The 144,179-nt window shown below is 39.3% G+C and overlaps 5 protein-coding genes across 7 annotated transcripts in view; 4 read left to right on the forward strand and 1 right to left on the reverse strand.

Moving 5' to 3' along the window:
* Nucleotides 1-3,975: 3,975 nt before the first annotated feature.
* On the forward strand, nt 3,976-19,803 carry LOC149068825 (DET1- and DDB1-associated protein 1). The gene is made up of 5 exons (XM_089250540.1): nt 3,976-4,186; nt 6,095-6,181; nt 8,343-8,394; nt 15,354-15,415; nt 18,976-19,803. Exons 1-5 carry the CDS (start codon nt 4,184-4,186, stop codon nt 19,063-19,065), a joined length of 294 nt encoding a protein of 97 aa, XP_089106666.1. The 5' UTR covers nt 3,976-4,183; the 3' UTR covers nt 19,066-19,803.
* A 6,718-nt stretch (nt 19,804-26,521) lies between these two features.
* Nucleotides 26,522-84,688, forward strand: LOC149068826 (protein phosphatase 1 regulatory subunit 16A-like). 2 transcript variants are annotated; one of them, XM_089251405.1, is made up of 12 exons: nt 26,612-26,734; nt 47,767-47,870; nt 70,384-70,886; nt 77,278-77,583; nt 78,643-78,713; nt 78,902-79,154; nt 79,340-79,464; nt 80,416-80,541; nt 83,056-83,131; nt 83,241-83,358; nt 83,470-83,581; nt 83,879-84,688. In XM_089251405.1, exons 3-12 carry the CDS (start codon nt 70,883-70,885, stop codon nt 84,536-84,538), a joined length of 1,851 nt encoding a protein of 616 aa, XP_089107531.1. In that variant the 5' UTR covers nt 26,612-26,734; nt 47,767-47,870; nt 70,384-70,882; the 3' UTR covers nt 84,539-84,688. The 2 variants fall into 2 exon arrangements, with proteins under 2 accessions (XP_089107530.1, XP_089107531.1); XM_089251404.1 differs by lacking the exon at nt 47,767-47,870 and having other exon boundaries at nt 26,522-26,734.
* Nucleotides 84,689-91,692: 7,004 nt separating this feature from the next.
* Nucleotides 91,693-110,948, reverse strand: LOC149068827 (activating signal cointegrator 1-like). 2 transcript variants are annotated; one of them, XM_089251406.1, is made up of 10 exons: nt 110,823-110,900; nt 110,122-110,188; nt 108,626-108,830; nt 106,700-106,881; nt 102,084-102,378; nt 97,866-98,026; nt 97,534-97,652; nt 93,130-93,224; nt 92,011-92,107; nt 91,693-91,915 (listed from the first exon to the last, which is right to left on the reverse strand). In XM_089251406.1, the coding sequence occupies exons 3-10, from the start codon at nt 108,821-108,823 to the stop codon at nt 91,857-91,859; spliced, it is 1,206 nt and encodes a 401-aa protein (XP_089107532.1). In that variant the 5' UTR covers nt 108,824-108,830; nt 110,122-110,188; nt 110,823-110,900; the 3' UTR covers nt 91,693-91,856. The 2 variants fall into 2 exon arrangements, with proteins under 2 accessions (XP_089107532.1, XP_089107533.1); XM_089251407.1 differs by lacking the exon at nt 110,122-110,188 and having other exon boundaries at nt 110,823-110,948.
* Nucleotides 110,949-112,554: 1,606 nt separating this feature from the next.
* LOC149068828 (uncharacterized) lies at nt 112,555-125,317 on the forward strand. The gene is made up of 2 exons (XM_089250524.1): nt 112,555-112,665; nt 117,625-125,317. Exon 2 carries the CDS (start codon nt 117,639-117,641, stop codon nt 123,192-123,194), a length of 5,556 nt encoding a protein of 1,851 aa, XP_089106650.1. The 5' UTR covers nt 112,555-112,665; nt 117,625-117,638; the 3' UTR covers nt 123,195-125,317.
* Nucleotides 125,318-132,345: 7,028 nt separating this feature from the next.
* Nucleotides 132,346-144,179, forward strand: part of LOC149068829 (cystathionine gamma-lyase-like) — a 29,348-nt gene continuing 17,514 nt past the window's right edge. Inside the window, exons 1-5 of the mRNA XM_089251035.1 lie at nt 132,346-132,542; nt 138,183-138,264; nt 140,684-140,779; nt 140,918-141,027; nt 142,093-142,227. Coding sequence (XP_089107161.1) covers nt 132,420-132,542; nt 138,183-138,264; nt 140,684-140,779; nt 140,918-141,027; nt 142,093-142,227 — 546 coding nt within the window. The 5' untranslated portion in view covers nt 132,346-132,419. The remainder of the gene's footprint in view (nt 132,543-138,182; nt 138,265-140,683; nt 140,780-140,917; nt 141,028-142,092; nt 142,228-144,179) is intronic.

The following is a 144,179-nucleotide window of genomic DNA, read 5'->3' on the forward strand; positions in this document are numbered from 1 at the left end:
AGAATGCGTTCTTTGTGAAAAAAAATTTCCCCTTACGTCCGTAACTCGAAAAGTTTGTAAGTCGGGGAGCAACTACATAAAAAATTTTTTAGAGGAAGCCGCAAAAAATTTTTTTTCGCATTGGGCCGCAAAATTCTCCTAAGCCCGAACCTGTCTCCCATTTTTGAATTAAAATATCTCGGGGAATAATGCAGTTAAAAACATGTAATTTGTTTGTTGGGCTCAGAAGAGAAAGAGCAACAACTCTCTAATTGGAAGTTAGAGGACGGGGGTGGGATCGTATAAAAATTTGCATTTTTTATTTTGTGTACACTGTATTTTCATCCTCAAAACTCGTACAGGGTAATTTATGGTCACATTTTGAGAATTTTTCAAAATTATAACCATACCACTACGACGAACGGTTGATGAATAAAGAGCTGTACCAACACTCCAAGGAGAAAATATTGAATCTTAGAATGGCCATAATATTACCAATAGGCAGGACCGCAACTAGTGGGGGGGGGGAGCAGGCGGGTCTAATGCCCCGGGCGCATTACAAAAGGGGACGTAAATTTAACCATTCAACCTATCCTTCAGCATTACGGGGGGGGGGCCTAAATGAGTGGTTGCCCCGGCTAACCAAGTATCCACTTGCGGCCCTGCCAGTAGGTATCTTATTTCTGCCAAAAATCACCGTTATATATATTGGGTATTTTTTCTTTTTAGATTCATTGTCAAGTTTGTAATTTACACCTGGTAGCATTTCTTTTACTTCTATGGATCAAACTACACAGTTGATCTACTAATGGCCCACAAAAATAATGTCCTTATTCAATAGAACTTGGTTTACTGCATGGGCCCATCTAGGCACTTCTGGCACCAGGGCGTCAAGTGGTGTGCCCGAGTGGCATGGTGGTAAGATGCTCGTCTACCATCGTGAAGGTTGTTGTCAGGGTCCCGGGTTCAAACCCAAGGAAGGATAAAGATGAGATATTTTCCCTAACGAACTCGAGGCGACTACCGATAGACAGCGCCTTCACTTCCAACCCATCTCACTAATGGCAGTAAATTGCGATGTGGCCAGAGTTGGTGAAGTAGCAGTAAATTCTGCCCAGAGAGCTCAGTCGGGGTGTCGAGTGACAATTAGATCTGGTTCCGATTTTCAAGAGTAAATATGCAAATAGGTAGGTAGGAATTTTTAGCTAGGTAATAGTGCCTATCTCAGAAAAATCGCTTTGTATGGGGGCGTGTAATAATGTTAAGACAGCCCTGGGCGTACTTTATGAAAATCGTGAAAAGCTAATAAAAAAACTCAGCAAAATAATGTGGTCTAGTTTTATTAGTTTCTCATCTTTCATGCCATTCTTGTGATAATGATCTTCAACTATACAATCAAGTGGTCTTACAATTTCAGGATCTTCTATCGGATGATGGATGTTGAAAAAAAATCGTGCATTAAAAAAAAATACCATATGATATCTTTTTGTGATGCCCCTTTTGTACTGATGCCCTAAGCACGTGCTTATTTTGCTTAATGGTTAATCCGGCCCCGTGACTGCGCACATGATTTCTCTGGAATGAATGTTTCAAACAAATATTTAAAAATTTTTCACACGTATTTTAGTTCATTTTTTTAAGTTCATCGTATGGCTATAACATGAACCTATATCCTTGATACATTATTGAAAACGATGTGAAAGGTTGAACTTTTCAATTGTGATTCATTTCTGTGTGGCTACTCCCTCATTATATACTACTTTTGTCCGCATGAAGAGAATAAAATTAATAGAACTGCTTGCTACAACTTTTTGCGATTTGTATCACTACAAGAGAATGCGTATTTTGGAAGCTACAACTGACTCAACGAAACCATAATCACATTTACGCAAAAATAAACTAATTTGAAATAATACAAATTTCATTCAGTAAAGAGTAACTTGATGACATTGTACCGTCTTCAAGCGCAGAATTTATCATTGATTGAAAATAATTTATTCTATTTTTTTTTTTTTACTGTATTCTGTTACGTTATTTTCATAAATTAAAAATTAATCAAATTAAATTCAAACATATTTATATACATTATTCATGTTCGCAAGAGGGAGCCATAGGAATGAGAAATGCTTGAAAGGAGGTCATGGACACAAAAAGGTTGAGAACCACTGCTTTAGATCATGCTTTCCATGTTTTTAAGGCTTCCTCCACGTGGCGGAGGGGAGCACAACAGCTAATTTAAGCTTTCAGAAGATAGAGAATCTCTCCAAAGAAAATATTTCGAGCTTTTTAACCTTCAAAAAAGAGTCTCAAATTCACAGAAATAAATTGAAACAGCATTTAAAGATTTTTTTTCACTATTCTAACTTTATTTTACAATTTTTATTTTTAACTTTTCTATCGTCTTGGGCCGCATATCCTCCCTCCCCTAGGCTGGGATCTTTTGCGGATCCCCGGTCAGAATTTTCACGAGCCCCTCCTGTAGTTAGTTAATTTATGGCGTGAAAAAGCAAAACAATGATAAAAACTGTCCCGGGTCTCAGGGACAGAGCCCTGTCACCCCCCCCCCCCATCTCGGTGTGTGTCGTTTATGGGCATCGGGATTTATAACATGCTTAGATGAGTCATGGAGAAAAAAGGCTGGGAATCACTGGATTAAATTACCTATAAATGCGCCGCGGATCGATTAAATGCTATGGACTGTGCCGCAAGGATCTATGAATATCACACGAGTCACTTAATGGTCTCGGACTGTGTCGTGGGAATTGAGTGCTGCTGACGACTTGAGTGTTCTGGAACTGTGCCGCGGGTCACTTAAGTGATCTGAGAATGTGCCACATACACACGGGCCACTTGAGTGATCTGAGAATGTGCCACATACACACGGGCCACTTGAGTGATCTGACGAACAATTAAACGATCCGTGGAACATTTAGACATCCCTTGAGCGACATGTGGCACAGTTTTAGAGCACTTAAGCGGCCCCCAGTGCGTAAGTGATCCGGGGCATAATGACGGATCACTTGAGTGATGCGTGGCACAGTTCCAGAGCACTTAAGCAGCCCGGAAACATTCTTAGAGCACTTGAAGGGTCCGTGAAACCTTTGCAGATCATTAAAGTGGCTATGTAGGGACTTATCAATGGGTAGAATGTTAGTTCAGGAGCCCAATAAGTATCGAAAGATTTTTTCCGTTTTTCTCGCACCGAATAAGATGCCATTAAGAATATTTCATATTTCCATAAAGGGTGGTTGATGACGTAAGCATCATCCAAACCCCCCCCCCACACTCCCCCTTTGGCATCAAACGTCAGCAAATCAGAAACGCCCTACCTACACCCATTGATGCTGACGTAATACTTGAATGACCCCTAATGATCAATGTCCTTTATTTTCATGAGCAAATAGATGGCCATCATCGAGGTTATGTTACTCGATATATAAGCTCGAATCATTGAGCTCAGTGGCTCGAATATAAGCTCGATGATGATCATGCATAGGATGACCATACATCCCGTATTTCCCGGGACAGTCCCGGTATTTTCTGTTTTTTTGGCCGTCCCGACTTTTTAGCAAAAGTGTCACAGTTTTTCCCGTATTTTACGCGAAGCCTACTTGAATTTTTATTCTTTATTGAAGTCAAAGATTGACATTATTTTTCAACTCATCAATTATTTTATGATAATTACAACTATAAATGAAAATATTAATCTCCCACGTTTTTTTTTTCATGGAATACATTTTAATCCACTGCAATTTGCAGTAATGCATCCTTTCCCCCATTGTGATTTTTCCGTAATTTCCACAATATTTGGCTACTTTGTTTAGTTTTTGGCGATAATTGGCCATGTCCCGTATTTTTCTGCATTTGGAATCCCAATGTCCCGTATTTCTCGCAAAGAAATATGGTCAGTTTAGCCATGCATCGTCTTAACCTGCCAGTCGCGTGACACGGAAACGATCCTCGTGGGTAGACGATTCCTCATCAGAAGTCTTTCGCAGGTGGACCCGCAGCAGCTGAGGAGAAAATATTGCAAATTTCATCGTTATTTATTTATTGTTTCTCCCAGTTGAGCTTAAAAAATAATCAAAATTAGTAAACAAACCCACAAAAATTAATAAAACTTCTTAATTCGAAATTAAGAAATGGTTTTATTGTTTCATTGAAACCCTCAAACAAAATCTACATTCAAAGTTGTTCACCAGAGATGGTGCGTATGAGTTTTATTATTATTATTAGCCACATGGGTGGTGCTGTTTCCATTTGTAATGCATTTACTATTATTCGTTGATATGGTGGCCTAATAGGCCTATTCCGTGTATAACGGACAATCTAGGGCCCAATGTCTGAATCGGGCCTCAAAGCCTAATTTGGTAGATTCGAACCGTTGCTGTTATAACGCAACTATTACTGATGATAATTGGCCTAGACTTTATATTATAGGTGATATACTTTACACTCAGGGGCAGGCGTCGAGCTCGTGGGGGCGGCGTGTGGTCGGGACCCTCCTCCCGGTATTTAACTCGTAAATTAGAAATCTGCACGGAGAAACACTTGCAGACAGGGCCGCAACTAGATGCTTGGTCACCCGGGGCAAGCGCGCATTTTGACGCCCCCATTGTAATGTTGAATAAGAGGTTTCGGAATGGAATTTGCATCCCCTCGGGTGCAGCGCCCAGGACACGAGATCCGCCTGCCCCCCCCCCCCCTAGTTGCGGCCCTGCCTGCAGATCTATCCCATACTCGTGTAGAAGTACATGCTTGTCTAATGAAGTGTTTACCAACCTCTGCTCCGTGGCCACTCCAGGAAAATTAAATGGGTCAGTAAACAGTGGGTCTGCCCAGACAGAATTCTAGATCTCTGAAATGAGCCCTTCGCAAGAATATAGATCTCGGAAGTGGACTCTTGGTTAATTTCCAATATACTGTATACCTTTTCGTCACAAAATTTTCGGTTGAGCCAAAACAGCAATATGTAGTCAACGTAATACTTCCAGGTTCTGAGAAGTAGATGACACCACTGCACCTGCTTTTCTATACCAGCTTATTGTTGCTATTTTGTTTTTCTTATTCTGTTTCATGCATGCTCTAGTGTTTGTTTTTTTGTGGCTTTTTTTTTAACACTGTAGTGCTTAAGCTGCTTTTTCCATACTGGGTGTTTTTTTTTCTTTGTTCTGCGCATTGCATCGATGTAATGTTCCTATACTGTCTACAATTTGAAGGTCGGGCAGCATTATTGAGTTCTTATGAAGATGGCCTAATAGCCAACAAGTATTAATGTCCCACCTGATATTCATGTGGCAAGAAAAGATGTGACGGTTTCTGTTTGTCCTATCACGTTAAAGGTTCCCATATAGTTCGAAGGTCTATCTTTGAAGGCACATTGTTTGAAGAAAGCTGGTTCACACACACACTATTGACATTTTGTCAGCTACGTACTTGTGGGTGAAGCGAAAAATGAATGCTTGGATTGCTAACGAACTGAAAATGTAATAATGAGTCCCCTAGAGAACAAATAGCAGCAAAATTGGTTTGGCGATAGAAAAAAGTCACCAAATCGTGGTATACCTTACATTGGGATTTAACCGGACCTTTTACAAAAGTCTAGATCTTTAAAACAAACCTGTCACTCAAAAAATGAAAAGAATCTAGATCTGTAAAATGGGACCATTTGCAAATTCTAGATTTCAGAAATCGACCTTTCACAAAATTCTGGAAAGGATTGGAATTGGTGCCTGTAATTTTTATATTTGCAATTGTTAGATTGGAATATGAGGACAACCCAAAATTTTCAAAATACATGATAGTAAGTCAAATAATTTAGTAATGGGGGCTGGGGTTATTCTGAATAGATTCTTAAGACAATTTTCTCTGAAAAAAATATGCTTGGCTCCTAATAAATTCAGCTGGTGCCTAATTTTTTTTTTTTTTCAATTTGTCAAGCCCTGCACGTAGTTAGAAAATACTTTATCAAGTCTCCAATAATGATAGAGGTCATTTTCGTTGAGATTATGTCATTCACTTTGCTATGCTTCCGCCTTGTATAGTACTTTTGAAAAGACCCTAATATTATAACTATATCATGGATAATTTTAACTCGTCTTTTTTTTTCGCTTAGTCTCTCTCAGAGTACCTAAAGGGGTTGCCTTCATATAATGAAAATAACTTCTCTCGCTTTCAAGCTGATTCTGCGTATAAAGCAACGGTAAGTAAAGGTTATCTCTATGATGCTAAAACTTTGTTTATAAACAATGTTTTCCCTCTGTAGTTTACATGAAAAAGTTCAGTGTGCTGTAAAATGTTTTAGATAAATAAAAACTTGAGCTGACAATCTGACTGACGATTTCTGTTTGAAAGGGGAGATCCATTCTATTAAAAAAATTTATTTGCAGCAACAAGTGTATTGAGATCTGCAGTGGCGTCTTGAGAGATGTGGTCCTTAGCTATGCAGGAGTTCTACAACAGTGGAGATTTTGATTCATATGCATATGGGTCATGCCCAAACAAAGTGCATGAACCATTTCCGAGACTTTATAAAAAAAATTTTACAAAATTTCAGAGCACTGGTAGTAATTTCAATTTTTTTTTTAGTTCATTTAATTCTCGGTCATATGGAATTTCTTAATTTGTTTCAGATAGTATCTAACTTTAAAAAAAAATCATTGTTTGTATCGAAACCTCAACATCTGGTTGTCCAGACTTCAAAAGAAAGTGTTGAACAACGATAGTCAAATCTCGATAAGTCGGATGTGCGGCGACCGACAAAAAACTTCGAGATATGAGAAATGTGTATTTCAGAGTGGAAAAAAGAAAGATTTATTAAAATAACAGCGCTATATACAAGTACTACCATTGTAGTAAAACATGGCAAACCACTCGAGATGAAAAATTATAAAGATAAGCTATTCTAATTTGATTATGTTTGATTATTAAATGAAGAATTTAGAAATAAACTAAACGTAAATACAGCATTATAGGAAGGAACGTATACAAGATATTCTTATAAATGAAACGGATTATAAATGAAGTGTATACAAAATTATTTTCCATTAAAAAATGGAGTGATTTTTGATTGGGCCTCTGTTTTTTGTCCTTTCGTGAGAAAGTCAACTTTTTTTCTTGCAGGCAGACAAATGAATCTGCTAAATTCTATTTCTAAATGATAAATTCTACTACTAGATGTAATTTTTTTTTTAATTTCTCTCATTGCTGGAAACTTCGACTTATGGGAAGGACCTTGAGTTAAGGGAAAGTTTTAACATTAAAATACGGAAAAAGTTTTGGGTCTGAGTGAAAACTTTGGGTCTGAGACTTAAACAGATATTCAAGTTATCTGAGTTCAACTTATCGCGAATAGACTACTTGGTGTAAATCTAGAATTTTTTTTCAAGAAACTTTTAATCATGTTTTATGCATGTGATAGATGAATAAAACTGGCAATTGAATTTCTTATTTGTGCCTCAAAATTTTTCCCATTTTAAAATGTCCACTCTTATGGTCATTCGGGAAATATATTTTTATACGAGATTGAATGTGATAACACTTTCGAGCTCATTGAAAGGTTTACTTCAAATGCTTGATCAAAAATTTTGGATATGACTTAAGTAAAATGACTTAATATTCACCTTGTCTTTAGTACCAGATTTTTCTGACAGATTTCCATTTAGTTACATCATTGTCATAAATAATTGAGAATTTTTATTATTTCATCAACATCCAGTGATAGTACATGGAGAGAGAGAGAGAGAGATATGCTTCAAAAAATATAATAAAAGTTTTCATCAATAACTTAAATTTAAAATGAAAAAATAATAATTCGGGCTAATTTGTCCACTCTGTTATATCTTCCAAAAACTCAAAGCAACGCAACAGAATGGAAACTATAATTCAAAGTAAAGTTTTCTTAGTTAAGAGGTTTTGGAGTTGAATTTAATAAGCTATCTACTCAATTTACCTTTACCACATTCTCCATCACGTTATTTAATAACTAATCCTTGATTTTAATGAAGGATAAAAGCTCGTTGGGGGATTTCTTTGAAAACATGAGAAACATGACATCTTGAAAAAAAGTGGGGATGGCCAGTTAAAGAAACGGAAATGTCCTGGAAAAACTGGTTATATGGTTACCCTATGCTGTTCCTAAAAAAAAATCCCCATTTTCCCCTTTTATTTATTTATAATACTTTTTACAGCAAAATATTTCATTTCGTCAAACTACAGATTTTTCTTCTAGGAATTATGCCACCTATTACTGAGTTCATAGTTATAGCTCTATTTACTGGTAAAAATAAGAAAAACTTTATGTTCAAGTTAACTTTAACAATTTTAGATAGTGGCTTTAAATTATTTTTTGGTTCAAATTCTAGGCTAAGAGGCCAAATGTTTGTGTATCAACTAAAGACTATCCCCAGGAACAGAGTGAGTTATTTGCTATATTATTCAATTTTTATCTTATCGCAAAAGCTGGCAAGTAAGCCAGATTTTCCCATAATGTGACGAAGTTTCTTCTAAAATGCCTAGGGTGAGATTACTGTTTTGATTTAGCAGTGTGTTTTTTTTTTTTTTTTTTTCATATTTTTGGTTATAAAAATATTTTTTATAAAACAATTGCTATAATCTGTGGATTTTTAAAAAGAATTATGGCGATAGTTTCTTTATTATGATGCATAAAAAATATATATGCATATGCATATTATGTGCATCAAAAAAAATTCTGTATAGGGCCTATAATATACATGTATTTATCACATTCAAATATGCGGGTCACTCTTACAAAATTGGCCTAGTTTAAGTTAAATATATTTGGACAGAACTTTTCATTATTTCTATTTATATTCGTGTTTCTAACATTCTATGGTGTCCCATGTGAGAAGAGCTTAGGCAATTTTGCCCATTGCTCTGACACCAAGTAGTATAACATGAATTGTGGATTATATGTAGATATGAAGAAGTATCATACTGTGGAGATTTCCCAGAGAGGTTTTGCAACAGTATTGGTAGAGATGTAAAATTCTCGAGAATAATCTTTCGGAGAATATTCGAGAATATTCTCTGGTAGGGCTACTATTATAAATAACTTCAGAATATTCTTATAAGTTCTTGATGAGAATATTCTCCTGTTATTTACAATATAGTTGCATTTAATATCCTTGAAAATATTCTCTGGAAGAACTACTTTCATAAATTACTGAGGAATATTCTTATAGAAAATAATAATAAGAATTCTGAAGTTAATAGTCCTTCCAGAGAATATTCTCCTCGAGAATATTCTTCAGTTGCTGTAAAAACTTTCCAGAGAGTATTATCAAGAATATATGTAATAACATGTATTATAATAAATAATATAGATAAATAACTTGAGAATAAAATTATTATTTTCGATAAGAATATATTCTCTAGTAATTTATAATAGTAGTCCTTTGAGAGAAATATTCTCAAGAATATTCTCTGTCCCCGTCTCTCTTCCCTTCAAGAAGATGGGAATATTGAAATTTGTAGACCACAATATTAAAGTTTGAAAGCAAGAAAATTAAACTAACCAGGCTGAATTGCACAACTTTTAAAGAAATATGAGTGATACAGAATTTAAGTGTATGTGCATTGAAGAAAACAACAGTTCTGCATCTTCTTAGAATGAAGGTGATTATATAAGAATAACTTCCTTTGTCAATCAACTTTGGTTCAATTTCTTTTGTTGTGAACTCATTTCTGAAAATTTATCTAATTTTAAAATAATTTTTTTAAGGTTTTAATCTAAAGGTTTCTAAAATCTTTATAACCAAACTTTTAAAACCTGGAATATCATGAATATCATGATGGAACCATCATGACCTGGAGAATATTTTCGAACTAAAAGTTGTCATTGGGGGTGATCATACCAAAAATTATTTTGTTGTAAATGTTTGTAACAGGCAATGAAAACTGATTTATATTTCACAATATAAACAAAATTAGTAAAAAAATTTTAATTTAAAAGAAAAATGAATATTCTCATTATTCTCCAATTTTTACATCCAGGAGAATATTCTCTTTCTCCAAGAATATTCTCACCTCGCATCTGTATTGGGAATGGAAGGTATGGTAACTGTTACCATTATGTTGAACCCCTGTACGTGGGGATATTATAGTTTAACTGCAACCGATAAAGGCCATATCTAAATGAGGACGCTGCTCCTATCTGCAATGCTCTTTTAAAGAAAAGGAGCAGAAGAGATCTCTTATAGACATGGCCAAGAACACAACATGAAGTTATTAAAAAATAACACATGAGAGCATAACACAAGTCAGAGCAGAGAATTGATACTCTTGTTTCTAACAAGTCTCCACTCTATTTTTTCATCAATATTTTTTTTTTAAACAAATTTTCATTTCTTAGGGATTAGAAAGGAACCATTTCCTTAACCCATTTTTCAAATTTTAAAATAACTTTCTATCCTAAAACAAATATATATTCTTTTTTTTAATAAGATATATTTTTAGGACCAGTATACTCTCATATTCCGTCTTTTTCACAATTTACAATATTTTTTATCAATAGTTTATAGACAAATGGAAATTTTCCCCTTTTTTCCACTCGTGACATTTGAAAACATTGATTCAAATCTTATAATACCAGTTGCCACCTATCATCCAATTTTGTATTGAGAAGGTTATAAGAATGTATTTATTGCTTGACCCTCCTAAAAATGAATTGAAATTGTAAATTAATTTACAAATTAGATTTCAGAAAAAAGAGGTGTCTTTATTAAATGAATGTCTTTCTCCCCGACCTTCTCTCTCTCTATCTATATACGGGGTGATTATAAAAAAACTATCCCGACATATGGGCCCCTAACTGTCATACCATTCACAGAAACTGAATGAAATTTTTGCATAAGGTATTTTTTTTTTATTTGCAAAAACAAACACAAAATACATATAAAAGACAGAACAAAAGCACATAGAAAGAACAACACAATAAATAGTCATATTGGACCCCAAGGGACATAACGTCCTTCCAGGCAGCCCTATGGATTAAATAATTATATTTTGCCGCCATTTTTTTTCTAAGTACCATATGTTATGTTAATAAATATTATGTAATAGTATATGAATATTTCATAAATTTATGCACTCTAAAAATACTATTTATTTTGAGGTATGCGCTCAAGAATGATATGGAAAACAACAGTGTCACTCTAACAGTTACGGTTACAGTGAGAAAATTTCGAAAATATCAAATGGCAACACCAAATTTTTTGTATTGGAATGTGATCTCGATATTGAAAAACACTAAATAGCGTTGGAATGACACCTGTAGCATGAAAATCCCCGGAGCTAGGCAAGGAAAAAGGTCTTTGCCGTGCACCAGAGCATTAATGTTCGTTTCATTCGTCGCACCGTTTCTTCAGCTGAGATCCCAGCCTGATTAGTCCTCCACAAGGTAATGTGGAAAATTTGTGAAACACAATAAAATGCTTTATTTTATGCTGCTTCTCTGTCCTTATTGGTTGTCCTCACTTTTAGCCTATCTACCGCCGGTGATTTTCATGCTGCAGTTACTGTTCGAACGTTATTTAGGGTTTTTCACAATGGAGATCACATTCCAATACAAAAAACTTGGTGTTGCCATTTGATATTTTCTCACTGTAACCGTAACTGTTAGAGTGACACTGTTGTTTTCCATATCATTCTTGAGCGCATACATCAAAATACCTTATGCCAAAATTTTATTCAGTTTCTGTGAATGGTATGATAGTTAGGAGCCCATATGTCGGGATAGTTTTTTATAATCACCCTGTATATATGTATAGTTTTTTCTGAGAAATATATAATTGAAAATTATTTTCACTTTACCACATGTTTCAGTTTAGACTTCTATTATTTCTGAAAAGCACATGTTTTCAACATGATTAGTTTTTAATTAGTGTTGCAAAACATGTAAAAATGTCTTTCTTCTGGCATTAGGTAACCATAAGTAAGGTCATAAGTTGGGGGGGGGGGCATAAAAATAAGAAAAAATTCAGGTTTCTTGGTTGCAACATCAAGCTGCAGTAATGTTTCATCTGAAGACTTTGCTTTCAAGAATGCCTCTCATGCTCTAGCACAGCGGTTCTCAACCGCTGCTCTGTGTGCACTTCCCAGAGGCTCCGCAGCCACTCTAAGAAAATGAAATAAATCAGTAAGTTTGATAAATAAATAAAAAACTAGGCCTAAAGGGTTCCAACGTATAAATTAAGAACTAAAACGACCAAGTCAAACTGGGCTCTGCCATCGAAATTATTTTTTCAATTTCAAATTTATTTTAAAATTTGTGTGAATACATGTTATATGATATTATTGGCAACCAAGGAGACAAATTTCCCATACTGGTTGTTACAATGAATAGGTTTAAAATATATAGTACAGTGATGTTATTTTCAGATATATGATGGGAAAAAAATATAAAAAGTATAGTGGGAGTATAAAGGAGAGAGAGAGATGTAATATGTTGTGAGTGTCAAGCATAAATAACAAATTATTGCTGAAATAGGCAAATCTGATGCAGCATTTTGCCTACCTCTTAACATTGTTAAACTTTTTCCCCTTGATTTAAAATTTTTTTTCCCCTTGAATTTTGAACAAACTTCACTGCTGACCATATTTTATTTATCAGCAGATAAAGAAGTGTCTTTAAGAATGTTTTCGGATTTTTTGGTCGACATTTATTTTTGATAATTTTTCCCCCTTTTTTGTCCAATTTTCTGAGAATGACCCATATACACTGGTATAAGAAATTAAGAGAATTTGCAGACTTGGTCGATTATCTCTAGAACTACTGTACCGATTTTAATGAAATTTGATATGTAAATACATTGATACAATACAAAACAAATAACCATTCAATAATTGTAATATACACACGCGTGATCGTGCGTAACACTCATTGGAGTCAGAAGGTATGAAACAGTGGTTGCAGAATAAACAAAAAAATGGGTTAATAGGGGGTATGGTCCCCTCTTACAGATATACAGGTCTCGCAGCGTGATTTCATACTTGAAATAAGGCAGTTTATCATTTCCTGTGGCAATTGGTCCCACTCATTCAGCAACGCTATTTTCATTCCCTGGATGGTTCCTGGAGGGGACGGGAGTTGCAAGTTGCAATTGCCCTCCCCAGAGCATCCCAGACATGCTCTATAGGGTTAAGGTCTGGAGATCTGGCTGGCCAATCCATCCAGCAAATATCCTCACTCTCTAGAAAATCGTCGAGTAGAAGAGCTCTATGTGGCCTCGCGTTATCGTCCATTAAAATGAACTCATGGCCAACTGTACCCCTGAAAAGGCAAACATAGGGCTCCAAGACCTCACACCGGCCACAGTGTCTCTTTCAAAGACATGAAGAGGTGTGCTGCCATCCAACATGATGCCTGCCCAGACCATTAAACCTCCTCTGCCATAATGGTCGATTTCGCGGACATTGGAGGGTAGGTAGCGGGTCCCTGGTTCTCCCCATATGAACGTACGGCGAGAATCTGTGCTTAGGCTGAACCGGGACTCATCAGTGAAGAGAACGGTCGCCCATTGATCCATACTGTAATCTCTATGCTCTCTGTACCATGATAAACGGATTCTCCTGTCCGTAGAAGTGAGCGGCACGCAAACAGCAGGTCTTCTTGCAAACAACCCTCTCTCATGAAGTCTTTTGGAAACAGTGACCCGTGATACACAGGTTCCTGTGGCTGCATACAAGTCACGAGAGAGCTGAGAAGCTGTAGCACTCCTGTTACGCCTCGCTATAATCGACAAATGGCAATCTTCTCTGGCCATCGTGGCTCTTGGACGACCTTGCCTAGGCTTTCTCTCGATGGATCCAGTATCCTGGAACTGTTTTCATAAGTTACACACAACGCTGGGCGTTAAATTGAACACTCTACAAATCTGGACTTGAGATTGGCCTGCTTCTAGCCTCCCCACAATTCGCCACCTCATTCCATCATCTAAACGTGGTGGTTACTCATTTTTACTGTTTCAATTTGAAATTAACCGATTGCTGCAAAATAACACCAAGAAATTCGCCGAGGTGTGCTAGCGAACGAAATGCGTCTTAACTTACGTGCCTTATAAAGCCTGTTTCTCTACTGGCTCCGCCTACACACACATGTATGCTTACGTATTCGACGTACAAGATTTGCATTTTTGTCTAGAAGCAGTGGTTTTACATTCAGTTCAGTTCTTTTCATGAAATTCGATAAAATATGCAAATTCTCTTAATTTATTTCACCAGTGTATAAGGGTTGTTCAGAAAATAATGATAAATGACATATAGGCAGCAAAGTAATGTTTTATTGCATATGTTGGCAAAGCTGGTTTTCATCAAGATTCTTTACCTTTTGCCCTCATGGTCTTTTGTCATTGTGTGAGTTTGACTCGAGTAGCAAGAATTTACAATGGAAGCAGCAATTCAGAATCCTGACAATTATAAAGTGTGCTCTGTTGCATGATTCCTGAAGTGCGAGTATCTGGTGAATATTTGTGAAGAAATTACTCTTTTAGGGACTTCTTTAATTGACAAAATGTAAAAATGCAGTGCTTTATAACAGTACTAGACAAATCGCAAAAAAATCTAGGCAACGGAAAAATGTCTTGGGCACCAAAACAATTTTTACTCGAAGAAAAAGGTCCAGCATGCTTTTTTTCATGTTGGCAGATATGGGGCTATAAATTCCAAACATTTTGTGTTGTTCTCAGCCTGCAATTTAGAAACAACACAACGAAAATTTTAGGCTCCAATACCAATTTTTTAGTCGCCATGGCAATCTGGCACTTGTCTAGACTTAGTATAATATGTACAAAAACCCAAGCAATGATCATTAGCAATGGTGCCACACACATTCATCAAAAGCCAAGAAATTCATAACCTTAATTTCAGTAAAACAAATCACTTGTGGAACACAGGTTCTATTTTCGGGGACAGACATTTTTCTCATTGACTTCATACCTCAGAGTAAAGTAAAATAAGCTGAAAATGTATTATTGTCTGACTTCCTTGCATTTTGATACCCTTGAAAGTGAGTTCTATCAACATAGTTCTTATTGGAATATGCCATGGCCATCATTCCTTAATGTTATATTAATGTTTTCACACTAGAGTCATGCTTCACGTCATGCTTGTCACTTTTGAAGATGTGTATCATAGTTTGTAGATGCATATGTACAGTTTAGTGTTATATTGAATTATGGTTGAATGTATGTAACTCCTATGTAAGGGAAATTTTGTTCACTGAAAATTTCTGTGCATTAAACGGGGTTGGCACAACATCTGGGGGCACTATATCAGGGTTGTTCAACTGTATGTATGTATCTATTTCCATGGTATTTTTTTGAGAGTTTATTATTGTATGTTTTTCCCCTATGCAGTTATAATTACTGAAAAGACAAATATTCTGCTAAGATATTTAACCAAGCACATGGAGAAAAAAGTAAGTTGTTCTTTTTACTATAACTTTTTTTTAAAGATATGCAGGGCCTGACAAATCACAAAAAGATCTAGGTGCCAGAACGATATTTTAGGGACCAAACATTCTTCCCCATAAAAAAATAATGTTTAAATTTTTCCAGGACATGGTGACCTCCTGCAGTATAGCTGATATATAAATTCCAAAGCTTTTGTGTAGTTCTCAGATTCCAATTTACTAATCGCACATAGAAAATTGCAGACGCTGATACTAATTTCTTAATTGCAGTGGCGACCTGATATTTGTCAAGGTCAGGGGAATATGTGAACAATCTGTCTTTCAGACCACATTTCATAAATCGATTCCAAAAAGTGGTAACATAGATATGACACATAATATCAAGAATTTAATAGCTAAGCGTCATTTGCTTCCCCTCCCATTATTCAACTCAAATAAAAAAAAAACAAAATCGAAACAACATTTCTCAAAAACAAATCAGAATGTAAAAATTAAAATATAGCATTCTCAAAATATGGTCAGAGTTACTGGACGTTCTTTGCTTCTAATGTAAATTAAAAGAATAGCAATGATTGATAGTTGGATGTCTACTCATTCCGTACCTCCTGTATGCATTTTTGCGAAAGTGGCTACCACTTCTTTTGCATATTGTGAAAAATGTGACAGTAGCTTAAACCCTGTTCTGCAGTAAAACTTCTCAAGCTGCTGTGCGGTTGGTTGTGTTGACATCATGCTCGACTCTCGTCATTAGGATCCAGGTTTTCAAACTCTGTTGACACATAGTAGTGGTCGGCTGGCCTACAACGGCACAATTATTCAATTATTACACTTCACATAGTTATAAAAATTGATGGGAAAGCAGTATACAGGAACAAACTTCATATTTGATTCGCAGAACATGCATACTCCAAAGCAGAATATGCCAAAATCTTTGACGTATGCCACAAAACAATTGGTGCTACTACAGAACAATCTGGAGGAATTTTAAGAAAAGTGTAGAAAATACTATTATGGTGATTTTTTACTGCAGGATATTTCCAATCAGCCAAAGGGCTTGTTGCAGAACAATGCAAAGCATTCTGCTTTGGGATATACATATTCTGGCATGTACCACTTTGTTAGAAATTCCATAGAGGAATGTGTACGAGTTGCATGTGCGGTTGGGTAGTAGTGGTCAGCTGGCGTGAGTGCGAGCCGGTCTTACATTTAGAAAAGTATCTCTGCAGAGAGCCACACATACATACACTCAGAACACACATTTTGGGGTGTATTGATTCATTAAAAATTCCATAGAGGAATGTGAATGATGTGAATGTATGGTTAAGTAGTAGTAGTACAAGTTCTCGTAATACAAGTGGAACCTGTATGGAACAGAACTGTCAAAAGTGCTCATCAATGCACTAATCATTGTTTGGATTATCTTTCAATTCTGCTCAAGACAGGTTTCCATCTGGTACGATGTCTGTCTTTGACAGTTCTGTGTTATTTTCTACACAAAGGAGTTTGTTTCTTTAAACTCTTCCTAAGATTGTTCTGTAGAAGCACTGATTACTCTGTGAAGTATGTCATAGTTTTTGGTAGATTCTTCTTGGGGCCTCTGGGTGAATCATCCTGTCAAAACAATAGCTTTTAAATAGTTAACCTGTGCAGTCTCTCCCCCCCCCCCTCTTTTTCCATGTTTTAAGCACAGTCTAACCTCATTAAGATGACTGAAAATCATGTTTTTTTCTAAATGCGAAATTCAGTTATCACAAAATTATTTTCTGTATTCCTTGAAGTATTTCTTGACATTTTCAGCTTTGTGGTAATGTACTTTTCTTACATGTGCTATCACTGTTTTCATTACTAACGGCCATATTCACTGACAGAGTTTAAACTACAATCGCAGGTTGAAGAATTAGAGATAGACATGGATTGGTTAAAATCCTGAATTTAACCAATCCTTTCACCTGCAAATGTAGTTTAAACTGTGTCTGTGAATGCGACCGCTAGTAAGCATTTTTGACATTGACCATCAAAATCCTCTCTGTATTTTTTATAAAGTAAACCTTGAGACTGTCTGTTTTCTCTGTGTATTTTGAATTGCTCAGAACCGATTCTTGAACAGTTAAAATTCTATCAATTAGTTGATATTCAAATGTTATGATGATGATAAGTTACTTTCTTGGGAACTATGTGTTTTTCAAACAAAAGAAATGTAGACACAACGTTTGTGAAAGAACAAGCGAATAGACCAGTAACTACTGTATATATATGAACCACTGGCTTATAGCAGGGGTTCTCAAACTTTTGTAACTGTTTCCCTTGCTGCATTCGATGTTTATCCACAGCTTCCCGGAATAGTCTTAAAAAAACCATTGAACAAGCACACATCAATGTCGCCAGCTCGCTGTGATGTCCTTGACAAAGGTCGCACTCCTCCTTCTAGGAGTGACACCTACACTTTGCGAACCACTGCCTTATGGCTGTGGCACAATTTCAGTGTAAGAAGTTTGTGATACAGTAAAACCTCTCTTTTGCGGACACCAGTGGGACGAAAAAATTCATCCATGAAAGAGTAAGTCAGGGGTTTGAAATGCATACTTTTATTGTACAAGGGGAAATTATTTGGCCATAAAAGAGGGGTGATCACATCTGAGGGTGGTTTGTTAAGAGGGGTTTTACTGTAGTTATCAGCATATAGTTTAGTAATTGGGTGCTGTGAGTGTACTAACCACTAGCTTTTTTAACAGCTCATTCTCAAAATTGGTTCTTTCTCAGCCATCATCAGCTCTTTCAACACTATTTAAGGGTTTGCTATCCCTAATTGTTCGAACTATGATTCTGTAATGTCAACAGCGAATGACACCGATATACTATAGCGCAGCGATTCTCAACCGGTGCACCGCGGAGCCCTTGGGGCTCCTTGTGCACTCTCCAGGGGCTCTGCGGCCGCTTGAGGAAAATAAAGAAATAGTAAAATTTAAAAAAAAAATTATAAATATTTTCAAATAGTAAAAATAAATTGGTAACTTTGATGAATAACTAAGAAATCGGCCTACGGGGCTCCGCCATAGAATTATTTTACTAAAAAGGGCTACGTGAGTCAAAGGTTGAGAACCGCTGCTATAGTGTATCAAATATCAGAAATTTTGAAGGAAAAAAAAACAATTTTTTTTTTTAATTTATGAACTCCTATATATACACTCTTATTTTGGTAAAAACCATGAATCCCCTTCAACCCCCCTGAATTCCTTGGACCTAGGGGTGCACAAAAAGAGTGGCATCGCTGTCTATGAACAAATGAGATGTGATTGTCAGAAACACAAGTTTTGAAAATGGTAATTCAGGGCTCCCAGTGACCTGGAGTGCATACTATATTTTGGAGTTTTGGCCAGGGAAGGTCAGGGAAATTTGTGAGTTTTGGTCAGGAAAATAATCAAGTTGATGTTGCTAGGAACCCTGTAATTGTATTTCTACTTTGCAGATTTTGATTGAAAAGTCGTTAGGCTCCTCTAAAAGGCTTGTTATTTTTAGTGTCTGATATATTTGCTAACTTCAGCATCTCGTTTATTTTCTTTCCACAGCAGCTGAAAAGAAAAGATCCTAAGAACGGAAGCTTGTGTACCGGGGATGAAGAAGTCGCTAGGAAAAAGTTGAGGCTGGAGCGAAACTGATGCAAGTGCAAATGCAATATGAACTTACTACCATAATGTGACCCATTTCCGGAAGTATGGCCAATCGTTTGGATGCTGCATTATGTTTCTCGTCCCTGTAATCCGAATGTTTGTTGCATAGTATTTTTATCCCATATGCTGCATTATCGTTTATATGTGCAAAAGGGAAAGATATCGCTCCCCCTTTTTTCCCCCGATTACAAATCTTGGAAGGTGTGTGTGTATGTATATGTGTGTTATTAAGAATGCCTTGAGTGTGTTTTCACATACAAAAAACGTTTGAAAGTTTGTGGAGAAAAAAAACTTTTTGTAAGTCTTTTTTATACAGAGTGCGACAGTTGTCACAGGAGTGAAATTCATTGTAATTTTTTTGTGCTTGCGTTTTAAAAATTGAACTGCGAAAAGGGGTAATGTCTTTGTTTTTACTCACACACTTAGTCTATAGTCTTGGCTTTGATGTTCTCTATCTTCTTTTATGTGGTGTTGTTGTGTAATAGATAGAAGACTTTGCAACACAATATTGAGAAGAAAGAAAATGATCCTGCTGTTTGTTATTTCACAATAATGTTAATGAATATTATTGCATACTACTACTATTAAATCATTCCCGATATGTCAAAGAAAAAAAACAAAACAAAATCTGGTTAAAAAAAAGGTTTGCGTGTGTGTGTCAATGACGCGATCTCTTCATGGCTGTTGCATGTATGAAAGTGTGTAATAAAATTATCGGAATATGAATATATTGGTGACAGTGTTTCTTTTTATTAGTTGTGTAAGCTATGGTAATTATGGTTTGAGCTTACTTTTCCTATAAGTGTATTGTTACTGTGGTGGGAAAAACTATAAAGTCAGATGAAAAATTGCGATTAAAAGAAAAGTACTGGTCAGAATTTTTTTTTCATAGAGGTGATGGGTATGATGAAAAATATTTTGACCTCATTTCAAAATTTTCAATATTTTTTTTCATTAGATAATGCGGTAGTCACCGTTTCGCATCGTGAAATTCACGGGCGTGTACGCACAATCGGCTTTTGGAGGGGCGCAAGGATCTGATTCTTCACAAAGTTTGGATCACTAACACTCACAAACAATTTTTATTAACAAATAGTATAAGAATGTATTTTTTTCAAATATTTTAATTTTCTGCAAAAATATTAACTTTTGATTGTCTTCGGGGAGCATGGATCCTTGCTTCCATAGGATTTATATGACTAGGGAATCAGAAGATATTGAAAGAGCTAAGATTTTTTTTTTTTTAACGAAATGGAAAATCAATCGGGAGTTTGTAGATTGAGTTATTAGTAAATGTGTGCCCCCCCCCCCCCCCAACGTTTAATTACAGTGGAAATCCTGCTTATAACGTTTTTCAAAAACATTGTAAGCAGGAAAATGCTTTAAACGGGAAATCTTAATTAGAATTACTCGGAGTTGGGACTGTGAAAATAAGTTGTACTAAAGCTTTCTAAATGGGAACACTATAAGTTGGATCAACTGTATATCTGTTTTAGATTTATTACATTTGTTAAATTCTCAGTGTTAATGGGCTTCCTTGCAAGCTTTTCCTACTAGAGTAGATAATGAAAGTAAATGAACCTTTGCATAGAACATGTTTTTAGAAATGAATTATTTAATTCACAAAGATCCCTCCTCCTTACCCAGAACATGGTCTGCTGCTGTGTCTCAACGAAGAGATATAAGCAGGTTTTTAAATATCTGGGCCATGCTGGAAAAAAATCAGATACAAGTGAATTATGAGGGGGGAAACCATACTTTTCCCCCCGAGATAATTTTTTTCGAGAGGGTCCCCATTTTTTTTTTTTCATTTAAAAAGGACCCAGATGTTTCAGATAATCTGGGACCCAGGTAAATTAGAGTACAGCGGCATCTCTAACCTGTAGGGATTATTACAATCCTTCCATCAGATGTAGATGAGATAAATATTCTCGAAGTTGAATGTGGTTAGACATCATTCATAGGGAGCTTTTCGAATAATTTGGAGTATATTTTTTATGCAGAGCACGATGTAACAAGGGGTGAAAGGTTGTCTCTAATAGTAGAACGAGGCCAAAGTCCTCGTTCTATAAAAGTTAAATTAATTTCGCGAGAAATTGGACAGAATATTAATGTGTCTAAGACACCTGGTTAACAATTACTTGGAACCGTGAATGTTATTCTTGTACAAAAAGTACCGCTAAGCCAAGAGTGCGGGGCCACTTCATTGGTTTTAAAACGTGTCGCGGGCCACGTAAGTGAGCTGGAACAGCGCCGGAAGTCACTTAAGTGATCTATAAATACGCTGCGTTTCATTTAAGTGATCCATAAATGTACTGCGGGCCGCTTAAATGCTCTAGAACTGTGCTGCGATTCACAAATGATGTGGGACTGCACTGCAGATCACTTGAGGGATCTGAGAATGCGGGCCACTTAACTGCTGTGGAATTGTACCGCAAGTAGTTCAAGCGGCATGTAAATGTGCCGTGGGCGGCTTAAGTGGTTTATGTGCCCTTAGTTCATTTTTACAAATTCGGTTCGAGGTTACGGGCCATATCAGATTACTCCTAGGGCCTCATTTGGCCCGCGGGCCATGGGTTGATCATGCATGGGTTATGCTGTCGTCTCTCTCTTAAACAGATACGCAGAGGAGCATGTATAGCAATAATTCGATATGCAAACAAGTCACAACCTCGAGCCTTACCTATTGGAGCCAAGCGTTAAGATGGCCTTGTATGCAAGCAGCCCTCTGGGATAGATTTTTGGTGGGCTCCTTTTTACCAAAACTTGTGGCGGAGCCCCATAAACCAATTTTCTTTACATTCATAAAAGAAGTAAAAATTAACCCTAGGGCGTGTTTCGTCTCATAAGTTCAGGGCCTGGGCAAATATGAATTTTTTGTGCCCCTTGTGTCCAGTGTTCTTTGAGGTGGAGAGGGGGCCTGTGCCAAGAATACAAAAGCAGCCAATTTCGGGGGGAGCCTGAAAATTTGTGGGTCCCTGGGCACGTGCCCATTGTAGAGTCCTTCGGTTCTGTAGGCTCAGAATTAAAAATCCAGAATGAATACAAATTAAGAATTGTTGAAAAAAATCATTTTAGAATGAATGAACGAAAGTTTTCAATATTTTAGGGGGGGGGGGACTTTTTTCTGGGCCTACCGGTTACCCGTTAACAAGCAACCGCTGCGACACTCCGGGTTAGACGTACCCATCAGAGAATTACTAGGTTATATAGCGTACTCATTAAAGCTTGTAGAGAATTAATTGGTCAGATTACACAGGGACCCGGGGCTATGTGTTTCGAACCAACTGAGTCAATGAAAATTTATGCAGCCTACATACTAATATATTGTATTCCAGGGTGATTCTCCTTCAATTTGGCTTTATACTGCGGTTTCCGGCAGGTGGCGGAAACGCCAAATGTACTTCCCGTTATAGGAGTCCTCTGTATTGGTTTCCTGAGAGCAGTGAAACATATGGGGCCTAATTTCTGCATGGCCAGGATCGAGAGACGTGCACGTGCTTCGGTTAAGCTTCACATAGGAAAATTTGATTTCCACAGACCTGATCCTCACTCTATAAATCATAGTTCCCCAAACTTTTTGTTCTATCTCGCCGCCCCCCCCCTTCTTTAACTTTTTTGTTCCTATCCCCCCCGGAACTTTTCATCACTACCGAGGGGGGGGGGTGATATTGCTCACTGCTCAAAATACTAAATCACTCTTTTGGTCATTCACATGCTTGCACACACTCTAGGTCACTCCCATGCAGGTCCGCAACCAGAAACGAAAATCTACTTTGTCACCTTGTTCCAGGGTCCAATTTGGCTCCCCGCCGTAATTTTGAAGAGGGAAAACAATAAACTCAGCGTCTGTGGCACCAAACTACCCCCCCCCCCCCCCCACAATATGGTTGTGGCCTTGCTCCCATGCCCACACATTCTCTAGGTCAGTAGTTCTCAACCTTTGGAAGCCCGCGGTCCGGTTGACTTCTTTTATGTGAGTGGAAGTCCTACACACGACTAATGGAAAATGAATGAGGAGAAATGAAACTAAATCATTCTGGGGCCGGGTTTGACTGATGGCAGGGGCTTGGCGGTTGAGAAACACTGTTCTGGGTGAAACATTGCTCTCTTCTGGTCATTCCATGCTCACACACTCTTTTGGTTACTCACTGACCTGGTCCTTGTCCTTCGCGCTCTAAATCACTTTTTTGATCATTCACAAAGCCAAGGCCGTAGTGGGGGGGGGGGGGTCTGGTCCCCCCGAAATGTGAAAAAATGTCCGAAAAAAGGGGAAAAGATGGCCAAATCAATTCTATCAATACGGTTCCCCCGAACGAAATTTCTGGGTACACGCCTGCACAAAGCACTAGGTCTTTGCCTGGATGTAGATATTTTCTTGCACAAGCTCTAGGTCACTCTTCTGATCATCCACTGAGCTTCCCCCCCCCCACTCTCTGTAGGTCACTCGCGTGCTTGCGTTTTGGTCACTCAAGTGCGTGCAAACTCTCTGCATCACTTGTTTGGTTGCTCACTGACCTATTCCCCTTGCTCTCCAGACAGAGGTGGATTTATGGTTTTAACGCGTGTGAGTTACACAAATTTACCAAATTTCTTCTCTCCGTTCTAATTTTCCATTTGACCACTCAAATTTTCCGCCCTGAGCTATAGCTCGCTTGGCCCATCGGGGGGGGGGGGGATGCACCCCGCCCCAAGCGTCAAACGTAAAGCCGATTTATTTTATGTATTTGCGTATGGAGCCGTTCAAGTATTACGTCAGCAAATTTTTAGCCATTTCTGACTCCCCCCCCCCCCCCCCTTGTCAGCAAGACTCTGAACCGCTCTCCCCGTCAGCAAAATTTCTCTCGTCAGCACTTCCCCTTACCTCCTAACGCATGTTTGTGGGATCAGAAACGTACGCGGGAGGGGGGGGCGGGGCATAGGGGTCTCGTGCAGCCCTCCAGGCGTTTACACAGTTATTTTCTTCATGCAAAAAATATCTTTAAAAAAATTAAAATTTCGAAAGAAAATGCCTTTATATATGTTATTATAATCAGTTTCTGTTAATTTCAATGCTATTTGAAAGGTAAGAACTCAAAATTTCTCTTTAAGAAATTCATTGTGACCCACCAAGCTATACATGGTAAACCCTTGATCCGCAGACCAAATGTGGCCCTGAAGGTTATCTGATATGGCTTGCCCCTCTCAGACCTAATTTTATAAAAATGAACTAAGCGGCACATATACAAATTTTTCAAGTGATCCGTGGCACAATTCCAGAGCATTTAAGTGGCCCGTGGCACATTTCAGATCACTGAAGTAGGCCTCAAAGATAAATCACTTTCACATTCAAAGATCACTTTAGTAACCTGCGACACAGTTCCAGAACACTGAAACGATCCGTGACACATTTAGAGATACCTTGAGTGACATGTGGCACAGTTTCAGAGCACTTAAGCGGCCCCCAGTGCGGTTCTACATCACTCAAGTTACCCGCGGAACATTCCCAGATTACTTAAGTGATCCTTGGCATCATTACGGATCACTTGAGTGATAGGTGTCGCAGTTCCAAAGCACTTGAGCGACCCGCACACATTTCTAGAGCACTTGAAGGATCCGTGAAACATTTAGAGATCACTAAAGTGGCTCTGTAGGGGACTTATCAATAGGAAGAATTTAGTTCAGGTACCCAATAACTATCGAAAGGTTTTCTTCCGCTTTTGGAGCACCGAATAAGATGTCATTAAGAATATTTCGTACCTTCATAAAGGGTGGTTAATGACGTAAGCATCATCTGACCTCAACCTCCCCTTCTCCATTGTCAGCAAATCGGAAACCCACTCCCCCCTGGTCAGGGGTGGCTCGAGCTTACCTGCCGCCCGGGTGCGAAGCCTCATATGCCGTCCCGTGGCGACTGGCAGGAGGCTTTCAGGGTTTCGGTAAAGAGGACCACGAGATAAACCTGATTTGTTTCAGAAGAAAGCCACACACCATTGTGTACTGTGTGGGACCATGCGTCCCGCTTTTGAAGTAGATTTTTCTGGGTTTTTGTTCCAGAATTATTTTACCATTCTTAATAATGCCAAATAACTTAATCCTTGAAACAACACTTATTTTTGTGAGCCATCATCACTTATCCTTTAAGGATGATGTATAACGAGGTTGTTTCTCATTAAGAAAATTTTTTCAAAGGCGTTTTTTGTACTCCAGGGGCCGGATAAGTAAGAAGCCGAATTTTTTCCTTTGTTTTCATTCGACTATTCTTTAACAAATTCTGGATGAGGAGAACCAAAATGCACACTTGCGCCTTGTCATAGCATAGAGTACAGGGGTGGCGCTTGGCCTTGCGACTCACTGCGACCGCTCGGGGTGCCGCGCAAGAGGGGAGCTAAATCTGAGGTGAATCAGCAAAGAAAAGTTTGGCCGAAAAAAAATCAAAGAAAATGTTCTCTGTCTGTGCTCTGGAGGGGCGCAAAATACGAGATGAAAGGGCGAAAAAATTTTTTTTTGTTAGGAAAATTGTTTGGATACGTTATGAGGAAGGGGCATGACCCCAAAGGGTAGAGCTGACAGGGTTCCAGCTTGAGGGCCTTGGACCAAATCCTTATCGTTTTTTTTTTTTCATACTATAAATTAACTGTAGAAGCCCCCCCCCCCCATGGAAAATCTGGCTTGGGTCCAGCGAAAGATTCTAGCCTAGGGGCTCCTCACGCAAGATATAGGGGCTATGAGGGGATAGGCAGGACCCGCAAAAAATAAGTCCCGCACGGGTACAGATCTTGTCTTGAGCCGCCGATAGCTTACATTCTTGTTCCTAGTATTTACGGTCAAAGGCCCTGTCTTTTTTCCTCAAGTTTTCTCAACGTTTCCGTTGTCCAGGTGAAAAGCGTGATGTCATGTGAATTTTTACTTTATTACATTTTGGGATCTTAACTAAAATCTACGCTGCCGCACGGGTGCGCCACACCTCTTGCAGCCTCGCTTAATAAGCCACCCCTGATGTTGACGTAATACTTGAATGACCCCTATATACGAATTGGCATCATCATCATCATCATGCCCCCTCCCCAGAAATCATCGTGTCCCCCCCAGACTTTCAAGTCTATCTCCGCCTATGGCTTGGCCCTCCTGTAAATACATCCCCCCCCCCCGCGCTCTCTGTATTTTTCCACCTTTTCCAGGCCCGTCATTTGGAGGGGTCGGGGAAGCCCGGCTTTTGAAAATACACTAAAAATGGTGTATATATATAATTATAAATACATTGGGTACATGTTCTTTGCCCCCCTTCCCCAGAAAAAGTTGAAATGACAGCCCTGAGAAACTTTTCCCATGATTTCTGAATTTGTAGAATCCAAGCCAAAGAAAAAGGAAAAGTTTCTTTGGCGATAATTTTGGCGACCGGAAAACTTCGGATCGAGAGTAACCCTCCAGCAGACCGGATACTTCCCATGAGGTACGTAGCGTGTGTTGGAGATGAAAGGAGGGAGAAAGAGGTTGGCGCGCAACTAAACAACAAACCACCTGTCAGACGATATTCTTCTCTCTCTCTCTCTTCAGTTCCGAACCGACAACCGTTTCGGTAACTACTACTGTACTGTGTGTGTTTTTGTGTACAAGAAAGTTTTTTTTTTCTCCTCCCCACACGGAGTTTGTATCTTCAATGAGATCCGCGTCATGGGTATGTAAATTTTCTATCGTAATTATGCGGATAATAATGATCTTTTATCATTCAATAATGACCGTCCTTATCATTCAATTATCATAATCTGTATATTTGTAATTAATGGTTGTGTGAATGAGATCACTGTGTGTGTGTGATCGGTTTAATTCTGGGCCGTCCTAACAGTCTTCCCAACGACCTAGAAAGTCAAAGAAATGAAAAGTGTTTTCAGGTAAAATTGTAAGATATCTGGCAAAAGTCGGCGAGATATGCAAATATTTGATAAAATTCAGAAAAAAAGTTCTGTGTGGGTGAGGGGCGGAACAAACTCGGAAAAACAAAAATTCGAAATTTAGAAAGTCACTTCGAAATATGTATTTATTATGAAGTTTTGGTCACGGAAAATTTTTGAGATTTGGTCAGGGAAAGTCGGATACTTATGATATTTGGTCAGGGAAAGTCAGAAATATTTGTGAGATTTGGTCAGAGAAATTTTTGAGATTTGGTCAGGGAAAGTCGGATACTTATGATATTTGGTCAGGGAAATTTTTGAGATTTGGTCAGGGAAAGTCAGAAATATTTGTGAGATTTGGTTAGAGAAAGTCGGGAAAATTTTTGAGATTTGGTCAGGGAAAGTCGGATACTTATGATATTTGGTCAGGGAAAGTCCGAAATTTGTGAGATTTGGTCAGCGAAAGTCACAAATTTATAATATTTGGTCAGGGAAATTTTTGAGATATGGTCAGGGAAAGTCGGATATTTATGATATTTGGTCAAGGAAATTTTTGAGATTTGGTCAGGGAAAGTCGGATACTTATGATATTTGGTCAGGGAAATTTTTGAGATTTGGTCAGGGAAAGTCAGAAATATTTGTGAGATTTGGTTAGAGAAAGTCGGGAAAATTTTTGAGATTTGGTCAGGGAAAGTCGGAAATTTGTGAGATTTGGTCAGAGAAAGTCCGAAATTTGTGAGATTTGCTAGTAGTTTTTTAGTAGTGGTAGTAGTCTTGATTCCCAGGGCCGCATCAGCGAAAGTCACAAATTTATAATATTTGGTCAGGGAAATTTTTGAGATATGGTCAGGGAAAGTCGGATATTTATGATATTTGGTCAAGGAAATTTTTGAGATTTGGTCAGGGAAAGTCGGATACTTATGATATTTGGTCAGGGAAAGTCAGAAATATTTGTGAGATTTGGTTAGAGAAAGTCGGGAAAATTTTTGAGATTTGGTCAGGGAAAGTCGGAAATTTGTGAGATTTGGTCAGAGAAAGTCCGAAATTTGTGAGATTTGGTCAGCGAAAGTCACAAATTTATAATATTTGGTCAGGGAAATTTTTGAGATATGGTCAGGGAAAGTCGGATATTTATGATATTTGGTCAAGGAAATTTTTGAGATTTGGTCAGAGAAAGTCGGGGAAGTTTTTGAGGCCTAGTCAGGGAAATTTATTAGATTTGGTCAGGGAAGTCCGGGAAATTTGTGAGATTTGGTCAGGGAAAGTCGGATATTTATGATATTTGGTCGGGGAAATTTTTGAGATTTGGTCAGGAAAGTCGGATATTTATGATATTTGGTCAGGGAAATTTATGAATGTTGGTTTAGGAAAGTCAGAGAAATGATCAAGCAGATTTTGCTGGGAAATCGGTAACAGCATCACAGGTCCTCGGGCAAAGTGATTTTTCTGGGCCCCCCCTCCCACCCGCCTGCAAATACCCTTTACACAATTTGCATACTCACTGACTGAAAATTTAACCAGATATCATTTTAATGAGGCCCTTTCTACACTTGAGGTCTCCCCTGGTGGACCCAATGTGTTTTAAGACGGCACTGATTAGTAGTGGTAGTAGTCTTGATCCCCAGGGCCGCAAACAGATGCTGGGTGTAAGGGTTAGAACTTTCGACCCCTCTAGTTGAGGTCCCGCTGACATCCCCAAATTGAGGGGGGAGGGTGTGTTGCTGATAGCAGAGGCGTATTTATGGGGAGCAAAGGGTGTAGCGTGTCCTTGCCCAAAGCAGCAAGTTCGGATGAACGGTAAATTTTGAGCAATCAGTGGTGAAGAAAATTAGGAAAAATGCGGAAAATTTAATTTTGCTCACAGGAAGTAAAAACCATAAAACCGTCTAGCTCATAGTTTCCCAACCTTTTTTTGTCTCATCACCCCCCCCCCCTTCTTCAGAAATTGTTTTCTCCCATCGCCCCCCAACGCAATCTAACCCCATAGGATCCCATGTTATACCCGTAGTTTCTACCGCCCCCCGGCGATGGAATGTTAACGCCCACGTTGGGAATCACTGGTCTAGTTGGTCAGCGAGCAGTTAATAGAGTGACCAAAAAAAGTATGTGAGTGACCAAAACAGTGACGTAAAGAGCGTGGGACAAGGTCGGTGAGCGATCGTCAGAGTTACCTAGAGCGTGTTCAAGCATGTGAATGATCGAAAGAGTGGCGTAGCTCCTGTACAAGCATGTGAACGTATGGGCCCACCCGGGCGCCTCAAGTGCAGAGGAAGACGTGATGAGATCTCATTAGGAATTTTGATATTATGCATATAAATATTAGCAAACAGTCTCAAAACATATGGTAGGGGACTCAGAAAAACCATTTACCCGTGGGCCCAGTGCCATCTTAACCCTTTAAGCGGCAATTAGAAATCACTAAACCCCCATTCAAAATGCCACATCATCTTTAATGAAGTAGGCTTTACTTCTATTTTCAGCAGGTGCAAATTAAGGGGTATAAGGAAAAGTTTTACGTAGAGAAATCAATTTTACTAAACATCTGGGGCTTGTCAGTGATGAAATAAGTGGCTTTTTATGGAGACGAGATATATCTCATCATTACCGCTCAAAGGATTAACGCAACGCCCCAAAGCAGAATATGCCAAAATCTGCGACATACGTCGTAGTGCTACTGCAGAACAATCTAGAAGAATTTTAAGGAAAATTGCGCTATTATAGGAATTTTTACTGCAGAACATTTCCAGTTAGCCGAGGGGTCGTTGCAGAACAATGAAAAACATTCTGCTTTGGGAAACGCAGGACTCGCCTGGTCATTGCCCGGGGGCCTCACAAATATGAGATCTAATCGAAATTTTCGAGAGCAGCCAAATAAATTTGTACCTAAGCATTTTTAGCCAGTCAAGGCCTCAAAAAACACACTTGGCCGGGGGCCCGCATGTTGCTGTTAAGACGGCCGGGATGAGTGACCAAAACAGTGTCCAAGAATATGATCGAGCGATAGTGTGACCTAGAATGATAGTGTGTGTGCAGAGGCGTACGTACTCCAAGCAGACAAAAAATTAAGGGGGAAATTGATATTTCGGTGAAAAAGTAAAATATCTAAAGAAAATTACATAAATTGATTGATTTCTCTATGTAAAACTTTTCCTTATACCTCTTAATTTGCAGCTGCTGAAAATAGGAAACCCATTATATGCTATATTGACCAATTTCTGTTAATTTGAATGCTTTTTAAAGGTCACTCAAAATTTCTCGGGACGAAAATTTCTCCCCCCCAAGAGTTCTCTGCCCTTTCCGAAGGTCAATCCTGCGTATGCCCCTAAGTGCGTGAGCATGGCAGTGACCAAAAGAGTGATCTAGAAAACGAGGTGTGCCAAAAGCTTGACCAAACAAATGACCAAGAAAGTGTGCAAGCATGCGAGTGACGAAAAGAGTGACTTTAAGACGGTGGCGTATTTAAAGGCACATGGGAGGCCTGAGCGGGCAATGGCCCAGGTTGATAAAATTGGAGAGGAATGGGTGGTCTAAAAAATTAGTATGGGAAAGGGGGGCGGCTAAATTCTTTTTGGGTTTTTTTTCGCGATAGCCACTCGTGTTCATATTATAGCCGATAGTTCGAGAGAAAACTCGCAAATCAGGAACCCAGTGATTCGAAATCACGCTGTCGCCGCCAGGGCATTAATCCTAGGCCTTTAATCCTCTGGACTACTAAATATTTATGGTCATTTGTAACTCAATCGAGTATGGCGGATTAAGCCGGACAGACCTGAAGGTTTTGTTTCACGGTGAGTACGCATTTAGTCTGTCAAAGCGTGAATCCTTGGCGGAGAAATTTCATGGTCTGCGACAGGCAGACCACCGGTCACTCACTTGGTGGTCGGTCGGTCGGCCGACCAACTCCAAAAGGAAATAAGAATTATATCTTCATTCCGGTCGGATCAAGGGTTCCCCCCCCCCTCACCACCATCTTTCTATCGACCGGACGGACACCATTATTTACTGGAAGGATACATAAATCGCGAGAATTGTGATGACGAGCATCAGCGCATTAAATGGGACGGAACCTCATCAAGGAAAATTCCCATCTCGTGCGTAATGACACCTATAATATAGTCAGGAAAAAAAAAAGAAACGCACACATTTTTCATGTGACACACATCTATAAATTGATAGAATGTCATGCGAGAGACAGAGAGAGGCGGGAATTCTCTCTTGAAATTTTTACGTTCGCGAGGCAATTCTGTGGCACCTCAAACTGCCATGACGTATTCAGTGGAGCCTCTAATACAGAGGTTCTTAACCTTTTCCTCAGCCGCGACCCAAAATCAACAAGATCAGCTCCGCGATCCACGTGGGTCTGTTTATTCTTCAGTGTTAGTGAAACCAGTGACGCAATCATGTAACTTATAACAGAACTGTAAGTGGATTTGTGCGACTCGTGACTTGACCGCAGCAAACATTTGCTACCGCAGGGAGTCCCCCATCGAGGGGTTAGCGCACTAACCTCTCGATGAGTATAAAAAACAAGCTGCCGTTCGGAATCGGCAATAAATTGTAGGTCCCGGTCAAATTAGCCCTCGTGTGCAGAAAATGACCGTGGTGCGACAAAAATGATCAAATTTTATCCAAATTTACTGGGTTTTTTTTTCTATTTCCCTCGAGCGGCCACGGAGCACCGGTTAAGAATCGTTGGTTTAGTGGGTTTGTAGCCCCCCCCCCCCCCTTGCGATTCAGAGGTTTCAGTCGTGATCAAAATCAAGAATCCGTAGCTGTAAGTGGGTTAGTACGACCTATATCAGAAGCCCCGTACGGATCGAGTTTCGGTCGTGACAAATACATAGATCAATAGCTCCTGATTGTCAGTGGATTTATACACGACCCATCTCGGAAGCTCCACGACCCACAGTGCGGCCTGGTCATATTAGGCTACACCAGAGAAACGTGGGCGGCGATGGAATGTTCCAGGGGTGGCGGTAGAAGCTACGGGTATAACAGGATCCTATGGGTTAGATTGCGTTGGGGGTTATGAGAGAAAGTTTCTGAAGGGGGCGATGGGTACAAAATAGGTTGGGAAACGGCTACACGATGGGTGTGTCCAGGCCCCGACTTTGACTCCTGAAATTGATCTGGATAGGGAAGCCGCCCGTGATTTTAATTTTCCTGAATAACCAGTCAACATGATTTTTTTTTTAGTCTCACACCTTTAAAATGCTCTTTCGCACCCCTGGTTAAGAGCCACACATTCTAGGTTTTGTGACTCTGATGCTACCCAATAGCATTAGATTGTCTTCTGTATTTTTAGAACATATAGAGGAATAAAGAATGTTTACAAAGAGCTTTGCAGAGACAGAGCTAGAAATAAAAGTGCTTCATTTATTGAAAATTATGACACTGGCATTGGACAGTTAAAATGTAAACAAATCCCTTTAAAAAAGGGATGGACAACGCGGTAAAACCATCCAGTTCCCCACCTGGACCTTGCAACTTGTACATTTTTCACTGTGATTTTGAAAGTGGTCTCGAAGGAGCGTCATTCTTTAAAAACTTGCATGCCTTCATAATTTGCTGTGCATTGAGGAAGATAGTTTACACACTGGACTCTGGAAGAGTGGTAAACCCTGTGCTATGCGTTTTTTGGTCAGGGAAAATTTTGAGTCACGGTCAGGGAGAGTCAGGGATGATCGAGCAGATTTTGCTGGGAACCCTGTATTTTTCATGTAAACGGGGGCTTTCATAAACCCATTAATCGTAAAATGCAAATCGATTTTACTCTCCCCCCCCCAGAATTTTCTGTAATGAGCCACTACTGATATAATAATTACATAAATATAATTTGCCATATATTACTAGGTCTATTATATTTATGTATGCTACAGCAAAGATAACTTGCTTTACTCATGCTCCAGCATTATAAACCCTGAAAAAACCCAGTGGGTTGGGTTTTTGAAAAAAATCCTGGTTTTTTCCCAACTCTGGCTACACCTCAGAAATTCCCAAATTTTTCTCGAGGATTCACGAATCCCACGGGATGCTTTCATTCGTTAAAGACCCAAGTTTCGGGAACAATCTGACTTCCTGGGACCCGGTACACGTATCGTTAACTCTATTCTGAGTGGCATCACTGGGCATTCTTTGGGCTTACAAGCCATGCGATCTTCTGAGGTAGGCTACTCTCAGTTGGATCTTATCCCAAGGATGATTGCAAAAAACGACGCATTCCGGCACGGAAAGGTGGCGCGACAAGGGTATAATGTATGAGATAGCGCATCTTCTTTTCTCGTTCCTACTTACCCCCGGGGTGGAAGAAGTAAATGGAATAATTCATAACCAATTCAATATAGGCCTGAAGGACATTTGCTCCTCACTTGGGGTCACGTTCTTGGAGCTTCCCGCATTTACCGATAGGTGGCTTCGTTCGGATGGGATCCATCTAAATAAGAGAGGGGTCTGGGAGGTTTACGATAGTCTTAGGTCAGGTTTTTTACTCCCAGACCACGTAGTCGGGAATGCGGGTTAGTTAATGATAATCACAACAGTACTGACGGGGAATTACCCACCTCTGACTTGGATGGCTTCTCGATTGACAACAAACCACCGGGCAAATTAAAATGTGTGTTAATAAATGCCAGGAGCTTGGGTAACAAGAAAGATTTTTTAGAAACTATGATAGTTGTGGAGGACTTGGATCTTATAGCCATTACAGAATCTTGGGCAAACGATGGGGATGAATCTTTCTTACACATCTCCGGATACGATACTTTTTTGAGAAATAGATCTGATAGGAAAGGGGGTGGAGTGTTGATATACGTGAAATCATGTTTGAAGGCTAGAGAGTGTAACGTACAGAGAAGTGATATTGAAACCATATGGGTTGAACTTGAGAACAAAAGACGTCATAAGCTTATTGTTGGGGTTTGTTACAATCCACCGAATAGGGATCAAAACTACATCGCCAAAATGCACGATGAAATTTCCTACATGTGTAAGCGAAAGAGGGTTCTCATACTAGGGGATTTCAATTACCCGGGTATTGATTGGGAGAACCTTTCATCTGGAAATCAGTATGAAAGAGACTTTCTTAAGTTTGTGCTCGAAAATTTTTTGTATCAGCATGTATCAGAAGCCACTAGGGGTACTGCTATTTTGGATTTAGTTCTTACTAGTTCTGAGGATCTAGTTGAACATGTTTCGGTGGGGGAAGAGTTTTCTTCCAGTGATCATCGTATCGTCAGATTTCACTGTAACTTTTCCTCGGGTAAGGTTGATAACAAAAGATTGGTTCCTTGTTTTCGGAGAACTAACTTTGATGTTTTGCGAAGAAGGTTAGCGGAAGTTTTCAAAGACCGGTTGGAATCAGTAGGGGTGGTAAGTCAATGGGAAGAATTTAGTACGAAGCTGTCCTCTGTTTTGCACGACGTCATACCCTTTGTTCGAAAAAAGCGTGTTTGTACATCACACCCTCTATGGTTCACGGATAGCGTGCGGAACCTTTATCTTGAAAAGAAAAGAGCATTCAGAGAGTATAAAAGTGGACGAGGTGACCTATCATTGTTTACTGATAAAAGAAGACTGTTGAAGAAAGCGATAAGGGATAGTAAAAAGCAAGTTGAATCTAGGTTGGCAGATAACATTGGCTCTGACCCAAAATCATTTTTTCGATACGTCAATAATGGATGTAAGGGGACAGTTGGCCCCCTCTCGATAGGAGGCTCAAAAGTAGAGAGCAATGTAGGCATGTGTAGTGCTTTCAATGACTTTTTCGCGTCGGTTTTTAATGGAGATAATGATATTCGATATACGGGTGTTGCATGGGGTAATAAAACGCTCAACGATATTCAAGTGGAAGACGTGGAGGTCCTAAATCTTCTAAGAAATGTATGTGCAAGCAAAGCACCAGGACCAGATGATATCTATCCCAGGGTTCTCAGGGAAGGTGCTAATGAATTGTTGGGGCCAGTCGCACAGATATACAGGAGTAGTGTTGCTGAGGGTATCGTCCCGAGAGATTGGAAACTGGCTAACGTTGTTCCGATATTTAAGAAGGGTAGTAGAGAAGTGGTGTCTAATTATCGTCCAGTGAGTTTGACGAGCTCCCTCTCGAAAATTTTGGAAATTATCATCAAAAGGCAGTTTGTGAAGTGGATAGACGAGAATAATGTATTGTCGGATAATCAGCATGGGTTCAGGAAGGGGAAGTCATGTGTAACTAACCTCCTTTGCTTCTATGATTACGTGACTAAGGCTTTGGGTAAGAGCAAAAATGTCGACGTTGTTTACCTTGATTTCCAGAAGGCATTCGATCGGGTCCAACATGGCAAACTCTTGAAGCGTTTACACGAGATTGGAATAGGGGGCAACTTGCTGAATTGGATAGAATCGTGGTTAAGAGATAGGTCGCAAAGAGTTATGGTGAACGGGGAATTCTCTGGTTGGACAGACGTCACAAGTGGAGTTCCTCAGGGAAGTGTCCTTGGCCCCATACTTTTTTCACTTTTTATCGATAAACTCGATCAGGGTATCGATGGAATTACTAGCAAATTCGCAGATGATGTGAAGCTAATGGGGGTAATCGGGAATGAAAGCGATAGGGAGTTGCTCCAGACCAACTTAAACAAGATTGCAGCATGGGCAAATGAATGGAGCATGACGTTTAGCGTAGATAAGTGCATGGTCGCTCATTTTGGTTCGAACAACCAACGGTTCTCTTACGAGTTGAATGGTGTCACTATCCCGGATGCAACTAGAGTCACCGATTTGGGAATTCTCATTGACGAGCGACTTAAGTTTTCTGAACATTGTTCAGCGGTTGTCAAAAAATCGAATAGAATGCTTGGTCTCATTTTCAAAAAGGTCTCTTCGCGTTCTCCTAAAGTCATTCTTCCTCTTTTTCGAGGCTTAGTTCGTCCTGGACTGGAGTATGCTGTAAGGTTTTGGAGACCATACCTACAGAGGGACATAGACTTGGTTGAAGGGGTGCAGAGAAGAGCTACGCGTGTCCTTATTGGCACACAGGGCTTGAGTTATGAAGAAAGACTTCATTTTTTGAATATGTTTACATTGGATGAGCGCAGGTGTCGAGGAGATATGATCGAAGTGTTCAAAATTTTCAATGGGATGGATAGGATGGACCATGAACTTTTAGTACACCGCCAATCGACTGCTTTTACAAGGGGACACCAGTATCGATTGGTGAGGGACAATGCAAGGTTATGGTGTCGCGGGGAATTTTTCTCCAATAGGGTTGTTAATAAATGGAATGGCTTACCCCCGGAGGTAGTAAATTGTAACACAATTGACACGTTTAAAAAGAAATACGATAAACATGTTGGGGTAAATCGAGAAGCTATCCATTCTTAGAATAAGACAACCATAAGTAATCTTTATGGGCATCGTATAATATTTTATCATGTGTATATATTGTTTGTAATTTGTGTTAATTGCATTTTTAATTGGGTTGCTGTATTTTTGAAACATATGACAACCATATTTTTATGGGCATCTTTTTATCAGCCACCTCGTTGGGCATTTTGCCTGTTGTGGCGTTGTATTTGTATTTGTATTTGTATAATCATTATGATCACACAAAACCGTCGTTCAAGGAGACTTTTTAGCACTTCATCAAGATGCATCTAGCAACCTCATCATCAGAGACGACTGGAATGCATTATATACGGAGTGTGTGAGAGTGAGTCTCTCTCGTCCTTCAACATGAAGAAATATTGGGGTTCATTGGTGGTGACGATCAATAAACAGTCCATATTATTATCAATCCTTCGTCATCCCAACCGATTGAAATTCATCATTTATGACTTGTCTACGCGATTTCTTTTTTGCTCTAGATCGGTGTTTTCACCCTGGGAGTCCGCATGGCCTCCTTGCGTTTTTGGGATACTCTTAAGGCAGACATCTTCAACCTGTTGCTCGCGAGCACTACGGTGCTCCCTGAAGTATCCAGAGTGTTCGATGATCATGTCCGATTTCATGCTCTCAAGCACTTGATCAACGTTCCACCTAAACACCTTGTACAAATCGCATTCAAGGATTGAAATTATCCCGATTTCATGTATTCATATGTCAAACTCCCCTTAAGGGTGCTCTTCTTTTGACGATAGGTGCAAGCAGTGCCTGCGACTTAAAAAAAAAAGACCCCTCTGTTCTAAGGCATGGCCCCTCTTCAGACCATACTTTCTTCTTGTGACTCCCTTTTCTTGTCCAGGGGCTCCCCACCCTCATCCAAGAGCGAGACCCTCTCAACTCATTGAATCGGTAAATTCTTGTGAACAAAAACTTTATAAAAAAAAGTTCAATCTCTGGACTCCTGGGCAGGAGTTCAACGGGCTTCCCTCTTGCGGGTTCTATCAAAGCCTCCTAGATGTACTGTAGTATCTAGGAGGCTTTGGTTCTATGCAGGACCATTCTCAAGATCATGGGGCCTGAGCAAAGTGATGTTCTTGGGGGGCTCATACTTAGATTTTTTTCTCCAACACTCTATGGCCGCCCGCTGTGGCGGTCGAGTGGTCATAGCGACGGACTTGCATCGCGAGGTCCTGCATTCGAACTCCACCGGCACCATAGTGGTGATCGGCCGAAGTTGGTTTTCTGTGGTTTCCAACTTCGAATCGCGAATGCGAGCCGATCTCGTTAAAAAGTCTCATCACAAAGAGCAACAGGCCTACAAAAACGGTACAATTGTAATTCAAAGCATTACACTTCACTGCTGACATATAGATGGCAGCAATAGAAAATCAGACTCAACACTAAATACGCATCAGACTTCACACGCTTACACTTCCGGCACAACTCACTAGGTAAATTAGGTAAATTGCCCGTGGCGATAGACCCGAGTTGTGCTCGGTTTGAAAGAAAGAAATGAAAGCACTCTATGCTCCCCCCCCCCTTAATCACTTGTTATGGCTCCCCTTCTACTTAATCTTTTCCTGTGCCCCACAGAATACCCCAGGACCGCAATGGGGAGGGGGAAAGGGGTGCCATATGGGCCCTGGTAGAGAAACGCTACTCTAAGGAAGCCACGGGTGATAGTCAAATGAAAAGAGAGCCATGATAGAGGTGGTTGTAGGGACCACAGTAGGGGGAGGGGGAAGACCGTATAAAAATTTTTGAACACATTCTAAGCATTTTTTAAACTGAAACCGTACCTCTACGACAAACGGTTGATGAGATAAAAGCCGCATTATTACTTATAGGATACCCTGTATAAAATAAAGCTTTCAAATGAATCCAGCAGAACTGCCCATATAACCAAGGCTATCTTAGCGCAACAAAGTGAAATCAGCGGAGTGTCTTAGCATATAGACCCTATTTATCTATAAATGAGCGCATTTTCTTCTAGAAATTCGATCCCAGGATGACAACAGCTGAGCAACCTCTTAATTAACTCATGGATCAAAATCTCTTACGTAAGACTCAAGTCGAGCACCAGCAGGTTCGCAATACCTCTGACGTCCCTGACATTTGTCTCAAACTGTGAGAAGATGGTCAATGAAGCACTAGACATCATTTGGACACTTGGGACTGGCCACCGTATGGTCTCTGACGAACTCCAATGCAGAGCTATTCCAACCACAACCAGTTCCAACGAGTTGGACAGGAAATTGCAAAGCCGTGGACGGCGCGAGTCCACATACTAAATTCCAACAGTGCTGCGGCCAATAATCATTTCAGATAATCCAAGGGGATCACCAATAGTTTCTAACAGTGCAGCATTCAGTAACGAGTTGTTAAAATGCAAAGGCTAATAATAAACTATAACAATACAAAGATCAATTTCGACAATGAAACAGCCAATTACTATTTTTGACAATGCAAAGTTGAGTCAATAATGAATTCTAACAATGCAGTGGCCAACAATCATTTTAAACAATGCAAAGTTGAGTCGATAATGAATTCTAACAATGCAGTGGCCAACAATCATTTTAAACAATGCAAAGATCTCAATAATAAATTCCAGCAATGCAGTGACCAATTATTTCAGAGAATGAAGGGGTCAACAATAATTTATAATGATGCAGAGGTAAAAAAAACTAGTAATGCTGCTTTCAATATTAAATTCTAACAATGCAAAGGTCAATAATAAATCTTTACAATGAAGCGGCAATGTAAGAGCCAACAATGAATTCTAACAATGTAAAGGCCTATTACAAATTCCAACAATGTAAAGGTCTATTACAAATTCTAACAATGTAAATGTCAAGTAATTCCAACAATGTAAATGTCAAGTAATTCCAACAATGTAAATGTCAAGTAATTCCAACAATGTAAATGTCAAGTAATTCCAACAATGTAAATGTCAAGTAATTCCAACAATGTAAATGTCAAGTAATTCCAACAATGTAAATGTCAAGTAATTCCAACAATGTAAATATGTCAACAAATAAATTCCAACAACGCAAATGTCAACATGGAATTCCAACAGTGCAGCTGCCAACAAGATTTAACTTACATGAAATATAGTTTACAGTGTTTCTCAAAGTGGGCAATATCACCTCCGGTGGGCGATGGATCGGTCCAGGGGGGCGATAGAAACTACAAGTGTAACACAGGATCCTATGGGTTCACTTGAGTCGGGGGTCGATGAGAGAACGAAATTTTGAAGAAGGGGGCGATGGCACAAAAAGTTTGGAGAACTATGGTTTGTGCAAGGATCAACAATAATTTCTAACTGAGCAAAGGTGAGGTGAGTAGTAAATTCCAAAAATGCAAAGGTCAGTAATAAAATCCCAACAGTGCATCAGCCTATTACCATTTCAAACAATTCAAGGGTCGGTGCTAAAGTCTAACAATTTCTGCCTCAGAAACAGGGTTTCTGGTAGCGTCAAATCACCCCCCCCCCTGTTTGGGAGGCGGTATTGCATACTATAAATTAATGGGTTTTTTTTTGTGCTGGAAGCAAACTTTGTTCATAAGCTATAGAATAAAGCTGCTGTGCGTGCCACACTCTGCCTAATACGTGGAAAAGATCTCGCGAAGATATCGATATTCAAATTCTAAGCACAAAAATACTTCATATTTCAAAGAGAAGAAAAAGATGAGTTTTTGACAATGATTTCAATTTTTTTCCCCCCTCTGCATTTTTTGCAAAAAAATTTGCTTCGAGTTTGAAAAAATGTCCATCTGACGGATGCCATCGCGTATTCATTTCGTAAACTCGATGTTAATGACAACAAATGGTAAAGGGAAATAGAGACATCAGATAGGAGAAGATGATGGAAAAAACTCTTCTGGTTTCTCACGGAGATAACATGGTATTCCAACACGGTATTAGGAATAGTAATTCCTCTTAATGGTGGAAAGGAGTACCTACTTAACCATATAACATAGTTGTGCAACGGACATTGCACTTTGCGGAAGAGCTTTGATGATGGAAGAATCGATTTACATATGTACAACGATTTCTCACTTTGATGAATCAATCGCGTATATCCATTATTATTTTTTATTCTTCTTTTCATCCATGGATTACCTTAGATCGGTGTCCGCGGTAGAAGCTTTTTGGATTTTGCATTGGAACCTTCGGATTGGCGTGAGTTGGGCGATGGAACAAAATTTTTGGGGAAATGTTGCCCTCGACCTTCTTTTGAGAACCACCAAAACGTTTTTGCTCTTTTTTTTCTCTTCCAGTGCGGCCCGAAATGCTTTTTTATTTTTGAGTGAGCGAAAACACCCTTGGGGCCGCGTTCAAGTACTACGTTAGCAGATTTTTAGCCATTTTAGACTCCACCCCCCCCCCTTGTCAGCAAAATTCCGTCAGCACTACCCCCCCCCCCGACCTCCTAACGCATATTGGGATCAGAGATGTACGGGGGGGAGGCACGAGCCCTTCTATGCCCCCCCCCCCGGATGATCAAAAATATTTAAAAACAAATTAAAATTTCTGAAGAAGATACCTTTATATGTGTTATTATAATCAATTTCCGTTAATTTCAATGCTATTTGAAGGCTTGTAGAACTCTATGGTAAGCCCTTGGTTCGTCAGAGCATTTAAGCTCCCCTCGGCACATTTTCAGATCATTCAAGTAGGCCCGTGGTACATTTTCAGATCATTCAAGTAGGCCCGTGGTACATTTTCAGATCATTTGAGTGACCTACGACACAGTTCCAAAACAGTTCGGCGGTCTGTGGCACATTTAGAGATCCCTTATGTGGCGTGTGGCACAGTTTTGGAGCACTTGAGTGGCCCGCTGTGCAGTTTTACATCTGATATTAGACTTGCTGCTGTTGTGAGCATTACTCAAAAAAAAGCATTTTGGACGGCGCTCGAAGAATGAAGGGGGGTGGGGGTCATTCAAGTATTACGTCAGCATCTATGGTGGGGGTGCGGTGTTTCAGGTTTGCCAAAGCTGCATTAAGAGTCAATCTTCATTGCATCTTTCAAGCGGCTTTGCAGGTTTGCTGACTTTTTTTTTTTTTTGATGACAAGGGTGAGGGGGTCGGGTTTGAATGATGCTCACGTCATCGACCACCCTTTACAAGAATGAGATATTCTTAATGGCATCTTACTGGTTGTACCAAAAACGAGAAAAGCTTTTTTCCTAGTTTGTGGGCACCTAAACTAACATTTTTTTTATTGATAAGTCCTGTATAGAAGCACTTTAGTGATCTCCAAATGTCCCACTGATCCTTCAAGTGATCTGGAAATGTGTCCGGGCTGCTCAAGTGTTCTAGAAATATGCAGCGGGCCGCTTAAGTGCTCTTTAAAATAATTTTTTTTTTCCATCTCTCACCCCTGGTTAAGAACCACTAGAGCCTAGTACCCGAATTTTCGTATAGACAACATGGGCATATGCCCAGCTCCCCATGTTTTAAGGGGGGGCCCCAAATTTATAGTAGTATATATTTTACTCAAATTTTTATAACTTTTATTTGGTAAAATTTTCAGTTCAAATAATTTTCCCTAAATCACATTATAGGGTCATTCAAGTATTACGTCAGCAACGAGGGGTGGGGGGTTTCGGATTTGCTGGCTTTTGATGACAAGGGGGGAGGGGGGTTTGAAGGTTGCATACGTCATCAACCACCCCCTTTTTGAAGATATGAAATATTCTAAGCTGCTGACGAAATTTTGCTGACAGGAGGGAGGGGGGGGGTCAATGTTTTGCTGACAAGGGGGTCAAAAATGGCTGAAAATCTGCTTACGTAATACTTGAATGGCCCCATACTCGGTTGACTCTCGTTATAACGACCCCACGTTATAGTGACCATTCCATTACAACGGCCGGTAGCAAAAAATTCCCGAATGCTTTCTTAAAAGAAACATCCTACATGGTTACCATTCGATATAGCGACCGTTTTCGAAGGAACGATGGGGATCGTTATTACGAGAAAAGTGCCCATGTTCCAAAGTGCTCATTATATTAAGATACCCCCCCCCCTCCCCTATTAAATATCAATTCTAATGTTATACCAATCAGTAATAGACCTTACACAGTATGTACAATGCACCTATTGCAATATTAACTCCGCAACAAAAATATGTTTCAACGTGTCGCAGTTTTCTGTTCGATTCCTCAATTTCACATCTTTTTGACAGTGAAATGATTTATGATAAGAAGGTTTGCATGTTTGATGCACATGGAATTGTCAAATCTTCATGAAGATTCTGTATATTTGTAATGCAAAACTTTATGCATCTGATTTTGCAAAATACTTTTTCCGACGAACTGCAACAATTTTCATTCTTGGTTCAGGCTGGTGACACAAGCCGCTGTGGTGGTCGAGGGGTCATAGGGACGGAGTTCGAATCCATTGCCATTGTACGTGATTCGAAGCACCGGTTTTCACCGCATCTTCTTCGTCTTGGGAATTCTTATGAATTACTGGTAATTAGACATGGCTATATACTCATTATAATTTTTAAATGAGTATAGACATAGGGACGGAGTTCGAATCCCACCGTTGCCACAGCGGTGTTCGGCTGAAGTTGGATTTCTGTTGTTCTCAACTTCGAGTAGCGAATGCAAGCCGATCTCTCCGTTCAAAAGTCTCACCGCAGAAAGCAACGGGCCTCTACAACGATACAATTATTCAGTCGTCACACTTTACTTATAGTTAGAAAAATTTACGGCAGATGGCAATCATTAAACAGAGACAGACTTCACGTTAGGTTCACAACACATACATGAACAGCTTCCAGCAATGGCCCAGGTCTTCTTCGACCAACTGCTAAAGTTCGTTTATTTTGTTTTGAGACAGAGCAGCGGGACATGATCTGGTTAGGAGGAAGTTGGTGACACAATGCCAGCAATGATAAATAACGCTAGAGGTTTAAAAGAGACGTTTCCAAAATGTTGAGACAGTACCGAATTCGCATTGTGACATCACCAATATCAAACTGTGTTCTAGAGAAAGATCATTCTTATTAAAAAGGATAAAATCGTCAGTTCGCTCAAGTCTTTTACAAGGAAAAACTGACATCTTAAGTTTTATTGTGTATTGAAGCTGAGATAACACAAAAATTAGAGTTTGTTCACATTATCAATGATTTTGCTCATATGAGTTGGTGCGAAAAATCATTTATTGTAAGATATTTCATGTAGAATTTTACATTAAATTTCTCATTTAGAATTGTGCTTATCCTTTTTTTATGTGTTTACAAACAGCATGGACTCTATTTGCTGACGTACCAAACTTCTTCGACCACACTCGAGGACCTCTTTTTCCCAGGGCCCCATCAACTCGAAGTCGGGCTCTGCTAGAGAGAGCCATTTTATTACCATCTTCGTTCACCTGGCTTCCACACGACCCTACGTAGGTTGCTTGAGAAAGATACGAAGCGCACACGCACACAAAAAACGTTCGTCCACTGAAGGGGCTTCGCACACAGACACCAAAATACTTCAAACTGATAGTCACTCTGGCCATTGTGTGTACCGTAGTTTAAAACTATTATGTAATGTCATTATGTCATTTTTTCCCACGTAATACAGGACACCGAGATCCAATCAAAGAAAGAAAGAAAAAAAAGACAAGTGGGCAATAAATGGCACATTTCTCTTCTCGGATAACCATCGGGTGGCACATTTTTTTAGCTACCAAACTTCAGGCCTTAAAAGAGCATCATACAATAAATGGCCGGCACCGAAAGGAAGATTTCCCTGTATATATACACACAATAGACGAACCAGCAGCAAAACGAAAAAAAAAGGACATTACTTTGGATGACCCTTGAGAGAAATCGGTTTTTATATTTCTATTTTCCCTTAACCTAGTGAAAATAAAGAAGGTCGAAAACAATAGGGAAACGATGGTGACTATATATATATATATATATACACACACACGTACACAAACATTACAATAAAAAAAAAACTTTCCATGTTGTTTTTTTACAAGGTGAAGGAGAATGGACAGAGTCGAGAATCTAGGTTTGAAACCAAAATCGATGATTCCCATTCTACCGCGTAAGGTTACGAAAAAAAAACAACAGTTTCACGGCTGGGGGATCTTTCAGATCAGTGACGTTGAATGCGTCACAAACAGCCAACCGTGTGCCACTAACGTCACATTATATAGTATTATCTTTTTTTTATGCGTTAAGCGTGCTAAATAGAAATATCTACTCGTTTTGGATGGCGTTTTTGTTTTTAATTCTCCTGGACACGCTGGGCCAATTATTACACAATGGCCATTCAGTGATTTCATGTGGGTATCGTCGTGAGACCCGGGTCCGAAACCCCCCTTTCTCCATGATCAGCGGGCACTGTGGTAATGGTGGTCGCCGGTAGTTGTACTTTCCATTCAGAAAAATTATAATCGAAATGCCAGTTTTTCACTTCCGATTCGGTAGATGGCATTTTCATAATGATGACTATATATACAGCTGCAACTAGATGTTTTATCAACCGGGGCTAGCAGGCATTTCAGCGTCCTCGTGTAATGTAGAAGGAGCAGTTAAAGGGTCATTTCAACACCCCCTTATAGTCGAGCTCCCGTGGCCCCAAGCCCGCCGACACCCCCTTCCACCCAGTTGCGGTCCTGAATGCATAGGCCCGCAATAAATTCCAACGATGAAACGGTCAATTACGATTTTAAATTTACGACTACAGGGATCAACAGCAATTCTAAACAAAGCAAGGATCAAAAAATGCAGCAGTCAATAATAAATCCCAACAATGCAGCGGCCTATCAAGATTTTAGATAATGCAAGGGTCAAAAATAATCTCGCAATGTAAAGGTGGTCCAACAAAATGCATTACCATATCAAACAATGCAAGGGACACAATAATTTCTAACAATGCAGCGGTCAATGATGTCTAATAAAAACAGACAACCCCAACAATGTAAACCCCAATAATGAATTTCAACAATGCAGTAGTCAATAATTTCTAGCAATGTACTGGTCAATTGACATTTTAGATAAGCAAGGATCAACAATAATTTCTAACAATGGAAGGACCAACAATGGATTCCAAAAATGCAACGGTTATCAATTAATTCTAACAAAGCAGCTGTGAATAATAAATTCCAACAATGCACTGGCCAACAATAAATTCTAACAATACAGAAGTGAATTACCATTTTAGACAATGTAAGGGTCACCAATAATTTGGTTAACTATGCAAAGGTCAATAATAAATTATAACAATGCAGCAGTAAAAAATCTTTTAGAACTATGCAAAAGTCCAAGTCCATTCTTACAGTGCAGAGGCCAACAATCTGTTTCAACAAAGCAGAAAAGCTAAAACATATAATTAGATTATTATATGTATATCTCGATACGCAGAGGTATTAGGTCGCTTCTAACGATTCTGGATCTGTAGTTTTCAAAAGTAGATTCATTGCATGTGTTTTAAAACAAAGCAGAAAAAGTACGAAATTATAAAAAATTTCAGAAGTATATATACAATCCGTATTCGCGGATTTCTTATTTGCGGTTTCTTTCCCAGTTTTTTTTTTTTTTTTTTTTTTTTTTTTGAAAAACACCGTTGAGGTAGCAATTCCCGTATCGGAACAAAATATAAATACAAATACAATGCCACAACAGGCAAAATGCCCAACGAGGTGGCTGAGAAAAAGATGCCCATAACAAATATGGATGTCATATATTTCAAAAATGCAAAATATAAATTGTACGTGTTAAATAAATGTTTAAAAAATTACGGCATCAATATATCAAGCAATATTACTGCAGTCAAATATATCAAGAAATAAGAAAGTAAAATTTTCTCGATCAGCGGTCGTATCTACACATGCTACTACTTACATAGCCTCTCACATTGTAAATAAATTCCAACAATGGAACGTCAAACAATGCAAAGAGCTAATAATAACTTCCGACAATGCAGCGTCAAAAAATTCAAAGGTCAGCGACCAATTCAAACAAGCAGATCAATTCCAACAGTGCGGTGTCAAACAATTCAAGTCAATTGTAATTTCCAACAAGCAGATCGGTTCACCCAATGTGGAAGTAGATGTCCAGTTCTAATAGCTGTACTTCGGTGTTTCTCAACCTGTGGTCCGTAACGATGGTCCAGGTGGACTTGATAATTTGATTCTAATTTTGAATGAAAAATTACTCAATTTTCGTAATTGATATAAGTAATATCCTCAATGGTTCTAATGAAAAAAATTAGGCCTTCATACTTAACGTAACGATATGTTATAAAGAAAAAGTATGGAATATCGCTGATAGTCGAAAAATACAGTTTTTGACAATTTCGGTAAAATTGCCGAATAAAAGGCTGCTAAAAATCGTAGTAAACAAAAATGTGTTTCAAGAAAAAAAAGTCATTCATCATTGGGCTGGGTGATCTTATTTCTTTAAGAAAAATACGAAAATAATGGGATATTATTACAAGGCAAAATACGGGACATCCAACCAGTTGTCTCAAAAATTATTGCCATTACTGGACATGAAAATTACACAATATTGCTATAATTACTAAAAAAACTGTTGAAAATAAAGTGTAGTTTACGGCGAAAATGTTGAATATTTAGTGGATCAATTGAATAAATAAATAAATATATGATAATTTATAAGTAATACACATAATTATAATATAATCTGAAAAGCTATGGAAACTATATAGCCTACACATCAACGAATTATTAATTGAAATAAATTTCGATTAAAAAAACTGATTCTGTAAAAGAGTCGGAAAACGGCCAAGAATACGTGAAAGTATAAGAATATCCCGTAAAATACGGGACATGTAATCACAATACTCGTGCTGTAGGTTAGAGGTCCGTCGAATTATTTCAGACATTTCATTGGTCCTTGGGAACAAAAAGGTTGAGAAACGCTGCTGTACTTGGTGTCCTGTGTTGGACCAAGGAAGTTCTTCGGGAACCGAAATTATATTTCAACGTAAAAGAGGAATATCAACTTATACTAAAATTATAACGCGTGTCACCCAATCGATGGAGATGATACAAAAAAATGGCGGAAGGATTGGACCCCGAAAGCAGGAAATGTACAACCGTTCCGGGATTTCATTGTTGGTATTCATTCAAATACAAAAAGCTCTCTATTTTTTGTCGTATTTTATTCCTACCGTTATTCTATTCGAGGCCATTGTTAATATTTTTTTTATTGAAGTATTATTATATACGCCAGAAAACGGACACACGTATGACAATTTCCTGGAAATGCAAAACCTCTACATTTTACTTTATTTTATCGCGATTTATTTTGGAAACAGAGCGCACACACACACACCTCGCTCGCTCCGTTGGGTCTCGATCCACGGCCGCCTTTTTTTTTCTTAATTTTGTCTGTGTAAGATAACTCGGTGTTTTGGTGACTCGAATTTCGGTTTAGGATGTGTACATAATAATACCTACATTACCATTTTTTTAGGAGCCGGAGGAGAATGTGACCATAACCAGTAGTGTGTGATACACTTGAAATCGTGTCATCGAAATTGTAGTTTTTTTATGATCTTGAATCCGTTACCAAAAAAGGTAGGAAAAGAAAAATGTTTTCCCCCATTGTTTTAAAAGGTCACTATCACTGTATTCTAGGTCATGATTTCAATGTGGCAAATCAGCTATTCTTCGTCAATAGCACGTTCATAGGTGCCAACGCTTCCGATTTTTAAGCCTTATTAAAATCTTCCGGTCGGAAATCTAAAAATCTTCGAATTTTTCGTATCTTCATAGAAAAATCCCTAAAAGTCCTCAAATTGAGCTTTTTTTAAATGGAAAAGCCCTAAAGCAAATATTCTTTCAGTCGTTGCAATTTCAAGCTGACCCCGTTTTCTCAGGAAAAATATGGGGAATCAGGATTTCCAAGTAAGAAAAATCGGTAATTGTCACCAAATATGATGGTTAAAGTAAGCAGAGTGGCCAATTATTGCTAAAAAAATCAGAACGGAAAAATGCGTCCCGGAAAAACGGGATTTCATATGGTCACCCCTTGCAATTTCAAAACCCGATTTTCTCCTTCGATATGTTTTCTTTGATGGGAATGTATCGTCACGGGATAAACTACAGATTTTTCTAGTCTGTGAATTGGCACCTATGCACGTTGTTAAGAAGACTACTATAAATAAAAAATGATAATTTATGCATTCGTGATTATGGAGGGAATTGGACTGCCCTCAGTAAGCAGGGCCGTCTCAACGCGCTTTGGATTATTCAGACACTGACTGGGAACCTCTTGGTGAACGAGGGGCCTCTGCGTTTCCTCGGCCTAGTGGACTTGTGGACACTTAAGATTGCCTTGGCCGTAAGACCCTGATTTGAAAACACTAACTACGTACATAATGTACATTTTGATTTCAAATGCTTTAAAAGCTCTACCTCAGCCGGAGAGGGGGGGGGGGGGGAGAACCATTGCATGCTGTTCTCATTGAGTGTTCCCACCATCATTATAGGCTAGATAGGTAAAAAAGTTAATTGGCAAGAATTTTATCGGCCATCACCCTACATGGGGGTGACCATTTAATTTCTTGTTAATAAAGTGCTTCAATGATGAACGAAATCAGTTTCTTTGTCAATATTTAGTTGACAAATGTTTCATTGTGAAATTGCAAACTAGTCTATATTAGTGACTATACAATTACAGAATCCAACAAAACCACCCATAAAACCAGGGCCCATTTTAGAGCATGGATCCCCACGAGCCTAACCGCATTTTACAAGTTCCGTAGGATGGGGTTTTTCGCAGGCCCCGGCTAAATTTTTCACAGACTCCTCTATATTAAATTTAGTGTGAAAAACAAAATGATGAAAACCATATCAGGCCCCGGGCTGCAGCTCTGTCAGTCCCACTCTTGTGAGGGGTCATGCCCAGTGGCCCCCCCCCCCCCACAGTCCATAAGTGACCCCACCTCATGATATTTTGTATAGTACAATTAATTTTGAAAATAAGTAGGAAATATGGCGGCTGTTTATTTCCAGCTAAGTATGGGACTACCATAGCATCACTTTGCCTGGGGGGCCCCCATGATGTTGAGACAGTCCTAAATAGAACTCGGATTAGCGGGGAGATCAATAAATTCTAGGCCAGTGGTCTGGATGTCAATCTTCTTTGCAAAATTTTCGTTCAGTATAAATTCACTGAAAAAAATCAATTAAATACGTATAAAGGATCTTGCTTCTAGATAAGAGTTGAAGACTCTGGGTAAGACAGGGGAGCCACGAGAAAAAAATATGGTTCAAAGGGGGCCACTGACCTAGAGCATATGTAAACGTGTAAATGATCAAAAGAGTGACCTGTAAAGCTAGGTATTATGTCAGTGAGCGACCAAAAGAGTGAGCCAGAGAGTTTGCAAGCGTGTGAGTGACCAAACCAGTGTGCAAGCATATGAGTGACCAAAACACGGGGAAGCGGGTTATAGCACAGGGTGGCGAATTTTGGGAAAGTAGTCAAGAAAATTCTATTATAATGGAAGAAGGGTGGAAAAATTCGCGTAGCCCCACAGGGAGGCGGAAAAACCACAAATGCGTCTCTGCCACAGTATATAATACAATAGATTCAGACATTAATTTAAAATGTTGCTGGTACGAAGGAGCACTATTTAGCATTCATGCCCATTACTGCAAAGTCTTCAACATGGGGAGGGGAAAGGAAAAGAGAAAGCTTTCTCCTCCCTTTTTCTCCAAAAGAACGCTTGGAATGTTTCTCACCCATCCTCCTTCATTGAGAAGAAAAAGCGAAAAGAGCCTAAAAACTTGACCCCACCTTTGGATGCTCGTCCCACACCCACCCGTAACATCCTCAAAGCCATTTTAATACTCGAAATTTTTCTTAATACATTCTTTTCTTATCTTATACAAAAAAAAAAATCTATTATACATTTCTGGGAAATACCAAAACCAGTTTTTTTAGGGATGGAGAGCGACTATGTATTGGAAGTGAGCGGGAGATTCTATATAATACTCTTTTTTTGTGCTATGCCGGATAGAATTGGCGACTTAGCATCGATTTTTGCCGCGATTGGAAAATTCCTCGTGATTTTTCTTGTACTTGCGGGAGGGGGGCTTAACCAATACCTTCTAAAGCAGAAGGTATTGGCTTAACCGGCAACCCCTATATGTAGCTGTAGATGGCGTGGGCTATAGCCAAGAGTTCCATTTGAAGAATGATTGATCGCCAAATGTGTATAGTCCACATGTAGCAAAGCCATAAATCCGCCCCTGTCTAGAGCAGTGGTTCTCAACGTTTGGAAGCCCGCGGGCCGGTTTCACTTATTTTTGTAAGTGGAAGACTCAGTCAAACACACGACTTATTTATATACGGAAACTGAACCGGTCAAACGGAAATGGGTAATTACACTCGCGGCCCGGTCTGAATGATGTCAGGGGCCCGGCTGTTGAGGAAACACTGGTCTAGAGAGTATGGGGCTAGGTCAGGCATTGGGACTGAACGACCAAACGAGTGGTCTAGAGCAGTGGTTCTCAACCTTTGGAAGCCCGTGGCCCGGTTGATTTCTTTTATGTGAGTGGAAGGCCCGGTCATACGCACGCCTAATCAGTGCCGTCTTAAGGCATGAGCCCACCCGGGCACCTCAAGAGAAAAGGAGGCCTCACAAAAATGGGATCTGGTTGAGATTTTCGAAAATTTGCGTGGTAGGGCCTCAGAAAAATCATTTGGCCCGGGGGCCTATGATGCTCTTAAGACGGCCCTGCGCCTAATGGGGTATAAATGGGTAAAGATGAATCGGTCAACTATTCGCGGCCCGGAGGTCTAGAGAGCTTGCAAGCACATGAGTGACCAAAAGAGTGGCATAGAGTGTGAGCATAGGACAGGGCCGTAACTGACGGAGAGGGTCAATTGCCCCGGGCGGAAATTTTAGGGGGGGGGGAACAAAGAACACCGTTATAAAATTATCGAATTTTAAAGTTGTGGGGGGGGGGAAGCAAAAATCCAAGTTATGGCCCTGGCATAAGAGCTACTAAAAGAGTGACCCAGAGTTTGTGAGCATGGGAGTGACCTAGAGAGTGTAAGCATGTGAATGACCAAAATAGTGACCTTTAGAGCGAGTGACCAGGCCAGTGAGCAATCAAAAGAATGACCCACAGAGTTTGCGAGCTCGTGAGTGACCAAAAGAGTGGCCTAGAGCAGTGGTTCTCAACCTTTTTTTGACTCGCGGAGCCCTTTTTGGTAAAAAAATTTCTTTGGTGTAGCCCAGTAGGTCTATTTTTTATTTACTCATCCAAGTTACTGATTTATTTTTATTATTTAAAAATATTTATATATTTTTTTCGAATTTACCGTTTTTATTTTCCTCGGGCGGCCACGGACAATACCTTCTAGAGCAGGCCACTTCTGCTCTAGAAGGTATTGCCACGGAGCCCTCATGGAGCACCGGTTGAGAACCGCTGGCCTAGAGAGTTTGTGATCGACCTAGAGAGTGTGAGTACGAGAGAGACTAAAGGAGTGACCTAGAGGGAGTGGTGCATGGGAGCGGCCTAGAGAGTATGTGAATGACAAAAATAGTTGCCAGGCCTGTGAGCGACCATAAAAAAAATGACAGACACGGGTGGGAAGCGAGCGGGGTTACTGTACCGAGGAATGAGTGGTCACGAAAAACTAGAATGGGAGAAGGGCGGCAAAATTTGTGTAGCCCACGGGGGGCAAAACTACGAATCCGCCCCTGGCCACGAGAATTAAAATAATAACTGGACGGGGTCTCGGGTGACGGCCAAATAAGGTTTGTCTTCCCATTATCGCCATTAATCTGCCGAATCTTTTTCTTTCTTCTGACTCTCCCACCTATCTACCTTTGATACAGTGTGTCTGTCTCTCTCTTCCCTGATGGGTGAAAGTTGTCCGGTTTACCCACGATTTCGAGCACTTTCCGTGAATGATCTCGATCTGGAAGGAATCTCCTCCCACGCCGAGTCACTTACTGTAGTTGATATCCAGAGCAGCTGCGATTAAGTACTTTTGTAAGCCAGAGCTAGGGATTAACTCGCTCTGTTGGTAAATACGGATTCGCCGACAGTGACATAAATCGAAGTAGTTGTAGTGCTTGCTGTATGTAGCTTATGTGGTATGGTTTTATGGATCTCTCAAGGATATATGACATAACAGAAGCCGTAGCGATTTAGACGTGCTATTCTAATCCACGAGGCAAGATTTTCAACGGGGCTCGGTCGATTTTCCCCTCAAAATGAAAGTGTGTGAATTTTCAGCATTTTCTCGCAATAGGTCGATTGCCCTCAGTCTGATTTTCGTCGTTGTAGGTGTGAGGTGGGATTTTGAGACACTTTTCAAACATTTTTATTCAAGTAACCAGTAATCATATGTAAAAATTATGTGCAATTCGATTAAGAAATTCGAAGAGCTATCAAAAGTGTGTTGACATGCGCCGATGAAAATAAAGGGTTTTTACTAGCGCTCTCTGCTGTTGACTGATAACATTAATTTCCGAATTGATGCGCATTATAGGAATATGTTTCTCTTCTTTTGGAGAAATTTATGTTGCAAGTTATTTATTTTAATAAAATTTATTACAGTTGAACTCTTAATCATACAGAAAGTTGAAGCACTCAAATATCGGTTAATATAATTTTGTTTAAAATTTTGTTATAGTGGACAAGTTTTATTTTTTAATAGCATAGGCCTTACTGGGCCCGTTCGTAACCCCACAATCAGCCAAGAGCTGGGCATGGGGGGTAACAATTTGATTCTGTTCTGTTCTGTTTAATAGCATAAAGACTCTTCCAAGTCAGTCAATCAAGTGTTGTTCCGTTAAGAAACAGCTTCGGTTTCGATATTTTTACCCTCAAAGATAAATTAGTTTCGTTTTTTAGAGCCATCTATTCTTTAGATCAGGGGTCTTCAACGCGTTTGCCACATTTGGCCCTTCGAGCGTTTTCAGAAAATAGTTGGAAACATCGAAAAACTATTAATTTACAATTAATGAAAGAAATGATTTTGGAATTAATGAAAGAAATGATTTTGGAATTAATGAAAGAAATGATTTTGGAATTAATGAAAGAAATGATTTTGGAATTAATGAAAGAAATGATTCCAAAATAAATTGATGCAAATTCGGAATTGATGAAAGAAATATGAATTAATAATTCTGGAATTGTTATTTCATAATCATTTAATTATGAAATAAGAATTCCAGAATTGATGAAAATTCAGAATTATTGGAAGGTATAATTTTGAAATTTATGAAACAAATAATTTTTCAGAATTAGTGAAAAAAATAACTTACGAAATTATTTATCTCACAGATTTTTTTTTTTAATTTTTAATATAAATTATTTCACAATTAATGAAAAATGATTGCATTGTTATTGAAAGAAATGATTTCAAGATACATTGAGAAGGAAAATAGTTTCAGAATTACCGAAGTTAAATAATTATACAGAAACATTTAAAGTGATTTCAGATGAAAACTAGAATTAATTATATTCATCAGTAATTGATCAAAACTTAATACTTCAGAAATTCAGTGAAAAAAATTATAGTTAGTAAAAAAAATAATTTAAGAATAAAATAAAAGTTTTCAATTATTTTTGCCCCTGTTTAATTTGGGGGCCCAATTGGCTCCCTTCTATATTAAGATGTCACTAAATTACATGAGTTAGTGGTGGCCCCCGCGGGCTTCGTGGGAAGTTTCAATTTCGCTCATGGTGTCTGAAAGGTTGAAGACCCCTGGTTTATAGATGATACACTTCTTGGTTTTACACGTATAGGTTTCGGTCATAATTTTTCACACTTTATGCCGTTTCTTTTATCCGAAAAATCAATTTCTCAATTTACAGGATACTTTATTTTGATTGGTCGCGCCCACTTACAAAAAATCAGATACAGTGAAATATTGGTTAATACAGGGAGTCCTTAACATACGGGTCGCGACCCAAATTTGGGTCGCAGGGGCTTAGAAGTGGGTTGTGTAAACCCACTCACAGCAGAGTGAGTATTCTTGAGCTTCACAAACCCAATTTAATTCGCAAGGCTTCCGAGATGGGGGTCGTACAAATCCTCTTACAGCTAGGGATTCTTGATCTATGGGTCACAATCCGAGCTTGATTCACAGGGATTTTCGAGATGAATCGCTCAAATCCACTAACAGCCAGGGATTCATGAGCTATGGGTCAGTATCGAAACTTGATTCGCAGGGGCCTCCTAGATGGGTGGTTGTAATCTTCTAACTGTTCGGCTATAAATGCACTTATTGCGTGACTGGTTTTCCTAAGATGTGTACAAAGAGTCATTACATGTAAACACGTATTCACTGACAGAGGCATATTTACTGGCCCAGAGCTGCAAGTTCGAAGGTGTCGCAAATTTGAAGTGATTTAGAAAATTAGAGTAGAATAGGAGGAGGGCAGCACAAAAGCTCAAACCCGCCTCTACTTAAAGAGCGAGGGACCAGGTGAGCAACCAAAAGAGTGACCGTGTGAGTACATTCATACATGTGAGAGATCGAAAGAAGGTGCAGGCACGTAAGCGACCTAGAGAGTGTGCAAATATGGAGAGATCTAGAGATTGTGAAAGCAAGAAGACACGTATGTGTGGCCAAAAGAATGACCTGGAGGGCGAGTGACCAGCTCAGTCAATACCTTCTAAAGCAGCTTGCTCTAGAAGGTGTTGGCTCAGTGAGTGACGAGAAGGGAGACCTAGAGATTGTGTAAGTATGTATGAGTGACGTAGAGCACGAGGGACCGCGTTAGTTAGTGACCTCGAGGGAGTGCAAGCATAGGAATGACCAAGTGGTTGAGGATTGAAAAGAGTGACCTGAAGAGCATGAAAGTGCGTGAACGACAAAAGGAATGGCTTAGAGTTGTATTTAGAAAAGGGGGTAAAAAAAGTGGACTTATAAGCGAAAATTAAACTAAAATTGGCAGTGGGCGGCAAAACCCTAATTCCGTCTCCGTTCACTGATACACAATATTCTGAGCTGACTCTCTTCATAGATCTGGAGAAGAAAATTTTCTAGAAATATGGTAATCCGAAGGTTTCTCCATAAAAAAAAAAGTCCCGGTAGATGTCAGTGAGTGTGGGATCAGGTTGCCCTCACGTAGTAACAGCGACTACCGTCGGAATCTCTATCAGAAAAAAAACGAAGAGGAAGATAAGTTCTCAAACGAGGTAGCAAGCGAACAAGAATCTCATTTCCAGCGAGAGGTCGATGAACGGACTCTCCTTCCAGATGCACCCGAATGACCCACATAACGTCCATCTTTGGTCTATTCCCAGACATGGTGTAGATATAAGTTATAACGTACTCGTAAATACCTGCATTGTGCATGCAGTAGCTAATCTGCAGGAAACGGTAACATCAGATTTCGACGTATATAAATTGATATGTGGATACTATTATGGGATCCACCGCACGGTTTGTTTTTCCTCCTCTTACTCGTGATGGTAGAAATGAACATGGTGATGAGGTTATCATCATCTTCGAGAGGAAAAACCTTCTCGTGGTGATTTGGATGAATAACATAGAAAGGAACGAGAGATTAATAAGAAAAGAGAAGATATATCTCTGTAGGAGAAATCCAAACGCGGTGGAAAAGAATGAATAATAGCAATTGTATAATATCTTTGATGGCTTTTACTGAAAGCGTTGACCGTATCTATCTCTCTACCTAATGGTGGTCATTAATGGTTATAATGAGGATAAAAAGTACGTGCTGTATTCAACCGGATCTTTTATGTAAGTTACAGGGGGAGAGAGAGAGAAGCTGTATCTATCATGTACCGGGTGCCCCATAAACTCGTAAATAGTTTATAAATTCATAAAAATTGTAGGAATCGGAAAATTCGAATGTGGTTTGTGCGAAAAATTTATTCTCACGAAAATTTTTATTTATTTTTTTTTTTTGGTGCTGAAAAGTTCAGATTTTTGTCGATAGAGAGGGTGCACCGAAGCAAATCACTGGAAATTGGAAATGTGCGTATTAGAGTTTTATAAAATGCAGGGTTTGTGATTAAAAGCTCATTTCTGAATTTGCCCCCGTTACTGGCGCATACCTAAGGTTTCATTGTGGTGCTGACATGAGGTGGATGAAGCACTATTCGTGAAGTTGTTTTACCTCAGCCACGAATCGCCGGCTGAAGCTTTACGAACGTTTCGGACACAGGAGTGCCGTCTTAGCGCATGGGCTCACCCGGGCGCAGCTCGGGGACCCCCAAGAGGACCCCCGGGCTGTGCCCGAGTGAAATGAGATTCGGTTGAAATTTTCGAGAATTTTCCAGGTAGGACCTCAAAAACATCACTTGGCCCGGGGGCCCATGATACTCTTAAGACGGCCCTGAGAAGAGATTGAAGAAAGGTTCGGGCCAAATCACTCCCGTAGGACCGGTGTAAAGTGTCATCTATCCACAAAAATTTGGACTAGTTTTTTTTTCTGGACCCAAAAAAAAATCCCCTTCGTAAGACTGTTTTTTTCCACAAATCGCATTCAAAAATACCAATTCCTTCGATTTTTATGAATTTATGGAACACCCTGTACATAAGAAAAATCTATACCTTTTACCATTATCTACGAGAAAAGTTTTACCTGAGCTTTGCAACTTCCAAATTTACGATAAGTAAGCAACAACTTATCGAATTCATATTTTCCATTTTCTAAAATGATTTCAGTGGATTAGATACATACTGACTGACACTCTGAGTATGGCATAGGCTGTAAAAATTTTATTACCTTTTATTGACACACCTCTTATACACGTACTCTCACACACCCAACAATCACATACAAATTTCTTCATCCAGCTCGTACGGAGCAGCATCGAACAGGGACGCTTTTGGGAGTCGTCTTCTTCAAACCGAGGACAACTCAGGTCTATCGCCATAGGCAATTTACTACCTAGTGAGTTGTGGCGGAAGTGTAAGTGTGTGTACCTAATAGTCTGAGTGCGTATCTAGTGTTGTGTATGATTTTTCAGTGCTGCCATCTATATCTCAGAAGTGAGTGATGTGTAGTGACTGAATATTTGTACTGTTTGTAGGACTGTTGCTCTGTGGCGAGACTTTTTAACTGGGAGATCGGCTTGCATTTGCGCCTCGAAGTTGGGAACCACAGAAAAACCAACTTCAGCCGACCACCACTGTGGCGACGGTGGGTGCTTTTGGGAGTCTATAGACTCGGTGCACCCTGAGAGAAAATGCATCTACCCCAGTCAGTCGGCAAAAACTAAGACGCACTTAGATACGGCTCTGCACGGCTTGACAAATCGGGAAAAAAAAATTAAGTGCCAGAACCGAATATTCATAAGTCATCGGAACATTTTTCCTTATACATCTTTCACTTTATAATCATTAGTCATATAACTCTCTCACTTTGGAGTTTACCCATTCAGTTTGTTCACATAAAAGGATATAAAATCTTTGAAAAATGGCTCCTCGTACATTCATAGCTTAAGATAGAAGATTATTTTACTGATTGAATTGAATTACCAAAGTCATGAAAGTTTCAGATCCGTTCAGTAAATATCGTAAAAAAAAATATTGTCTCAACTCTGCTCTTCTGATTTATACGTATTCTAATTTATGGTCATAACAAATATTCGAGTTCCTTTTTCAGGTTCAAAGTCCAAGAGATTCAGAGTTCGTTCGTACTCGAGACGAGGGGTCAAAACGTTCATGAACCCCCCGCGTAGGGAAAAACCCCATCCTACTGATTCTACATACGAAACATTGCGCGTGGGTGGTAATAAAAGACAATAAATGTTTGTTCCGAGATGGAATACACATCACATACAACCTCCTATGCGCATATTCTTATACCTCGTTGCGGACGAACAAGAAGCTACCACCGCCACCATCTCCCACGTTTCCTGCCTCATTTGATAGCATATTTCCCATGTAGTATTTATTGTGAAAAGGAAATACACATACGCCCACGAGGTTTTTCGTTGTACATAATAGATTTTCTTCTTTCCCATTCGATATCCAATCACCTTTTCGGCTTCACCCAACCGATTCCGAATCTCTCCCCCGTGGTTCTTGGGGCGTTGGCCTTCTTAAAAATCAAGCATAGCAATCGGTTCTTCTTCCTCTTCATCCATAACTTGTCCGTTTTTACGATGATTTCCAATGAGCCCACACGCGGATAGTTGAGAGAGAGAGGGAGAGCAATCTCCGTGTGAACAATTGAAAGGGAAGCACTAATAGCATCAGTGAGAGAGAGAATCGTTTCCGATCTGATCAGCTGAACTCTTCCACTCATTCAAGCCTCTCACTTGTTCGATGAAAAAGATAAAAAAAGAGGTTACGTCAACCCTCGAGGGGTGAAAAGACAGTTAAAATCGCCCTCCAGGCTCTCGAATACCGTTGACACTGAACAAAATGCACCTCACAGTTGGTGAGACGGGAGATGAGATTGTATCGATTAATGATTAATCATCGCTAGGAGGCTACTGTAGTTTCGTTACTGTGACCGGACAACTCGGAATTCCGTTAAAGGTCTCGATGATGATTTATAACGTTGATATCGACATCAGGTTGACCCTTTGACGGTTAGCGGAAGAGAAAATACAGTTGAACCAACACCGGCTGTAGCAGACTACTATAGCCGGTGTTGGTCGAACTCGGTTGAAAACGTCAACCATTCTCCCATTTGCAGAAGTCCTCCTCGGAGAGCAGGCTCCAACACAAACGCCTTTAGGAGGATGTGCGGTCACACTGGACCCCGCACTTACGATGATAATTATTTATATCCTAAATTTTTGATTTTCATCCATTCTGGAGAGATCTGTCATTTCATCTAGAAAGAAATAACTAGACTTATTGTTTTCAAAAATTTTGAACTTTCATTTCATTCTGGAATTCAGAATTTTCATAGGTGCTAGAATTATTTCTTTCATTCATTCTGAATTTTTTTTTTTATGGGTGGTGGAATTATCTGTCAATTATTTTCGATGTATGGACACACCTCTCTCGCACAAAATCCATAAAATCGGGGGTAAGGGGAAGCCAAAATTATTGACTCCTCTAGCCTCGCTTCTGGTTATGGCTCCAACATGATATTTACATCATACTAGAATGTAAGTAAAATGTAGTAATCTGTACATTTCACTTCGAACTATGTGAGATAGATGGCAGCACCAATGGTAAACAAAACATGCATGCCCCTGACAACATACGCGGAGCCCGCTTATAACGCTTTTAAAAAAAACGTTATGAAAAACGTAAGCGGGAAACGCTGAAAAGATATCAAGGAAACAGATATTTTCTGGATATTATTGAGGTGAAGAATGCTTGCCCGGTATGCAAGAGAGCCTGGGTTCGAACCTCATTGGAGACCAGGTGACTTTTCTTTCCGAGTTAACCTAGCACCACCTAGAGATAGAAGACCTCCGCATTGTTTGCCATAAACGTCATTCAGACTACCTAGCCAAGTTTGCTACATTTTGAAACACGGCATCTTATTTCGTTTCTTATTATTTTGGCGTAGAATCTTCCTGATTGGCTCACAAATACCGCATAGTGATTGGATGTGGGGCATAGAAATCGCCAATTCTGAGCCCGATCGTTTTTTTTCCCGCGCAATGATGATACTGGCACGGTCACAAGGAATTTTTCTTCCCTGAATATTCTGAGGGAAAATGGACTTTACTGACGTCACAAGCAGAGTGTGGAGGCCTTCTATCTTTAGGAGGTACTGGTTAACCTCAGCATAATATCCTAATATCCAGAAAATATCAGTTTCCTCGATATCTGGGGCCGAGAAGATAGCCGTCTATCTCTCTCTCTCAATACGACTTTTCTTTGTGATTCACACTATAGAAAGAAAAAAAAATCTTGAACTTCAATGTAAAACAGAAAAGCTAACGGAACGTATCACAAATTGGCGAAATCGTAGCCACACATGCTCTGCAACAAATAAAAATTCGCTGCCGTAAATTGCGACATCTACCAGCAAATTCAAAATATAAAATGGAAATAATATGCCCTCACCTTATATGTGCGAAGACGATTCATTTTTGTCTTCAAATTGGCTGCAGTAATGAACCTAAGGTCCCTTTACACCTACGACGCATTTTAGAGTTAATTTAAATTACTTTTAGAATGATGGATGTTTTTGAAACTTTTTTTTTCAATTCAAAGTTACTAGACTGATGGTTTAGGAGTCAGCTATTGGAACGAGACGACGATAAGAGTGGAAACCTTACATTCTATGTGGGACGAAGTATTGAGTTTTTAGTTCTGTTGTTCAAAATACTGGGAGGCTCCTGAGCGCTTGTGTTTATAAACAAAAACATAACTTTGGACTTATAATATAGTCAGTCCTGTAGAGATAATTGTGTAACTGCCCAAGATGAAATTACAACAGTTGAAAAAAAGAACAAACAGAAAAGCGGTTTTAAACAAGGGGCGTCACCCGATTGAAACTTCAAGATACAACTAGGATAAGAAAGCGTTTACTGCAGTGATAGTGTTGTAGTATCTCCTCCACCCAAGAACCAGCGGACCGATTTCTTTATGGTCAACTTTTCCCAATTAACTACTCAAAACGAGAGAAGAGAGAAATTAAAGTAAAAAAAAAAAAAAAGCCACTGGAACACTTTCTGTAGGAGTCCAACTTTCACTTGTGTGTTTGTCCCAATTTTTCTTTTCTCAAACTGAACGAACGCGTGGGACGCGACGTGAAAGAATTTTTACCTTTTTTTTTTTTGTATTCAATTCTATCTGATGGAGGAATCCACCCTTTTCCTGCTTTTAACGAGAAGCCGCAACTCATCACATTAAAAGAAAAAAAACCATTGGGAGAATATAGATAATACAGAACAGGGAGAGAAGAAAAATGGTTCTTTCATATATATGTAGTGTAACGAAGGGCGGCATCAAACAAAAAAGTAAAAATACCGTCTTTTTCTTTCACACCATTGGATGCCTTTTCATGTGTAAATTCTCTCGTTACCTGACCTGAATCGATAAAAAAGAAGAAAAATCGAGCTGAATACATGGTTAATGTTGTCTGAGAAATTTGAAATTCCTGAGATGTTTCTGGACTATTTCGTTGTTGTTGCTGATTTTAGACGATCCCAGGTTAAATGCGTTTTCTTTTGTCTGCTGTTATTATTCGCCGTAAAGCATAAATTAGTCTTTAGACCATGGGTTTCCAACTGGGGGTTCCGTGACGGTTTTCTCGTTTTTCCTCATGATTAAACGCCACGAAACTCTTAAAAGTCCCAAAAAACCGGAGAGCTTTCAAAAAAAATTTTCTTGTTACTGGTACTAAACAACTTACTTGATGACTGAACAACTCTCTTATTTTGCTCTGGGGCTATGATGCTGTTGAGACGGCAGTAAGGATACACACTTTAGGATAAATATTTAAAAATTTGAGTTCCGCGGTGCACCCTTGCAACTATCAAGGATTGCGCGGAACAGGCTTATAACTATCACGGGCTCCGCGAGAAGTTTTACATTGGAGACCCCTGACCTAGCTAGAGAGTGTGCAAGTAAGTATGTGAGTGAGAGATGGATACGGTGTGAGAGAAGGGAGGAACTAAGCGGAGGACCAGGGCGGCTATTTTAGAGGAATGAGTAGCCAAGAAAACTAGACTAGAATGAGTGAAGGGTGACAAAGTTTGTATAGTCCACAGGCGACCAAACCATAAAACTGACTCCGGAGGGGACCCCGGGTGAAACCCTAATCGGCTGGCCCAAAAATTATGTGGCCCTCATGAATTGCTCGAATTCCCGCTTGGAAAAATGAGACATTTGCTCAAGCTTCACCTGATCCCATTACCGTGGAGTGTCCCTATACATCCGAGAAGGCCCTCCGGGCCGGGCTGACAAGGCTCAGGCCCGGGACATGCTTTTTCACGCTATAAATTCATAAAGGGGCCCGTGAAAGATCCCAGCCTAGGGGCCCTGCTCCAGGATGTGGGAGCCATGCTTCGAGCCCATGTAGTAAGACGGTAATTTATTAAAGAATCGGGCAATACCTTCCTTCTTCAATTCAGAAATACACAAAATGGGTGAAAAAACACTTAATGCCTGATAATAATAAATGCCCTTCGTTTAAAAGCACCGTTATGTATACATATTGAGAGCGGTTATGATGTGGTTCGAAAACAATTGGTTAGTTCATTGTTAGTGGCGTCATCTGTTGTAAACATATGAAGGAATATCGCCGAAGATCCTACGCGTACGTCCTCATGAACAAGTTTAGGAATTCCTGGCAACCCTTCTTCAACGCTTTCTTTCCCATTTTGTCTACTCAAATGATAAATGATATTGTTGCATCGGAACTTCTGCTGTCATCTATGAAATATATAAAACACTGAAAAATACTGGTTGCGCCTGCTTAAAATTCGGTGCATAGAAAAAATATTTTGTTATGATATTAATAAATATTGTATAAACAATAATATTAGTTTAATTATCAGGTTTGCCTCGGAATTTTAACAGTTGTGTGTGTATTGTGAATAAACATTAGTAAAACCAGCAAAGAGAGAGCTGTCCTTAGCTTTCTGACATTGTGACAAAAAGGAAAATGTTAAAATTCTGTTGCAATACTTCATAATTCATATAATATTATTGCTCATAAAATATTTATTAACATCATGTATTGTTTTATTTACGCTGCACATTAATCGAAAATCAGTCACTAATAACAATAAAAGAATTATAGCAGTTGTGTTTTTTATTCGATAGGTGGCAGCAGAGTTTTCAGTTCAATGATGTTTCATACATGAAATTTAATACAATACTGCAGTGTTTCTCGACCTTTTTCGGACCATATTTTCTTATCGTGACACCCCCCCCCCCCCCCCACACACACACACACACACTCCCGTCTTATCCATGGCCTCCACTCTCATCCAAGAGCACAATCCTTTCTACTTATCGAATTGAGTTTAATAAAAATTGAATTTACAATGAACAAAATTTGTACGAGATCGATCTTTGAAATCCTGAGCCAGGCACGGATCCAGAAGGTGGATGATCATCCTTCAAGAGCCAAGTTATGTGGGAGAAATAGATCTGTGTAAAATACTGGATGATTCACGCATACACAACGAACCTCTACAATAAATCGACCCTCGAACACACAACCCTCGGTCTGCGCCTACCCTGGGCTAGAGTTCAGTGACTCCAATAGGAGTAAAGTTATTGCAAATATTCGGAGGGCCCTCAAACCCAATATTTCTATAGATACTGGATATATATATTCTGGAGGTTGGTGGCAAATAAATTGGGGGGGGGGGAGGCTCGGTCCCTGGACCAGATACAAGTTTATTTTTGTGCATGTTCCTAACGTATTCATCATATAAAACCCCTGGCTGTAAGTGGGTTTGTTTGACCCTTCTCGGAAGCCCTTGCGAATCAAGCAAGGGCGCCGCCTGACAGTCCATGGTTAGGAAACTAGCTTTTGACTGTGCAGGTCTGGGTTCGAATACCGGTTATACGGCATGGATTTCTACTAGTATTAATGAGATTCCTGGACAGATCGGACAGATCTCTCGGAAATATGTGAGGATCACGTTATTAGTAAAACAAAAGTTTGGGTCGTTACGCTTGGCTCAAAAGTCTTTTTCTTTTCTTAAAGGCTTAAAGGAAAAAAAAAATGCTCAAAGAATCCCTGGCTGTGAGTGGATTTGCACGACCCATCTCGGAAGCCTCCGTGACCGACACTTGTGTCCCCGTAGGTTAAATAAGAACCCAAATACACTGAAACTTCCCTGTGATGATTGGAAACCATTAATTCGGTCGAGGACTAGTGTTTCGTCCGGTGGTGCGTAGTAGCCATTCCATCTGATTATAGCTCGTCCAGTTATCAGATAACACCGAATAACTGTGACATGACACTCTATATATCACATATACACGCACTCCCATTTCCGCGTAAGTTGAGGTCTAGCTACCGATTGGAAATCTATGGAGCTCCATTTATGCTCTAAAATGTCATAACGAGTCGGATTAGCATCTGGGAGGGGGGGGGGGGTGGCAAACGATCTCCGGACAACGATTGCTCGACAACTTCACCGTGACGTCGGCGATTCGTATTAGAGATCAAATAACTCTTTTATTACCGAGTCACGAATCAAAACGATCCTCAGAAATAAACATTAAGAACCTACAGAGAAATGGCCCGAGGATACTTTTACTTTATATTTTCCCTATTCTATTCTTCTCAGTCCAGTGACCAAAAAAGATCCCTCGGATTTATTCGTCCGGATCCATGGATTCGTCTCTATCAGAAGAAGACAATACAAGAGCGTGATTTGGGAGCTAATACGTGGAAAATAAGAGCTAGTATTATTATTATTTCTTTTGTTTTGACACGTCTCAAGACATTGGGAAGGATTGCTGGCGCCACACCTTCTCGTTGCTTCGAACGTTTTTTTCTTATGGATCCGACCGCGTCCTTGGACCTTCGACGACTCAACTCGTTCGGAACGAAGAATTTTACGCGTTTTGTTTACCATGTTTTATAATCCTCTCTGGAGGTTTTTTCTTCTTTCGTCCGTGGACATTTGGGATAAACTCTTCAACTAATAATGCAAATATTTGCCTTCGTTCCTAGTTCGAAATTGAAGTCAAACAAAACTATGTATTTCCATAATTCCGATCGGCGGATGAATGGCTATTTGAAATTGCTGTTCGCTGTAGCGTGATGACACTAATCCCTTTGTATTTACGAAGAACTCGATAATGTCAGTTTTAAAATGTAAGCGCGTGTAATAACAAGGCGAAAACAAGCTCATGGACATTCTTCAGTGCATGTTTGAAGTTGGTTTTCCAACTTCAAGGTGCTAATGCGAGCCGCGCTTTCCCATTTAAGAGAGTCTCTCCGCAGACAGAGCCGGAATTTATAGTTTTGCCGCCAGTGGGCTATACGGAATTTGCCGCCCTCTCTCCCATTCTACTCTGATTTTTTTTGACCACTCTTCCCTCGAATTCACTTCTCCGTAACTTCTCCATAACCCGCTTAGCACCCCCCCCCCCCAACTCTATAAATAAGCCGGTCTCTAGGCCACTCTTTTGGACACCACTAGCTCACACTCTCTCTAGGGTGACTCGTTTCGTTATTCACATACTTGCATGCTGTTCTTGGGCACTGACATGTTTGCACACTGTTTTTGGCACACACACATGCTCTCGGTCATTCTTTTAGCCCCTTCCATGCTAATACACTCTCTGGGTCATTCTTTTGCTCACTGACCTTGTCCTAGCTCTCCGGGTTTCTCTTTTGATCATTAACACGCTTTACGTCACTCTTTAAGTCAACCACGTGCTTTCGACATGCTCTAGGTTACGCCTTCGGTCATTCCCTGCTTGCACACACTCTAGATCACCTTTTGGTCATTCCGGGCTTGCACACGCTCTAGGTCATTTTTTTGTCACTCACGCACTTGCAAACTCTGTCACTCACTGTGACCTAATCTTTCACTCTGTAGGCAGAGGCGGATTTATGGTTTTATCACCCGTGGAATGTAAACATTTTTCAACTCATTCCAGAAATTTTGTGCCCTGGGGGCTATAACCCACTAAGTTCCCCCCCCCCCCCCCGTAAATACGCCCTGTCCACAGATCAGCCTTGCAACATTTAAAATATTCGCGCATAACACCAGAAGCAAAAAATAATCTGCAGAGTTGTCTGCTTCGGCAGATGACAACACTTTATAACACACGTAACAAGCATTCCTCAGGAACAAACTTCACATTAGGTTCCAAATACATACCGTACACGCACATTAAGACACGTACGAATTCGTTACAAGTTCCATAGAGGAATATGGACGAGGTCCATGTGCGGTTTACTAGTGTTGTATGTGTTACTGCCAAAGCCTGAAATGCTGCCAGTTCGTCATGAAATGAACCAAAGTGATTTCCAGAAATGATTAGGGCTTTGGCCGGCCAATTCGCGAAGTGGCCGGTGATCTCTGGCGAAAGTTAGGTGTGCTGATGTAAGACGGTCCTGTAGGCGAAAGATTCATTTTTTTTCATCGCCAACGTGTGGTACATGGCTATAAAAAGTAGCTGTATTGGATTATCTCTATGCGAGAAAAAAAAATGATAGGGAAAAACTACAGAAATGATAAAATTATAGACATAGTTTTTCTGTGAAATTTGGGGGAAAATGATTCCTACATCTTGACTGCGGTTTGAGGGGGGGGTTGCCATAGCCGCCGTGGATACAGTCCTAATTATCACGAAAACGTACTCCAACTTGGTGATAACCCTGAATCACGTCTTTCGTTATCGGACTTTGGCCATTGGTCTCTGGCCGCTTCGCGAACTGGCTGGCCAAAACCCGAAATTTGGAAATTGAGCGGGTTCAGCGAAACTAGTCAATTTCCGGCTTTGGCAGTAACATGTGCGTCGATGCAAGAAAATTCGAGCATCTGTCATAAAGACTTGACGTATCCCGAGCGCCAGCTCGTCATGGGAACTAAAAAATTGTCTCTGACGTTTAATTTTTTCTGTATGTGTAACAGAACATTATGTAATGGCAACATTGTATATGGCAGCAGAATTGAATTCTGAGGACAGTACAAAATCATCGGAAACCGTGTCTGCTAGCATGGGAAAAGGTTCCCAACTCAAAGAATACACAACTTTGGGGGTCGATTTCGACGGGGAAAAAAATTCTTAGTGCCTAAATCTTACTTTTCTTTTTCAATTTTTGAAGCTCTGTCTGTCATTTACCTAAACTCAGAGCGAAGCTCACTGAACTCCAGCCCTGGTGTTCGAGGATGAACCCTTCGAAAAATCAATCCAATAAGTGGATTCCTGCTCCTAGGTGAACGGTTCACTCTGGTCAAAAGCATAATTTTTCCCACCTGATACGCTCTTCCACCAGAACTTTTTGGACGGTTTGAGATGACCACACGCCAATAGAACCATAATTGTTATGCATATATTTAGAGAAGCCCCTCTGTTAACTCACTTCGCACTTCTAGGTCACGCAAAGCGCTGACGTTACACGTGAAGGCCACGCCATGCCATTGGCGTACGCAAAGGTAGGTTTTGGGGTTCTAACCCCCCCCCCCCAAGTCGAGATTATAGTGTTATTTTGCAGGAAAAAATTTAAACACCACCCCCCCCCCCCCGCTTGAGAAGAAAAAAATTTAAACCCCCCTGAGAAGATTCTGCGTACGCCTATGCGCCATGCCATTTTCCGGCATGCAGCAATTCGTTAGAAATTCCACCGAGGAATTTTTGGGGAGGTGCGTGTACGGTTGCATAATGAATGCAGGGTTGTACATAATTAAAGTTCGCCTGTTCTGAGTTGTAATCCCTTGTTTTCTGCGCAGCCCCCCCCCCCCCACCCACGAAATGCGTATAAATGCGGTGTAAACCTAAAAGTGCGTAGAAATTCGGCGTAGATCCTGAAGTATGTAGAAACTTGGCGTAAACCTTGAAATGCGTAGAAGACAGGCGAACGGGGGGGGGGGGCGGTGCCGACCGGCCAGAGACCAAGCGTGTGCTAAACCTATACTAAGATGACTTTTGCCATTCCCGTATTGCCAAAAAAATAAGTGTTTCACAGCGGTCCATAAATTCTCCTTATGCAAGTTTTTAGTTGATAATCCTGACATAAGCAATTTTAATTATTAAGCGTAATAACTTATCTCGAGAGCGTTTTGTTTGGTACAGCAAATTGGCGGTACGTTGCTGATGTCCATGTTCTAACTCATGCATGACTAACTCCTGTAGCCTCCAACAAAATTGTTTATATAAACTCTAAAATGCGTAGAAGGCCGGCGTAAAACTTCGAAATGCGCAGAGGTCTGGTGTAAACCTTCAAATGCATAGAAAGTTGGTGTGAACCCTGAAATACGTACAAGGCTGGCGTCTGCTCGAGAATGCATGTATATAGAAGGCTTATTTACCCCAGAAAGTTTTAATCTGAATTAATCCAGTGTGTTTCAAATTTGCCGCGTAAACATCATATTCATGGTTTGTAGAGACATTCCTTTCATATATTGTGGAGACAGTCCTCCTATCGCCTGTCTCACAAACTCATTTAGCTCGTAGGGGGAAAGGGATGGGGGGAATAAGGGCAAAAATACCATTTTAGCATTGATGGCTAATCGTTTTTCAATGTCTCCAATGGATGTCAATAAATACCTGCTAGCAAAGGAAAATACTGAATTACACGTTTGCCATATTATGTTCTTTGTACTTCCTTCATTCCTGAGTATTAAACTAATGCATGTGGGGGGGGGGGGGGACCATTAAGAGTCTGGATGGGTGACCTGGTCGACCGTGACCTCGCGATCAGAAACAAACCGTTTGCTCAACTAAGTATCCCAAGGGACTAAAACGTTTTAAATTCTCTTTTCTCTCCTCTTAATCATTTACTTTGAGGAGAGGACTCGCGTCCATGATATTCTCTAACCTTGCGTGGACATGAACTTGAATTTTTTTTGTGTGGAGAGGGGGGGGGGGCGTGCTTTATGCTGCATTCAACCTGTTTGACGGCACGATGCGTTCCTTTCCAACATGAGACCTTTAGCTATCTTGATCATCTTATCCATTTACGGGAAGATAGGCTTGAAAAATACACACACACACACACAGACTCGAAAACTTGTTCTGCCTCAAAAATCAGACTCGAAGTGGCTTGTAATGGTTCTTTTATAAAAGAAGAAAAAAAAACTGCTCTGGTCTCGGAGCAGGTTTCTTTGGTTTCAGATTGGTTACTAGGGTTTTATCTTCATTATGTCAGACTGAGAAGAAAAAATACTTTTTGCCCAGGTAGAACTTTTTTGTTTTCGTGCTGTAATTTTGGTTGAAATACAGCCTCGAGTAGTCGGGAATACGGTCACGTTGGCTCAGGGAATGTCAGGTGTTCTCTACATCAGGGCTTCTCAACCGGTGCTCCGGGTGTTTGCGTGCGTTCCCCAGGGGTTCCGCGGCCACACGAGGAAAATAAAACAAATGAGTAGATTTGACTTAAAAAAAGGCCAACGGGGCTCCGCCATAGAAATGATCTTCTTAAAAGCGAGTTAATAAAGGTTGAGAACCGTTGCTGTTGGTTACTCACGTGCTTGCACATTCCCTTGGCCGCTCGCTGACCCAGTCTTTTGGTTACCAGCAGTGCCGTCTTAACGCATGGGCCCACCCGGGCACGGCAAAGGGGCCTCATAAAAATGAGATCTGATTAAAACATTTACTAGAATTTACCAGGTAGGGCCCCAGAAAAAATACTTGGCCCGGGGCCCATGATGCACTTAAAGACGGTCCCGGTCACTAGTCTTCAAGTCACTCTCATGCTCGCACATTTTATTGGCCACTTTTTTGCACTCGTCATTCACATGTTTGCACACTTTCTTGGTCACTCTTTTAGCCCCTCACTTTCTGGGTCATTTTTGGCTTCTGTCAGCTTACGTGGCTCCACCATAGAAATTATGGAGTAAGAGTAGGGATTACGTTTTTTCTTGCAAAATAACACTATAATCTTCCCTTGCGTACGCACATGCGTGTAAGAGGCTTGCATTTCCCTGAAAATGCGTAGAAGCAGTGCCTGTTTCTCGCATGGTAAAACGGAGCATTCCAAATTTTAGAGTTAGTTCTTCATATTTACTTTCTCATGATGTTGAATTTTTTAAATGGAAAATTGAATACCCTTTTTTTTTTTTTTTATAAAGACGCAAAGCAAGCAAATGCAGTGGCGTAATTGGCCACTGACTCTCTCAGCCACACGAGAGCAAGTAAAAAAAGGCATTTTGCCTGTTGTGGCCTTGCATTTGTATAAAACAACCACCAACTGGCGATCCCGTGGTTTTCATGGGGAAAATAACACGTTGTGAATTAAATCTTTCGTTTGGGCAAACACCTGAGCGTTGTGCCAGTTACGCCACTGCTTATAAATTCGCAAGGTCAATTCCAGTGTTGACCCGCTTGTTCACGCTGGATGCGATGAATAAGCAATGTGCAATGAATGTTTTTTTAATCTGATGCCGGAAGATAAAATAAATAAAATTAGCATAATTTCACCACGCGTATTTCTCGAATAATAAATCGTTTATCTATTTCAGTCATGGCGTATTTTTTTGTTTCTTATACGCTCTTTTCAATTAATTTCGTTTCAGGAAATGCCGTATACGGACGCAAGCATCGTCGACTCCGTGAACCCATCCACGATAATATATTCTAATATGCTGCTTACTGTGAGATAGATCGTGTATTGTGTGTCGTGAGTGTCGTCACGCGGTGTGTTTGTGTCTTTCTCTGTCAGCGACATCAAGCAGCAAGTTAAAGATGTCATAATAAGAATACAAAAGAGCAGCAAGAAGACCGAGGAAAAAAAAAAAACGTCAACTGGAACGGGACACATAAACGGCTAAAATACGCACCACAAATTGCCACGAGCATCATCATCATCATCAGACGCGTCGGATATATCCGAATGTAGGGCAGCTTTTTTTTTTTTTTGTCGAAAAGGTTCGTGTGCGTTATTTTCCAGCCTTGTGAATACTGTGGAAAAAAAAAAAAGAAGAGAAAATTGCACAGTTTGGAACAGTGACCTTCATTTCCTTTTCAGTAGCGAGTTTGGATTAGCTTCATCTGGAACGAGAGTGTCTCTCTCTTATGAGTGAGTAGTATATGTTTTTTCTCAATGTCCCTTTCTTTTATTGGTCAAGCTGGTTCTGCTGTTCTTGGTTAAATGGTGTTTCAAAAATTACTCCCTAGTAACTTTGAAATAAAGTACTTCGAATCAAGAAGAGGAACGTATTGCTGTGGCCATAGGCGTACGCAAAATTTTCTCAAGGGGGGGGGGGTGGTAATACGTTTTTTCCTGCAAAATAACACTATAATCTCGGCTTGAGAAGGGGGGGGGGGTTAGAACTCCAAAACCCCTTTTTGCGTACGCAAATGGCTGCGACTTTATCGTAACTACGCATCATAGAAAGATAGCCATGCGTTAAAAAGTATCGGGAAAGTTCAGTTGCGATAATTTCGTAAGATGACATCAGTGAGCAACGCCGGATATGAAGCATGTGTATATTTTGATTCTTCCACGTGGGAACTCTGTTGAAAACGATAAGCGGCAAGAAAACTGCTTTCAATCTGAAATGGGAGGATAAGAATCTTCGGTGGCAGGGCCGTCTTAAGAGCATCATAGGACCCCCGGGCCAAGTGATTTTTCTGAGGCCCCTACCTGGCGAATTCTCGAAAATTCGAACCGGTTCTCATTTTCGTGAGGCCCCTCTTTTCTTGAGGCCCCCGGGTGGGCCCATGCGTTAAGACGGCAATGTTCGGTGGGCCGATTGGATTGAAGCAGCCGAAACTGAACCGTATAAAGCGCGGTGTCGGCTTTGCTGAAAAACGTTCAATTTGAGAAGAACGGACAGGTAAGCGCTATTCTACTGCGTAGATGGGAAGATGGAACAAGAGTAGTTCGTTCAATGGGCAGGCTTGGAATTTCTAGAACGTCGGTTTATGAAATCAGTTATATATCAAAAATCGTTTATTTTAGTGCTACACACGGGTGTAACTTTATGCCAACGCATTAAACTATGCATTTACGTTTGTCGTAAAGAAATAGTCTTTAAGCTGGGACTCCTGCTGCCATCTATCCATTTAAACTAAAACTTTGCTTTAATTCTTCAAGCACAGGGTGGTTATAAATAAACTGACACTACTCAGACGTATGTAGCGTCCATTCTGAGGACGATATATTTTAATCGAACTTGGTATATAGGATATATGAAACATGGAGGAAAAGAAAGATTCAATAAAAAATTGTTCAATTTTTGACCACCAGGTGAAAAAGTGGCGGTTTTTTATCGCAGATTTCAGCTGAGTAGTGTTACGATAATTATACTGACACTACTCCGATCTATGTAGCGTCCGTTTTGGTGGGTTTATTTCATTGAAACTTATATATACGTTATTTGGACCATGGGAAAAAGATAATTGCAACCAAAAAAACACCACTTTTTCACCTGGTGGTCAAAAGTTGAACTAATGTTTCTTTTCTTCATAGTCCCCATATAACCTCATCATAATGGGTGCTAAATGCGTCTGAGTAGTGTCAGTTTATCTATAACCACTCTACTCCTCTTAACCAGATCACGGCCCTCCGCTCTGTCTCAAAGAAATAAAACAGAATTCTGCCCCGACCTGGACGTGATTTGAACACTCAAATACAACCAGCTTTTGGTTTCAAACCGGTGTGTGGCAGGAAAATGAATATACGGTTATAATACCGTTTCTCTTTTTTATATTTATGCTGCACACCAGTGTAAACTTTGTGCTGTAATAAAGGTTACTGTAATTTTTACCTTTTTCCGCAGAATTTCAGCAATTAGTTTTTGGTGTTGCTGAATTACAATTTTTTAGTAGTAATGACATCCGCTGCTGCTTTGTGAAAAAAGAAATTGATGTACGTTGTTTCTGTGATATAAAGCATTGCATAAGAGTTCCATTCGATTTCTGTCTGGTTTTATTACTGACGCGACGGAACAATTCTTTTTCACAAATAGAAATGTCAAATGCATCCTTTCCCGCAACATTGCTACTTCCCCAATCATGCGGCCCTTTGAGTCATCTGATGTGGCCCGCGACCTCAACCCTAAATTTGGATAAAAATGAACGAAACAGCGCATTACCAGATGATCATTTACGAGACCTGCGATGCAGCTCCACACCTCTCAAGTGGTCCGCAACACATTTCCAGCAGATCACTTCAGTGGCCTGCAATGCTGTTCCAGATCACTTATGCAGCATTCCCACTTCAATTAACAGATCTGGAGCACACATTTCCAGATTACTTTAATGACCCGTAGCACATTCATAGATCGCTAAAATGACCTGGCACCGACACGGTGTCCCATATCACTTAAGTGGCCCGTGGCACATTCTAACATTAATTAAATAGTCCGCGGCACATTTCCAGTTCACCTCAGTGACCCACAGCACACTTACAGATCACTTAGGGTGGCCCGCGATGTGTTTTCAAACTATTAAGCGGCCCTGCACTCGCCGAAAGGTTGAGCACCCTTGATGTAGTAGCTTTAAAAATTTGAGGAAAAACCCAAGGACCGGCACCGGTCCGAGGACCAGCGATTGAAGAACACTGCTTTAAAGAATTGAAATTATCCATCGCAAACGCAAATCAAATCCCAGTGTATTTGAAATGTTGGATTGCCTGCAATGACATGACGTGAGGAGTGAAGCCACCTTCCTCTGCAATGTCTCTGCTGCAATCATCCCCGCACGCAAATAATTGCTTGAGTCGAGATTATGGTATATTTTTGCAGTTTCCATTTTAACGCGTGGGCCTTGACTGGACACAGCCCGTGAGACTCCACGATAAAGACATCTGGTGCTATGAATTTGCAGAATAAGTATGCAAATTACTTAGTGTAGTATTAAATGTTTTACGGAGGAAACACCCCCACACTTTCTACCCGGCTGGAAATGTTATTTCAGGTGGTTCTCCTCTACTAGGACTTTGCCGCTGTGCAGACGTGTGAACATCGTGATAGATTCCAGTTCTCATTCCCGCAGACGGCACAGTGGTATTCAGCTAAAGATCTATTATCATCTAAATTCGAGGCGCAAATGATTCCAGTCAAATTATCGTATACACTCATGTATAAGCCGATTCCCCAATCCCACTTGAGGACAGGCGCAGATCCGGGGGACGACGATCATCCCTCCCAAAAGCAGAACAATATATAAAGAATCGGCCTGACCCATAAAATACGGGAATTTATAATAAAAAAAACAGCCTACCAAGAAATCTAAATAAGTCATCCCCCCCCCCCACACACACACACACAACTTCGCTTTCGATCCGCACTTGACCGCTGAGGAAATTCATATAAATATTGGAATATTATATTCTCCTGGATGTAGAATAACGTATTGTCGTAAAACCGGCATGGGTTCAGGAAGGAAAAGTGTAACAAATCTCCTTTCCATCTATGATCATGAGCCTAAGGCAAAAACGTCGACGTTGTTTATCTTGATTTCCAGAAAGCATTCGATCATGTTCAACATTGACGAACAAAGTGTTTGCACGAGATTGGAGGACAACTTGTTAAATTCAACAGAATCGTGGTTGCAGGATAGGTCACAGCGGATTATGGTGATCAGAGAATTTTCTGATTGTACAGCCTGTACAGCAGTGGTTCTCAATCTCTTCAAGCCCGGTTTCATTCATTTTTGTGAGTCGAAAGCCCGGTCAAACACACAACGGAAAATGAATGGGGAAAAACGAAACCGTTAATCACTCGCTGCCCGGTATGAATGAGATCAGGGCCCGGTACTGAGCAGCGGCCCGGCGGCTGAGAAACACTGCTGCACAGTACAGGTGTCACTAGTGGAGTCCCGCAAGGAAGTGTCCTTGGTCCCATTATTTTTCACTTTCTATTGATAAACTCAATCGGGGGTATCATTGAAATTGTTAGCGAATTCGCAATAATTGACGTTAAAGTTAAATTAAAGGACTCGGTCCGGAATCCCAGTGATAGGGCGATGCTCCAGACGAACTTAAATATGACTGCAGCATAGGTAATGAATGGAACGTGACTTTTAGCGTTGACAAGTGCATGGCCGCTCATTTTGTTTCGAACAATCCACGTTTTACGAGTTGAATGGTAGAATTATCTCCGCTGCAACTAGGATCACCGATTTGCGAATTCTCATTGATGAGCTACCCGTTTTCTGAACATTGTTCTGCGTTGGTCAAAAAATCTAATAGAATGCGCGGTTTCATTCTTAAAAAGTTCTTTTCTGCTTTTCTGGGTCTTAGGGTACGAACATAGTGTACACTGATTTCCGATTGTGCGAGTCGCCACCTTACGGATTGGTTAAAAATCCATAAATTCAGGTTTTTAACCCATCAGCAACGGTGCCGACTTGCAGAACCGGAAACCAGCGTGCACTATGTTCAGAGCCGCCCTTAGGGATGTGCGACAGGTGCGGTCGCACACGACCCCTCGCTTTTTTTGGGGGCCCCTCACTCGCGGTAATGGAAGTAAAAAAAAAATATCAATTAAACAAGGTGTCTTGAACTTCAGCCATGAAATATAAAAATTAGTATTGCGGAAACTTAAACGTCTCATGAAGAAGACTCCGTCCAGGAGCTATAAGTATGGAAAGGAAGATTGATGCTCAGGGTACAATCTTTTTTTAATCCAAAATCATTGTTGGAGTCACAAAAAATATATTTGACTCGGCTGACTAAAAACATTTTTTATGACCCCCCACATCCTGCAGCAGGAGCCCCTGTGCTGGGATCTTTAGCGGGCTCTTTGCCAGATTTTTCATGACTTTTTCTCTGTAGTTAATTTGAGGTCTGAAAGAAAAAAAATTATCAGTCGTCCCATTCCCTTAGGCTGGAGCCCTGTCAGCCCTACCCTTCCAATGCTGAAATTATTTTTGCCACTAATTCTAAATTTTTAGCAACTCTGGAATTATTCCTGCCCCTAATTCTGGATTTTCATCAATTGCTTCTTCCACTAATTCTGAATTTTCGTCGATTCTGTGGACTGGAATTGATCAATTTAAAGTTGTTTCTCATTAGCTTTGAAATTGTTTCTTTCATTGATTTAAAATTATCTTCAATGCTGAATTTTCATTAATTTTGGTGTCAATTTGCATTTAGTTTTTTTTTAATTTTTTTTATGGATATTTTTCGGTATTCCAGTATATTCTGTGTTGATGTGTGAATTTTTTTGGCTGCCGATTACCCTGCCTGCACAATACATAAAACCAGGGCAAAAGTGATGCTAAAAATTTTATGACCCTTCAAAAATCCCCAGGCTCTACAATTTTCGCATTGGGCCCCACGCCTGGTAAGGGTGGCCCTGACTATGTTCATACCTTTAGTTCGTTCTGAATTGGAATATGCCGTCAGATTTTGGAGACCATACCTATTAGAAGGACATGGACTTGGTTCAAGGAGCAGAGAATAGTCTTTGTGTTGGTACACTGAGCTTGAGCTATGAAGAGAGATTTGGTTTTCTGAATATGAAGTTTTTAAAATTTTCAATGGAATGGATGGACCATGAGTTGTCAAAACACTCAGTTGGCAGTGTATTGATAATGGGGCACTAGTATCGATAATTAAGGGATTGATATGGCAAGGAATTTTCCTCTAAGTTGTTGTGAATAAATGGACATACCTACAATTTCATATGTTTAAAAAAGAAATGTTTATAATGGAATAAATCAAGAAGCTACCCATACTTAGATAAGACAACCATAATTTTATATGGGCAATGTATAAAATTCTACCATCACTATTAGCTTTTTTTTTCCTGATAATTGCTATTATTTTGTGTTGCTGTATTTCAGATATATTAGACATCCGTATTTTTTATGAGCATCTTCTTTTTCAGTCACCTTATTGGGCAATTTGCCTGTTGCGACCTTTGTATTTGACTTCATATGTATAAGTAATTCACAAGTTCATTCAAAATTTCTGAGTGTTTATGAGGTGAATGCAGAGCTGGACTAGGAAAAAGGGTGCAAGCTTCTATAAAAGAGTCACCACAGTGTGCGACAGTCGTCCAATTACTAAATCAGCCGCAGTCTATTTTCATGATGAAATGCCATCTTACAATCTGTGTAGCTAAATTTTTACCATTTGTGAGACATAATATTACAGTAGACTCTTGCTTAATCTAGCACATAGGGGCCATTCAAGTATTGCTGAACTAATGCAATGCTGAATTATTGAGTGTCAACTATATTAGTATATATATCAGGCTTCCCTATAATTTTCTGTATAAATATGGCCCTAACTAGAAATATCCCATATTATATGAATGAAATTTATATCAATGGGTACAAGGATTAATCCAGAAAATATAAAAATGAGGTAAATGCATGTGTATGAAGCGTGTCTGTATGTTGGATGATCAATCATCATCCAAATCTAGAAATTCTTTTGCTAATGCTTTGTTGTAAGCATAATAATAATTTTTATCTTTTATTCACTCTGATGTTTATTTGTGAATCTTCTGCAGTGACAATGGAGCATTCAGATCTCGTGGCTGAGATGACCGTCGTCGAGAGGATGAGCACACAGGAGAGACTCAAGCATGCTCGCAAGAGACGGATTCAGCAGCTCAAGAGATGGAACCAGCGTGAGAAAGAGCACCAACTACTGCAGCAGCAACAACAACAAGGGGGTAATGCCAACACCAAGCGCAAGAAAATGGACAACGGATACAACAAGACCGTGTCATCCACGAACAAGAAGAACTATAAAGTTCACTTTGTTCCCAGTGTCATGCTCCTAGAAGCTGCAGCCAGGAATGATGTTGACGAAGGTGAGCTACTGATTTTAGAAAATATTTTGTGATCATGACAGTAATGAAATGAATCCATACTTGAGACAAATATCAAAATAAATTTCGGCGATAAAATGTTTTAGGAGCCAAGATTTTTTTTTTCTGAGAGAAACTGACAGTATAATTTTTTTCTGACTTTTACAAAATTTAATGACCCCTTTCTCTGTTGGTACCACGCCGATATTGTCTTCAGACTCTAATTTGTCACACACAGAAAATTTTAGGACTTTACACCAATACACAGTTGAATTTAGGATTTTTACAGGATATTTTACTTGGAAATATGTAAGACAGCACTCTTTTTTCATGTAACACTCATAACTCTGACAACATGAATACATCAAGGCCACTCATACACTCAGAACACATGTTCCGGCTTATTCCAATTTGTTAAGAATTCCTCAGAGGAATGTTTATGACGGGTGGCCCTCGAAGTTTTTTTGCAGTGGCTCAAGGATAAAACTCAATGTTGAAACATTCGACAATTGGTGAAAGGAGTAATTCCAAAATTACTTCTAGAAAACATTTCAAAACTGGTGAGGGAAATAATTTCAGAATTGGTGGGAAAATTATTTCACAATTCACGAAAATTTATAATTAATGAAAAATGTTTCAGAATTGATGAAAATTCATACTTAATGAAAAGATCTCTAAATGAATAAATTTTTTTAATAACATACGTTCTCCTGTTTGATTCAGAGGCATGGGGGCCTAATTGGGGCCACTTGTTGAAAGTCTACTGTGTGAATCCCGAAAAAGCAGTATGTTGACCCTCTGGCTTCATGGAAATTTTTTTCCGGCTCACAATGAACAGAAGTTTAAATTTTCCCTGAGCTACTATATGCATATATACGGGCACTGTAGATCATTTAATGAAATCATGAGCATTTTTTGGTAAAGATGTGAAGGCATGGATTAAAAGAGAGCAAAGTATTATTTGAAGAGAGTCTCATTGTATTATTTTTTTAATACTATAAACCGTTTTAAAATGTGCTCATAAAAATATTTCTCACATAGTTTAACTCTTTTTCCACATAGTGAGACGTTTGTTAATGCTTGGGGTGAGTCCTGACTCTACGAATGAAGATGGCCTTACAGCTCTACATCAAGTAAGTCGAATACAACAAAACCTGTATTAAACAAATATTTAAATATCTGGAATAAAATCAGATATGAGCACAGTGCTGTTGTGAAAAAACAACGGTGAGTACGTGCCAGCATAAAACTACTCCAGTCAAACTTTTTGAAACATTAAGAATCACATTTATAACCACACTTATATATATTGTTTTTACAGTGTTGCATTGATGACAGTGAAGAGATGATGAGGCTACTGCTCGAATTCGGGGCAAATGTAAACGCCAAGGACAGTGAGCAATGGACTCCCTTGCATGCTGCAGCTACGTGTGGACATTTGCATCTAGTTAAGCATTTAGTTTCAATAGGACACGCTGATTTGTTAGCTGTCAATACAGATGGGAATATGCCATATGATATTTGTGAAGACGAGGCCACTCTGGATTATATTGAATCAGAAATGGCAAAAACTGGTATTTTTTCCTTTGTGAAATATTGTGCTATCGTAGTTGCATCAAAGATTTTCATGTTTATCTCAACACATCTGATTTGCTCAGTATTTGAAACAATAAACGTAATATACTTTTTGAATGAAAATAATACTGATAAAAATCCTTCATATGAGTCTCGTAATCTGAATCAAAACCTTTAATTTCAGGTATCACTCAAGAAATGATTGACGAAACTAGATCACTTTCTGAGAGAAAGATGCTTTCAGAGTTGAAGAATTACTTTGATGGAGGAGGTGATCTCGAATACAGGGATCAACAAGGAGCTACACCTGTAAGCAATAAATATTTTTCAGAACTCAGTTAACCCTTTAATTGGCAAGCATTGGAATATCCAGATGAGAAAAAATTTGAAGGGGGTTATACCAAGAAAATGAGGTACCCTGAATGCCAAAACATGCAACAAAAAAAATTATTGTCAATATTTAAAAAAAATATGGGATGTTTCACTTCAGGCACACATTGTATTTATATGATTTATGTAGCTCTGAATAGTATAAAAATGTCATTATTCGCCAATTTACTTTTCTATCATTCTTGAAGAATGCAAGGGTTAAAAAGGAGTTCTTGCTTGGCTTGTCAAGAAATTGAATCAAAACATGGAATAGAAATCTCGGTTTCATTCTTGAAAAGGTCTCTTCGCATTCACCTGAAGTGATCCTTCCACTTTTCCAGAGCTTAGTTCATCCTGGATTGGAGTGTACTGTCAGGTTTCGGAGACCATACTTACAGAGGGACATTGACTTGCTCAAGTGGGTACAGAGAAGAGCCATGCATGCTATAGATGAGACATCTATATTTTTTATGGGCATCTTTTTTTCAGCCACTTCATTAGGCATATTTTTCTGTTGTGGTATTTGTATAAGAAATAGGAGACGTGCACCTTTGTGCCATTTTGCTGGTAATTATAGAAACTTCATGAATAGCTTACCAGCAAAAATCAAATGTTTAGGAGTTGCTTAGAAGCATCAATGCAAAACAAGCTCAACATATCAAATACCTTTACTGGAAAAGCATAAGAAACTCATGCTTTTGAGATCGACATTGCCAAATAAAGAGTTAAGATATGGTCATTATATATTGACATATGTTACGGTTACAATGCTAAAATGTACTTTTATCTACACATTGTAAGAGCAATGTGATATCACGCACATGCAAAAGTATATTTTCTTGTCTATTTCATTTAAAATAATTCACATTTCATTTGTTTTTTTGCTTTCAGCTTCATATTGCTGCTGCTAACGGATACATTAATGTAGTGGAATTTCTGTTGGATAACCACGTTTCGACTGATGTCTGTGATAATGATCTGTGGCAACCCATACATGCGGCAGCATGCTGGGGACATGTAAGCTTAATTTTATGCCTAGGATAAAATCATTGATTTAGTAATGGGCCTGATGTGCATTTTAACTTATTCACCCTCCCTCTCTTTTCGATAAAAATAAATTGTCAGTTACACTTTGTTTAAATAATAAAAAAAAAAAAAGTTATTGATCGACTATACATCTATAACTAGGGTGGCAAATATGGTTCTTCCAAAATGGGGATAATTTCTGGAAATTGTTGTTTAAAACCGGGACATTTACAAAACTCATTTGGTGGGCATTACAGTGCAAAACTGTGAAAATACTATCACACTACTTCTACACAGATGTGCAAAAGCAAGTAAAACATCAGGATGGAGGCAATGGTTAGACGTCCCGTATATATACGTGATTGAAGGGCATATGCCATGAAGGGTGAGATGCTACTCGTTATATACTCACTCAATATTATAACAATCTATGCTTCTACGAACAGTCGACCCTCAGTTTACAAACTTATTACATGCAATTTGTTCCGGACGTCCTTTCATAAACAAATTGTTCAGAAACCAAAATTGATTGCTATAGGGGAGGGAAACGTCAAGGACTCTGAATATTTTTAGTGTGAACTTTCACAGCAATGCTTTACACTCAAGTGCATAGAATAAAACAGATTTAGATCATTAGACTAATACTGAAAACGCTTTTCCCTAGAAGAGATGATCCCAACCTTACAACATAATGGGCTTATATCCCATATCAGAGTTTGGTACTGTAAGATAACTGACAGACATTGGCCTGTACGACCATTATTTTCCAGAAGCGCAAATTTTCTTGAAATAGCATGGCACCAGTCGTTCACTTAGCAGCTAACAGCACTTGAGTTGTTGCTCTAGAAGTCCTCCTTCCTTCAGACTGGTGTGGTCCCTGCCTCTGGTTATTCGCCACACTTTTATTTGATGTCCATTAGCACCTAACAGTTTATTATTATAACTCTTAAATTAACTGTTTTTTGACAATTTTGTTGGACATTTGAGCTTAGTTGCCTTAGTGAAAAATGCTCGAGTGCTGCATCTAAATGTTGGAAATCATCTATTTTAGAGTTGAAGATGATGAAGCTGGGACATTTTGCCTACTAATAACGAAATCATATAGTTTTCCTCAAACCAACATTCCCTCTAATTTTTACTTTGTGCCCAGACCTGTTTCTTCTGTACACAATGTCAATATGCCATATCCACCTATGACTGTGGTTCTCAAAGTGTGTGCATTGGGGCTCCTAAGAGTGTCATGAAACTTTTATCTGAGGCATTGTAGTGATCTGGCGATATTGATGTGTGCTTTTTTAGCGTTTTGTTAAGACTTTTTGAAGAAGCCATGGACAAACGTTCACTGGGCAAGAGAACCGCATGTGACAAAGTTTTAGAACCACTGATCTAGGATGTAATTCATGGTGATTTTGCATGCACTGAAGCATTTCCACTGGATGTGTGTTGTGTGCAACTTAGAGGGAACAGTGCCTGGGTCAATGTGAAAATCCACTGGGACACCAAGACAGATCTTTCAAACTGGAATTTCTAGTCACCCTGTGAATATACCATATATACTCGTGTATAAGCCAAGTTTTTTTTTTTTGTTGACAATTTTGTTGGGTTGGCTTATACATGGGTCAGTTTTAGAGGGGAAAAATATTGACCTCACCATATCATATAGCTACATGGCCTCCACATGGCTAGCTTGAAGATCCGCGACCTCATTGGATATTTTAGATGGCATTACTAATCAGTGAATTAATATTTGTAACTATATTCAAATCTACAGAATTGATGTTAAATCCAAAGCAAAAAAAAAAATCAAAAATGCTGTTGGCTTTGATATCCAGTGGACTTACATCGATTTTACAGCCTTTATAGATATGAGGATCAACAAGCCTTTTAAAAATTAAGGAATTTAGGGGCTGAATGGATGAGTAGCGAAGATAAACAATAAGAATCGGGGACTTAAAGAAACTGACATTGGCCTAGTGTGCCAGTGGGTGCATTTACGATGCATGGAATTTTGTGTCCATCAAAATCATCCTTAAATCTTCTGAAAAGTGTTGTATGAATAGCATGATGGATGTAACTGATGTCAACATCCTCTTTAAAAGTGATGATATAGCGATGATAGCACAGTTGAAGATGAAAACAAAGATACCACACAGTATTGGCTTTCGATATAGAGCTTCAAGAATCAGAAGAAATGGATTGGAAATTTTGAATCATTTTTCATTGCAACTTCTATTGTATGAAAATATATTTCAAAAAATTTATCTCTAAAAATTCCTCCACTGATTTTTGGGGGTTGGCTTATACATGGGTTTTCAATTTATTGCTGTTTTGATGGTCCCGAAGTGGGGGAGGGGGGGGTTGGCTTGTACACGAGTATATATGGTAGATAAAATGTTTATTACAAAATTATAATTTGCTCTGCTGAATCGCTGAGTTGTTGTAAGACAAAGGAAATATTTTACCATCATTCAAATCATTCTTTTTTTCTTCTATGTCTTCTTTCAGCCAGATGTGATAGAATTTTTAGTTATTGCCGGAGCCGATCTTAACGCAAAGACAAAAAATGGAGAAACACCATTTGGTATGCACAAAAAATACACAGATGTTTTCTTTAAAATTGAACAATAAAATAACTCGCTATATTTATCAAAATTAGAGAACGATTACAATTGGATTGTTTCTTATTCAAGATATATGTGAAGATCCGGATTTAAAAGACAGGATTCTTCAACTTAAAAATGAAATGGAAACAAAAAGAGCATCGCAGCCTCAGAAACTGAAGAGGTCTCAAAGTCAAAATACAAGGAGGTAAATACAAAATCTCAGGAAATGTTCACAAAATTCAAACAGTCAAGAATAGTTAATGAAATTTTTTTGAAAGGTGGTAATCGAGAAACTAATATAAATCTTTATTTTCAGCCAATCTGTGAGACGTACCAGTATTAGAGACAAATCTTTGATGTCAAGGAGAGAAGCTAGAGAAGAGGCACGTCTCAGACATGAGAAACAGGATCAGAACATAACTGATGAGGTATGAAAATCAAATATTAATGATTACTTTATCTTAGCACATGCATCAATGTCAACTGAAATATTCATTACCTGAAAAATCTGTAAACCGATACATTTGTTAGAAATATATCACTATTTTTTTATCCTCTGAAGACAGCGCCGATTGTGTGTCAATATTAATTAAGAATTCATGGCTTTCCTTGTTTTTATTGTTGATTTCTTCTTTTGTGTAAATGTTCATAATTTATGAAGTTATAAGAGAAACATAAATTTATGACTTTATTTGTAATAACTGTACATTTTTTTTAATTTACAGGACGATGAGGCTAAAATACAACACGACATGAGAATCACAGAAAAAGACAGCATAGTGATTCCCGTAACTTTCAATAACATTGATGTGTCCGTGCCTATCATACCAAGTAAAGACACGCTGCAGAGGATAAAGGCCAAAACGAAGGATAATGATGAAGCAGAAGAAAACTATCTTCAATCCAACATCGATAAAGAGATGTCTTATGACAAAGACCACAGCTTGCAACAATGTTTCATGGACTGCAACATGGAAATGAAACAGACCATGAAAGATTGCGATGAGACATCCACAATACCGGCTAACGATCAAGAAGACAGTTCTGTTTTGAACACTCCAGTGACACAGCGTAGCCAAGCAGAGTCCGTGAAAGTTGAAATACATGTTACAGTGAACACATCGCCAACATATCCACTGAATCATGGAACTCTAGCTGATTTAAAAAAACACAGATCAGATATGAGAAGCAGAAGCAGTTTGACACTAGGTTCTTCGCAGCAAGATTTAACCAATAAAGTGATATCCCATAACGGACATATGTTCAAGACTACATACCTCTATGAACAGCCTCCATCTCCAACAATTTCTCTTCGACGATTCTGCAGTGATCCTTCTGAAATTGTTGGTGAACCTCATAAACATGGCTGTTGTACAATCATGTGAAAGTTACTGTATTGTTATTATGATGATTGCCAGTTATTCATTATTTTTGTTTGTTAATTGTCTTATCGGGTTTTCCCCCTTATATTTAACATTTTATAAGAACAGGGTTCGAAGTTTTGTTGAATATTAAACTTTTCATACTTTTTCTTAGCCTGTGGAGCCTATTAACTCATCATCTATGTATTAGTGAATATTCTTATAGCTTAATAGAGGATGTTCCAAAACGAACTGATACTTAAAAATGGAATTGCAAACAAACTCTCAGTGACGGTTATACCAGAGTGTCTACCACATACCTAAAGAAAGAGTCCCATGTCCTGTCAGGACTACAGGGCAGGGGTGGTTTAGTACCTTTAATTATGCAAGTTGTGCATTTAGAGACACAGGACATTTGTTCCTTACATGCGTTATGCTGCTTTTGTGATATTTGCACATATGGCTCTAAATGGGAGATTCCATTTTGCATTAACTCTTAAATATCTAAATTCAAGCCTGAAGTTAACGTGAATTACCACTTTAGTGTGAGTTGCACTAGTGGTTCATTTAGTGTGTATAGCATTTTTAAAGAAGTTCCATTGAACTTAAAAGGAGCAGGATTGCTTCATAACTACAAGTGCGCCAGGGCTTGGGCTCCCTCCCGTATGGCCAGGTCGGGGGAGGCATCCAAAAGCATACCCAAATGAAAATTCAGTGATTTTAACTTGTTATATGGCAGAACAGATCTTTTACTCATAAAATGAAACATTTTGTTGACATTTGGCACAATGACAATTAATAATAGAGCCTGGTTGTTTCTAGCTTTTAATATGTGGCGACTATTTTTTTAAACAAAAACCAACTCGCATTCACACTTTGAAGTCGGAAAACTAGAGAAATCTTCAGCCAACCACTAGTGCATGATCACAGGTATCTATCATGGAAAGCCTGATAAGAGGCTGTGATTTTCAGTGATAAAATCAATCAAGGGAACTTGCTGGGGAAAATCTGTAATCGTTTTTATTTTGTGACTTTTCCTTGATGGTAAGCACCCGTATAGGAGACTGATTGGGGGAACTGAGCAGGACCACAAATTGACACTTTTGTCAGTCAGGGGGAAGCATGCATTTTGGCATTCCTTTTCTGTAGGTTGGGTTGTTAAGGGAAACAAATTCACATTGGTATAGTGCTTGAATGCTTAGTGAGGTTCTCGTCACGAGACTCGCATACTCTACCTAATGTACTACAGCATATAAAAGTGATGCCAACAGCATGCATTGTTCCCAGGTGGTCACACCCTCCGAAGTACTAACCTTGCCCGATGCTGCTTAACTTTGCTGATCGGATGGGTCTGGAGCACGTGACTTGCTTGCTCCCTTCCAGTTGTGCCCCTGTGCACTGATGTGCCCCTGAACCAGGGTTCGCCCTGACTTTTTATTAATTCTAGCAATTTGGCTAATCAGATGGAAAAAGTTGTAGCCAAATTAATGCGTCATAAAATACAAATTCCAAAACAACTGCATCAAATGGGAGATTCGACCATCAAGAAGCCAGATGGACATTCGTGATTTGGCAAACTCAATCTTCCATTTGTTTGTCAATTAAAATATTTTGTCGCAATTTAGCACAATGGTGATCTGCAGTGTAAACCTTGTCAGGAGTTTTTGTTAGTACATGTTTCCTTGTGCCATTACTAAATGTCTGTCAGATGGCACAACTGTGTACGATTTCTTTATGACACCTGAAGGACTCGCTGGATTCTGTGGGTGCACAGAATCCAGCAACGGTTACAGAACTGGAGAAAATCCTGTCATGAATGTGAACCCATTGCAGAAAAAATCTGCTAATTTCTTTGTGACATTGCGGGAGTGATAAACTTGACAAGAACATTTTGATTTCACAATAGTTTTCCAATGATTGCAAGCTGAAATGCCGCCTATCAGTGACATTTGTTAAGAAAACAGTGAAAATAACTAAGATTAAAAATAAAAATTATTATCCGACATCATATATCAATCTCCTGTAAGAATAAGGGCCTCCTCACACTGGGATATTAAAATCAATCTGCAGTGTCCTGAAGACAGACTCGTCGACTAACATTCACTCATTGTCTATTTCATTCACATTGTCTACATTCACTATTAAAAACATTTCAAAACCCAAGAGACAGGGAAAAATTACAATTTTAGTTATTTACCTTAAAACAATTACAGAATATTTGCCAATATTGCATAGTGAGTTGCCAATACTACTATTACTTCAACCATAATGTACCTCGTACCCATTTCTCTGTGGAATTTCCATATGAATGCTGAAATGTGTGTTCTGAGTTTGTCTGTGTGGCCTCTAAAGCAGTGTTTCTCAATCCCAAGCCCTGACATCAAACTGGGCAGCGAGTGGTTCAACGTTTCATTTTTTAACCCATTCATTTCCTATTAGTCGTGTATGATCAGGCCTTCCACTCACAAAAAAGAAATCAACCAGACCATGGTCCTACAAAGGTTAAGAACCAATGCTCAAAAGCAGCAGTTCTCAACTGGTGCTCCACGGAGCCCTTGGGGACTACGTGTGCACTTTCCAGGGGCTCCGCAGCCACTCGAGAACAATAAAATAAATCAATAAATTTGTTAAACAAACAAAAAAAGAGGCCTAAAGGGTACCGCCATATAAATAATATATTATAAACAGGGCTCCACCATATAAATAATAAACTAAAAAGGACGCTAGTTAAACAGGGCTCCGCCATAGAAATTATACACTGAAAAGGGCTCGAGTTGAACAGGGCTCCGTCATAGAAATTATATACTGAAAAGAGCTCAGTGAGTCAAAAAAGATTGAGAACTGCTGCTCTAAAGCATTTATGTTGTCAGAGTTGTGCTTGTTTCATGTTCTTGCCGGTGCTGCTACCTCTCTTTTGAAGTGAAGATGGTAAATGTGCTTGAATTTTCAGTTATATGAAGTTACCAAACCTGACAGATGAGACATTTATTTAAAAACTTGACCTAGACTGCTGAACACAATCAAGTAGGTAAAATGAGCGATTTCATATGAAAAGGAAGCATTTGATTTAGTATGCCATCTATATGTGAAAATCACGCAGAAATATTTCAGAATGGCAATACTATAGAACAGGGGATGGCTTTGTGTGGCCCACGACAAGATGCAAAAACTATATTTTTGATATTTGTTTTGATTGATGAAATTGCGGTTAATGCAGTTCCGGTTCTGGGTATTTTTTAAGTGCAAGCGAATGATATTGTGGTGATAACAAAATCGCCCCAGCCCTTAAGTTGGCACCCTAAAAAAATTGGCTCCCTTCATTTCGGGTGTTCTGCAGCTGTGTACTTCACAGGATTAAAGATCTGGCCCTGGGTTAATGTAAGAAAAAAAAAATTTGATTTTACAAAAACAATTTGTATTTTCAACACACACACACAAAACTTTAAACACCAAGTCACATGATTGATTTAAAAAACCTGTAGGAGTTATGGAAGTAACGGTAGCAGATTTTCTTGAGCAATCGTAGGTCAGTGATGGTGATAAAGACGAGAAAAATTTTCCTTTTCAGTAAGTAAAACTAAAAAAAGTACACGAGGCACACAAAAAAAATATTTGGCAAGCTGTAAGCAACTGACATTAACCAAAGAGTTAAAGCAACACCAGGTCAAAGGCCTCCGCAGAAATCTTGTGACGTCACTTTTTTTTTTCTTTCAAACCGAGCACAACTCAGGTCTATCACCATTTATAGGCGATTTACTACCTACTGAGTTGTGCAGGAGGTGTAACTGTGTGTGTACCTAACAGTCTGAGTGCATATGTAGTGTTGTTTGATTTTTCAGTGCTGCCATCTATATTTCAGAAGGGAAGCGAGTGATGTGTGAAGGTGGTCATCTCACCTGTAGCCATTGGATGCGCTACAAAAGAGGATAAAAATGGTGCATGTGTCAGCCTTCTATATCCAATGGCTATAGGCAAGATGACCTTCAGTGACGTCACAAGCTTCGTGCAGAGGCCTTCTGCTATAGATAGTGTAGGCTAAACCCCAGTCAGAAAAATCTCAGGAGAAGATTAAGTTCACTACATTTGGAAAAAAAAAAAAATAGGGAAAAGATAACCAACACCACATTTCTATCGCAAAGTGCTTGGAAAAAGTTTCACAACCAAGAAGAAAGCAAAGTCCAAAATTCAGTCATCAGTGGAAATTTTCCTAAGACCGCACATAACGGATCGACTGACTTGCCGAGAATTTTGGAAGAAATCAAATATGTCAACCCCAAAATTTTTTCCCAAGTCCAGTTTTGAGGACCTGCGGGGTGGATCTCCTAATTTCGACAAAAACTCAAAAAATTCTATCCAGTGAGGACTCTGCTGGAAGCAGCCCAGTCATCAACAAAAGACTAAGTTCACCACCGAAAGTTGTAACTAATACCATTGAAATCATGATAACAGGAGGGGCAGCCTGTTTTCTAGACTCTGATGATTCTGTGACCAGCTCCAGCTCAACATATCACATGTTTGAGTTTGCAAAGTCCTGCCTGGAGGATATTAAGTGCTACTCAAAGAGGGATTACAAAGCAATCCTGGACAAATTCTTCACTGAAACTGGGCATATTGTGTCAAGTAATATAACTTTGAGCCAAGAGTTGCCTTTGAACTCTAAAAATTTTATTTATCCCAGAAATCCTTTCTCCGTATTTTTTGGAACTAATATATTGTGATTTCCTGATTTTGACAATATTTCTCATGCACAAACACATACTCACTGATTTTAGGTCTACATTAAATACATCTTCCTAGGCTGTTTACTAGCCCATCTGTAATCCCACCATCAGCCCTGATGGTTGGGCACGGGACAAAAGTTTGAGTCTGGTTTGGTAAGAACTTGTAGTCCACGATGCAGCTATTTACACAGTTTCTTTCTGCATTAATTTCACTCTCTCTCTCTAAAAAATAAAGAGTTAACAATTATATTTATAATTACTATTTACTTAAATGAAGAGTTTAATTAATAAATCTTGCAATAAATCAAAAATGTTTGTGGCTTGTGATGCCACACAATCATACTGGGTGCGGCTTATATGCCAGAGTTTTCTCCCAATGTGTATGTGGCTTATATACCAGACTTTTGTCCATGTTGGCCCTTGGACTGAGGGAAGTCGGCCACCCATGCTATAGAGTTAGATAAAACTAGCATGCAAAGGTGTCGATCAACTACCCGTGTAGGCACATTAGTTACCAACACTCCAATATCCCTGCCTGGGTGACACCATAGAAATACGTATTGGGTTGCCTGGGTACTGAGTTTTCTGGTATCTAATCAACATCAGTATCCCACATGAGAAAAGAGGGCCTAACTTTTATATTTATAATCTACTTACAATTCCATTTTACAAATAGACAAAAAGACAGGTCGGGAGACTATAAAGATGGGGGGGGGGGGGGTCTGTGAGATCTCAGCTTTTTCCCAGCAATTTTTGAATATTTTAGAGCATGGTATAATATTTTTATGGCAAAATAGTTATAACACAAAGAATTAGTGGGTGAAACCATTGATATATTAATATATTTTTTATTATTATTCAGTTCTTAAATCATTCTGTACAAACCTCTCTCAATGTGTGTTAGTGTTGAGGAAACTTGAGACTGGGGTATCTGTATTTTATATATTCTTGATAGAATTTTTTAGTGTTACATGGCCTCTAGGTTTTGAATAGGATTCAACTAGTGTAAATTCAACTACTTTGCTTTATTTTTTTAGCAGTTGGAAACACCTGATGTTCTTTCCGAAAGATTTCACCAAGATTGTCGATTTAGATTTGAAAAAATTCACATAATTCCAGTGATGTGACAATGATTAAGACGACTTATGCACTGCACTCTGTAAGCAATGAGTTTCTTGTAAAAAAATTTTGCAATCCTTGATGCCCTACTGATGAAGTCCCCCATGATATTTCATCTGCAGTAATTTTTTTTGCTACTGATTGAAATCTCGGATATTTATGGCATCAAGTTGAAGGCTTCAATGTGGTTTGCATTTATTTTATCTAGTTTTATTTCATTTTGCATCAGCTGAGGCAATGTTGGACGTATGATTCACATACCATCGTCAATACTGTCACTTACTTCACAAAGGTTTCTACTGGGGTAGTTTTCATTCTCTGAATACTCATCTTAACCATCACTGCTTCTAGATTTTTCTCACCTAATCTTTGCCAACTTCTGAAAAGTTTTCTCTTAGGTGAATCAGCGTGTTTTTGTCATTTTTTCAGCGATCATAACAGATATTTTACACATGGATATTTTTGTTTTTCAGAACAAACAATTTATCTGTGTGTGTGTGTGAGAGAGAGAAAATGACAAAAATACTTCACAATAAAACCGAGATAGATGCTATACAACATTCAGATAAGAATGAAAGTAAAAAAAAGTCCCACAAATGGGGATTACACCATATTAGATGCACGAGGAGACTATCAGAAGAATTTTCACTATATAAAAACCAATTGTGACAATGTTGATAGCATTATATGGGAGGGGTTCAGTGTGACCCCCTCCCCCCTCCAAGGTATATCTGTTCGTATCTCGATTGCAAAGAAGATGAAAAAATCTTTGGTGTACAATAAGAGCATAATTCAGGAAAAGTCAAGAAATTTTTAAGCTTTTAGTTTATTCTTATTTGAGATATGGGAGTAGAAAGAGTGCACATTGGTCACACAGACCCAGTCCATCTTTCTGGTGTTAAGACATCAGTTTCCTTGAATTCATGAAGGTATAAATAAGTGTTTCCCAAAATGGGCGATGGCACGGTCCAGAGAGGCAATAGAAGCTACAAGTATATAACATAGGATCATATGGGTTCGCTTGAGTCTTGGGGGGGGGGGGAAGGCAAAGAGAGAGAAAAATTCTGATCATTTTTGTCGCACCACTATCATTTTCTGTACACGAGGGCTAATTAGACTGGGACCTACAATTTATTGCTAAGGTGCGATAACCCCTAGATGTGGGACTCCTTGCGGTAACAATCTTTTTCTGTGGGCAGGAAAGGTTCTAGCAAGGACGAACCAGGTATCAAAAAAAAAAAATTCTGAAGAAGGGGGCGAGGGTCTAAATCTTGAACATGACTCAATTCTATCATTCATGCAGATGCTGCATGATGGGTGTAATATTACCACACTTAATTTAATCAAATGTAAAATTTATTTCCATCAAACATAAAAAAAGAGTGATAACTCTCAACAATAGCTATTCTCCAATATAAATTACATCAATGTAACAAATCGAAATGCTTTAAATTTCACCAATTTTTAGAGATCACAAATTTTCATGGTGATAGCAGAAAATTTTACTTAATCATTTGTAAGGTCCGTTTAGCAGCTTTGTGTATCCTTGGTTCCATTTTGTCTACAAAAGAAGAAAAATTTGCATTAATCAATAAGTCCAATTTCTTTTTTTTTTATAATGCAGATAAGTTAACAAGGGAAATTCATAAGGCTTACATATTCGCCTTTTGCCTTTCATGGGAATCTTGATTTTCAGCTCCATGGGGTTTTCGCAAATATATACAAAAAGTGAGCCGCATTCTCCACCTGGATACTGGAAATAATAACACAGAATCTCTTTAGATAAGCATAAGATACTAAAATACGTTGCATATTAAAAAATTGTCACAGTCTCTTCAAAGCTGTAAACTAGCCTCAAGGTGCTTCAAAAGGTGCTGGACCTTTTGAAGAGCGTGGGCAACTTCATCGGTTTGGAAATGCGTCGCAGGCCTCATAAGTGATCTGTTAATGTGCCACGGACCACTAAAGTGGCCTACAACAATGTCCTAGGTCATCTCAATGATCTTACATCATCTGTAAAGTGCTGAGGGTCTATATAGTAAGGGCTGTCCCATCCCTTTGAAGTTGCTCTTGCCACCTTTGTTCAGTGGGCATGGTCTTGGATCAGATGCATGACATCACTGCTCTAATACTTAACTAAAGCACAACCTCGTTGTGCTTTAGTTAAAAACAGTTGAACCTTGAAAACCAGAAATAGCAGGGTAGCCAATTGTGAACCGGTTCTGTTAGGACGATGATGTCAGCTGGTACTGACTCTGGCACGTCATGAGGCAGCCCCTATTGTATGGCCCTACTGCGGGTCACTTACCTCATCTGTAAATGTGCAGAGGGTCGCTTGAATGATCTGGAAATGTGCCTCGGGCCACTTAAGTCCTAGAACAGAGTAATAGGTCACTTTAATGATCTGTAAATGCACTGTGGGTCACTCAAGTGATCTGAGAATATACAGCAGATCGCATAAGTGATCTAACGTGGTATGGCAATGTGCCACAGGTCATTTAAGTGATCTAGTTGCGTGCTGCTTAGTTCATTATCACAAAATTAAGTTTGAGGTCATGGGTCACATTCAATGACTCAAAGGGGCCATGGGAGTTGAGCATGTATGCTATAAACACTACTGTTCCTTATTAGGACTGAAACAGTAAAATAATACATCCTTCACAAACATTTCACAGCCTTTGGAGAAATAAATTCCCTTTTGGGTAAATTGTCAGAGTTGTACATAATTTAGTAGTAAAAAATAGTATTAAATGATAATTTGTGAATACTTTATACCTTCTCAATATACTCTTCTTGACTCAAGCAGTCCTTAACTTCAACACACCCTAGCAGAAATCCTGTTGGGTAGGTTGTGGGAAAAACAGAAGTGCCTGGGGGGAAAAAATCAAACAGCGTAAGAATTTCATCAAAACTAACTACTCAGTAGTTATTTTGAAAATAAACTAATAAATAAAATTTTGAAAAGATTGTGTATCCCTCTAATTCATGGGCCAATTGTTTCCCTGGAAGCAAGTACTGGTGATAAACAAGTCGTGTGCAGTCACCCACACGCGGAAGACCAATATTTCAAATGCACAAAAAATGAGCAAGCATCATCCATTGAAACGATGTTGAATGACTGACTACGGTATGAAAAAAATCAGATTTTTTAAAATTTAAATCGAATGAATGCTTATTAATTATAAATATTAGTAATTGAGATTAGGTGAAACAATACGCAATCTCTCAATTTAATTCAGCATTAATGAATAAACTAAAAAACAATGAGAAATGAATAATAAACAAACTACAAGCAAGAAATACGATTAAAAAAATCTGTGTTTATGTAAAGTCATTCAGCCTGAACTAACTTGTGAATTATTTAAATTGTAGAGAATAGTGTTTTTATTCATGAGGCCCCCCTCCCCCCATTTCATAGTAATGGGATTTTAAGTATCTTGCTGCTTCCACGCAGGTGTAGTATGGTTGTTTAGTCTAACTTTTTTTTTTTTGTCTATCTTTGCACCACTCAATTTTTTTATTTAATTTTTGGTCCGAATATTTCTTGCTTCTCATGAGTGTGGAACCTAAAACATTTCCTCAGTGTAGTATGAAAGATGTGTTATCATTGTGTAATATTCAGCGAAGACTGAGTAAAGTTGTAAGCTTAATAAAAAAAATATATCACATTTATAATTGCAACCCCCCAAACTTGTGATACAATATCAATTAATACAGATCGGGCATAAGTGCCATCTAAATCACAAATATTGCCACAAATATGAGTTAAGTAATCTCTGGATTAGAAACAAAACTGATGAGATTTGCATGATGCACATCTGCAAATCCTCAATGTGGGGAAACAGGAAGTGATATTAGAAGGAAGTGGCTTAATGCGATCCCATTTGAACTCTGGGTTATCGATAACAATAACTGATTAATAACTATAGTATATATGCATGTAGGAAATTAAGTTTTTTGTTCAAAAATTTGTTCCGGGAAGGAGGAGGGATCAACTTATATATGTTACTGCCAAAGCCGAAAAATTGGCCAGTTCCCAAACTGGCCAATTTTGTTGTAAATTGGCCTGGCCGATGTCCGAATTTTAGGCTCTGGCCAACCAGTTCATGAAGTGGCTGGAAATCCCTGGCCAAAGTTTGAAAAGAAAAGGCATGATTCAGGTCATTGCCATTTGGCAACATACTTTTTCGTGATAACTATATCCATATTAGCTATGGCAAACCATCATATTGCGGTCACGATGCAGTAACCACTTTTTTTTTTCAAAGTTTGGCAGAGGAAACTGTGTGTGTATATTATTATATAATTTTTCTTTTCCTATCACATGGACATAATTCAACACAACTACTATATATAGCCATGTATCACACGTTAGCAATGAAAAAATGGATTTGGGAACTACAGGACCATCTTACATTGAACATTGGCTGCACTTCTGGCTTTAGCAATAACATATACAAGTCAGTTCTTGCAGAGAAAAACCTTGACCTGTGTTATGGTTTTGGTGATCCTCAAGTGGGAAGATAGAATTATACACACAGTGTAGTGGAACTTCGGTTAATGAACTTAATTAGTTCTGCCAACGAACGTGCTCGTTATCTGAATCAACAATTATACAAAGCAAGCTTCCTCATAGGAATACAAATACAACGCCACAACAGGCAAAATGCCCAACGAAGAATGGAAACTTGGATAACTCATTCCCACAGTTATTCATTTACATGAAAATTGACTGACAAAAACGTCATTCACTCAATAATGCAACACAATAATAATATAGCAAATAAGGCATAAAATACTTAAAAAATAATAATGCAATAAATAAACATACAATATGATAATGGTTACAAATTAACTTACTCTAAAGTCTGAATGACCAGAGAGAGAAAGACTATAGTTTAGGACAAATTATGCACTGCACTCTGCCTCTATAAACTTATTTTTTTATGCGACTTTAAAAAGGAATGTTATCTATGATACTTGCTTTTGCTGCTTTTTTTTTTTTTTTTTTTCCGAAATGGGAAATCACACTATTGTTAGACAGATTCACTGCTACCTATATTTGGGGAGATTCATATCTATAAAGTTCGGCACAGATGCTCTCTACTCATCTCTCATTTGAAGTGAAGCAGTCCTCATTTGTCTCTTCGTCTTCCTCAGATGAGATCTCATGCATAAGCTTTTGTTGATGCACATAATGGAGATCCATCAGTTTGTCTGTGTATATTACCATGTTCCTCCACTAGTTGTTGAATGTCGGGCTAATGCATCCTTAAGTCGTATTCAATAATACAATCAGCCCACAGTTTTCTCCAAGCAGAATTTAAAAAAAATTCAAGTGCTCATACATGTGGTTACAATGCTACATCTAGTTTCATATTGTAAGCAGTCGTACTTGTAAGGGTGTTTATTTTTTGAGTTAGGCACGCTGACCAAAGACCGTAAGGGAGAATATTATTCACAATTTCACAGCACGTGTTGGGCAAAAGAGATGGGTAAAAATCCATCAGCTGAGTTGTGATAACGTGAAAATAAATAAATGAAGCTTAACATTTTTGCTCGCAATGTGAATCATCACTAGTTAATCGAATCACAATTTGTTCAAAATTTTTGCTCGTTAACCAAAGTTCCACTGTATATCCGAAACAAACCCACAGGCAAATATGATCCACCATACAACCTGTTTCATGTAAAAGAACAGGACAGCTCTGAGTTTTCATTTTGCACCAAACTGGTTGCAAAATGTCTAGTCATATCACTGCATTCCACTGACTTTTTTTAAACTAGATATCTGTTAGAGTTAGAATGGAACTGTTTCTCTCATGTGAATTACAATACTCTCTTTAACATTTCTCTAATGTTGTGATATACATCTTGATTGTACTTTGTGAAAGCAGTAACAATACCTATGATTCCACACACAATAGCGACATCTACCATATTAAAAATATTTTCTTGATTGGCAATCAAGCTTGGATGAACAAAATACTTATAAACACAAAAGCAAAAATTAATCATAAAAAGACTGAGAAAATAACTAATTAATTACAATTTATGTATGATATAAAGAACAGCGAGTTGAACTCAATTGAAAATAAAAAAAAAATTTAATAAAACAAAACAAAAAAAACCTGACTCACAATCCTCGAAATATGTCTATCTTGTCCCTCATTTCTTATTTAAAAATTAAATTTATTTGAATTTTAATAGTTTTGCTGCAAAATAATACTAACTATCCCATATGTTTTCTCTCTGATATAACAACATCACAATATAATGTGTGTTTTCTGTGGAACAAAGAGGGTCATTATAACAAGCTTACTATTTGATCGTGCATGCACCTCCATGGAAATTCCTCTAAGGAATTTCTTAAGAAATTGGTACATGCAGGAACATGGTATGAGTGGCCCTGGTGTATTTCAGAGTTATGATTGTTTCACATTATACTGGAGTGATGTCACCTGTCTTCCATATTTTTAAGTGAAAATAGAAGAATTTGAATTTTCATGTTATGTGTAAGTATTGCGTTGTAGGTCCAGTTGCTTTCTGTGGACAGACATTTTCAAATGGGAAAACTGGCTCGCATTCACCATATAATTTAGCAATTCATAACAAAAGTAAAATTGCAGGGATTTTTTCCCTTTACAAGAACGTGACACATGATTAGCATTGAGTTGACAATTATTGTGCTGACCAGTAGGTTAAATTACTCCTGCCATTACTACTCACAAATAAAATCCAACAAAAAAATTGCCATTGGGACTGAAACAAGACGTACAGACATAACGGGGCATAAGTCAAAGCAGATACAAATCATCTTGCCAATTTCAGATGTTGAAAGACTAAATTGATGCTGGCTATATTTGGCAATTTTTTTTCTTTCTCTCTCTCTCTCTCTCCCTCCCCCCACCCCTGAAATGGAATACTATTCTTTTATTTGATGCAACTATGACAATTTACATAATGCTTACGACACATTCTGGGGATTAAAAATGAAAAAAGCAACTCTTTTTTTTTTTTCCAGGTTGGAATCATTTTTTGGGAATAGTTTTTTTTTTATAATTACAGGAGAAATTAAAATTTTTTGGAGGTCTGGGAGATGGAGTAGAAATTTGGGAGCAACTATGCAATATTTACCAATAACGTGCTCCAAGACCATAAAAATTTAACAATGCTTACCTCTAGTGTCTCTATATTCAGCTTCCACTTCAGCTATTTCATTAGCACTAGGAGCATATGCCGCAGCATGTATCCACAGTCTACCCCTGAAAGAGGAATACCATTGCCGCCCTTCATGCCTGCAAACAAACTAATTCTGTTACATATGCTCATGCATCTCACTTGGGAAGAGATTCAAGGAATGAGAATCACAAGAAAAATATTGTCATTATAGAAATCACAGTCACTCAAAGTTTTTGACAAATAAGGTTTTAGATAATCAAGGTTTTACTGTGTTATTTCCGAGAAATGGAGTAAGCTTAATACACAATTAATAAACATTATTAACTTACATCTTGATGCCAGCTACCAGCAAAGAAGCATAAGGTTGGTGTAGGCTCAAACACATGCCCTCATCACTCATACACTGTAACTCTGGGTCTTGTATCCGCACAATGTCATTCTTACGAAATTCCAATGGCGCTATTCGATTGTGGCCACTATTTTTAAGATACTGAAAAGAAAACACAAAATGCAAGTATTTTGGCTGGCAAGAAATGTAGAGTGTAAATAATATGAAGTGATAACTATTTGATAGCTATATTTTTTTACTGAACCAAAATCCTGATCTTGCTTGGGACTCTCACAATACTACTCTTCAGATTTATCTTTATATCTCCATTATATTCTCTCAACACCTCGGAATCCACAATTTTTTGGCCCATCATCTGACTTTGGCTGATTATCAATACAGTAAGACCGGACCTAACTCAGATAATTAGAACCTTTAGATCAGTGTTTCCCAAAGTGGGTAATATCTTCCCCCCCCCCTCCCCGGGATGACAGAATGATCTTGTGGGGGGGGGGGGTATTAGAAGCTATGGGTTAGTATAGGGTGGCCAGATATTCCGGGTTTTCACTATTTTTTGCCCTGTACAAAAAAGGCTTTCGGGACGCATATTTGTTCCCGTTTTTGTTTACGAAATGAAATAGCATTATTTTCAATATTTTTTCCATTTCAACTTTTAGATATTATGCTAGAAATTTATTATTTCAGTGTTATATTTTTGCCATATTAATATTTTATGTAACCAAAGGACACCGAACCAGTTTTTAAACATTGTAGCCCCATTCACATGTGCAGTATTGTGGCGTGAATGAAGGCAAGTGTTTGGTGAATATACTCCTGCTCTGCAATTTTTTCCATTGCAGGCCATTTAGATGATGAATAAAATGAAGAAAGTTTTGAAGTTGTTTCCAATAGGGGATATAAGCCTGTTATCTCATAAGACTAGGATTATATCTTCTAGGGAAAAGCGTTTTCAGCATTAGTGTAATGATTTTGCGTTAATCGGTTTTGCGTTACACACTTGAAGCACTTTTTTGAAAGCACTTCACTCATAAAGCACAGAATAACATCATCACACTCAAAAATATTCAGAGTTCTTGGAATGAATTAATCATTGATTCCTACGGGGTAAAAACTATTTCGGTTTACGAACGGACATCCAAAATGAATTAAAAGTTAAAGAGGGTCGATTGTTCACAGAAGCATAAACGTTACAATAAGAGACCAGTAATTTATGAGTACATAATGTAACGGATCTCACCTTTCATGGTATACGCCCTTAAATGATATATATATGGGACAGCAAGTCTGGCAACCATGGCTGCCATATCCTGATGCTATACTCGTTTTTGCGCCTCTGTGTAGAAGTATTGTGATATTTTTGTAATACATTATTAGTTTGCAATTTTACACTAATGCCCACCAAATGTGAGTTTTGAAAATGTCCTGCTTATTATTAATGGATGCCATGGTTTTTAACAAAGATTTCTGGGATTTGTCCTGGTTTTGCAGGCACCTTATCTGGTCACCCTAGTTTAGTATAGGATCCTATAGGTTGGCTTGAATTGGAGGGGGATGGCGATGAGAACAAATAAAAAATTATGAAGAAGGGGGTGATGGAACAAAAAATTGAGAACTATGCTTTAGATAATACAGACCTAACAGATTTTTTGGATTAAATGATACAGTGATACCCTTGGCTATATATAACAAAGATAATTCATTTTGGAATAATGTTCATCAGCCAAAACATGATTTCGCATAGGTTTCTATGGAAAATTGTTTAATTTGTTCCAGGTACCGCCAAAAAATTTACTGAAAGAGAGCAATATAAAACACAAAAACTGACGAGAAGGCTAAAATGAACAGCATTGAAATTAAATGAATGAGAATTTACAGGAAGATAAGGTAATGAATATCATTTTATTTTACACTGTACACAACCAACATGGGGGGCACAATAACCCAGGTTGATAAGATACTCACCTAAAGTACCAAAGGATGTTGAGAGGTATTGCAAGTTAGATACCCAGCCCGTCCTTGTCAGAAATTTCCCCGATGCAAGGGTATAACAGAAAAAGATTGCCACCAAAGGGAGTCCCACATCAAAGGGTTAGTGCACCAACCTCTCAGTGAGTATTAAAAAAACTGCCATTCAGAATCAGCAATAAATTGTAGGCCCCTGTGTTGTAGCCCTCATGTGCAGAAAATGACTGTGGTGTGTCAATAATGATTAAATGACAATCAACACCAGCTTTAGTCTGTTGCAGCTGGTGTTGATGCAACCAAGTAGGGTTCATGGGTATCCTCTCCTTTCAGCTCATTTCTATGTCTGATATATACAGATGGAAAAGATAAGCTCTTAGAATGTCAAGACTGTTCAGGTTGATGCCAAGAGTCTTGCACTGGAAGAACCCATGCTCTAAAAACACTGGCTCCTTTTTATTCAATTCATTTTTTATTAGCCGAATCTTTAATTTTATATGAAACGGTTCAAAAACTTTCAGAGAGAGAGAAATGAAGATACATCTGGAAAAAGATTCTGATGTGAACATCAATTAATTTGGGCTTGAGTGACATTAACTCTGTTGATTATGGGCAAAAAAATTCAGCTTACAACGCGACTGTATATGAATCCCTGTTAAAGAAAATGCTCATTAGCCGAATCTGCATTCGTTAACCAAGGCAGAAAAATCATGAAAACATTCATTAACAGAAGAATTTGTTGAGGCATTCATTAGCCACGGTATGGCTGTATATATAAAAGCCATAAATGGTAAAATTGTTTTAAATAAATAAATGGTTTCCACGAATAATTTCTCTCTTCAACAATCAAATGAATACGTTGAAAGTTACATGAAGTACTGTTATGTACTTAAACTTAACACATTTTGATATCATTTTACATGCATCAAACACCCTTGAATGCTTCAGGGAACACCAGAGCCATCTTAACAGCACAATAAGCACCCAAGAAAAGTAATGCATATGAAAGTCTTTTCTTTATCAATACCTAGATAAAAGCCCTATGAAAGCACCATAGAGTCTTTATCAAGCTGGTTATACCTGTCTACCAATTTATTTATATACTTACTCTTGAAAATCATAGAACCAAATATCATAGTCATGAGGGCTCTGTTATGGCCCCGGTCCATGACCAGGTAGCCCCCCCCCCCCATGCTCTAAGACAGCACCGGGGAGAATCATGGTTTTCACAAACTACAGGTTTTAGGTGTCTGTCCAATCCAAAATCTTACAAACCTATTTGTCTCAATGTCCTCCCTTCTCTAAAAAATGAAAATCCTACGGTCCTGCTCCTCACTAAGCGGCCCCCATAAGATCCTGTGTTACATGTTTGATTCCCCAGCTTCCTAAAAGGCGATATTGGCCTCTCTTTGAAACACTGGCATAGACATTCTGTGAACGAATTTTGTCACGACAAAAATGGTGTTTCACCATTTTACTGCACCAAATTTTTTACATCAGTTTGCGATAAGTGCCTTGGATAACCTAAAACTCAGTTGATTGAGGCTCCGGTAATTGTGGTTTCACAAAACTTTTGTAGCCAGAGCAAAACTTAAAGCTTAAAATTATTTATTTCTGAAAGTATAAATTGAACTGGACAATGTTGCACGTTCATACCAAGATGGTCTCTGTGAGTAGTCATGCCTGCCTGTCTGTGTATGTGCTGTAAACCTAATGCAAACGTTTCTCAGTCACCTCGTTGGGCATTTTGCCCATGGGCGGAGATACAGAGGGGCGTGCCCCCCCCCCCAAGCATCAAAGGTGGGGTCAACTGATCTTATATAATTGACATCTTCATCGTGCTCCCCCCCCCCCCCAGACTTCCAAGTCTATCTCCGTCTATGATTTTGCCTGTTGTGGCCTTGAATTTGTATTTGTATGACAGTTTTGGGGGAATGCATGTTACATGCTGCTGTTCGACTTTCAAACTCAGAAGTTAAAAATTGGCAGGTTATTGCCTATATATATTATGTGCGATAGTGCTACCTCTCCAGCACATGTGAACTGTTCATAGCATTTAAGAGTACTGATTCCGATTCATTTTTTGCCATAGGATGTCCAATTTATTGAAATTTTCATTAAGCATATATATATTTTCATTACATTATATGTGATATGAAATTTGGCAACTGTTTTCACACAATTTAACAGAAATTTACTCATAAGTCCTAATTTTGAAATAAGCATGACATCATACCTTCGGCCGATACTGTGAGACTATGTCTGTTTTACTGATTACAGCGTGCTCATATATGCTTTCATCTTCATTCAACAATACATCAACATTGATTTCATCACTGGGCAACTCCTCGACGAGCTTGCGACCAGCAAAATCGATGGTTAATCGTGAAGTTTTGGAACGATCAAATTTCTTGTCATGGAATTCCTCCTGCTTCTGAAGAATCTTTTGCTTTTGCTCACTCGTAAGCCACACATTTGAGTCAATATTATGGTAGTCACATTGATCATCAATAATTTTTGTTTGTTGCTTCCTTTTAAAAGAAAAAGAAAAGAACAAGTGACTATCAGGTTTTAGATGATATGAAAAAATAAAACATTCTTTTTCAATAAAAGTTTTCAAATGTTAATTTACACCAAAAAAAGCTTCAGGGGTCAGTCCAGATTTTTTTTAGGGTCCTGTTTTTGTGAAAATAAGTAATTTTATGACAAGCAAAATAGTACAGTTAATCTATCGCAAAACAAATAAAATGTCAAATTTATGGTTTTACTAATTTGTATTTTGTGACGGGTACGTTTTTTCAAATCCAGAATTTTGTGAAGGGTTCGTGTTTAGATCTGAAATTTTGTGAAGGGTCTAGAAACCGGACCCAAATTCTGGCTGGACAGACCCCTGAGCTTGTAAAATAAAATACGTGAAAAAACTAATGTGTGTGATCAGAACGTATTCCCAAGATATCTTTACAATCTGTCCAGGAAATTTATTAGTAGACATCCATGCCCGAACCGGGATTCGAACCCGGACCTGCACAGTCAGAAGCTAGCTCCCTAACCACTGGACTGCCAGGTGGCAACACATTACATTACTATATAGAGGGTGCATAGACAACACATGATTTATGGTATTTTACTGGCAAACTGTGTTGACCCTAGAGGTATACTTCCTTAGAAAAAGTTTCCAAATAACGTGTAGTACTCAGATATGTCATTATGATGTTAATAGAAATGTTAACTTTTTATACACGCACCCTCTGCTCAAGAACCTAATTACAAAGTTGTTGTCCTATCTCTCTTGATTCCAACAAAAAACTCCACATTTCTAAGTGCAACAGCTTTCAATGAGAATAAAATGGTTTACAGGTACATATATATTGCAATATATTGGTACATAGGTATTGCAATGAGCTGCATTCTGGATTTCACTGATCATTATCATGGCATAGTCTGCAAAGCTAATAGAATTTCATATATGTTACATACGGCATACCGTAAGTGTGATGCGCGTACGTTGTCATATGCTTTCTGTGTGTACGTTCGCCCGACTCTGGAGTTCTGTTCGCAAGTATGGAGCCCTTACAAAATCAAGGACATACAGCTCCTCGAAAAGCCACAGAGGTCGTTTAGTAAACGAATACCTGGCATGAGCGGTCTATCTTATTGCCAGAGACATCAATTTCTGGGTTTACACTCACTGGAATGGCGTAGAATCACTGCAGATCTGAAGATGTGCTACAAACTAGTCCACCAAATTGCTTATCTACCATCGAGAGAGCCTTTCTTTAAGATAATAGACAGGCGTGTTAACCTACGTAGGCATCGCTTCCAAATAAGAATACCAACAGCTAGAAGGGATTGCTTTTTCCACGGATATAGATGCCGTGTGGCAAGAATATGGAACAGTCTTCCATCAGAACTTGTATGTGCCTCCTACGCAAGATTCGCTTCCACTATTGGGGATTTCGACCTGACTCCGTATGCGAAGTTCTTCCCGTACTGACTTTTTTTTTTTTTCTTCCAGTATAAGTGCATTGCATGTCTTCTGGGGTTATTGTAAATAAAAGCAATATATACATATATATATATATAGTTTTTTTCCCTAATTCCCCCATTTTTGAATTCAAGTATGTCAGTGAATATTGCACTTAGAAATGTGGAATTTCTTTTTGTTGGTATAAGGAGAGACAACTGGTTGGTTCAGGGCAACAACTTTATAACTAGGTACTTGAGTGGTTAGTGGTTTTCAATTAACATATAAAAAGTTAGTTTTTGTATTTTAAGAACTACACAACCCCTTGCAACATGAATGATGTACCTGAGTTCTACACATTATTTGGATACTTTTCCTAATTGGAACTATGCCTCTAGGATCAACAGTTTGCCAGTGAAATACCATACGCTCTATTACCTATGCACCCTGTATATACAGTTGAATCCTGTTATAACGAACTCCAAGAAACCGGAGAAATCACTTTGTTTTTATAAAGAATTTTTGTTATAAAGGAATTCCAGGGTTTTGCATTGCTCCTATATAAACTTATCTGTGGGGGATCAGAAAAGTGCTCGTTAAAATGAGATTTTCGCTATAACGGTATTCGTTAAAACGGGATTCGACTGTATATATACATTATTCTTTTTTATCAGATTTATTTTATGTTGACATTCCATATTTCTCAGAATACATGTCATTGCACTTGCCTTTTTAAAAACATAATTCTAATTCTGTACAAAAAAATTGCTTCAAGACAGGAAGGAAAAATGCATCAATTTAGCATAGTAAATGCGAAGAATTTTTTTCCTTCAAGACACAGTTTTTCGGGATAAAGAGTTTTGAGATAGAGAAGTTATACTCAGGGCTTTAACTCAAAAAACTAAAAAGTAGGATGGGGTACCTCCCTCAGACAACATAATCATAGCACAATAATAATATTTCAAAAAATTATTTTTGTATTTTTAAAAAAAATTAAACATAAAACATTTCTCATAACTATTTTAGTATCCTATAAGATTGATTTGATCCAAAGCAAACTAACTGACAGAAATTATTTGGTAACAAAAAACAATTTTTGGCCAAAATAGTGTACTAGAAACCACAGGTTATCCTGTCTGTCTCTTCTCGCAATATATTGCATTTTTTTTTTTTTTTTGGAGTTTTTCAATGTCTGTCAGCTCCATTCCTCGATGCACAGTAAATATGAAGACGTACAAGTTTTTTAAATGACGCTCTTTCCAGACTACTTTCAAAAGCACAGTGCAAAATGTGTAAATTACACGGTCCAATGTAACATAAGTCAAGGTGAACTAGATCATTTTACCACGCTGTCCATATTTTTCTAAAGGGATTTTTTTTCTTCACATTTTACTGTTCCCAATACTATCGTTTCTGACAAATGAAGCACTTTTATTTCTAGCTCTTTTTAGAACATTTGTAACATTTTTGTAAACATTTTTTTATGCCTCTGGATTTTCTAAAAATACAGAAGACAATCGAATGCTATTGGGTAGCATCAGAGTCAAAAAACGTAGAATAGGTCTATGTATCCAACTGTTTTGTAATGCAAATTGTTGGACTTCACCCATACACAAAATGTGGACCATAATTTTTAATAATGAATGTTAGTTGATGTCCAATACCATGAAGTAGTAAAAACAAACTTATTTTTTTCATCCACACAGTTTTTAATGACTATTCAAAAAACAGGTACAAAATGAGTTTTTGAACCCTCAAACTAAGAAAAATAAAAATTAATAAACCAAATGGTCCACATACACCCTCCAAACAACTTGAAAAAACAAAATTTCTGCTTCGGCAGAATCGTGAATTGTAACCTACTACATTTGTATTATTTGGCAATATATCGATTTCCTCTTCATTTAAAAACAGTTACACAAATTTTGACAGGATTTTGTAAATAGGAAAAAAAAGCCCAGGAAGTAGGACATTTTACCAAAAAAAGTAAGAAAAATGGGAGTTCTGTCTACTGTATTGAAACTTCTTATCCCAAAAAAAATTTCATGTCTTGAGATGAAGAGTTTTGCGAATGAGAATTCAACAGTATTCCAATAAATATTATTCATAAGATAAAATTACGGAATTTACTAGCATATAGGATGAGGTATGAATTTAGAGATCAAAATAAGGAAAGCTAGATTTATTAATGGAGCTCCTAATTTTGTTTATTCACAGATAATCAGCATAAAATGCACATATTAAGGCAAGCAATCAAGTTTTCTTTATGCTATCATCTTTTGTCTACTCTGACTCTCCCTTTGAGCGATGCTTCGCTCCAACTCTCCTCTTTTTCACTCTCACTCCCCAAAGCGTCGTCCTCCGATCCATCTAGTGAATTTGAAATGTAGCATTTCCTGAACGACTTTGACATCAGCTCTAGAGATATACTCTTCTATGCAACTGATACCTGTGTAGAAAGCTGTGAAGAATTAGCGCATTTGATGTGGCAAGTTGGGGTCACTTCAGGACCTTCTGCAGTAAGCCAGATGGCAGCACTAGACGTAACACACATAACACAGAAACAAAAACATCACGTTAGGTTCATAATCGGTGCACACACATTCCGCATGTACCAATTCATTAGAAATTCCATGCAGGAATGTGTATGAGGTGAATGTACGGTTAAGTAGTGGTAATAAGTCAGTTCATGTACAGTTTCCTTCATGCTGTCAAGAGAAAAAAGGGCAATGAATCCCTCATTCGTGCATACAGGACCTAGGTTTTTGTGAGCAGTGGAAATTTAAAAAAAAAACCTACAACCTATAAATTAATTTAAATAAAAATCCTATATGCGGATAAATATGATATACCCTCTTTTTAAAATTTTTTTTTAAAAAAACCCTTACGAGATTCTGTCATATTCTAGAAGTTTATTCTTGTGACTGATAGCTTTAGCAGCTTCATATTCCTGACACATAATTTTTCCGACACTCTTGAGAGAGAAATCGTCACCCATCAGTTTTTTCTTCAGAGCATTGCCAGCAGGGGATCTGGTAGCGATTTCATTCTTTTCTTCATTAGTGCAAACCTGTAAAAAAATTTTTAAAAATTTAGTCAAACAGCAGTAGTATGTATTTATATACAAGCTTTCTTTCTTTCAAACCAAGCACAGCTCAGGTCTATCACCATCCATGGGCGATTTACTACCTAGTGAGTTGTGCCGGAAGTGTAAGTGTGTGTACCTAACAGTATGAGTGCGAATGTAGTGTTGTGTTTGATTTTTCAGTGCCGCCATCTATATTTCAGAAGTGAAGTGAGTGATGTGTTATGACAATTACATTTGTACTACATGTAAGTCTGTTGCTCTCTGTGGCGAGACTTTTTAAAGGGGTAAAGAATTTTTAGGGGCAATGCTCCCCCCCCCCCCCCACCTGGAAATGACAAATCAGTTGGCTCCGTCAGCGACACCGGCTACATAGCATATGCATATATATGAATTATGCCCCTCAGCCTCTCATGTCTATCTATTATGTAATCAAGCTGCCAAAGTGTAGTTTTGAGGGTATAGTTGTAGCTTTGTATCACTTTTTGAACCCTGGGACTGGTGCGCAGTGATGGTCGTGAAGGTGGTTTTCCCAACTTGGAGATGAGATCAATTCTTAGACTTCAAGAAAATATTGCCACAGCAAGTAAAAAAAAATATAAAATTTACATTATTCAGAAAAATGATCATCAAATGGTAATCCCTCATTTCTGATTTGGAACATAGGTGACAGCACATAAGCATGCAATATTCACAATGCATTTAGGCTAGGAATTCACAATTAAGGTCTATAGTAATGATTCTGACACAGCCACCTCTCCCCTCCATATGTAAGTTAATAACGTTGAGTAGCCTCCGTGGCAGTAGACTGGCATTACGTGTGGTTATTAAAACACAGTATATACAATGTGAAACTCTTAAGTAATGATAATAAACAAAGATATCACTCTCCTGGGTACTGGTCAGTTATCAGGATGACCATTGGCATGCTTTTCTGAATTGGCACAATTTAGAAAGCTTTTAATGGTAGCCTGGCACTTCTATTTATTCTTGTGATTTAAGAGTGGCCACCATCAAAACATTCACAATAATGCTTGGCTGGTTTTTTCATTGCCAATCAATGGTCGATAACCAATTAATAAATCGCCATGGATACCTATAAGGTACCAGATGTATAATTCACTCCCACGGGTAAAGGGCTTACATCCCGGAAGGGACAGAGCCCAGGTCGTGTCTGGTCTGACAAATGTATATTAAGTGTATGGCAGAACAGGAAGTGACATCACTTTTGGGTATCCAAAGTGATTGGATCCATACTGAGAGCATGAGCTTCAATGAAAGTGGATGTTCACGAATTGATAAAATAAATTAAGACTTCAGGCAGCATCTGCTGTTAGACCAGTCGGTAGAGCGTTGGAATTGGCAATCCGAAGGTTGACGATTCAATTCCCGGTCATAATACTAGTTTTTTTTTTCTTCCTTTTTGTGCTTACATCTTCAATTTGTTGGATGATTATCAATTTATTTTTCTTTGTTTTTCACTTGTATTCAAAGCCGATATAAAGCGTTCAGTAATCCCTGGTGGTTTGCCTTGGCACAAGCCATTATGGCAATTGATCAGTTTTAATTATTTACATCATTTGGGAATATGCATATCCCCAAATATATATTTACACTTGGTATACATATCTTCTACCTTAATAAATAGCGTCCCTGGTCCCAGTACATTTTTCATACAGTACATACACTATGTTGAATGTGCATTATAATGTGAGTGACAACTATTTACCAAATTGCCACAAGTTAAGCATGGCCCAGATCCTTCAGCTTGACATACAATCCTACCACAGTTCAGGCAGTTATTAATGAGCCTGTGATTTTTTGCTTCGCAACAGCATGGCTTTCGAACTTTCCGCACCTCAGAAGGAGATTCAGCAATGGTCTTTTCGGAACTGGACTTTCTGTCTCGCTTATCTCTTCTTGTCATGACTTTCCTAATACAAAAAATAAAAATTTAAAAATTCTCACGTTTTATTTTTATTAACTATTCTAAGGATGAACTAGATTCACATCGATTTGCAAACATCTTTTAAAAACTGAAAATTGCAACTACATCGTTGAAATATATCATAACCTGTTTTAAGTCTCAGTTCCATGTTTATAAATTTTGATAGAGTATATCAATAAATTTATTGGCAATACTAGGCGAGACTTTTTATAGAGGAGATCGGCTCACATTAGTGCCTCGAAATTGGGAACCACAGAAAACCAACTTCAGCCGACCATCACTATGCCGGGTCCTCGCAATGCGAGTCCATCACTATGATTACTCGACCATCACAGCGGCTATTGGCAATACACATGATCAAAGAAATTGAACTTTTCTGGATACTATGCGGAGGTGAACTTGGAAGAAAAAGTCATCTGGTTTCTGCCACGAATTAAAACCAGGTCCTATTGCAAACTGGCAAGTGCGTTACCATATACCTACACCACTACTTTACCACACACCAACTAGTGGAGTTGGGTGGGAAATGAAGGCGCCATCTCTTGGTGGTCACCCCAGGCTCAATCAGTAAAGAACTTTTCTGATGTTCTTTTGGCTAGTTTTAAACCCCTTGTATGGCAACCTTCATAGTGGAAGACAAGCATCTTATCACTGTGCCACTTGAGCACCTATACCTGCACCACTAGAGACACGACCCTGCCTTCCTTATTTCGTGTACTGTCTCTTGAGGCACTGAAGTAGACATTAGTAGCTTCCCTTAACTTCAGAAAATATCTCCCAAGTGACAGGGTCTTCTATTCTTCCTTTGTTCAGCCGAAAATGAGAATTTATGGGGTATCTTATATGCAGTCTTCTTAGAGGTAAAGACATACGCAGGGGAAATGCGGGCTGTGCCTAAAATGTAAAACACAGCCAATTTTGGGGTTCTGAAATTTTTTAGCCCGGGACATATGCAACATTTGTCCTTGCAAAAAACAGTCCCTGACAGATGGAATGGTAAACAGCGAGATGGAGATGGCTTTTTCTCAGTCCAACGCATCAAGGAAACAGATTTTTACTGGCAGTGCCATCTTAACACCCAGTGGGGGGGGGGGGAACTTGAGTGGGGGGGAATCAGAAAGATGAGATCTGGTTGAACGTTTCGAGAATAAGCATATAAATTTTCCTGGTAGGATCTGAGAAAAATCACTTCATCTGGGAGCCTCCTATGATGCTCTTAAGAAAGCCCTGTTTACTGGATATTATGTAGAGGTGATCTCGGAAAGAAAAAAACTCACCTGGTCTCCGCTGGTAATCAAACCCAGGTCCTCTTGCCAACCGGGCAGGTGCGATTCGCCAGCGGACCTGGGTTGAAGGATCTTACTCAATTAGTTTCTCATAGCTGGTTTTTTTTTCACTCAACACTCAAGATATTAAAATATATTTTCACACAATATGATACTGTACCATGCATTTCACAAAGGAGGGTGGGCTGAGAAGGCTCTAGCCTGTGAGCCTTCAAATCCACCTTTCTATATATACATATTTTTTAGAACAAATTTACTAGAAAATCAATGTAGCAGCCCCCACCCCAAAGGGGCTGTAGCTGACAAAGCTCTAGCCCTGGGACCTGGCTCGGGACGATTCTTTTTTTTTTTTAGCTATAAATTAACTAGAGGACCCTCCAAAGTTCCCAGCATAGGGCCCCCCCCCCGCTCCAGGATGTGAGGTATATGGTCCCCAATCTAGGAGATTGGGGGCCCTGCACTGAACACCTATAAATTGTAATTAAAACATTTTTCATACCTATGCTTCATCTCAAAATAAACATTCTAATTTAGGAATGATAGATATGATGCATCAATAAAGTCATGCGGTTTATAATACTAATTGAGTAAATCTAATGAAATTAAAGCATTTTTTATGCAGTCGACTTTTTATATTGATTCTTTCACATTTTAAGTGTTTATTAAATTCAAAAAATTTTATTTTTTCTCACCTTGTAAAGTATATGGATGAGATAGGAAAACAAATCCCTTTCCAAATGTTTACATGTCCAATGGACCATACTAGATAGGCTTTGCATGAATCAACTGAAGAGTAAGCTGACCATATGTTTTGAGAAAATATATATGGTATGTTGCCAGATTGAGCTATGAGTAAAGCCAACACCTTCTAGAGCAAGCTGCTTTGGAAGGTAAAGCTCAGTGGTTGCCAGGTATTATTGAAAAACTATGCCAAATCGAAGCAAAGTTGCCACTTAGGGGGCCACTCAAGTATTACGTCATCATCGATGGGAGGGGGGGGTTACAGAGCCACTTTAATGATCTCTAAATGTTTCGCGGATCCAAGTGATCTGGAAATGTGTCCGGGCCGCTTAAGTGCTCTGGAAATGTTTTCGTGCCGCTAAAGTGCTCTGGAACTGTGCCACGCATCACTTAAATAATCTGAAAATGTGCCGCGGGTAATTTGAGTAATGTAGAACCACACTGGGGGCCACTTAAGTGCTCTAAAACTTCGTCACACCTCATTCAAGGTATCTCTAAATGTGTCACGGATAGCTTAAGTGTTCTGGAATAGTACCACGGGACAATTAAGCAATCTGTAAATGTGCCGTTTAGTTCATTTTTACAAAATTAGGTTTGAAGAGGGCAGGCCGCATCAAGTAACCCCAAGGGCCATATTTGGTCCGCGGGCCAAGGAACTTTATGCGATTTATCATTATATGGCTTAGAGGGGGGGGCCGCAATGAATTTATAAAAGATAAGTTTTGAGTTCATAGCCTTCAAATAACACTGAAATTGACAGAAATTGATTATAGTAACATACCTAAATATAAAGGTTATATTTCCGAATTATTTTTTTTTTTGCATTAAAAAAATACATTTTTGATCATGGGAGGGGGGAACGAGCCCCCTATCCCCCCCCCCATCGTGTACGTCTCTGATCCCACCAATATGCGTTAGGTTTCAGAGGGACAGAGCTGATGAAGAATCTGCTGACAGGGGGGCGGGGGTCAGCGTTTTCCTTACTTTTGCTGACAAGTGGGGGGAAGGGGGTCAAAAATGGCTAAAAATTTGCTTACGTAATACTTGAAAGACCCCTTACTTGTTTGTACCACTTAAATAATTGCCAATATTGATTGGAAAATATGAAGCACATTTGCATATCACAGTGGATCAAAATGACTTCTACGAGAAAAATGTTTAACATATGATCATTAGAGACATGACTGATGTAGGATCCGGAAAACCACATGGACTCGCCAATTGTCTTCCAAAAATTATTGTAAAAAAAAAAAAAAAGAAAGAGAGCAAAGTCGCCAATTATTGCTAAATTCAATTGAAATTGTCAATTCTGCGAAATGAAGCACTACTGCAGTGGATCAAAACTTAACGTAAAAGAACATTTAACATCCCAAGTATATAATTATTAAATCAGAAAAATAATTTATATCCTTTTTCATCAAAGAACGAAATTCGAAGTCAACTGCGTTGAAAATACGGGAATGTCTCGGTAAATACGGGTGATATGGTCATCAAGATTATGACTGGAATAAAAAGTCGAGATTGGACTTTTAAAAAAAAGGGTTTAATTTTCCAATATTTAGGAAACATCCGATAAATTTTGTGATATGAATCAAAATAATTGGAAAAAAAAAAATCTTAAATCCATTTTAGATGAAAATATTTACAAGAGCAGTTCCGTGATCTAGTACTCCCATGATGTTTCGGCCGTCCCCATTATTACAGTGTATGTTTAGTTTTACTTTGGACACGAAAACATATGATGTCTTCACGACGAGATTGATGATAACGCTTAGAGTTTTAGAGATGTTCTAAGTATGTGTGAAATTATTATTATTATTATTATTATTAATGATAATTTAATTATTTTATAATTTCTAATTCAGTCGTGAATATGCGAAATAAAACGATTAGAAGTTGGTACTTGGGTTGTGTATATATTCCAATGATATCAATGTTGAATAGTTATTTCACACGCGAGTCCCATGTAAACAAGAAATTTAGTCTTTATCATACAATTTGAGTTGAAATGTGTGTTATTAGATTGATTTCCTTGGAATTTGAGGCATATTTTCAACATCACACATCAGTTTTTTTTTTAAATGTTGCTTAGAAGAGTGTTGTTTACCGTTTTGATTTCAAAATAGATTAAGCTTTAAGTGTTCTTTGAAACTAAAGCATTAAAATTTCAAAAATGATGCTTGTTGGCATCACTTGAATGTATTTTTCGGCCATGTTGTGTTGGAAAATAAGGTAGAACCCTGATGACCCCACTATTAGGACTGTAAATTCGGAAAACTAGAAACTTTGAATAACCTTACTTATCTATTCCAGAGGGGAATATCTTGAGATATATACCGATGCTAGCCGGTTTGTGTAATTTACCAGCATCTCTACTGAAAGATGAAGAGATAAGTTCTGTTGAGCATTCTCCATCAATAAGTGGCTCGTTGTAATGAAGGGTAGAGGCTACCATTGATATTGAATAGCCTCGGTGACGATGAAGGATCAGTCTATACAAACAAAACAATGGAAGCATGTCTTTACAGACCGTGCAATCTGATCTTCCCGTTGAAAAGTCACAGAGAGCAACAGGTCTACAATGAAATAATTATTCAATCATTATACTTCACTTATAGTTAGTGAAGCAGATGGCGGTACTACACATAACAAGCATTACATGAAAAAAAAAAACTCTTCACTTCATGTTCACAACACATACCAATTCGTTAGAAGTTCCGCAGAGGAATGTGAATGAGATGCATGTGTGGTTTAGTAGTAGTTCATACATGCAATCATATTGGCATTTTGCAAGGTTCTAGGATTTGATTCTCCCTCTGTCCATGGCAAATACCTATATTAATAAAATTGCTATATTTCGTTTGCCAGATACACTTTTTCTCCCAATTTGGAAGGTAGATGGCAGCACTTAGGTCTTTTTTTCTCTATTTCCTTTATAATTTACTGACATTGCCACCATCTCCTCTCCTATAGTTTTCATATACATGTACAGTGATACCTCGTCTTATGGAAATAATCCCTTCCAGATTCGTTAGCTGAAATGCGATTTCCCATAGTTTTTTATGGAAAATTGTTTAATTCATTCCAGGGCTATGTCTAGAATTTGAAAATAGGTTGAATTTAACACTAAATGCACTGTTAAAAAAGACTAAAATTTGACCTAAGGCTGAAATAAACGACATCAGAATTGGATTAAAGAGAATTTACAGTAAGTTGAGAAAAGATCTGATTCTCGAATCTGATCTGAAGATTGAGGAAGATTAGAAAAGATCTTTTTATTTTACACTATTCATGACCTAGTTGATTTTGTAGATTCCCCCCATATAATGGGGGTTAGCTCATTTCTATGTTCCGATGCCTGCATATAGAAGAGATAAGTTATAGAATGTACAGGCTGGTCAGTTTGTTGCTAAGAGTCTTTCATTGCAAACATCCAATTCTAGGCTCCTTTTTTTTTATTCACTTTATCTTATCTCAATCTATTTACATGAAATGGTTCAAAAACTTTTTGAAAGAAAAATTGAGGTACATCTAGGAAGAGCTACTGAGGTAGACATATAAACTAACTGAGATTGAGTGACACTAATTCTAATGATGAGATAGGCAGGAAATTCAGTTCTCAATACTGCTGGGTTATGTCAGCGTCTGCATCGGTATCAACAGAAAGATCTGCGACAGCTGAGACCATATTTGCTAGCTAAGGTAAAAATTTTCTATGTAGATGGAAATTTTATTTTTCCATCAAGATTTTGACTGTCCAAGAAGCTGTATCAATGCCATGGCTGTAGCTTGCTTTCTCAGAACAGACTTTTTCTTCGGGGCTCCCTTGAAAGGGTTATATCAAGAAAAAGGAGGGCCCATTTGGCTCGGTGCCCCGTTTACCCCAGTGTACTTACAGGCCTAATAAATGCTGCAGCAATGCGCAAAGCCAAAATCTTGATGTCAAATGAAATCGTCTCCATACAAGTCCTTACACTTCTGTAATCAAAGTGTAGAGAGCCAAATGTACTCCTTCATCCAGAGAGCTCTTCTGATTCATTGGTCTCTATTTTTTGTTTCTAACAACTGAAGGCTTTATTTGACGATGGAAAAGGCATAATTTTAATCAAGAATTTGGCAATACCCATCAAACTTCATAGATACTTTGGTGGTTTCATGATAACTGATGATTGCTCTTTATGCTGATCTTATCAAGAGATTGCAGAGTTGTGTTAAAAAAATGAAAAGAAAAGATGATGAATTGCAAACCATCTCTGCTATTGACTCTACAATAGTAACCATCGGATTCGTAGTTGAGATCCAATCCAGATCTGTGCCAGAGACTCATCAATGCAATGTTTTGATTAATAATGTCCACTGTCAAGGCCAAAGATGGACCCAGCACAGTGTATTTGTATGATATCAGACGGTGTTTTCTCTTTCTATTCAAATGCAATGTGATTTTGCGTTTGCAGAAATGTCCCATTTTCTACCCCTGATGCAAAGATTGAACTATTCCAGGTTTACATACTGAACCAAGAACGGCATACCACACCTATTTGATTAAGCTGACATAAAGTTTTATGAAAATATTCATGTACGTGTTTAAAATATTCACACACATTTAGTCAGATGTTCTAATTTTTTTTACAGCTTTCGGAGTGTTCCTAATTTTTTGAAACAAAGAGGAAAAAGTAATTTGGCATTCTAAGAAGCAATAAATCTACATTGCGGAAATTTTTTGCCACTGATATGCTCAAGAAGAACCTTTTAGAAAGATGGAAATGCAAATTACAACCACAATGGAAATTTTGGCTTTTTAACTTGAGCACTTCAGGAACTATATTCATGAATTTTTGGGACCTTTTATTTTTCGGAATAAACATACATTCTCTCAACCATGTTGAGAAGTTTCAGTTGGTCCTTTTTTAAGCTTTTGTTATAAATATTTTGGAAACGTTTGAAGATTATAAAAATTTGTTAAAAAGATATAAATTCTTTGAAATGAGTACAAAGAACATGAAATCAAGATGGATAGGCAAAGAAAGCTATAGTTATAATCATTTTGAGAAGATACAGAACTGTTATTTTTATCAATGAATATACACTGAAATTCTGTATCACTCGTATTTATTTGCAAGTTGTTCAATTGAAATATGTTGATTTCATTACTTTGCTTTAAAAGTTTGAAATTTTGAGCTAGAAACTTTAATTTCTCACTTCTTTCTGGTGGCAATCTATAACATCTATAAGGTACTGAGAGTTGTTGTTGCAGCAAGTTTAGAAGGCAACTATAATCAAACTCATCCCAATGTGTGTTCTTTTCTACCATATGATTGCACAAATATTTCTGCAAACTTTATAGCATTCCAAAATAGTCTCATTTTTCTTGATACTCTGTCAGTTCAGAAGAATCTCTTCTCTGACGATGTAGCTAGGTTTTTTAGTGCCATAGAGCTTTTTATCTGCTGTACAGCATCAAGTATGATTTTTCTCTTCAATTTTTTAGAAGTGGAGCTAATGGAAAATTTTGTTAGCTTCAGAAGGAAAGAAAAAAAGACTTCTGCAATCATACTAATTGTCAGTTTGGCAAATTCTAATAAATTTCACAATCAGACTTAGCAAATCAGGAATTTTTTTAGACATGCCAAAAAAAAAAAAAATCTTAATCTAGCATACAAGAATTTATTATTATTAATACTGTTGTGAATATCAGAGTGTGCCAATTGAGAAAAATCAAATTGGAATATAGGTGTTGCTTTCTTTTTCAATGTAATGAATTTACTATTAATTGTTTTTTAAAACTTAATTCTCAAACAGGTAGCATTTTATAAATAATCTTTAGACATTCATTTGCAAGCTAAATCCTTAAGATGAAGTTATTTAATATTTCAACCCCTTTCTGAGGAAATATTCTTCTCAATAAGAATATTCTCATGATATTCTCCAAAAGATTATTACCGAGAATTTTACATCTCTAGTTCAGGCCTTACCTGGTGTATATGTGATTGTCCTTTTGACATGTTTTGAAACATTTACGCACACAAATTAAAAAAAAAAAAACATTCACTCATATTTACCAAACTTCTTATTCAAGTGCTCGCAAAGAATATGAAATTTCTAATTCTCTTAGCCATGATCTCGTATTAACCACTCTAATATTAACTGAGATCAACTGCATAAATTATGTTGCTCATATATAAACTTTTTCTAGCATATTTTGCAGATATATGTTTAGGTATGTTGCATAATTTCGTCAACAATTTTAGTGTTATAAATAAATTTAGGCTTGCTCTTAGATGAAGCATTTATCTCTTTTGTGCCATGAGCCAAAAAAAGTAACAGGGAAAGAAATGAAAAATAAATACAAAACCATAAGGTTGTGTGTGCTTTGTTTTTAACCTGACACAGAAAAAAAAACTTTTTTTAAGTCAAACTTCTGAGCTTAGAATTTCTTCAATTTCCATAAAAGCCCATATCCAATTAGGACTCCCCCCCCCCTCCTCCAGTTTTATATATGTGTTAAATTACTGAAATGTGAGAAAATTACTGTTTTTTAGATGCTACTTTACTGACCATGTACTGGCCTTGTCTATCCCCAAAAAGAGTCAGATTGCTGCCATTTTATCTCTGAAGTGGTTTCTTGTGACGGGATTAGTTATTGTGGGACGTGCAGAGTTTCTGGGTTTTAAAGACGAGTACACACATCAAAATAATCATATGCTGTTAGTGTTCTTTCCTCATCCTTTGTTTGGTTTCCTTTTTTTGCTCTAGAAAAGTCTAAAAGAATGGAGAAGAAGACCTCGAAAAGGGTTTCCGAGTTCTTCCTGCAGGTGTTGAGCAAGTTGTTGGAGGAGGAAAAATCGGATTCGGTTAAAGACATCCACTGCGAACGCCTCCGGGGTCACGTCAACCGAGCCGATGACGATGTGAAGAACTACGTGAAGAAGCACTGCAAAGGCGACTCGTTGTTTGAATTCTTTAAGCTCAGGAAGAATTATTTCACGGTCGATCCTCGCACCAAGTCGGTGCGTCCGACGCCAGGAGCTTCCTTTAACTTCACCAGGAACACCGTCACGTCCTCGTCCTCTTTGGACCGAAATAGCGGGAGGGGCGAAGACTACCCCCAGACGCCTTTCGGTGCGAATCGGTGGCGTTCCGTCAGCGTTTCGTCACCGTCGCAATCGTTTACCAGTAACGGCGTAATCGCCGATAACAACCACCACCCGGGCAATAGGGATCGCTCTTCTTCTTCGTCGTCATCTTCGCTTTCCACGTGCGACGTGGAAAGTGCGACGATCGACCACTTCATACGAGAGATATTTGAATCCCCCGACTTCAAGCTGTATTTCAGCGGCATACATTTTGTTTCCCTGCCCAGGCGCATCAAGAGTTACCTGCAGAAGACCTACCCCAGCCCCCAGAAGATTCGTCAGTTTTTCCTGCACCACCCGAAGTATTTCACCGTCGACTCCGAGGGATTCGTCACTCTCAACGATGACGACGACTTCGGTGTCGATCAGGTTAGAGGCAACAAACCATCGTCTATCAGCATTCCGAGGTCCCCGAGCGACTTCTCCCGTGATAAAAGAATCACGGATGAAGGAGAAGTGCTCAGAGAAGCTCGTGCCATAGAATACTTCGTGGATGTACTGGAAAATCGCCAATCTCAATCGGCACCACTGAAGAAGCTCACAGGACACATGTCTCAAGCACCCGAAGAAGTCATCGGCTACATAAAAGCCAACTACAAGAACGCCAATTTTAAAAAATTCTTCACCAGACACCAAAAGATATTTTACGTTTGCGGCGAGAACGTTTCCCTCGCCGGCAAGTACGGGACGGCTCTGAAAGAGATCTTGCTTTCTTGTGGCCTCTGCCTGCCCGATTCCGAGATCCCGAACGGAACCGACGGGAAAGAGTCGAAGTTGAAATGTCGCAACGTATGGTCGATTTCTTCGGACGAGGGAGATTTAGAGAAGTCGTCAGATACCACGAAGGGTGCAGCCGCCGAAAAGAAGTCGAAAAGAGGGGTCGGGTCGAAGAAATCGAACGCCACGAAACCCATAGATGGTGGTGGCGGCGGCGACGACGCCGAAATCGCGCAACCCATCTCTTTACGACCCAACGGAGTAACCGAACTTTTTAAGAATTCAAGAATTCGACAGACTTCGGCCACAATCGCCACCGCATTTCAATCGGGTGAAGAGACCATTACTGAAAATAAAGTAATCAACCGTGACCTATCGAACGGCGATGCATCGCTAATCGTTGGTAAAGAACGGAAAGAAGCATCTGAGGGACTTGAAAAGAATAAGGATGATGGTCATCGGATGAAAGATCGAAAGCCGAGCTTATCCGATATTCCGAACGATGCAACGGCAATGAATCCCGAAATCTCGGAATCCGAATCTCACGCAAAGGCCGACGAATGTTCACCGACGGACGCATCAGAGGCGGAAGCCGATGAGTCCACAAAGAACGAAGAGAGCAGCGACACCGTCACGGACGAGGACATTGAATTCGCGGTCGCCGAAGCGCTGTGGCTGGTGGAGATGTTCTGTGTGGAGCAGATAGAGCTCAAAGCGCTCTACGAAGAGGTGGACGAATTCACGGTCGCGCTAATCACCGACGTCCTAGAGAAAAAGTCCGGCTCGAACAGCATGTACTTGTCAGATCTGGAAGCTGAATTCGCCGCCAACGAACATTGTCGCGAGATGTTCAAGAGGGTGAAGGACAGAAACCTGGGGAAGTTCCTGAGAACGTGCAAAAATTTCCACGTCGTGAACGGAGTCGTGTCTCTGAAACGTGGCCGGGAAGCCGCGATTCCCCGAAGATCGGAGCTCAAAGTATTCGCGACGGAGAGGAAGTCGATCCTGAAAGATCTCTATTACACGGACGCCTACAACGATAGATACTGGCTCTTGTGCACGCTGTTGAAATTATTCTCCCAGTCGGTGAATAAAGCGCATGCCAAAGGGAAGAAAGATTCTGAATTACTGTCATGCTTTGCCGAGAAGCTGACCGGCCTGTGCAACGAAGAGAAGATGGCCCAAACCGCCGTGGATTGCTTCTACCAAATGCTGTACCCGATTATGTCTCGCTTAGTCAAGCAACTGACAAAGTTTTTCGATCTGCTGATCGAAGCTGTCGAAAAGAACTTCTTCGCGGGCTGCTTCATCAAACACGTTGGCAAGCCCGATGAGGCTCGTAATATGCTGATGCGCTCCCTTAACTGTCGGGCCGTTAAAGGTTTGAACCGTCAGCTCATCGATGAGTTTGTCGCGGACTATCAGCACCTGTCGGAACCCGAAGAATATCAGCGGTCTCGGTGCCGGAACGTCGTGATGAGCAACAATCCGCATTCCAAACCGAGCGCTTCGTGCCTCAGGGAAATCAAGTCGGTCTTGTTGGAGCGGCTGATGAGGCAGTACAACGCCTTCGTCCCCTATACCGCGCTTCCGGGCCTACTCGCCGCAGCGAAGCGGTTCGACGTGATGCGCGATTTCAGGCCGATCGTCGTGCTGGACATATTGGAATCCTACGGTGTATTCACTTGCAAAAGGGCCGGAATGTTCCTCAACGTGCCCCACCTCTCGCAGATGGCCATGGTCGGCAACAGCAGCAGCAAGAGGCTCAACACCGTAGGCGAATTCTTTGGCGAGCAGATGAGGGGCAAAACGTTCCTCATCGACACGAAAGTGAACTGCGACGTAGTTAAAAAAATAGTCTCGTCTTATCCCGAGAATTCGATCGCCAAAAATACTATGATATGCGTGTACGGTGGTGTCGAAGAACTGGGATCTAGTTACCAGATCCGGGGAGAAGAGGAACATCAGTCGACTGACAGCTCGTCGAAAACGTCGGAGGAAGCCGGTAATGGTATCTCAGACGGCGTCGTGGGCGGGAACAGGTCGCCAGAGGAAGAGGATTCCCGTGGACATGTTCAAGAGCAAGGGGGTCGTGATGGAATTCCTCCAAGGAAAGGGGACAGAGACGCGTGTACTAAGCACGTCGATGAAAGTGCAGCGGCTCTTGGAGTTGTGGACGGTTCGAACGATCCTTCGAAAGAAGTCCACAGTAGTCAAGATGTTGGTACGAAGGGTGGTGCTGTTGGTTCGGATAACGGACGATTCGGAAGAATCTGCGCGAGGTTCTCCGGGGTACCTGGAGAACGCGTGAACCTCGCCGAGGCGCCATCACCACCACAATCACGGCAAGGTTTTCTCCGTCGCGAATTGCCAGCTGAACAGGTGATTATCGACAGGGAAAACGAGACCGCCGACATCGAGAGTGCCATGAAGTATTTCCCGAACTCTTATTCCAGATTCGTTTGCATGGACCCGAAATTGACCGTCTCCGTTGAGAGCGACGGCCACGAGAAATCTGTGCCAGAAGCGTCTCCCCAGATTAAAGAATGCATCCCAGACACGGATGTTGGAGGAACCTCTGCCAGTGACTTTACCGCCAAACATTCCGATGATGAGACTTACGAGGAAAAAATCGCCAATACTGACGTTCTCGTGACCGGAATGAACTGCCTGAGCTTAGACGGCGAAGAGCCTAAGGGATCGTTAGCCGATGGAGAATGTAAGCACGATTTTGAGGAAAACGTCAACACAAATTCCGAAACATTTTTCCAGAACATAACCGAATCTACGTCGGATGCACCTAGTCACGTTTATACCACCAAAGATACTAGTCGACCCGCTGAAGGCGGAGCGGATGATATTTCCCGTTCAGAAATCGCCTCTTCCGGCATTCAGAACGATCGCGTCAGTGGAGGATCAAACACGTGCTCTGATGACGGAAAAGCGCCGGAAACCGACGATGTCCGAAGTGCGGGAAACGACGTGCGGTTGCCGTTGGCCGACGACAGCCTCTCTCCGGGATCGAACGCGGCCTTCGCAGACGCCCGGTCCGCTTCCGATGATGACTATTGCTCTGCCGATGAGATTTTGACGGCCGTCCGGCAAGAACTTTGTCGAGACCAAGATAAAACGGTGCTCGAAAATAGCGAGGCCACACAAAATTTTGATTCAAGTATGAAATCGGGTAAGACTTTCCCCAACAAGTGCATCGAGTTCATCTGTTCTGAACCGGGAGATGGAGAAATCTCGACCGGAGCGCGAACGCCGGACGGAGCAGCAGCGAAGGCAACGTTTAGCGAAGATTCAGCCGCCTCCTCTCCATCTACTGCGGACACGTCGATTGCGAACGTCACTGACCTGGATCGCTATGAGCAGGACAGTAGTGATGATGAACAGATGGCATCACCAGAGCTTACAAAAACGGAAACGCTTCCTTTCAACGTTCATGAGGAGGATGATGTTGGGAAACCCGAGCCGGCGAGAGAAGTTGAAAGGCTCAACGTGTTGGACGTGGACCCTGATGAATGTTCGGAAATGCTCGCCGATTCCAATGGTGGTGTAAGTAGCGCCATCTCCCAGCCGAAAGATATTGAAGAACCGGACACATGCCACTTCACATCTGGGAGAGACCAGTCGGAAGACACTATCAACGTTGCAACCTGCGCCGGAAAATCATCCACAGAAAGTCCAGTCGGTTCTTCAGCGTCCATTGACGCGTTGACATCAGTAGAATTCAGCGGTAAAAGATTCCGGCGTCTGTCCGACGACGACAACCCTATCGCCGCGGAGATCCGAAGACGCACCATACAGAGGTACGAGCGGCGCCAAAAAATCTTGCTCCAAAGTTGTGACACCATCACCACCGACGACGCGTCCGACGGAGCGTCGTCATCCTCGATCTCCACGTCCTCCAGCTGGGACTTGTACTCGGGAAGAATCGTCCTCGTCGCCGAGCGCATGTGCTTAGTCGGCGTGTCAGACGGATACGGACACAAGCACACCGTCTACTGTCACGGCGATCTGTACAGCTGCCCACGTCACGGCGCGGACGACTGCAGCCACAACTTCGCCAGCCTCCGCGTCGGGGACGACGTCGAATGTAGGGTCCCCCGGGACTCGAAGACCGAAGGAGGATGCGTGTCGATCGCCGCCAGTTTCAGTCGCAAGGACTGCCGTGCGAGTTCTTCGGGGAGTCGCGTCGCTTGCGACTCGACGTCCTGGTGGCGTCTCCGCGTCGCCGGCGATGGAAACCGCTGTACGGAGGAGTCCGGCGCCACATCTCGCGGTGCACGTCCGAAATCGACGGCGGCAGCAGCAGGAGGGGAACGGGAACGTGACGCCTCGACCTACAGAAGCTGCTCTGTCGGCACGCAGGTCGAAACGGAGCCTCGCAGTACTACCGCTGATTCTGCTAGTCAGACAACCTCGACTGGTACGATCTACCTGCAGAGCGTCTTCTTTGACGACGCCTGAACCTTCGCCATCAAAGACAATGCCACTATTCCAGTCAATTCACACAACAGAGAGAGAGAGCGAATTAAATCAGTCATTATGATAACGTTCTTTGAAGGGTGACGATGATGATCTCGTGGTGGTAAGGAAATACCCATCCCGTTCTTACTTACTACGTCCGAAAAAGTTCTCGAATCTTTTTAAATATTCGCCAAATGGTGAATGAAATTATGTCATTCCTCATTCGGTCAGCAAACTGATTTTGGGTACTGACAGATGCGCATTTATGGTTGTTTTGCCCTTCTCCCATTCTAGTCTAATTTTCCTTGACCACCCATTTCCACGAATTCGCCACCTAGCTCTATAACCCACTTGGATCTCCCCCCATCACTCCTGTCTGTGAGTACACCCGTGTCTCTCCGAGTCATTCTTTTAGTCATTTACATGCTTGCACACACTCTCCAAGTCACACTTTTGATCGCTTACTGTCTGGGCAGAGGGTTATACAAATTTTTCCGTCCTTTCATTCAGCTCATTTTTACTGTGGATTAATATTATTCCTCGAATTCGCCGCTCCACTGAACTTGCCACCCTGAGCTATATCCCGCTAATGCACCAACCCCCCCCCCCCCCACTCCCGTTAAATACGCCATTGGGCACTGGAGGCAAAAGTAAATACTTTCAGTTTTATTGCAGAAACAGGGTGTCCCATAAATTCGTAAATGGTTCAGAACTTCATAAAAATTGAAGGAATTGGTATATTTGAATGCGAAAAAGTTATTCTCACGAAGGAGAATTTATTCTTTTTATTACAGAAAAGAACTTTGTTTAAATTTTTGACGATAGAGGGCCGGGGAAATAATCAGGTTGGAGTGATTGGACCCTTCTTCAATCTCTTCTGTGTCCGAAACGCTTGTAACTGGCGATTCATGGCTGACAAGGAAAAGGTTCCAAGGTGACGTCTTAAAAAAGTTATAGGTCACTCATTAAGAAATTGTAAATATTAATATTTTGAATGCCAATAGAGGTTAAAAATTCCGCAGCCCCAAAGTGTTAAACGTCATTCAAAGAACACATGATCAAGTACGGCCAACACCAACTATAGCAGAAGGCCTCCGCGAGAAGCTCGTGACGTCACTGAAGTTATTTCACTTTATAGTCATTGGATAAACTGCAAAAAAAGGGTAAATGTATCGTATGCGTCGGCTTGCTATATCCAATGGCCACAGGTGAAATAAGTACTTCAGTGACGTCACGAGCTTTCGCGGGGAGTCCTTTTGCTGACGGTGTTAGTGCAGAACACACAAAGAAAAGTAGAAAAAAAACTAGTTTCTAGAACAAAGAAGCTGGAGGAAAGAAAGTGAACACAAGAGGCGATGAGTAGCCAACTGTTATACTACTGCTAATGCACAACTCCGAGAAACCAAGACAGAAAAAGCGCCAAATGGTGTGGTTATACCATTTGGTATTGCGCGCAGCAATTGATTGCGCACCAATTGATTGTTATACAATACTAATACTTGACAATAATTGCCCCAGTAGATTTGGCAACGTTTGGTGATGTTATTTGATAAAACGCGATACACACAATCCCCCCATTGCTGTCGTCATTACATTAAATGGGTGCTAAAATACATGAGCACCACGTGACAAACCAGCAATGAGTCGGTTATGAAGTTGATACTTGTCAGTTGTTATTGTATCGCGCCTTAGCTTCATTTAAAAAAGCGGCGACTTAAAAAAAAAACCCTCAAATAAGTCGACTGATTTTAACATCGCCAATTGGCGATAGTAACGATGAACGTTTTCGGTTGTCTTGCGATCACGAACAACGTTGGAATGCGACTGGTTCTTATCAAGTTGGTAACATGGTACATCGAGGAATGGCGTAATTTACACACCGTTTGGCAAATATTAAAAACGTTCGGCAACTTTTTTTTAGACGTAGTAGTTTGCATGTTTGTGTCTTTGGGGTACTTCTCCACCCCATCCTCCCAGAAATTACGTTGATTTTGCTCATTTTTAAAATTTTTTATTTTATAAAATGTTTATGGTCCAGTTGATCAAATGTTGAGATATATTCTACTCGGAATTTATTGATGTGTGTACATTTGTGAATCTATTGATGCATGTATATTTGTGAATTTAACATAATAAACAAGTTTTTTTATGTATAAGAAATGGCCGCCGTTCATTTCCTTTTTTCACAATAAAATATAACAAAAATACAGTGGAACGAGGCTGACTATATATATGTTACTGCCAAAGCCCGACCTTGACCTAAATATTAATCCGGCCAATACCCGAAATTCGAACATTAGCCGGTTATTGAGAAGACACCAACGAATGAGGCAAATACACAAAAAATAATAAAAGTCCTAATGCATTTCAACACCAATGGGTGCCGTCTTCAGAGGAAAAATTTAACCAGCAGCGAGACTAGTGGTTAAATTTTTCCTCTGAAGACGGCACCCATTGGTGTTGAAATGCATTAGGACTTTTATTATTTTTTGTGTATTTGCCTTATTCGTTGGTGTCTTCTCAATATTCTTGGGCAAAGTGGATCAACTCTATTAACCGGTTAGTTTGGCCAGGGATCACTGACCACTTCCCTAAGTTCGATAACAAAAGACACATCCGGGATCGTCAAGTTGGCGTATTTTTTCGTGAGAATCATGTCCACGTTAGTTATGGCAGCCTATTAAAAAAAAATTTTAACTTTTTTTTCCTCCCTCGTCACGAGTTAATCCAATACAGCTGCTGTATATAGACAATCATCACACGTTGGCGATTAAGCTTTTAGAAAACTTCTGACCCCCCCTCCTATTGGAGATACGGCATTAACTCGTAAATTGGACGAGAGGAAGGGCCTAACTCACAGAGTAATAATACTATAGAGTGCGCGCGAGGGGTTACAATGTGAAGCAAAGATCCGGAGTCACGTGATTCCGGTCGAAAGGCTGGTCAGGGAATCTCGCTGGCAATGCTTTCCTTATGGCTGTTCGTATGACGATCTCCAAGTGCTGTCTTATTTTTCATTAGAATGGTCACCACGTGTGCAGCTTTCGGATGTTCTGAACGGTTTAGGAAAGGAGGAACATTATCCTTTCACAAAGGAATACTTTTTTGCTTATTCCCCTTCTTATAAATTAAAAATTGGAATATTAAATTGACGATGCAATGGATTTCTGACGTAATCTCAGTTTCTAACGACTCCATTTTGGATTTAATTCAATTAAAGTTCCAAGTTTTGGTAAAATTCAAATGGCATGAATCATTATTAAATGTTTTAATAGAATTTTTGGCAATAAATGATTGAAATTGTGAGTTTTATGAAGTTTTAACTGAAATATACGTCTCCGCAAGATTTGGCGAGATTTGGCGAGCTAGTGAGTTCATTCGAGTTTTGCTCAACTTGGAAGAAAATATGCTTTTCAGATGGAGAAATTTATGAAAAATATTCTATTTAAATAGAATGTGAGGAAAACTTCCCCCCCCCCCTCTAGACAATTGCAGTTTTGCATAAAAATGCATAACAACCTCTAAAAATAATAGTATTTTTACCCCTCTTCGTAACGGTTATGTTTGCATATGCTGATAAATACAGCAAAAGCCAACATGAACTAAGCCGATGAAAAAAAATCTCTCTCTATCTTCGCATTTATTATTAATTTAATTTTTATGGCGAAATATGTGTAGTGCACGCATCTCATACGGACAGAACTAAGTTGTTGAAATAAAGTGATATTTCAGCATGGATTTTTTCCATATTCATTAAACTTACTAACTTCATTTTGAGAATTATTCGATTCATTCGTAAAAAGTGATAAATGCTACGAAATTCATCAAACTTACTAAAAATATTGGTAATTATGCATATATTTACCAACTATTATGCATAATTTCTGAAGATAACGCGCACTACGGATTTATCAAATTTACAGTAACATAAACATTATATATTTGTTGTATACAATATTTTGTTTCCTGTGTGTGTATAGATATTTAGAAAGCTATTAAAAACTGTGCCAAAAAAATTTATTTCATGAAATTTATACTGTTTATATTCACTTCCTTCAAATATTATATATTCAATTAAAATTTAAAAACCCATGTGTTAAGAAATTATTAAGAATTATCACTTAATGGAAAATAAATAAATTCCGTTTTCCAATATTTGTTTATTTTATAGAATTTATTTTTTCAAATCTGATACTCCCTAAATATTTCACATAAAAATGAGTGAAATTCATTGAAAAAATGAAGGAAAGTTTTCATCAACTTGATCGAATTGAGTCAAATTTCGTTACAGCAACATCCTAGCTTCTGCGAAAACGCGCCAAATGTAATAGCGCAGAACCTGTTCTTTCCCCGACAATACTGCTCATCTTTTCTTCACGTTCGACAAGTTTTATGAATAGCGTGCGCGGTCTATTTATATCTTAAGTCTATGGCCTAACTCAAACCGAGCTATTGTCTTAAGTGCCCTCTGCTCAAAGAGCCCCTAGGCACCTCGTAACTGAAAAAAGTTGCCGCCAAGCGTCGAATGGAATACTCTTTATTCCATTAGACCTACTGGGATTACAAACTTACGTTCCCATAACAAAAGAGGCTGTTAGTAAAACACATGTACAATTCAGCATGTCCATGCCCAGCACCAATCAAACATCATAATTTATGTTGGCCCGAGCCCTCCTTAGCCAGGACCTTGCACGATACGGAGTTACTCTTGTTGTCTGTCAAGAGCTTTTGACCTTTCATCTTGTCAGCGATTTTAAAAAAAATGGATTTAGCTCGTACCGGGTGTCTTATATCAGCACATCGAGCTCTGGCCACTTCGCGAAATGGTGGCGAAAATCCGTATCATTTCTGCAATTCGGACTTCGGCCGAAATTCTTATCCAATTCGTGGAGTGGCCAGCCCCGTCGAGAATTGGCCGCACTTCGGGCTCTGGTAGTAACATATTGTTCCGGATAATTTTTCAATCCTTGAAATAAGCACAGGATGAAGCAATCTTCAGGACGTCACAAAATTATTTTCAGAACAGCAATTTTTACATGTATATACACGCAGGGCCGTCTTAAGAGTATCATGGGCCCCCGGGCCGATTGATTTTTCTGAGGCCCTACCAAACAAATTCTCGAAAATTTCAACCAGATCTCATTTTTGTGAGGCCCCTCTTCGCTTGAGGCCCCCGGGCCGTGCCTTAAAACGGCACTGTATACACGCTAATCAGATCGGAGTCCTCTTACTGAGCATCTAATCCAACTCTAATCCTCTCTTTCTCTCTCTCGTGATATCGCCTCATTTTTTTTTTTTTTGGTACAGTCGAAACTTCGGGAAAAAGAATATTCCACAAACTTCTATTTTACAGTTTGCAAGTTGGCGGCACCACCATACGGAGGGGGGGGGGGGGATCTTCTGGAATGTTCTCCGCCAATCGCACTTCTTTGCGATAAACAGAAACCGGTGTCAACTGCCGTTGCCAACAGAAAATTGTGATATTTTTTTGAGAGGCCCCTCTAAAAAAACAATCACGCCATCTACTATGTATAGGTCGTAACAATATATTTACGGTGTTGCCTTGAAGAGGCCACCAACTCAGAGGGCTGATATTAGGCATCAAGAACATAAATTGCCATAGAAGATGGTATCGCAAACCATATTTAGTCGGTGAAAATCGTAAAAATATAGATGTTACTTTCTGGGAAATGGATTTGGCGCAACCGGACCTGTTGCTTGGCCTCCCCGGACCTCAATCCCTTCCTTGGACTTCTTTTGGGGACACCTTGAATCACTCGTGTATCAGACACCGGAGGATCTCGTAGCACGGACCGTCGTCGCTGAGGTAGACATCGCCAGCACAACCGGTATCTTCATGAGCGCTTCACGGCAATCGTTTCTCCGTCGCTGTGGGCTGAGCAATGTACTTCCCGGTCGAAATTTCGAACAACTTCTGTATAATCATTTCTCCTCGTCTACTTACTGACATTGGACTGTGCTGCACAGGCTGTATTGTAATCACGCTGTCAAGTAAATGGTTTTTGTATTTATTTTACTTTTTTTGCACTTTATTTTGTACACCCCAGGCTGTGTTCCAATCATGATGGCGAATAATTGTTTTTTCTATTCATTATTGGCTTCTTTTGTCCCACTTCTACATCACACCCTTAAAAAGTATTTTTGCGATTTTCACCGATTAAACGAGGTTTGCGATACCATTTTCCATGGCAATTTTTGTTCCTCTTGATGCCTAATATCACACCTCTGAGTTTGTCGCCACTTCAAGGTAACACCCTTTATAATCATCGAGGAAGGAAATGGAAATATCGATTCCGAAACACTATTAATTGTCGCAAGAAACGTAGCCGCTGGAATATCGCCAATGGCTGAAAATAAAGGGCTCCTCAAAGAGTGTGTCGCGGTGAGCTGGAGATATTGATTTGCTTTCCTATTCATGCTTTGAAGTGGTTCTTTTATATGGGAAAGTTATCCAACAAACTATTTTTGGGAGCTGCAGATGAACTAGGAATCCGGTGAGGGAGCCACGGGCGACGAAAAGTTTGATAAACCTTTTACTCCGCTACTGTTTAGTACAATATATAGTAAAATACATTTTTTTTCAATTGTAAAATTGAGGGATTAGGTATATTGGGGGGGGGGGGAATTTTTCGGTACAGAAAAAATGGTTCAAATGTTTATTGATAGATGGCGCTACAGTAAATGAAATCACTAGAAATATGCAAATCAGAGAATTTCTGAATTTTCCTGCTACTGGCGCTTACATAAGGTTTTAAGCACTATTGGTATTGTTTTAGAAGAAACCACTAATTGTGGTCAAAGAGTAGCCAGACCAGAAACACTTACATTCTGGTCTGGATCCTCTTTGGCCACATTTACAAAAAGCCAAGGAGTGCTGCCACCTCTATGCGAGAGAGGTTTACTTGTATTATTTTACAACAAACAAGCAGCAGTTAAAATTCCGAGGCAAACATAATAATGTAGCTAATATTATTCCTCAAAAACATTAATATCATACCACATTGTTTTATTCATGTAGCACAAATGAACCGGTTTGAAAACCGGTCACTAATTTCAATCGAAGGATTGGTACATTTTTTTTATTTGATAGGTGACAGCAGGAGTCCTAGTTCGATGATGTTTCTTACATGTAATATAATACTGTGCTGTACAGTTATTTTCTAAAAACCATATTTTTTTGCTGATGAAATTTTATTTTTGTACAAAAGTAACTAAGAAAGGCACCATTCTTTCTTGGGGAATAAGCTTAGGAAATATGGATGTTTAGAGTCTGAGAACGACAGAATGCTTCCATGTGCATAGATTTATTTGCTGTGCAGAAAAAACAATCCGAATATTGTGTAAAATAGCATTTTATTTTGTCATTCCGCACAGATATCAAAATTCTGTGAGCAGAGAAACAGGTCTGTGCAGATGAAATAAAAGACAATGTTTCTCCATCTGAAGAAGAAAAGTTGGTGGGCACATTTCATGTTGGAATTAATTTTTTTTCTGTCTCCGCAAGCATCCGATGCTCATCGTAGGGCTTACTGCTCATCGTAGGGCCCTGTTGGCCCTACCGTTGTTGGGGTTATGGTGCTCACTTATAAACCATTGAAGATCGATGCTTTATTTCGTACTATTAATTTAGTTATAATTTTTAATGGGTAGCATATTTACGGCATTTTTTTCAGTCACCTCGTTGGGCATTTTATCTTATTTATATTTGTACTTAGGAGATATTCACCGGCAACTCAGATGAATGCGTTCAGAGAGCAACAGGCCTACAACATTACAATTATTTATTTATTACACTTCACTTACTATGAGTTGAGAAAAAACTCATAGTTAAAAAAAATTGATTGCAGATGGCAGCACCAGACATAAGAATTACACATAAACAAACTTCGCCGAAGGTTCACCATGCATACACACACATTCCAACATGTACCAATTCGTTAGAAGTTCCGCAGAGGAATATGGACGAGGTGCATGTCTGGTTTAGTAGCAGTAGATAAATACGTTATGATTCAATGATTAGCATCATGATAATCTCACAAAGCATATGCTTGAGTTCGCGTGAGGGAGCTTTTCTTCTGGTGATGGTTAAAATCAAAGCTCTTGATTCGTGAATATGCCTCTCAATATGTAGTCTGACAGGGCTCCAATCTCGTGAGTCCCAACCAGGAGTTCAATCAGCAGCTTCACGGAGACCCATGACCCCCACATCCCGCAGTAGGTCCTTTAGGCTGAGATTTTTTTGTGCGCCTCCAAGTCATACTCTTCACAGGCCCCTCTATTATTATGAATTTATAGAGTGAAAAACAAAATTTCAAAACTTTTCGAAGACGTCACCTTGGGACCCTTTCCGTGTTTAGTATCAAAATGTGAACAGTCTACTTTACCACACAGACTGAGAATCGATTCCCCAGCCAGAGTTGGGTTGGAAATAAAGGCGCCATCTATCGGTGGTCACCTCAAGTTCGTTAAGGAAAATTTCTCGCTGTCTATTTTCTTCCTCCATTTTCAAACCTGCCAAGGACAAATAGATGGCCTGCCCCTGGGACCTGATGGCAACCAGTCTGGTCATCCTTCGTACATATCTTTTCCATCTGCATGTATGTGCGTGAGAGAGAGAGAGAGAAATGAGCTGACTATATCACATAGAGTACGACACCTCATACATTTTTTTTGTTTTCCACAACGGCTCACAAACTCGACTGCATAACGTATACAACGAGCTGTGTGTGTGTTCTGTACCTTAATATTCTCATACATTCTCCTTCATCCAATTTTGAAAATATTCATCTCAGCCTTCCGTCATTTTTACACTGCTTCCCAATACTTTTATGAAACGTATCTTCAAACTTCGAGCCGTTCCTGGAACTAATTAAACGATTTTTCATCGCAACCTATGAAAAATCGCGTATCGGCTAACGAACGTAATTCCCGAGCGATTATCTTCGTCAGACGAGGTATCAGAGAGAGAAAAAAATATCGAAACAACTGCTGGAAATTAAAATTTATCTTTCGATTTGGATATATGTATATGTCCCCAGTCACTGATGACGTCACAAAGACAACAGATGTCCTTTTCCAGCTAATATCGATTCATTCGCTTATCGCGGACGGACATTTCTAGCAGTGACAATCGCTCATTTTTGCTCTTACAGACCGATCGGCGGGCATTTGAAATAAGAAAAAACAATAGCCACGTCCAACGAAATGGGATTCGCGACGAGGGCTATTCATGATGGTCAAGATCCTACGAAATGGACCCACCGTGCAGTTGTACCACCGATATCTATGGCGACGACGTTTCAACAGATTGCACCAGCACAACATGTGGTAGGTATACATTCTTTCTTGGATTCATCTTCGCGTCGGCCAGTTGTTAAAACCTTTGAGTAAATAGCGGAGAGTGGCATCATATTCAGATAAGTCACCATCGGGTGGAAAAATGTCAGTGTATTTTAACTATTAGCTGCGTTTGACTGTCCATGCACGGTCTCGTTCAGCGTGTACAAGCTGCAAAGGCAGTGTTTCTGAAAGTGCGCGTTGCGGTGAGCTGGAGATATTGATTTGTGTGCCTATTTATGCTTTGAAGTGGTTCTTTTATAAGTGGAAATATCTACTGAACTTTACTGGAAGCCGCTGATGGCCCATAAATTGGGCAAGGGAGCCGCGGTTGGCAAAAGTTTGAGAACCACTGCTCTAAGGAAATAAATTTGTTGCTTCTATAGAGTAGTGGTCTAGCGCGCTCGAGCAACATGACGTGGGTTTGCTTTCCCGTAGAGGTAGTTGAATTTTCTTTCCTGAATTCATCTTAGCACCAGTCTCATTGAACATTGAAGGACCGGACACACCCCCGCTTCCCATCTCAAGGAGATATCAAAGCGTTCCCGAAAGATGGGTGTATCCGGAATTTTATTAAATATGTATATGTATGTGTATATATATATATATATAAATTTGTATAACAGAATAAGTCCAATTACAGGAGTATAAATCAACGGAATAATTATGATCTAAGAATCGAAATCTAAATTGATATTATAGCGTCCTTGGCACGTCGGGACTCGATAATCAAATTCCGTTGGTGGCGGTCCGTCCGCGTTTGTTGGATGTCACTAGTCGTGTAGGCCGTACAACGACGTATCGATGTCATGTTTGCGTCACATGTCCTGGTCCAAGTGTCCAAGTCAGCCAATGTTCGGACACCCAGATGTTTTAGCTCATTCTAGGCACACATTCCTGTTCCATAAGCATCCTACGTCTTAATTCTCCTGGGCAATTAGGAGATTTTCATCATTCCCGAAGCTACATCGGCTGGCTAGCTGGATTATGGGTGGCATTGATTCACCACGTTAACATGTTAAGTGTTTATAGTTTCTCCAATAAAGTTCGCCGTTCAACGACGTATCAGTACCGTGAATTTCCAGTACCCCCTACGTGGCCACAAGTTGTAGACTCTCCCTGGTATCAGCTTTACTGGTCTGGAAGGCTGAAATTCATCCTGCTTCTTCCGTAGTCCACCCTTCTTGTCGTGCAGCAAATATAGGTTACGGTCTAAAAATTGAATCAAATTTTGAATGCGCGAGAAGTTCATCGGACTTTTTAGTATTCTTCTTTTCCATGCCGTCATCTGACTTTGTGACATCTGACCAAAATGAAACGCTGATGTGTGTGGACATTGGCTGACGTAATGCCATAGCGAGCCCGTAGCACCACACTTACAAGCATTGTGAGATGATCGTCCAAAGCGCTGCAAGTATGTCGGAAATGGACCATGCTCAGTTAAAAGGATTGTTTTTGTTCGCGGCCATACACACTTGCGCAAAGCCACTCGACGTTGTATCTTGTAGGCGTCTTTCGTTGAGTTCTTGTTCCATTCAACTTGCCAAAGATGAAGCATTCTGTCTTTCAAGATATTGCGGGCATGACTCCTCGGCCAAGGTAGAACAACCAAGTCCTTCAATGTTGTCGCTTCCTTGGCAAGTTGATCCGCTTTTTCATTTCCAGCAATACCTACGTGCGCTTTGACCCAGACTAACCTTATGTTGTCGTGAGCGCGTAGAATAAGCCTCGAGGTAGCTATCCGATCGGATTGCTGAAAACTCGGATTGCTCGAAAAACCACCTTGGAGGGAAAAAGAGAGAATCTCAACTTTATTTTATATATACAGTATTATATAAATATAGCATATAAGAAGTGCATTAAAAAAAATGAGCCTTTTTTGGATCACGTGATATTTCCCTCTTTCAGTGAAGGGTTTGAGGGACATACAAATCGTATCGAGGGTAATCAGCATGGTGACTTGGCTAGAGTTGCCTGAATGGCGACAGTATTCAGTTCCTGAATATTAATTTAACGTCTAAACATCGGTACCTTTGTGCCATCCATCGGCAGACGGAAAAAACCGTCATCAGAAAAATTAAACCGATCATGCAACAGCTGCTGCCCCAATGCCCCCCCCCCCCCAGCGACAAAGGTGGAGTCGACTGATCTAATGTATGTATGTGTATATGAATTGACATCATCATTATCGTGCCTTCCCCCCAGACTTCCAAGTCTATCTCCGCCTATGCTCTGTGGGTATGGTCTCCCAAACCTTACAGTATACTCCAGTCCAGGGCGAACTAAGCCTCGGAAAAACGGAAGAATGACTTTAGGAGAACATGTGTGTGTGAAGGTGGAGTCGACTGATCTAATGTATGTATGTGTATATGAATTGACATCATCATTATCGTGCCTTCCCCCCTAGACTTCCAAGTCTATCTCCGCCTATGCTCTGTGGGTATGGTCTCCCAAACCTTACAGTATACTCCAGTCCAGGGCGAACTAAGCCTCGGAAAAACGGAAGAATGACTTTAGGAGAACATGTGTGTGTGAAGGTGGAGTCGACTGATCTAATGTATGTATGTGTATATGAATTGACATCATCATTATCGTGCCCCCCCCCCCCAGACTTCCAAGTCTATTTTCGCCTATGCTCTGTAGGTATGGTCTCCCAAACCTTACAGTATACTCCAGTCCAGGACGAACTAAGCCTCGGAAAAACGGAAGAATGACTTTAGGAGAACATGTGTGTGTGAAGAGATGTTCTTTAAAATGAAACCAAGCATTCTATTCGATTTTTTGACCACCGCTGAACAATGTTCAGAAAACCTAAGCCACTCGTTAATGAGAATTCCCAAATGGTGACCCTAGTTGCATCCGGGATAGTGACACCATTCAACTCGTAAGAGATCCGTGGGTGGTTCGAACCAATATGAGCGACCATGCACTTGTCAACGCTAAACATCATGCTCCATTCATTTGCCCATGCTGCAATCCTGTTTAAGTTTGTCTGGAGCAACTCCCTATCGCTTTGATTCCCAACTACCCCCCCCCCCCCCCATTCGCTTCACGTCATCTGCGAATTCGCTAACAATCCCATCGATACCCTCATCGAGTTTATCGATAAAAAGTGAAAAAAATGATGGGGGCCAAGGACACCTCCTTGAGGAACTCCACTTGTGACTCCTGTCCAACCAGAGAATTTCCCGTTCACCATAACTGGTTGTGACCCTTGACAGTGCTTAGATGGCAGATTTACTATCTGTTAGGATCACATAATCAGTTTTTTCAGAAATAAATTTAGATGCAGCTTTGGCGCAGAAAATACAGATGAGCAATTATGAACCAAGGCTTGAATACAACATGAATTTTTCACACAAAAAATGCCAATGGATGTATGGTTATTGTTTACTGTGAAGTGTCTGTTGCTATAATAATGAAATCAGACCAATGAAGTTGTTCGTACTGTTTTAACAAAGGTGAAATCAAATTTGAGTCAGATGTCATTTGAAATGGGAGAGAATCTTGTTCACGGTGGGTCTGGAATGATGATAGGTTGAAGTGGAATCAATAAATTATTATCTTGCAAAAACTGGATATGTGAAGAACTGCAAACTGGTAAAATAGTGTTTTGAGATATGGTGCTGATATTCGTGCAGACAAACTTGAAAATAGTACTATATGTTGATACTCTAGCCTTAATACTTTGTCTTGAAGAAACTTTCAGGATAAGTGAAGAGAAAGAATGTTTGCCACAAATACTAAGTAAAATTAGAATTGGAGTAGATATGGGAAGGCCTGAAGCAATTCTTAGAACTTGATTAATAGATAGCTGAACATCTTTTAAGATTTTTCTGAGAACAACTGTTTCAAAGCACTGAACTATAGTTCAAAAAACTAGAGATGATATTATAGCAAATAGATAAAAGTTTATGATCCGGAGCACCTTCAACTCTGCCACCAATAATTCTTGTGATGTTCAATACATTAATGCTTTTCTTCAAAAGATAATCAATATGAGAATTCAAAATAAGCTTCCTGTCAAAGATAACACCCAGAATTTTCATATTTTCCACAAATTGCAGTTGAATTTTACTTATATGAACGTTAGGAATACTAAAACTATTTTTCATTGTAAAGAGCGTGAAGTAGCACTTATCGATTGAAAGGGTAAAACCCAATGATCCATCCAATCTTGTTGAGCTCAATGTTGATATAATTGGGATCATTATTACTCCACCAAAGCAAGATGTCATCGGTATATATGAAAAGATGAATTGAATTAGGTAAATGAACAAGCAAATCATTTAAAAATATATTGAATAACCATGGTGAGAGAACACATCCTTGGGGAATGCCACTATTAGAGTTGATCTATGATGATTTATGTTTTCTCCAACAGATAAAATACTTTCCGTTATATAAGAAGTTTTTAATCCACCTCAAAAATTACCATGAAAACCAATCATATGAAGTTCAGAAAGGAGAGCAGAATGGATCACTGCATTGTAAGCTCCGTAAGAGACCAGTACTCCCGCATCTTTTGCCTTGAAAACGCTGAGAATATTGCATTTAAGGTCTAAAAGTAAATTTTACGTGCCAGTTCTTGGTTTGAAGTCATACATGTTGGGGGGGAATAAATTGTATTTAATAGTTATCCAGTTCAAGCGAGAAAGTATAATGCGCTCGAAGATTTTCATGATAATATTTGTTAAAATGAGAGGCCGATAAGAGTATGGATGCCTTGGGTCATTGTTTGGTTTCAGTAGAAAAAGAAGTTTGCCTTCTTTCTATCTTGATGGTATGGATCCTGACGACCAAATGGTATTGAATTCAGCCAACAAAAACTCCAATCGTTCTCGTGATATTTAATTTGTAGGCCTTGGCATTTACTCCATCCGAACCAGGTACAGTATTAGGTGTTTTCTGCATTGCTGATAACAGTTCTTGAAAAGTAACAGGTTTGTTGATATCGGGTGAGAAATTATTGTGGTGACCACACAAAATATCATAATTTTTTTTTGATATATAGGTTAATGAGAGTTTCTTGCAAAAGATCTATTTGCTCATGAGGACTGTCCGCGTAATAGGGAAAAGAGTGCGCCTGCGCGATGGGCGAATTGGATTCCTTCTACAATTCAAAGATATAATTAAACATTTATTACATAAGTAAATTTACGGAACCTACAAGAACGAGTGGGTCGCGTGACTCTCTCGTTTGAGCGGCAAAACGAATTGAGCGGCATTTTTATGAAGAAAATGTGGTCAGCCTTTTCCTATTGATGCTTTCCTACCAGAGCATTTTCGGCAGGCTACGTCTGTCCCGCTGACCAGAGGTTGCGCACCCCTATCGACAGCGAAGCGGACATACTCGATATATCAAAAACAATTTCAGCATCCTATGGTGAAATTTTAAAAGAAAGAATATGGTTTCTATATGCTAAGAGAGATGCAATTACCATTTCATCTTAAATGGATGTCAATCATGTTCAAATTAATTGAAGACATTGCTATTATTTCCCAATATAATAGCATCTTATTAATTTAGTAAAAACAATATGTAATTTGTGTTTAACAAGTTTGCCTTTTCAAGGCTTGATCGGTGCATTTCATTGATGTTTGTTTGAGAACCTTCTTTCTTTTTTGTAGGGTTTTGAGTACTCAAGAAGTGGCAATCCAACGAGGCAATGTTTAGAAGAATGCTTGGCTTCCTTGGAGCATGCGAAATATGGTAGTCACGCTGTATCTGGAGCCAACTATGTTATTTACTGGCGGAATAAAAAATGTTTGGCAGCATAAAGTTAATTAAAACTGAAAAAAGATAGACGTCAGGAAATTTTTAAGGAAAAAAAATCCAAAACGATCTTTCTCCCGATTTTTCCGCGACCTGACTTTTTTGTGCAGAGTAGACACGTAAACATTCCTCTGGAGCAATGGTTCTTAACCAGGGGTGCGAGATAGAAAAATATATACAGGGTGCGTGGCAAACGGGGGGGGGGGGAGGGGAATATGACATTTTACTGGCGAACCGTTGATATTAGAGGTATACGTCAGGACAGCAATGGCTTTCTCGGGGCAGACATTTTCTTGAGGGGGCCCCTAAAGGGGAAATTGCAATATAAATGTACATTATTTGTATATGTCCCCCATTCGGCTTGGAGCCGTGCCCCGATTGTTCCAGCCTAGTTACGGCCCTGGTATACTTTCAATTAGAACAAGTTTCCAAATAACGTGTAGTACACAGATATGTCATTCATGTTTCAAGGGGTTGTATAGTTATTAAAATAAAAAATACTTTTTTATACAGTCCCCGTGTGCCCCAAAACTTAATTAGAAAGTTGTTGCCCTGTGTCTCTTGCCAACAAAAAAAATTCCATGTTTCTAAATGCAATACAGTGGAACCTCCCTTAACGGACACTTCCCGTTAGCGGACACCTCCCATTAACGGAGACTTTTCTGATCCCCGGTCTCGTGTAATAGGGCTTTAATGTATTTCACTCCCCCCCCCCCCCGTTAGCGAATACTCGGAAGTAAATTTAGGCAAACTGAAAAAAAAAAAGAAAAAAGTGCAAACTTTATAATTCATTCATTTTTGTTCATAAATCGAGAATTTGTCATATTCAACGGTGATTATGTATAATTCGAAGCTCGTATTGGTAAATATGATAATCCGTAAATTAATTACTTGATTAACTAAACATAACTATGGTCCAGGATGCCGATTCCGAATGGATAATTGTTGATTTTGTTTGCCTATGTTGATACGTGCAAAGAAAGTCAACATAACTGATAATGCTGTTATGAACGTTTATTTCTTCTTCACACTTATTTTAATTTTTATTACAAAATATAGCGCACGTATCATGGACGGGTAAAAATAATTTATGGGGTTAATGAGTAGAAGAAAGGTTATACATTTATCAAACTTCATTTGGGAATTATGCATAATCGCCGGTAAAAGTGATAAATGTAATGAAATTTAATTAAACTTTCTATATCGAGACGAATGATGATTATGCATAACTACTGGTATATCACTTTTACACAGTAACATATAGGAACCAATTGCGACCAAAGCCAAACGTCGTATAAATGTGAAAGTCGTATAAACGAGGTTCTACTGTGTATCATACCTCCCCCTTAGCGGACAAACGTTTTGGTTCCATAGGTGTTCGTTGTCGAGAGGTTCTACTATATGAATTTTGAAAATCGTGTCATTCATTTATGTTCTTACCCTGTATATCATTTTTAAGTTATACGATTTTATGTTTGGTTGATCGCTAGATGGTCATGTAAAAAATTGTAAGACCAAGGCCGAGTTGATGAGGAATAATATTGGGTCATAGAACTTATGTTTTGTCGGTCAATACGTGGTCATGTAAAAATTGTAAGACCCAGACCGAGCTCGCGAGGAACGAACCTTTCAGTTGTTTAATGTTGAGATAATTTTGTTGCTTTGGGAAGGTAAAGTCCGTGCCTCCTGCTCCTTCCGTTCTGGGGGGCTCTTGGGGCGTTCGATCTTCAGCATAGCCGAATGGCCGTTGGTGCCGGGGCGGACTGGCAATTCATAAGCCTTACCTGTATATCTTATACTAAATATTCAGATTTTTTTTATGAAACTCTCTCAGGGAAACATTATTCTTTAAACACTTTACGATCACGGGCGTAATATTACGTCCAAACGCCAGGGGAATAAATTCAAACAAGTTATGTGTTTTTTTTCCTCTCTCTACACCATAGCGAAAAGCTTTCTTGTAACCCTACCTCAACTGAAGTTGCTTTTTCTTTCCCCTCCTTTCTTTCTATACTCCTGCTAATACAACTCCTGCCTTTTCTCACACATGCATATTTCTACTATATTCTTGTAAGAGGGAAAGAGAACACGTAGGGTGAGAGGGTGAAAAGAGACTAAAAAAACTCGCTTTTATTTACTTTATGCATTATACTTTTAGGATACTTTTAGGAACTAGTAGGATATGTCTCGCCTAAAAAAATCATTTTTCCTCTGCCAGCCCAAAAACGATTTTCATTCAAAAAACTTGAAAATAATAGTTTTCCATTAAGACATTTAATTTCAGTAATTTATTAATTACTGAACTTAAACACGAGTTGTACTTAATTCAAATTTAGTTTCGTTTTGTTTGTAATAGCTCTGTGTTTTTCATCGGGATCGGCAGCCACAATGACCGTTACTCATCTACTGAAATCTGGGGATCACATACTTTGCAGCGATGGTGTGTATGGAGGTGAGTTTACGTAACACGGCTCGTTTTAAAGTACGAATTTTTTTTTTAGTCTTTTAAAATGTACGAAATAGTTTTTTTATCTGTGCAGTATTTTTTTTATTTTTTGTTAATTATGGTCAATTTTTATTTATATCCTAGGGACAAATTTGTATTTCAGCCAATGCGCGGCGGGAATGGGATTAGAAACCACTTTTGCTGATCTCACCGATGCGAATGTGCTCAAAACAGTTATGAGAAATAACACTAAGGTGAAATGAATTTCTTGATACTTCTTGAGGTACTTCACTGTTCATAAAACGCAGAACACTTAGAAATGATGTAGCTACAGCGTTAATTTTTTTCTGTATATGTTGAGTAAGCAATACAGAAAAAATGATTATAATTTCAGAACGATATGCATTATACAGGGTGGCCGGGCTAAACATGTCGAGAAGTAATGACTTGTACTGAAAGAATCACGCATGCTTATTTATGAAGGTGCTGCGTCATCGATAGGGGGATTGCTTCAAGTTTTCCACCAAAGTCGCGCATAGTTGACAGCTTCTTTGAGACTTTTTTTTTTCTCCCAGCAGTTGAGCTGCTACTACTACTAAATCACACATGCACCTCACCCATATTCCTCTCCGGAACTTCTACTAAATTGGTAAGTGTTGGGATTTGAGTGTCCGTGTGGCGTGCGTGCGTGCGAGAGAGAGAGAAAAAAACGAGGGACTAGGTCAGTGAGAAAATCAAACGAGTAACCCAGAGAGTTTGCAAGCATGAGAATTACCGAAAGAGTAACCTAGAGCGTGTAGAAGCATCGAATGACCAAAAGAGCGACCTGGAGAGCAAGAGACTAGGTCAGCGAGCGACAGAAAAGTGACCTAGAGCGCGTGCACTGTGCAAGCATGTGATTAACCAAATGAGTGACTTGAGACACAAGTATGTTTATAGGAGTGGACACCAAGCGGGTTATATTACGGGGTAGCTGAATTCGGGGAATCGTAGTCATGAAAATCAGACTAGAATGGGAGAAGATGGGAAAACCACAAATCAGTCTCTGGTCGGCTGCAGTTCGTGTTCATCGTTCGGAGTGTTAAGGACCAACTAGACTGAAATACTTACCGTGAATTGTATTGTTACAATGACATGTGTTGTCATTATGTGTTTATTATATATTATATATTTATTATATGTCATTATATATGTTTTTTTTTAATTGAAGCATCGATTTAAAATATTCTCACATTAAAATTCTTATCAAGAGAATATGGTTTATATGGTACCAAAATTTAAGAAAATAAACGAACTAACGATGTAAATATTATTTGCAGATGGTCTGGTTAGAAACTCCTTCAAATCCAACGATGAAATTTATTGATATCGCAGCTATATCAAAGATATTAAAAGAAGAATATCCAAACTCATTTTCTGTTGTGGACAACACTTTCATGTCTCCGTATTTCCAAGTAATTATCACCTTTAATTCACAATTAACTTTTTTTTTTCAAAATAATTTACGTACATTTTCTCTGTACCATATAATGAGGGAGAACATTTTCATCTCAGTTTTGAGTAGAGTGGTACTTGAGCCAAGAGTTTCAATTTATTGTTACTCGAGTTAATACTCGTATCATGAAGGTCCTGTATTTCAAAGCAAACTTCCCCGTTTAAAATAACTGAAATTCATTCCACATTCCCAAAATATCAATACTGTGAGGTGACGGTGGTTCGTTAAGACGCGTATACATTAGTGCGCCGATCTTGTAGCGTACGACCCCCCCCCCCCCCCCCCGCAGTAGTTCTAATCCACTCGTGGGTACATAAACTTCCTTTGTGTGTTCCTTTCTTTTATTTGTGTTCGTTGAAAAAACGATTCCAGGTGGGTCCAGTTAAAACAGCTCAAGAATCATTCACAACACCGTACAAATTACTGAACAACCTCTTCGCTTGAGGTCCCCGGGCCGTGCCCGGGTGGGCCCATTCCTTAAGACGGCACTGCTGTCAGCTCCTCGTAGCATTCACGATCACGGTGTGTTAAGGTACGAGGTTTGTCCAAAAAGTATCCGACCATAACTTTTTATGTGTAAACCAATGAAGCTGGGAAGACGTGGTTTGGCACAGTATGTAGGCCATCCTAGAGCACCAGAAAAACTTGAAAGTTACTGCATTTAATTTCGTGTGAAGCTTGTTGATTCCCGAGTGGAAACAGTTCGCAACATTCAACAGGCCTTCGGAGATGAAACAATGCGTGTGATAAAGGTGTGGTAAAACCGCTCTACAGATGACCGTACATCAGTGTAAAATGAAGCACGTTATACTAGGCCAGAGAACTTCAGCCTTCTTCTAGTCACGAGCACTGCCGGTACTCATCATCAAAAGAACACCCTTACGGTCAGTTTGGCATACAAATGCATGAAATCGGGATAATTTCAATCCTTGATGCAATTTGTACAAGATGTTTAATTGGAATGTTGATCAAGTGCTCGCGAGCACGGAATCGGACACGAGAATCGAGCTCTATACTTCAGGGAGCACCGTGGTGCTCACGAGCAAGGGGTTGAAAATGTCTATGCTAGGCCCTCAACATCCAGAAATGAGATCGTCATTGACTAAGTGAGGACTCTGGTGATACAGGATCGTCAAATCACGATCAGAGAACTTGCAGAAGAAGCGAGCATCGGCATTAGATCCATTCATTCTATTTTGACTGACGATTTGGGCTTCAGGAAATTTGAAAGTCTTACTGACCGTCTTTGACTCCAGTGGTGTGGTTCATCACGAGTATGCACCACACGGCACAACCATCACCAAGGAGTAGGCTACTACCAAGAGGTTCTGCATCGCAATTAGCAGCTTCATCACAAATAATGCAGTAGCGTTGTTCAAGTTTTCCTGCCATTTTCTCAAAAACCAAAATCCTTCGGTGCTCCTCACTTACACTTCCCCAATAATCGGCAGTCTGCCGGTGCATGGACGGATATACGGGCCTCTCCCCCCCCCCCCCCGCCAATGGTGGAGTCGACTGATCTAATGTATAAATGTATATATGGATTGACATCATCATCGTGCCCCCCCCCCCAGATTTCCAAATCTATCTCCGCCTATGTGTCGGTGACTAGCAGCTTCTGCAGTCAGGAGAAAAAAAATGCAAGCATACATCCGTGCTCCTAACCACGCCTCCCTAGTTTCAGTGATTTAAGCGCGAAAAATTATGATTAGATACTTTTTGAACAAACCTAGTGCACAGGGTAGCAATTTTTTTTCAAGTTGGTTCGAACAAGGACACCCTATAAATCAGGGCTTGATAAATACCACCTGTAATGTCTTCGAATAAAAAAACAGCATTTGACAGATAAAATTTTCTACAGTATATTATTAAATCAGAGCCTGAGGACAGTACTAAATTATCTACTATCGA

The sequence above is a fragment of the Pholcus phalangioides genome, unplaced genomic scaffold (assembly GCF_987345545.1).
Source record: "Pholcus phalangioides strain wild (caught in Gottingen) unplaced genomic scaffold, Ppha-v1.0 ptg000024l_1, whole genome shotgun sequence".
Taxonomy (NCBI): Eukaryota; Metazoa; Arthropoda; class Arachnida; order Araneae; family Pholcidae; genus Pholcus; species Pholcus phalangioides.

Bases quoted from the DNA above. Each gene is read 5' to 3' on its own strand.
- LOC149068825 (XM_089250540.1), top strand. The intron at 8,395-15,353 runs GTGAGTTATTTG...TCCCCTATGCAG, and splicing joins AGACTATCCCCAGGAACAGA to TTATAATTACTGAAAAGACA. The intron at 15,416-18,975 runs GTAAGTTGTTCT...TTCTTTCCACAG, and splicing joins CCAAGCACATGGAGAAAAAA to CAGCTGAAAAGAAAAGATCC.
- LOC149068826 (XM_089251404.1), top strand. The intron at 79,465-80,415 runs GTAAGCAATAAA...TTTTGCTTTCAG, and splicing joins ATCAACAAGGAGCTACACCT to CTTCATATTGCTGCTGCTAA. The intron at 83,582-83,878 runs GTATGAAAATCA...TTTAATTTACAG, and splicing joins ATCAGAACATAACTGATGAG to GACGATGAGGCTAAAATACA.
- LOC149068827 (XM_089251407.1), bottom strand. From the start codon at position 108,823: ATGACAAGAAGAGATAAGCGAGACAGAAAGTCCAGTTCCGAAAAGACC. The intron at 106,882-108,625 runs GTAAATAGTTGT...ATTTTTTTACAG, and splicing joins GCTTAACTTGTGGCAATTTG to GTTTGCACTAATGAAGAAAA. The intron at 97,653-97,865 runs GTAAGTTAATAA...GTTTGTTTGCAG, and splicing joins CTGGTAGCTGGCATCAAGAT to GCATGAAGGGCGGCAATGGT.
- LOC149068828 (XM_089250524.1), top strand. From the start codon at position 117,639: ATGGAGAAGAAGACCTCGAAAAGGGTTTCCGAGTTCTTCCTGCAGGTG.